Source organism: Schistocerca gregaria, chromosome 4 (assembly GCF_023897955.1).
Source record: "Schistocerca gregaria isolate iqSchGreg1 chromosome 4, iqSchGreg1.2, whole genome shotgun sequence".
Taxonomy (NCBI): domain Eukaryota; kingdom Metazoa; phylum Arthropoda; class Insecta; order Orthoptera; family Acrididae; genus Schistocerca; species Schistocerca gregaria.
The window spans coordinates 771,937,750-772,079,422 of NC_064923.1; the positions used below are offsets into that span (position 1 = coordinate 771,937,750).

Sequence of the window (141,673 nt, forward strand, 5' to 3'; positions counted from 1 at the left end):
ATGTGGCTGTAATGTTCTACTAGCAAAAGCAGTAGTTTTGTGTTCAACCCCCATCTCAGTAGGTACTCATACAGAAAGCCAGTGAAAAATTTGAATGTCCATCTTACTGTTTACTCATTCTTATTTCACTCTCTGAAATGCCTGTGTCCAATTCCACATCACATTCTTTTTCAACAAATTACCAAGGATGGTTAAATGACTGATCTGATACAAACTTCCAGTAGAAGACAAGCAAGCCAAACATAGCTTTCAAATCCTTCTTGTTCTTTGGGGGTGAGAAATCCACAGTAGCAGCAAGCATTTCTGTTTCAGGCTGTATACATTCCTCATTAATCCTGTGACCCAAAAATGAAATTTCCATCTTTACAAATTCAGATTTACTTAATTTCAGTTTCTCACCTCCCCTGTACATATCTCTCAGTACTTAATTCAGAATCATTCAGTGCTTGAAACATTCTGCACTCATTACTACAGTATCATCTACACACACACACACACACACACACGTTCAGAACTTACCTTCATGTAAAAATGCCGTACACGGCCTAGATTCCTTGACCAAACTGATATTTCAATAGCCACAAGTCACATCAAAAGGAGTCAGAAATTTGCATCCATGGAACTTTTCCAAAATTTCATCTATGCTAGCTAGTCTGTCACTCTTTCCTACTACAATTTAATTCAACTTCCTGGCATCCAGAACCAACCTGACACTACCATTCTTCTTTTAAACCACAAGTGAGTTATTGTATTTGCTGGTTGACCTTTCAATAATCCCCCATGAGACCATCTTTGGAATGTCTCTTCTCACCACTTTTTTTTGAAAACAGAATAATATAAGGTTTCTTGAAAAGCAGTTCATGCTCTTTAAATTTCAATTTGCACTCAAAATCTTTTACCAAACCTGGTTTGTCTAAAAATACCTTACAATGCTCAGTAGAATACCTTTTTATTCCTCCCTTTGATTATTTGTAATACCTTCAATATCCTCAACTCTCTTTATTATTTTCTAGCTTACTCTCTGCTCCTCTTCTTCCTCAGTAACCTGCTCTATGGTCAAAACTCTTAATGGCAAATCTAATTCAGTTTGTACATGCATGTCCAAACCTTCCAAAAATTAAACTTCAAACTTACATGTGTTGCACTTAAAACTAAACTTACCACTTGCAATATCAAATCTTACACACCATTTGCACAAGAAATGGAAAAGCTATGATCCTGCTTACCAAAATAATTATCGGACACGCCAGAGAGCATGGTGTTCTTCCTTGTTACCACTCTCAACTCTAACTCTTCATTAGGCCTAACATTATCCTCCTTTATTCTTTCTTTACTTAACACATTGCCATCATTATCAATGCTAAATTCAAGTACCTTGTCCTCATCACTACTGGATTCGTCACTGCTGTCATCATTACAATAATCAGACCCACTGTTACTTTCATTGTCCTCAAATACTTGGCTAATTAGTTGATCCTTGTTTCCAGTATTAGACCACAAAGCAAAACACCTGAATTCCTTACGTTCCCTTAAAAATTTACCATCCATTTTGGCACTTTGAACATCCTGAGCAACAATAACAAACTCTGTTTCATCACTTAATTTTATTATAGTAACTTCCTCCTCCCCTTTTAAGGATGAACATTTAACATCTCACTAGGATTAGAATTTACACTTATCTTACTACTATCATTTACATTACCCTTACCTTTGATTACAACACATTTACATGCACGTGACTCTTCATCACTACCTGTTGTAGTGTGAGCCAAAACTGGAGCATTACCTAGTTTAAATGGTTTGATTCAGGATGAAAATCATCACCTCCATTTGTGTTACCTGAATATCTTTTACCATTTCCTTGCCCATTCTGGCTATTGTCCACTCAACAATTCCTTGAATTTCTTTTATAATTAGTTCTGTTCATCCTGTTGACCTGAAATTCTCTCCCTGATTGATTATTGTCATCAACGTTCCTCCTGTGATCTTCCACTAAGGGCTTCGCCCTCTCTACTTTATAAACATAATTCAAAAAATCACTATTATTACCCCAAGGGGCACGTACAAACAATTCTCAAACTTTCTGAGGCAACTTTTTTCTAAACCCATAATTATTGATTCACTGTCTCTTTGTCTAAATATTTCAGTTTGTTTATCCAAAGCTGACAGAAACCTTTCACAGTACCCTCCCAAGAGTCAAATCTCCCTCCTCCCCATTATTCACTCAAAATTCTCTGTTGTGTCTATTCATCTAAAAATGCTTTCTTAAAGCTTTGTGATGAAGTACAACTATCAGCTACCTGAGCTGCCCATCCATAAGCATCCTCTTTCAAAAAGCCTCTCACAAATAACATTTTTTTCTTTGTCATTGCATGTTTCAGGCAAATCATTAAATTCCTTAATGAAATCCAATGAATACACTTCCCCATAAGGTTCAAAATTATTAAATTTGTTACAACTAATAAATGAAGGACTTTTTGGACAATACATATTCTATTGTTTAGATTTTGTAACTCTTGCATCTTTTTCTCTATTTCAGCCAATTTTCAATCTACATTTTTATTTGATTTTACCAGTTTATCCTCTATCTCTAGTGCACATTTTGTTTCTACCTCTGTGTCAAAATCGTTTTTAATCTGATTGATTTTGTTCTCAAGTTTGACCCTATTTTCATATTTTCAGCACAGAATTTCCAGAATTTCCTGGCTGCTTTGACTTCATCTGCACACTGTCCACCCCGTCCCCCCTTCCCCACCTTGTTCATAGTTTCTTTCTTTCTTCTACACATTTACTACTCATCAATGTTAATTTCTCATTAGTGATATGTACTACATCCTTGATCATTTCATCACAATCTCTCCCTATTGCCTCAACTTTCTTATTTAATTCTGAAAGACTTGAGCTAACTACCTTAATTTCCTTTTTATTTTCTTTCTTCAGTTCATCCTTTAAGCTAGTCATGTCACATTTAATATTGCTAATGTCTGCTTTCATACTACAAATGTATTCTTTCATACACATGCTTCTCAAACTACACATAATTTATCTTAACATTGCTTCCACTTCTCCATCAGCCATAAAATTTTGCCACTGCTGACTTTCACTGCTAGATTCCTCCCCCTTAGCCTTTACAATTTCACCCACTTCAGTACTGTTTTCATCCATTTCGCTCGCTTCACCATACATTGTAGATGACGCTATCATCATTTCACCTATAACAGGACTTTCATCCCCATCATTCAAAAGTTGCATTCATGTATGACTTACAGCCACTATCATCTGCAGAACCAGTCCACACCACTCATTACGTACCACTTAATATAAAACTGCTTTCGCTATGAAATTACATTGTCCTTATTCACTCATCTTATGCTGCTGCTGTGGTTGTCATCACCTGCACGGCTGCTGCAAGTTGTAATTCTCTCATTCGGCTGTATCCATCTGTGTACATTAAATTCACTTTACTATAAACCACTCTTGAGTTCACTCTTCAAAGTTCACGAGTCCTAGTTTATTGTGCCCACATAAAATAGTCCTCACCCAGAAGGGCATCATATGTGACAGTCAACCGGTTTATGTGACATTCACCTGGTTTATTTCTTCATTGATACTACTCAGTGTCAGTGTAGTGCATTGTTATACTCGCTGAAAAATGGGGGGGTGGAAGTTCAACACTGATTCCTGTAAATGAAGTAGCTGACAGATGCACAGTCGCGTTTCACAGTTTTTTCTTTCACTGTTCACAACCCCCCAATATTACACAGTCCACTATTGGTTGACTTTTGATAACTTTTTGATGTTAGTAGTTTGCAGGCAAACATCAGCATACTGTTGAATATCTATTAGCTGTAAAAACCTGACCACACTGTTTACAGTTCTTGCAGAATAATACAGTATGTATTGAACAGACACTGTCATTGTTTCAACTCATGGCCTATTTGTGGCACACTTATTTCATGGATAAGTTGATGGATTGTTGTTCTAACCAGCACTGCTCGCGATAAGTGGGAAATCCGGGTTCGAGTCCTGATCCAGCACAAGTTTTCATTGTCATCATTCCATTCTACTGCTGATGGTAGTCATTGTTCACAATTAAAAATTCATTTGATGTGTTTCATATGGCTGTGGTTGCCACTGTGCATCGTTGTCAGAGTAACACAAGCAATACAATTTCGTATCCATCTTGTAACTGTTGTACTTGTTTTTTGATAATGGTGACATCATCCTGTAAGTCTGACACATATGATTCTGTTATCTCAGCTATTTTCTGAACTTTTTCATCTACTTCTGAAGCAACACTGTCTATTTTTTCATTTAACTTATTTATAAGGATTACAGCTTGTTTACTAGTGACTCCAACAGCAACTTTACATTGAACTTCAACAGTACCTATCTCAAGTCCGAGATCCTTGTCTACTTCCCCTATTTTTTTCACTAAAAATTTTATTTTGGATTCTGAAGCCTCTACCCACCCCTCTACTTTTTTCACACGTTTGTCTATAGATTTCATTTGAGAAAATGCACCAACTAAGCGTTTTTTAAGATTTGAAATTTGCACAATAAGCTCTCCTTTAATGAGATTAGATTCGGAGACTATAGACTTTTCAAGGTTTTCCCTATTTTTTCAAGTTTGTCACTATTTTATTCCATTGATGACATTAATGCAGTAAACATGTCTTGTAAATTTAACTGTTTGGGTTTTTCACTCACCATTGTTTTACTTACGTGCGACTATACTTGTTTCTCATTGTCTGGACTTGAATCTAAACTGCTACTGACAAAAAATCTTGAGTCTGTACTGATTTTATTTAACTGTTTTGGTTGGCTATTGTCTAATACATTCTGAAACATGCCTTACTAAGCTGTCCTGTTTAAAGTCACTACTTGAAGCTGGTATGTTTGGCATATTTATTTCATTGCTCTGATCATGATCCATTTTTGTAAATTTGATCATAAATTGTCAATGCTTTAAAAAAAAAAAAAAAAAAAAAAACAGGTCAAAATGTTCACACTGAGGAAATAGAAAAATAAATGTTTGAGTTGGTAGTTATCTTATTATTGTCCTGGATAGGGTAGACGGCGTTAACTTTAGTAATAATGCTTCAACATTTACAACCATGTATGCTTATAGTGTTGCATCACATCAAAACTTCTCCACATGTACTAAGTCAAATTGTATTTCATTTAAAATCAATTCACTTTGCAACACAGTTATATGCTTTTTGGTCACCTGAAACATAAACACTGTCAGAAATCCAAATGTACAAGTATCCTGGTCATGATGGCTTCAGTTTAATGATTTACATTGTTATGCACTATTGGATGACCATTAATTGTAATAAATGTTTATAGAATAAAAAAAAAAAATTGGCCAACTCTATAGCGGTAGTTTTAAAGAAAGATTACTCATCTTGTTTTTTGAGGATCTCCTTCAATCTTTTGCTTGATTTTTTTCTGTCTGGAACCCAGATTCTCTTGTAGTCCGGAAACCTTATAGGTTCACATGTTTCTTGAATAATATAGACGACAAACTGATTCATATGTAATTTTCATATTTAATAGTCGTAGACCCCTTGGTGCCATCAATTACAATGTTCACTCATCAAAATACATTCCATTTGTATGCAACTCAAATTTACAATCTGTCCAATAACTGAGCACAACAGAAAAACTTTACATCCCTCCTTCCCATCATAAAACACACAACTAACTCAACACACAGTTAACATCATTCCAAAGTACATACATTAAGACAAGTCATACAAAGATTGAAACATAGAACATTAAACTGAAAATAATTTACAGAAAATGAAACAGCACAATATAACAATTATCATAGTATATATTCACATAAACAACAATTTATCATTCTGTAGTACTGTAATTTTAAGAAATACGTTTTTCAGTCACAGGGGTTAACTGTGAGTGTGACATATACTGCTATACAGTCAGAGTTTAAAAACATTTCAAATAAGATCAAGAAAAGGATAAGATAAAAAAAATTGAGAATATATTTGGTTCAAAGGGCTTATTGCACATTACTCAGTTCACTTAGGTTTTCACTCTTATTAACAGGTGCATAATGTTGAAGCAATAATCTCAGTCTTATGTATTATCCTGTCTTCCACTTTTAATCTTGGTTTTCAAATCTCATCTGGTGCAGTCCCCAACAATTAGTCTTTCCTTCTCAATGTCTCTTGTAAGTCTCCCAGTGACCCACAATTCTGGGTGACTTTTCGGAATTGTACCCCTTTTTCTGAACCTCTCTAGGCCTTTTCCTTCATCCCTCTTCCTGGCCCTTCAGCTCTTCTGCTGCAATAAGGAACAACTCACTGCAAAAGCATGGATAAGTTAAACATTTGTGTGTGTGTGTGTGTGTGTGTGTGTGTGTGTGTGTGTGTGTGTGTGTGTGTGTGTGTTTGTTTTCTCTTGCCGCTGCTTGGTGAGTAGATTCTTTTGTCTACCTAATCACATTATAAAATTGATTATTTTTGCTGTTGTATTTATTATATGGGATAGGTTTAGCTGTTCATTATAACTGATGGAAGAAAACAAATTTTCAGATATTTAACAACAATGCATTTATGCATCTCATCAATTGTGGTGGGCCACATCATTCTAACTTTTTTTTGTTTAATACCAACAACATAATTTTAATTATGGATTCTTCTATTACTTCTTGGTACAAAACTTTCATATTTAAGGTTAAATAACAAGTACACTATTTTTTGTCTATTGATTTTTGTTTACTTCACACTACAAGGTGTACAACTTTGCTTCTGCTGTTTGCTGATAGGTGGCAACAATGGTAAGTAACGGTTTAAAGAAACAGATCGCAGATGTCAGCCCGATATCTTTGACCTCAGTCAACATAACCTCATTCAAACATTAGTCGATTTGTGTCTGCATCATAAAGATGTTCTTGATTAAAAATGTCAGTTTACAAGCCTAATTTTGTCATTTGTGGTAGGTGTTACTGTTTTGTTTCAGTATGAAGAAAACAGTGGCTGAGTCTCATTGAATGCCCTCAAGCACGTGTGGTAACGACACCCATAGTGAAAGAACATGTCGTGAGGGGTTTCAACATTTCAAGAATGGTGATTTTAATGTTGTAGACCGGTATAGTGGTGGAAGAGAGAATGTTTTGGAAGATGCAGAATTGGAAATGTTTCTGAGTGAAGACTAGCATCAAACTCAAGAAGAATTGGTACAATTAGCGGTAGTGACACAGCAAGCCATTTCAAAACATCTCAAGGCTATGGGAATGATTCAGAAAGAAGCAACTTGGGTCCCGTGTGAGCCGAAACCAAGAGACGTTGAATGGCATTTGCGTGTTTGCGAACAGTTGCTTCAGATGCAAAAACGGAACAGATTTCAGCATCACATTGTGACCAGGGATGAAAATGGGTTTATTACAATAACACTAAGTGCAAAAAATCATGGGGATATCCCGTCCATGCTTCCATGTCAACCGCCAAACCAAATATTCAAGGCTCCAAGATCATGCTCTGCATTTGGTGGGACCAGCTCAGCGTTGTGTACTATGATGTGTTAAAACCAAGTGAAACAGTCACAGGTGCCCATTATTAAACACAATTAATGTGTTTGAGCAAAGCATTAAAAGACAAATGGCCGCAATACAGTGAGAGGCACGATAAAGTGATTTTGCAGCAAGACAACACTCAACCCTATGTTGCAAAACAGGTCAAAACATACTTGGAAAAGTTAAAATGGGAAGTCCTATGCCACCTGCTGTATTTTCCATACATTGCTCCCTCTGACTGTCACCTGTTTAGATCAATGGCGCATGACCTGGCTGGCCAACACTTCTTATCTCATGAAGAAGTCACAAATTGGATCGATTCGTGGATCACTTCAAAATATGAACAATTTTTTCGATGCGGGATTTGTACACTGCCCAAAAAATTGAGAAAGTAGTGGCCCGCAATGGAAAATACTTTGAATGATACATGTGTAACCAATTTGTTTCATGAAAGCCTCAAACATTGGGGAATAAACAGTGGAAGCAAAGTTGTACACATTGTAGTTTTTTGCTTATGATGACATATCATCTTGAAGATGCCCTAATCAGCCAAAAACTACATAAAATAAACAAAAACCAAGAGAACAAAAACAGTGTACTTGTTATTCAATCTTAAACAATATAATTTCTATTTACTATGAAATTCAAATTTATTGAGGAAAGTCTAAGTATTGCTGAGTCATAAGTCGTAAACAATGAATTTAGTTATGTCCTATACATTTCAGGAAAGAGTGAAAAATTTAAGTCAGCTGACAGATGTTTATATAAACACTATCCTCCAACATAAATTTGTGTGTGATGTGGTAATGATACACAATGTTTTTAGCAACATTAATTTTATAGTAACATGCTTTCAACTATTAGAGGTATTCATAAGCAAAAGTTGTGAACTTCCATTCAGGTGTGCAGTATTTAGTCATGTCCTATTAAGATTTTATGTTCTTGGAACTAACAGACTTTAATTTAGTACTACAAAGTAATCTAATAAAAGTCTAACCTTGTGATTTATTTTTCAGTTTATATGACAATAGCATGTTGCACTCGAAGGAATTGCATGAAAGTCTACCTGCAATCAATGTAGCAGGTACAGTGGGAAAGTGTCTTTTAGATTTTTCCAAACAAGAATTCCACTTTATCTTGTACTCAGATGATGAAGAGAGCTCATACACTAAAGAAAATCTCTTCATACGGAATAAAGCTGCTGAAGATGTATCTTTAAGAATTGATTGTGAGGAATTTAGTGAAAATTGCCCCTTTTTATTTGTCAAGATGAAAGGGAGCAGTATTACAAGAGAAGGCAATTCTATATACACAACTTTAGAGTACAATGAATATGCTATGTTCAAACTAGCCTTTGTCCCAGAACTGGCAGGTTACTACAAAAGTGAAGCTGCTGTTTTTATAACAGACTACTCATGCAAGGAGCCATTTTGTTACATTAGCTATGATGGAACATGGACACCACCAACTATCCAGCTTGAAACTAGTGAGGTAACATCTCATCTTTTACTTAGATAATTGGTAATCATTTCTTATGATGTTGATTTAATATTGGTTATAAACATGCCATGTCACTCAAAATATTTATCAATAAAATTTATTTGAATAAACTGCCCATGTAAGTTCCTTAAAAGCTAAACTGGTTTTTACTGACAGGTCATCATAAACAATCCACAAATACTTCTTGGCCAATGACTGATTCATAATATGATAGACGTCAACATTCCCATGAAGCTCTACCTTAAGTCCTCTAGTAGGAGGCTCATGGGGGAAATTGACTCCTAGCATGTCATAGGTCAATAAGTATTTCTGGACTATTGATAATGAATAGTCAGTCAAAATGAGTTGAATCTTTAAAGAAGTTATGAATGAATTTCACAGATATCAACTTTGTTGTTAGAAGTAATGTGCTCCGTATTGCTCTCTGCCAATAACATGGTAATTGCAAACACTTATCAAACCTCCAGCTAAAAATTAGTTATTGCAGTCATGCATATTATTCTAAACTGTCACTTACTAAGCAATTGTAATAACTGAAGGAAGATATTAAGCTTTCAAAAGTTTTTTAAAATTTAATTAAAAATTTTTCCTCATTAATCGTGGGCATTGTCTGTTTTCTTAGCAGCTTTGCATATTCAACATCTCACATTGTAGGATTCCAAGAAACTTAGTAGGTTGCCTATATATGTTTACTTTTATAAGTTCCACAGTCTGAAATGTTGAAAGAAATTTCTCATAAAAAAATTTTTAGCTGAATTATTTTCTTATATCAATGTACCGTATGGTAGATACTGATTATTGTACAGAAGTAATGCCTTTTGGCACAACTTTCAACATGCTCCTTATTATACTGCAAGTCATTCAGTCTAATGATTTGGCTGTAGGCAGTCTTCTAAATAAGACCTAGTGCATGGATTCTCAAAAATAATGAAATTAAGAATCATACTATGATAATATGCCTTTTTTTTTTGTAAAATAAGGATTAACAGAAAGTGTCAAGACTGTAAGAATGAAAGTTTGGCTGGATTTTGCATGAAAAAATGTACATCAGAAAGCTCTGTGCATGATGGATGTTGTGCCTTGCCACAGTGGATCAGGACCAAGTTTGTGTGAGAATACTATGCAAATAACCAAAATATCAATCAAAACAATGAATAGAGGCTGGTTCCTCAGCTCCAAAGATGGAGAAGACACTGACATCAAATACAGTAGCATTGTTGCTTTGGGACATGAAAGAAATTCTTTAATTAAAATTAATTTCCAAAAATTCTAGAATAGATATTTGGCTCACAGAAGGAAAAAAGTAATTTCAAATCAAGACAATGTCTCTGGTCACAAAAGTCTCTTGATGGAGGTAAGGCTGAATGATCTTTGCTGTGAAATGTTGGAAACCCTAACAAATTACCAAGATTTAACTTCTCCAGGCTTCCATCTCTTTGCAAATCTCAAAGTCTTTCTTGATTATCAGCATTTCTCATGTAAGGAAGAAATAATTGTAGCTATAGAAGAGTATTTTGGAGCTCTTCCATTGGAGCCCTGCAGAGATGGAATAATACCACTCAAATATTAAAAAAGATTATGTTGAAAAATAAAAGGGCCTTGAGAGCATAATTTTTCATTTTTTCCATCAGGCTTGAGTACCTTTCAGAAAATCCACATAACATGCTGGTTTATAATACCAGCCTCTCCAGATACATGGGTTTGGATCATATCACTGCCAATATTTTCAGTCCCACATAAACACATCATATGATTTATAGGTTGTAATTAATCAGCAAGACAGTTAAATACACAGACCCTGTAATAAATAGAGTATCAAAAAGTATGACACAGAATGTGGAATGAATTTAACTGGCAGAGTATGGTGGACTGTGAAAAGAGCTAACAAAGAGGATATCCCCAGTTGATGGGATTATAATTTAAAAATTAAATACAAAAACATCAACCTCAATGAATGTTACATGTTACACTGTTGATTAAATGTTGAACTGAGACATTCATTAATGAGAAATCTCTATGGTTTCTGTTACATCCCTGCAGACAAATTGTAATGTATAGTAAGTGTGGCTCACACACTTCACATTGCGACATCATGCTTCACGGGCACCATCAAGAAAAACATACAAGAACATCAAAAAAAAGATAGTATAACAAACTACATCAGAACTGTCTGGCATTATATCATTGTGGAAATGACAGTGGGATGTCGTAATACAACCTACATGAAAACATGCTTGTCAAATCTGGAGGTGTGGTGTTTGTCACTACCACTACAGAGTACCAGAGAAGCAGCAGCTTATTCAGAAACTTTGAGTTAACTGAGAAGAGTTGTGGTTTGCAATAGCAGTGTTGAGGCTAGCATGGAAGATTGAATTATAGTCAAGTCTGGGTGTCCACAGAAATGTTTAAAAGGTGGTGGGCAGGAGATTCTAACTTACATCTGTATACTTAATAATAATAATAGTAATAATAATAATACAAACAAGGAAAATGCTTAAAATGTAACCATATTTAGAAATTAATTTGCAATATAGATGTAAATGACTTATTCCACATCATTACAATTTATTGTTCAGACAATCCATAAAACATGAAAATACCTAACTATTACATAAATTTTTGGGTACAACCCAGAATATCATTTTGAAATCTAAGTATTTATTAAAACATTAATTATCATACAGTTACATTTTTCACTAGAAATTACTTTTTTCAGAACTTGTTTGTTTTGATCATATCATAAAATTCATAATAATAAAGTTTCTGATTGATTTTAACATTTAGCAGAAGTTTAACAGCAGATATTTGAGAGTCCACCTATTTCTGCAGACCAAACATTGCATCTCATTGGAAAAACTCCACTGTAGCATATGTGTCAGGCAAAGACCTTACAAACTCAAACATTTCAGAAATATTGTAACATGAAATACCAGTCTCTAGAAAAACTTGAAAATTCCTCTTATGTTTGCTGAAGCAGTAGCAGTAATAGTGCTCCTATATTTAGTTGCTATTATTTGATCTTTTATATCACCCTTTCCCTTTTGTGCAACAGAAAATTCTGGAGAGCATGGAGTGCAATAAACAAGCTCATTGCTACTGTCATAAAAAATTTCAAATTTTTTTATTCCTGTTACATGTTAACATTAAACAAACACATTCTTTTGCCCATTGATAAACAGTGAAACAAAACGTCAGTAGCGATCAAATGACCAAATTTGTGTCAACAAGTTACTTTATTCATGAAAACAACAAATACATTATTTCTGTTGTGTTGCTGATTGACTATTTCAAGAACTGGGGTGGAATAGCCATGCCTCCCCACTGAAATAAATGCTAGCTCCAAGGTCAGCTGAAAGAGGCATGGCCATGAGAGAATCTCTAAGAAGGTGGAGGGAAAAAAAAAAAAAAAAAAAAAAAAAAGAAGAAGAAGAAGAAGAAGAAATTCCTCGCCATTCACAAAATTCTCAAACCTCAGACATTGTTGCAACCCTGGACATTGCCTCAGACAACAGTAATAAACCAGGACTGTGCAGGCTAATTGTGGACATATGGAAAGACACTCTACATCTATACTTCACAAGCAACCTTGACGTACCATAAGTGGCGAAGGGTTTCTTGACTTCCGCAAGGCGTTTGACACAGTTCCCCACACTCGTTTAATGAACAAAGTAAGAGCATACGGACTATCAGATCAATTGTGTGATTGGATTGAGGAGTTCCTAGATAACAGAACGCAGCATGTCATTCTCAATGTAGAGAAGTCTTCCGAAGTAAGAGTGATTTCAGGTGTGCCGCAGGGGAGTGTCATAGGACCGTTGCTATTCACATATTCACAGTATACATAAATGACCTGGTGGATGACATTGGAAGTTCACTGAGGCTTTTTGCAGATGATGCTGTGGTGTATCGAGAGGTTGAAACAATGGAAAATTGTACTGAAATGCAGGAGGATCTGCAGCGAATTGACGCATGGTGCACGGAATGGCAATTGAATCTCAATGTAGACAAGTGTAATGTGATGCGAATACATAGAAAGACAGGCCCCTTATCATTTAGCTACAAAATAGCAAGTCAGCAACTGGAAGCAGTTAATTGCATAAATTATCTGGGAGTACGCATTAGGAGTGATTTAAAATGGAATGATCATATAAAGTTGATCGTCGGTAAAGCAGATGCCAGACTGAGATTCATTGGAAGAATCCTAAGGAAATGCAATCCAACAACAAAGGAAGTAGGTTACAGTACGCTTGTTCGCCCACTGCTTGAATACTACTCAGCAGTGCGGGATCCGCACCAGATAGGGTTGATAGAAGAGATAGAGAAGATCCAGCGGAGAGCAGCGCACTTCGTTACCAGATCATTTAATAATCGCGAAAGCATTTCGGAGATGATAGATAAACTCCTGTGGAAGACTCTGCACGAGAGATGCTCAGTAGCTCAGTACGGGCTTTTGTTAAAGTTTCGAGAACATACCTTCACCGAAGAGTGAAGCGGTATATTGCTCCCTCCTACGTATATCTCACGAAGAGACCATGAGGACATAATCAGAGAGATTAAAGCCCACACAGAAGCATACCGACAATCCTTCTTTTCACGTACAATACGAGACTGGAATAGAAGGGAGAACCGATAAAGGTACTCAGGGTACCCTCCGCCACACACCGTCAGGTGGCTTGCGGAGTATGGATGTAGATGTAGATGTAGATGTAGAAGGGTGCTTTGTGTACCACTGTCACTTGCCCCTTTCCTGTTCGGTTTGGATGAAGAATAATTGCCATTAAGCCTCCATGTGGGCTTAAATCTCTCTAATTTTATCTTCATGGTCTTTTCATGAGATGTACATAGGACATACACTTCTGGGAAGACACACTGACAGAACGTTTATCAATAAACTATACCATAATGTAGAATGGCTTTCTTATGGCATCTACCACTGGAGTTGACTGTTCATCTCCATGAAGCTTTTGTGCTTGCTAACTGCAATGGATCATGCTGTTCTGCCCTGTATCTTCCTGGAATGGGACCCACAGGGGTACTAAATGAACACAGGAAGGACAGCATTAATGGTCACAGGTTTGGCTGATCGATGGGAGAGTGTCACAGAGATACTGAAAAAACAACTGACAGGCTCCTGAAGATAGACATAAGCCATCCCGAGAAAGCCTACTTACAAAATTTCAAAAACCAACTTCAAATGATGTCTCAAGAAATTTACTATAAGCCCTAATTGTTGCTCCAATAGGGGTCATGCAGATAATATTAAATTAATTACATCACACACAGGGCCATTCACACTATCATTCTTTCCATGTGCTATACATGAATAGAACAGGATCCCATACTGACAAGCAATATTCAAGTATGGTGTGATAAAGGCAGTCTACAGGAGCGGGACAAATAGGTTTATCATAAATTCTGGAAAACAGTTTCAGTCAGTCTCTAATCTGCTCAAAAACTCCACCGAGCAACACTGATTTTTAGAATTCATGGAAAAACTGTCTCATAAGCAAATGAGACAAAATTTTTAGATATATATGTTCAGGAAAATATGAAATAGCTGATGCATGTCAACAGTCTTAATAAACAGTTAAAAATATATTAAAACAAGTATATTCTAGAAGTGTCCACTGGACTGGAATGTTCTGTATATATAAAAAACAAAGATTCCAAGACTTACCAAGCGGGAAAGCGCTGGTAGATAGGCACAATGAATAAAACACACAAACACACACACAGAATTTCGAGCTTTCGCAACCGGCGGCTGCTTCGTCAGGAAAGAGGGAAGGAAAAGGAAAGATGAAAGGATGTGGGTTTTAAGGAGAGGGTAAGGAGTCATTCCAATCCCGGGAACGGAAAGACAAACTGAAACCACACTGTGAGAAGCAGCACCAGTGCATGATAGTGTTGACTGGGTGGGGGTAAGGAGGAGGCTGGGGCCAGGAGGGGGAGGGATAGTGTGATGGGAGTGGCGGGCAGTGAAGTTTTACAGTGTAGACTGAGGGCAGGAGAAATGGTGTGGAGGGGGAGGGGGTAAGTATCAGAAAGGAGAGAAATAAAAAGAAATGAAAGTAAAAAGAAATTAAAAGACTAGGTGTGCTGCTGAAATGACGGCTGTCTAGTGCTCAAATAGGAACATGGAGGGGACTGGATGGATGAGGACAGTGACTAATGAAGGTTGAGGGCAAGAGGGTTATGGGAACATAGGATGTATTGCAGGGAAAATTCCCACCTGCGCAATACAGAAAAGCTGGTGTTGATGGGAAGGATCCATGTGGCACAGGCTGTGAAGCAGTCCTTGCGATGAGGGGTATCATGTTTGACAGCATGTTCACCAACAGGGTGGGCCACTTGTTTTTTGGCCACAGATTGTTGGTGGCTGTTTATGTGGCCACCGAGAAATTTGTTGGTTGCCATGTCTACATAGAATGTAGCACAGTAGTTGCAGCTTAGCTTGTAAATCACATGACTGGTTTTGCATGTAGCCCTGCCTTTGATGGGGTAGGTGACGTTAGTGACCGGACTGGAGTAGGTGGTGGTTGGAGGATGTATGGGTCGGGTCTGCTGGGGGGTCGCAGGCAGTACCTCATGTAGGCCGCCAGGTGGCAGCTCCTGACAGGCAGCTAAGGTGCTGAGGCACTGCTCTCTGTCAGCAGAGTGCAGAACCAAAGGCTCAGGCACGCCAACTGGTGGTGATGGGAATGTCGTCTGTGACAGTTGTTGTCGATGATGAATGATTGCGTATGCACGATCGCCCACATGTAGGCGTACCTCGAGAGGGTTGGGTGATGTGAGATAACAGGTGAAGTTGCAGCTCTGACTGCAGTTTGCCCAACCGCAAAACCCAATGTGCCGCATCCGGCAGTGTTTAATCATCAGTTAATGCATAATTGTGCCACCAAAGCTGCAAAGGTGTGCGGTCATTGAGATGCTCATCATGGATGATGTGGTGGATAGCTTCTGCCAGAGAGTGAGAAAGGCATTCGATAAGTAATGCTTTCGCTGCTAAATACTTGGGCGAGGCGGGAGGTGAGAGTAGCCGATCATTGATGAGGTCTTGATGGGCATGGACGTGGTTCACCAGGCAGACAAAACATGTGTTGTCATCCAAAATTCTATGGATACCCAGTAAATGGTCCATCAGTGTGAACCAAGTCCTAGGGTTGTCCTTTTGCAACACAGCCAGCTTAGGAAATCTTCCGGGTAACACATGTTGACAGCACTGGAAGGGGAAGATCTGTGTCAGCAGTGGAGGGAGCCCACCAATGCCGGGAGTGCAGTATTGGTGAATGGTGCATTGCCCAAGGTCTGCAGGGGGGGGGGGGGGGGGGGGGGCCTCAAGCAGCACGCGATGTGGAGTGAGCTGGGGTAACTGATGGCACAATGGGTTCCAACTGCAAGCCCAGCGGCGGGCATGGCATGAGTGTAACGGATTGTGTCATTGCAACAGCTGGCAGAAGGCAATTGCAAAGCAATGTTTAATCCATCTAGCACCTCAAATAGAAAAGAGAATACAGCATTTTCAGTTGTTAATATTTCTAAAACCAAAATGTACATTTGATAGAAAATTATGTGAAACAGAATGGTGTTTCCTTAGATACACTGCCTTTTCAATAACTTTTGCAAACACTGATGGCAAAGAAAGAGTACTAAAACTGTTTACATTATCCCTTTCTACATTTATATAAAGTTGATTCACTACTGTTTACTTTAATCGTTTCGGAACCTGACCATTCATAATGGAAAAAATTTCAAATATGGCTAAATACAGGTATTACACGTGCAGCACGGTACTAAAATAATCTGCCATGTATTTCGTCATATCCATAAAAGTCTTTAATCTTCAGTGATTTAATTATTGACTCAGTCTCCCGCTTGTCAGTATCATAGAGGAGTATTTCAGACATCAGTCTTGGAAAGGCATTTTCCAAGAGTGTTATATGATTCTCTATAGAAATTAAGTTTTTATTAGTTCACCAGCAATTCTCAGAAAGTGATTGTTAAATACTGTACATATATCTGACGTATCAGCAACAGGATTTTTTTTACTATGACCTAACTTTCTCTCATTGACCTTGGGCTGCTGACCAGACACTTTCTTCACAAATGACCATAGTGTTTTAATTTTTTCCTGTGAATTTGCTATTCCATTTGCATACCACATACTCTTTTCCTTCCTAATAACATTTTAAGCACCTTACAATACTGTTTGTGAAGGGCTACTGTAGCTCAATTGTGACTACTTCTAACATCAGATATAATCCCAGTCTGTTCTACACAATATCCTTATCTCAGTACTCAGTCACCCAGAATGCCTTTTGCTGCTAGTACCCTGTTTATTATGTTCTAATGGAAAGAAAATTTCAAAGAACATGAGAAATATGTTAAGGAAAGCACTAAAATTGTCACCTATATTATCAGCACTATAAATATTCTGCCACTCTTGTTTCTTATCAAGTTTTAAAAACCTCGCTATTGCCAGTGGATTAGCTTTCCTACATAGTCTGAAATTATACACACATTAAAAAAGTTTTGCTTCACCCCGGTTCCCAGAACTCCTGAAGATAGATGTTGACTGTGGAAATTGTATCACAGACATGTTCCCTTTGACTGTTTGCAGATGTCACTAAATCCGTCTAAAGATGTAAACAACCATGCATGAACATCATCTATTAGATTGAGGGGCTCCAACAGCTGATCAGTTCCAGTTATTCCTCCAGGAAGGAGGTACATGGAACATGTTGTCTGCAGTTAACCATGCCTTGATGGTCAATATAGTGGCTCGATCACATCCACATTGTTGCTTTGTGCCAGGAAGGGCTCTCAACAAGGAAAGTGTCCAGGCACCTTGGAGTGAACCAAAGCAATATTGTTTGGACATGGAGGAGATACAGAGAGACAGTAGCTGTCGATGACATGCCTTGCTCAGGCTGCCCAAGGGCTACTACTGCAGTGGATGACTGCTACCAACGAATTATGGTTTGGAGGAAACCTGAGAGCAACACCACCATGCTGAATAATGCTTTTCGTGTAGCCACAGGACATCTTGTTATGACTCAAATTGTGAGCAATAGGCTGCATGATGTGCAACTTCACTCCCTACATCCTTGGTGAGGTCCATTTTTGCAACCATGACACCATTAAGTGCAGTACAGTTGGCCCAACAACACGATGAATGGACCTCTCAGGCGGTATAACTTTCTCTTCACTGATGAGTTTGGATTGGATTGTTTGGAGGAAGAGACCAAACAATGAGGTTATCAGTCTCATCGGATTAAGGAAGGACGAGGAAGGAAGTCAGCCATGCTCTTTCTTAGAAACCATCCTGGCATTTGCTTGGAGTGATTTAGGGAAATCACAGAAAACCTAAATCAGGATGGACAGACGTGGGATTGAACCGTCGTCCTCCCGAATTTGTGTCACATATGCCTTCAACCAGACAATTGTTGGGTACATGTTTGGAGGCAACCCGGTCAGGCTGAATGCCTTAGACACACTATCCAGGAAGTGAAGTGATTTGGAGGTTCCCTACTGTTTTGGGGTGGAATTATGTAGGGCCAATGTATAACGCTGTTGGTCATGGAAGGCACCGTAATGGCTGTACAGTATGTGAATACCATCCTCCAACTGATAGTGCATCCATATCAGCAGCATATTGGCGAGGCATTCGTCTTTATGCATGACAATTCGCACCCCCACCTCACGCATCTTGTAAATGACTTCGCACCCCCACCTCATGCATCTTATAAATGACTTCCTTTAGGATAATGTCCCCGCTTGACTAGAGTGGCCAGCATGTTCTCCAGACATGAATGCTATGGAACATGCCTGGGATAGATTGAAAAGGTCTGTTTATGGACAACATGACCCACCAATTGCTTTAAGGGATCTACACCAAACCACCATTGAGGAGTTGGACAACCTGGATTAACAGTGCCTTGATGAACTTGTAGATAGTGTGCCAAGATGAATACAGTCATGTATCAATGCAAGAGGATGTGCTACTGGGTATTAGAGGTACTGGTGTGTACAGCAGTCTGGACCACTGCCTCTGAAGGTCTCGCTGAATCATGGTATAACATGCAATGTGTGGTTTTCAAGAGCAATAAAAAGTGCGGAAATGATGTTTATGTTGACCTCTATTCCAATTTTCTGTACAGGTTCTGGAACTCTAGGGACTGAGTTGATTCAAAACTTTTTTTGATGTGTATGTATATAACAGTTGTTTGAGGACAAAAGCCTTTTAGTTTTAAAATTTGTGTATCAACTAACTGAATACCCATCTAGTAATGAAGAATAAATAAAAATATTGTCTATTGCTGTGCTACTGTTCCCCTGTACCCTGGCTGGATGATATGAATTTAGGAGATCTTCCAACATCCTGTTTCTTGCACAATTTCACACAACATTAATATCGAAGTCACCAGATATAACTAATTTTTAGTACTTCCTATAAAATGAACCAAGAATTTTCTCTAGCTTGAGCAGAAATGCTGTGAAGCCAGAGTTAGGGAACCTATAAACAACAACAGTTAGCAGTTTAGTTTCAGTGAATTTAACAGCCACTCCACACCATTCAAATACCTGTTCGGTGCAATGTCATTATATGTCTATGGACTCAAATGGGATACCATCTCGTACATACATTACCACTCCCCCACTCCACAAAGACTGCCTTGAAAAATAGCCAGCTAATCTGTATGCTGGTAAAGGAAGCCTTCCTCAATGCCGATGAGGACCCAGAGGACGAACCCATACTTTTTGCCCCCGAGGATGTGGCAAGAGTAATTAGGTTCCTCCCTACAAAAAAGGCACCAGGGCACGACAGTGTCACCAACCAGTTAGTCAAAAAATCTCCCACCCACAGCAATCACACACCTCGGGAACGTCCTCAACGAGATTACTCGATCCCGTGAGTTCCCAGCTTGCTGGAAACATGCGGTAGTGGTCGCGATACACAAACCAGGAAAAGACCCTCTATTCCCGCAGCACTACAGGCCGATTAGCCTCTTACCAACACTCAGCAAGATCTATGAGCGCCTCCTGCTAAAACCCATACAGGAACGTATTACCAGAGAGCAGCTCCTACCGGATTTCCAATTTGGGTTTCGGCAGAACCACTCTGCCCCACAACAGGTCATGAGAGTGGTTGAAGCAGCCACAGAAGGATTCAACCACTGAGGCTACTACGGGATAGTGCTACTAGATGTAGCCAAAGCCTTTGATTCAGTATGGCATAGAGGGCTACTCTACAAGTTGTACACGCAAGGATTCCCCGGGAGCATAGTTAAGCTGATCAAAAGCTATCTCACGAATAGGACTTTCTCTGTCAAAGTCGAAACTGCCACCTACACCAAAAGGCGTATTCGTGCTGGGGTGCCACAGGGATCGGTCCTGGGGCCCGTTTTGTACAGTTTGTACACCGCGGACACTCCAACAGCCCCCCTGGTGCACACTGCACAGTACGCTGATGATACAGCCTTCTATACGAGAAATGCGAACAAGGACCTGGTCATCCATAGGCTACAAAAGGTTTTAGACGACACAGAAACTTGGGCCCATCGCTGGCGCATCACCATCAATTCTGAGAAGACGCAGGCAATGCTGATTACCCGTAGGCTCGGAAGGCGCGAACCTCCTCAACGTCCCCCCCTCCATCTTCACCTAAATGGAACCATACTCCCCTGGTGCAGAAATTATTAAAGTGGTCCTCAAATATACCAATAACATCAGAGTCAACATCTGTAAGCAGTTAACTAACCTTATCCCTAATACCTCTTATAGTTCAATGAAATATGCTAATTCCTTCGTTATTTGAATATGTGTCCTCCTTTGAAGGTGATTGCTTTGTAAGAGGGACTTCTTTTAAGCAGGGATACCTATCAGCCAACTTCAGTCTAAAATGTGTGCAGCTTTAACACCAACTGCTGCAGGAATTTTCCCATGAGCAGTCCCACCATCGCCCACTGCACTAGATTTGCCAGCCTACCTTTCCCATACCTATTGATGTGCAGGCTATACTTAGTGAAATCTGATCTATTAATAGACTGAATGGGCCCCATTGCAATGTGAGCCATGAAATCCTCCATCAGCATCTTCTCCAGCCCCATGTTAACCCACCTAACAGCAGCATTATGATGAGGCTGATTATGATGCTGGAAAAGGTCCACAAAGTGCACATTGGTGCCACCAGTTTGAGCTGCTTTCTTTACTAATTCACCACCTACATCATATTCCCCATCCCTGTGAAGACTATTCCCAGCCCCATACACAATCACTACCTGACTCTCTTTCATAAAATTCCTACTTGTTAACAGTCACCTGAGCCAGACAACCACTAGGTTTCACAATGTTGGTGACATGGTACTCATTCCTTAACACTTGCTGCAACTGCTGGTCCCATCTCTGCCATGTGAACTACCTAGCAGCAGAACCTTCTTCTTTCTGTTAGAATTTGCAACTGACTTAGACTTCCTAGCTGCTGAGTACTGCTACATGTTTACTACACCTACAGCTACAAAAGGTGCCTCTCCACTAAACTCTGACAGTTGATCATGTCTATTGGTTAGACTCAAAGTACAACTGGCTGAAAATCTATTCCTCCTAGCTACCTTCTTGCAAACTGCTAGTTCTTGTTCCCTAATGCCCTTCACCCCCCTCATCCTATCTAGTTAGTCCTTTACATCTTGTAACTGCATCTGAAGTGCACATATCTGATGCTCCTGCTCCTCTATCAACTTACTTCTGCAACAAGTTCTGCATTTCCAGTAGAGGATCTCTCTAGAATGCATGCTGGCTTCCCCGCTGCATCCCCCCTCCCCCCTCCAATTAAAATATTTTGATCAAATCATACTTTGTAACCCACTACTCACAAACTTACGACAAAGCCCACACTTCTTGCTCATAGTAAAATGTTAACAGTTAGTGAAAAAACGAAATCTCTACATTATCTAAGTTCAATTACAACTGTAGAACTATTTAAGAATTAGCAATAGTGATTTGAAATTTCACCCCCTACAAAAAAGCAAGTACTTTTATTAATGTGACTAAACCACTACTAGTACAATACCACAAGAACATCACACAGTTTCTTCTCTAAAACCAAAAATTCAAGTGGAAACTGGAACACTCAACAAAACTAACCACAGTGAACGAAAGTTTTACTGAAACGTTTCACTACAAACTATAGACTAAGTGAACATGAAAGCCAAATATTTTAGTTTGCAAAGTGGCCAAACAATTGTCCTTGAAATTATGTTTTTTCAATAGTATCAAATCTGCATTGTGAAAATTTTCTATTTATCTATTCCAACAGTTAATACGTCAATAAATAGAATTTTAGTCTTTCCACACACAAACATTTCCCCCGTAAGAAATCAGGATGTGTAGCACTAAATACGTATCATTAATTACATTACATCTTAAAGATGCAAAAAAGGGGTAGTGATGAATACATCTGCAAATCAAACGTAGGACAAGGGCCACATGGCTCAGCATCCATTATGAAACAAGCACCAAGCCAGTGGCAAAGAGGATTAGCCCAAGTCTGGAAAATGAGCAGTCATTTGATGCCCCTGCAGTAGCTAACACCTTTAATGAGTACTTTTGAAAAATTGCAAATGATCTCATCCAAAGTAACTTTCAAACTCTTACTATGCACCACACTGAAAACCAAAAAACCCCTAGTGGGTCTATGTTTCTCAAATAGATCACAGAAAATGAGATCATAATGGCAATTAGATCATTAAAGAAATCTTTATGTGGTTTTGATGATATTCCAAACTGTCATGAATCAAACAGAATATTATATTGTAGAACTGCTAAGCATATTATTAAACACTCCTCCTCTGCCATACTCAAAGCAAACCATAAATCCTGTTTTTATCAACTACTTTAAACAATATAAACAAATATATCTAAAAACAAAGATGATGTGACTTACCAAACAAAAGTGCTGGCAGGTTGATAGACACACAAACAAACAAAAACATCCACACATGGTGTATGTGCGGATGGATATGTGTGTGTATGTGAGTGTATGCCTGTCCTTTTTTCCCCCTAAGGTAAGTCTTCCGCTCCTGGGATTGGAATCACTCCTTAACCTCTCCCTTAAAGCCCACATCCCTTCGTCTTTCCCTCTTTCCTGATGAAGCAACCATTGGTTGCAAAAGCTTGAATTTTGTGTGTATGTTTGTGTGTCTACCAACCTGCCAGCACTTTTGTTTGGTAAGTCACATCATCTTTGTTTTTAGATATATTTTTCCCACGTGGAAAGTTTCCCTCTAATATAAACAAATACTTAGACAAGTTATGACAAAACCAAAGAAAATGGAAAATGACAAACAAATAAAAATTCCAGGAATAAGACTAAAGCAACCTGGAGTATAATAAAAAGAGAGACAAGTACTACATCATTAACTCACAAAAATATACAACTTCAGGAAAACAACAATAAAAAATCAACCCCACAGTAGTGGCAAATAAATTTAACAACTACTTTTCGAATGTAGCACACCACCTGATTATGAAACATTACAACTCACAACCAGACAGCAATACACTCCAGTCTTACAAGTACCCTATTCATGTCTCCAACAACACCTGAGGAATTATCTGTCATTATAAAAATGTTACCCAACAAGTATTCAGCAGGTACTGATGAAATACCAGATATTATCATCAAAGCAAGTGTAACATCTGTTGTAGAACCATTACTGGATATTTTCAATTCATCATTTGTGAGTGGTATATTCCCGAAAAATATGAAAATGGCAAAAGTGGCATGACTGTACAAGAAAGGGGACAAACATAAAGCTGCAAACTCTAGACCTGTATCAGTATTGTCAGGCTTTGGCAAAATTCTTGAAAACCTATTTATTAGAAGGCTGACAGCCTTTCTGAATAAAGAAAACATAATAAGTGATGCGCAACATGGATTCAGAACTGGCAGATCAACAAAGTCAGCTATTTATACCTTCTTAAATGGAATTGTAATTGCAATAGATAATAAGCAACATGTGTCTGGCATATTTCTTGACCTTAGTAAGGCCTTCGATATAACTGATCATAATACTCTGTTGCAGAAGCTAGGTAATTATAGAATACGAGGCCTGCCAAACAAGTGGATACATTCCTACCTTCATGACCACCAACAGATCACTCAAATAAAATACAAAGACATAAAAACATAAAAAATTTGTAACTTTTACAGTAATGCACAAAACATTACATATGGAGTACCTCAAGGGTCAGTCCTTGGGCCAATTCTTTTCATTCTTTATGTTAATGATTTCTCAGAAAAAATAACCAAAGGGACAACAGTACTTTTTGCAGATGACACAAATATCCTAATCAAATCATGTGATGAGGAAAACCTACAAAAAACAGCTACAGGTATAATACAAAATTTGACACAGTGGTTTAGAACACACAAGCTAATAATAAATAATGAACAAACAGTGACAGTCAATTTACACAATTCACAGAAACTACATGGTGCAGACCAACTTTCAAAATTGATGGAAAAACTGTCTCATCTGTGAGCGCCACAAAATTTTTAGGTATCCATATTCAGCAAAACCTAAAATGGGAGACACATCTTAACCATGTAAATAAAAGGCTAAACACACTTACTTACAGAGTAAGAATCCTCACACAAATACAAGCCGTGCACCTGTGATCATAATGTACCATGGCAGTATTCACACTGTAATGTACCCTCTTTTGTCGGGGTGAAAATCAAATATCAAGCGACAAACTTTCAATTCATTTAAATGCTATTTCAAACCCTGAGATTATGATGATCAATTGAAGACACCCCACCAGCTTAGGTGGTCTGTATCTACAACAGATGATGTTAAGCTTAATATTGAGACAAAAGAATGATACATCACAGAATACTAAAACTAATTATAATACCTTACCTTTAGATGCTGAATTTGGTCTCGTTGTCTTGATTCTCGCCATGGTGCGTTCCATCCATCTAACATTGTTAATATATAGTCCGGGTCTTTGTGTGCTAATGAAAACTGGTACTTGCTTTTTGTTTTACTATTGATTCTTCATTTTTATTAATTTAACTTTTTCACAATAATTTCCATCTTCATATCAGATACTGTTTATAAATACTCTCTATATAAGACGACAGACTTCCTTCCGTACTTCCATCAACAGTCCACCTCACAAAACCTCCCTCTCCCCACAACAGTCCAACCAACTCACCCCAACAGTCACCTTAACTATGTCCGACTCTCTACCTTTCACACACGAATGTCTTTGGCTCACACTGGTGCCAACATAATCTCCAGAAATAAACAAATAAAGTTCACATTATAGAATAATATAATAAAAAAGATTTGGGCAAAATTAAATACTACATACAATAATATTGAATTTGAAAAAATCATAGAAATGAAATTGGAGTTCTGACCCTGCAAGGGCAGATGCGACTATAAGGGTGGTATCGCACTCTTCAGTAGTCCATTACATTACAACACATAGCTCATGTATGGCATTATCTTTTGAGGTAACTCCGTAAGTACAAACAAAACATTTAGACTACAGAAAAAGATTGTTAGACTAATAAACAATGCTAAGTACAGAGACCCCTGTAGACCAATATTTAATAATCCCATTATACTGCCTTTTCCTTGCTTATATATGTATAAAATATTAAATTTCACAAAAGGAAATATTTTAAAAGATGGAAATATCTTCAAGTATAACTGTTATTACCACCCTCATAATAATAGGCAGAAGCATTACTTGCATGACAATACAGTAAGTACAAACATTTGTGAGAGAGGAGTCTATCATACTGGCATAATGCTGTACAAACACATGCGGTCCTATTTGAAACAGATGCAAAATTTACAAAAGTTTAAAGTGAAACTGAAAGAGTACTTGCTTGACCACTGCTTCTATTCTGTTTCTGAGTTTTTAGAGTACCAGAAAAGTGTAGTGTAATTGCTCAAATATTCTTAATAAGTCTATATTTTTATTTTATTACATTAAATTTGTCATCAATATTGAACATTATTGAATAATATTTAATTATTTATCCTTTAAAAATAACAATGTGTATGATGTTATATATACTGTACCAACCTGACTTGTCCTACATGATTTGTGCAAAATATGTACCTAAACACGATTTACAGGACCAATAAAGAAATACAAATACATTTCCAAATCTCCTTAAGGTTACAGCGGTAACCCATTGCAAAAAAATCGAGCTACAGCATTTGTTAACAATCACAGGCCTGTAGCTCAGCTTAGTGGCTTCTGAAAGATTTTTGAGAAGCTCTTTTACAATCGATTACAAGAGTTCATTAACAAAAACTCTTTGCTGTCAAATCTTCAGCATAATTTTAGGCAGTCAGGATCCATTACCAAATTAGTCTATGAATTTCTGTATGGGCTCCTAAAAGCTATAGATAAACAGAAAATGACTACTGGAATTATCTCAGACCTATTCCTCTGACATTATAGACCAGACTATTCTGTTATACAAACTGGAAAGAAAGGGAATTAGAGGTATTCCAAACAAGTAGGTTAGGTCATATCTTACTAACTGTCATTAGAAAGTTGTTCTTAAACATCATAAAATAACTGGAAACATTATAAGAACAACATATACATTTCAGAAAAAGTTACAATTAAATATGGTGTTGTAACATTACAGGACATATTGGGACATATTGAAGTATTCGATACTGTAGACTTTTAGGGGATGTCGATACAGATATGCAAAATGTAAAGGGAAACTTTGGGGATGTTTAAATATTGTACTGTGTCAATATTAGGACATTTTGCACAGAAAGAACAAAAATAGAATTAATGTAAATATATATTAGTGTTAGTAACCTATTTTCATTCAATTTTGTAATTATATTTCATTTTGTAAAAGAAAGACTCACTGTTTGCTGTAGCTCTGATTAATTGTATAAATTATCAGTTTTGAGCTAAATTATTTCGTATAATATGGACAAGATACTTTTAAAAACTCGCCAGCTAAAGAGAAAGTCTGTAAATGAACGTTTAATGCACACTTCTGGAACTTTCTATGGAGAAATTCTATATTATGATCACAAAAATACGAAAACTTGTGAAAACTGTTTCATAACCTAATTTCGAAAGACGATTTGTATCAAGAAATATTGCTAAAAAGATTTATTTGCGTTTTGAAACACGATTTAAATCATTTTACATATAAATAGTTGTTCTAAATCACTCAAGAAATATCCAGAATCAAATGTCAAGATATTTCTGGAAACATCGGTACAAATCTGGTGAAGGTTATCCAGAAGCTGGTAGAAAAATGTTATAAAATCTATTTGGAAATTATGCTTGTAAGAATTTATATGTACTGATCCTTTTACTTACTTTAATCTGTGCTAAAATTCTGTAATGTCTAATTTAGTTTTAAGTCGTGAATTGCTATCGTATTGTAAACAAAACATTGTCAAAGACTCTCATTGTTTGGAAAGATATTAATAAACCTAGGAGTTGTCAGTTGCCAGTTCGGATATGCAGTGCGGTTAGCTCTGAGAGTCAGTTGGTGAGTCTGTGAAGTCTGTCAGTTCTGTTTGTAAATAAACGTCTGTAACGAAGAATTACTTGTTGTCGTCAATATGAACTCAAGACCTTCTGCACGAAGCAGACACCTCCTATTGCAACGTTTTAATTTGGTTGAGGAAGCTGGGATCGCTATAAGTGCAAACAAATTGAAGTGGAACGTTTTAATTTGGTGTTGAGGAGCTGAAATGTTATAATTTGGTGGAGGAAGCAGAGGATATGACGACCACCCAGTGATTCTTCAAAATAAAATACGTCTCTTCTGGGATCACAAGAAGAAAATACGTCTGTTTTTGGACCACAAGAAGAGGATATACGACGGACCAGTCATTCTTCAGAAGTAAATACGTCGATTCTGGGGTCACAAGAAGAGGAGTGAATCAACCGAGCGAAACCATTCTGGAATTGTAGAAATTTCGCAAAACACTGACACCAACGACCGCCGACGGACACTAAGACAAGTACCTGCTTCCTAAAATAATGGAAAAAGACGCAGATTTCAGTATTGACAGCGGTGTAGCGAGTACACCTATTAGGGAAAGTGCTTCTGACAGTGTAGGAATGTTGGAAATGTTAAAACAAATGTTTTCAGAGTTAAACTCGAAGTTGGATAACACAAACTCGAAGATGGACGATTCTCGTGCCGAATTACGTCAACAAATTGAACAGACACAACAACAGATGGACAGGTCGATTTCGAAGGCTTTGTGTGATTTAAAATCAGAAATAAATTCAAATACAGAACAGATTGCTCACACTAGTCAGGTTCTAGAAGAATGGCGAATTACTTTTGAGTCAAACCAAAAAGAACATAGTTGTCGTGTGGACATGGTTGAGAGCAAAATTTCTGTCCTTGAAACTGATTTAAGTAACGAAATTTCAAATAACCAGTCAAAACTTAAAAAAGTTGTTGATTTTGTAAATGAGGAAAATTCTCAATTGAGAAATGAATTTGACCAGACAAAACGATTTTTTGAAAGCGAAATTGAATCTTTCAAATCTGATTCTGACAAAAAGGTCACAGAAATTTGTAGTAGAGTAGGTAATGTCGAAAAAACTGTGGACAGAAAATTCGTAGAAATACAAGAAACTATGTTGCAAAAAGATTTTAGTAATAGTTGTAATGGGGAATGGGGAAATTTTCCCATTAAAACTTATCCCGGTAACAAGAATATACACCCAAAAGACTTCATGCAATTCTGCAAGGAGCAGTTCACATCCATAGTGACAGATTCAGATTCTTTATTGGTCATTCAGCATTATTACATGCAATAGACTTCGTCAGTTCACTTAACCTAATATTTTTATTAAATATATTTAACACATTTGACTTAAGTTGATATTGGGTATTTCTAAAAATTCTTCTATTAAATAGAATGGGTTCATTAACAAGAAGCTGTGTAGCTTTTCCTTAAATAATTTGATTGGCATTTTTGTACAATTTGTTATATATTTTAATTGACATGTACTTATGGCTATTGTTTGTTTTTGCTAATCTATTCTTTGGCAAGATCAGAGAAGTACAGTTTCTTGTATTGTAGTCATGTCTTTGATTCATTACACTTAAATTAGGTAGTTCCGCAAGTATGAAGTTAACACTATCAAGAATATATAGATTAATAACTGTTAAAATTCTATATTTAATGAACAATGGTTTACAATGTGTCCTATTATCTACCTTTGCTATTACTCTGATTGCTTTCTTCTGGATCACCAAAATTTCATTTATTTTTTTGCTATTTCCCCAGAGCGTTAGCCCGTACCTTAAAACAGACTGAAAAAAAGCAAAGTACGCTGTCCTTACATATTCCGATGTCACACAGAACGTCAGCCTCTTCAACAGGTATATAACTCTTGACAGCCTAACTACTATGTGTTCTGCATGAGAGTCCCATGTTAGTTTGTTGTCCAGGATTATACCTAAAAATTTTGCACTTTGTTTTTCTATTTTTGTAGTCTTTGATAGACTGAACCACATGTTCTGGGTCTTTGTCTCATTTAATAGTAGCCCATTTGCATTAAACCATGATGTTGCATTTTCTTTTGCCAAATTCATACTGCTTACAAGTTTATCAAAATCATGGTTTACAGACAGCAGAGTTGTATCATCTGCATACATATATGTTTACATTAATATTTGCCGGTAGGTCATTTATATGTATGAGGAATAGAAGTGGTCCTAATTTAGATCCCTGTGGCACTCCGTGTTGAACCTCAAGTGTGTTTGACACATTACTTCCTGAGCTTACCACTTGCTTCCTATTATTAAGGTATGATTTGACGAGTTTTAAACTTTTGCCACATATTCCATAATATTCGAGTTTAGAGAGTAAAACAGAGTGGTCAACACAGTCAAAGGCCTTGCTCAGGTCACATAAGGTTACCTGTATGTGAGCCTGGTCCTCAAATGCTGCCAAAATGTCACTCACTAAGAGTTCTATGGCATGTATGGTTGACCTTTCTTTCCTGTAACCAAACTGTGATGTACTCAGCATATCGTTTAGTTCTAGGTACTCATAGATCTGCTGATACATTATGCCTTCAAAGACTTTGGCTAGTGTTGGAATTAGTGAAATTGGCCTGTAGTTAGCAGGCTCAGCTTTGCTTCCCTTCTTAAAGATTGGAGTCACCTTAGATAGTTTGAGAGAATCAGGAAAGACCCCTTCTCTAAGACACAAGTTTATAGAATATGTTAATGGTGCTGCAATGTAATGTATTACTTCTTTCAGTAAATTGTTTGACATATCATAAATATCTGTACTATGTGAATTTTTCATTTCTTTGACAATTTTGATAACTTCATCTTGACATACCTCATTAAGGTGTTTCAATGAAGGTCCGGCCTGATTATGGTTTCGGTTTGCAGTCTTAAGATAATCTATATGCGTCACATTGGGTTTACTGATCAAGTTTTTTATTTCATCTGCACAGACTACAAAATATTTGTTGAATGTATCTACTGTTATTGGAACTGTCTCATCAAAGTTTCTTATTTGACCTTTAACAGTCTTAATTATTGTCCAGGCAGTTTTGCACTGGTTTCTACTACTTTTTATGAGATTAGTGTTGTATCTTTGTTTAGCCAATTGTAGCTCTTTCTTATACAATTTTTTTGCGTTGATTTCAAGAGCCTTAATTTCTTTAGAATTAATTACTTTGCCTAGGCGCTTTAACAGCATTAGCTTATTTTTTAGATTCTCCAACTCTTTCGTGTACCACATTTTACCCTTTCTTGTTTTGTGATATTTCTTTGATGCAAGATGAGCTTTTAAAACCCCTATTAAGTAATTGTGGAATGTTTCATACACTAACTGCGCATTAGAACCACATGTTTGAAATAATTTGTCCCAGTTAGTTATGTTTAGTTGGTGTGTTAGTTTTCCGAGATTGTTTTTTGTTAGTATAAAGGTATTACATTTTGATATTTTTTGTGTGGCCTTGTTCCCATTCCTTTTCATAATATGTCTTATTTCTACTGTTAGGATAGAGTGGTCAGAGAAAGCAAATTCCTTTACATTGGTGGAGTAAATATCACGAGTACAGTTGACAAAAGCATTGTCCAGGCACGCTTTTAGTCTTGTCGGTTCAGAATTTACATGATGGAAGTTGTGCTGCCTTAGCATGTTTAGTAACTTATTTACACTTGGTTTGTTACATGTTACGTCAAAGCCTGAATTAAAGTCTCCCCCAATTATAGTTACATATTGTTACCACTTTGTTATGTGGCAGAGTATACTGTCTAAAGTTTTTTCATCTGAGTCAGGGGTATGGTATATACATACTAAGATAAGTTTCATTACATCACATATGATTCCAGCAATTTCAAAGCGTTTCTCTTCACATGCCCAACTAAGATCTAGTGGTCTAAACTCTATTTCCTTTGAAACGAAGATAACAGTACCTCCTTTGCGGTACTGAGATCTGCAAAAACTGTTTCCATGTTTATAGCCTTCTGGTACATAGCATTCAATTTGTCCTGGTTTAAGCCAATGTTCAGATAAACGTAGGAAGGAGTACTTATTATGTGGCATTGCCTCCTCCAGTATTTCAACTTTACTTTCAAGACCCTGAATGTTTAAGAATATGATACTACTGTTACTTATCTGTGAGTTTGCAGGCAGTTTTTTAAATTTTTGTCTTCTTTTTGGCTTGAAACCATAAAAAATTATCACTAAGTGGCACAGATGTATTTTTCCTTTGGCTCCTCCTTAAGCTGCACTGTACTGCTACTGTTGCTTCCTTTTCCATCGCTGTACTTGGTGATGTGGTTACTGCTGCTGGTGAAACTTCTGCTGGTACTGCCTTTTCCACTACTGTTACTGGTGATGTGGTTACTGTTGCTGGTGAAAATTCTGCTAGTGGTGATGTGGTTACTGTTGCTGGTGAAACTTCTGCTGGTACTGCTACAGTTACTTCCTTTTCCCTTGCTGTTACTGATGATGCCACTGGTGACTGTGATACTTCACATGTTGGCACAGATGTAATTTTTTGATCACAGAGTGTATCTGCAGATGTTTCTTCCTCATATGTTGTAGGTGCACTTTTCATTTCTGTTGTCATTGGCAGAGAACCTGTTGCAGGTAGTGCTATTTTCACATGGGTGTCCACTCCTGCAGTTTTTATCACCTGGAGAATTTCTTTGGCCAGCACTTTCTTGCCTAGGTTGTTTCTGTGTAGTCCATGTCTAGTAAAATGCTCTCTTACTGAAGTCGTCGCTTCAATGAAAGTTGTGTGCACAAAACTGCTACAAATCTTCCTGAATTTTCGATTTTTTGCGATGATTTCTCTGTTTACACATGAGTTTTCTGTTAAGTCGTGCCTATGGGGAATGTTTACAACAAATACTTTCGCCTGTGAAATTTTTCTTAGCGATTGTTTCAGTGCCCTTACAGCAAGGCTGCTTTCGTTTTTATAGACATCGTTTGCTCCTCCGATGATGACACAGTTGACGTCGCTTTTTACGGCAGTTTCACAGTTTTTCAGCACTTCCCGTAGAGGAGCACCAGGTTTCGAAATTCCAGTCACTTTGTATTCCGATTGCATGTCAGACATGATTGTGGCCAGTCCCTTACCATGACTCGTTGATAATATGTATATTTCTTCTTTCTTCTTCACTGTTTCCTTTTTTGTCTCATATTTTGCTTTATTAAAAGTTACTGTAACACAATTTTTTCATTTAAGTGTACTTGTTGGTGACGAGTTTCTGCTGGCACTTTTTCGTTTAATAGATCCTTGTGAGCAGTTACCAGCTACACTGAGATTTTTTGTCCGCGATTCTGAACTGTCTGCATTTAGTACATTGTATTTATTCATTAACGGAACACGAAAAATGTTGGTATTTGACACAGGGCGAGAGAATTTCTTAGGCCTAATATATACACACTCTCGTTTGTCTGTTTGCGAGTCTGTGGGAACGTCCATATAGTCAATCAAACTTTTGAGCATTTCTGCGTATTGTCTGGCTTTACTTAAGTCACTTTCCAGTTCTTCCCTCACGCTTATTTCGAGTCCAGCATTGCACATTTCAAATGCAGTTTCAAGACCGTTGCACTCTGTTCCGCAGTCGCATGTATGTTTACTGAGATTTGCTTCCATGAAACAACATGAATGATACCACTTATGTGCCACTACACATATTTTAACACCTTTTATCACTTTTTTTGCACATAGTAGACATTTTACTGAGGGTAATTTTCCGATATTTACGGAGCGATTTGCCACTACATCCATATACGCCACCATAGAGTTAAGATAAAATTTGTAAAGAAATTACTTGATGGTGAGGTGCTTTCGTGGGCCAATCAGAATTGTTCCGCGGAAATGTCCTTTGAAGATTTCGAAAAATGTTTTCTAACCAAATTTTGGTCTGAAACTGAGCAAGCTCGAATCAAAAGTGAATTCTTGAATGGTCCTAGTTACAGAGAACCTGATGGGTCAATGAAAGCCTATTGTGAGAAACAGTTGCAAAAATTAGTGCATCTGAATAAGCCATTTGATGAGCTAACTCAAATTGATGCACTAAACGGAGACTTCCGAAAAGAGTACAATGGGGTTTAGTATATGGTCCAGATGAGTCCATAGAACAATTCTTGAAATATGTGGACAAACTTGATAGAGCCTTTGAACAAAACAACAGATTAAACGACTTTGTAGGTTCATCACACAGAGGGTGGGAACCAAACCGTGGAAATAATAACAATAATAGTGAACGAAGAAACTTTAACAACAACAGGGATAATTATAATAGCAATGACAGAAGAAATTTTGGTAGGAATGATCAGCATTTTAATTCAAACAGAGAATGGGAAAATCGAAACAGGTCCTGGCGTAATGACATGAGAGAAGGTAACCTGAGGCAGGGAAACGACAGACATAGGCCTTTAAATGACTAAATGCTCCACTGGGAGTCTGTCAGTTTGGGGCAAGGAATTTTCAAAATCAGGCTAATTTCACCCGGAACAGACAGCACTATAATCAGAGACCTAACCAGTATAGACAGTATGCTTATGATCGATCTGTAGATAGAGGTAATGAAAAAATTAAATTTGACAGGAAATTTTGGAATGTCATCAGAGAAAATACTAGAAACAACTGTAATAGGAACCAGGCTACCTTTGATGAAGTAGGCTTAGAAGACGATATAATTGCAAATTTATATAATCAAGAAGAAGCACCTAATGCTGAAATGAAAGGTAAGGATAACTTTGATAATTTTGGATTGTACAAACTTATGTGTGGTGATGTTTTAGATGTAAGTTGTCATAATGATGTTCGTACTGAAGTTTCTGGAAAGTCTGATATTAATGTGGATGTGTTTGGTGAAGATGGTGTTGTGAGTAATGTTGGTGATACTAGTAGTGTTTGTAGTGTAAGCTCAGGCAATGATGATAATGTTGATGTTAAGGCTAATGGTGATTATGTACTAGAAGATTTTGATGGTGAATTGGATGGAATAGTTTATGTTGAAGTTAAGGAGGATGTTATAAGCAATAGTGTTGAGAATAGTTGTGCCAGGAACTCTAACTACATTCCACCTGAGAATCAGATTGTGCCAGTTCAGCTTAGTAATACATCAGGAGACAGGGGGGTTGATTGTGCTGATGCATCTGAGATTATTTTGAAATCTTTTTGGGACAAATTTAAAGATTACAGTGATGACAATGATGTTAAGATCAAATTAAGAGAAATTTGTGAACCAGTTTCTGCTTTTAAGCCTAATGAAATCATCAAACGGGGTACTAGTCAGGATGTGTGTGAGGTAAATAGTAAGCCAGACATTCCAGTAAATTCCAGTAGACCTAGAAGTTTGAAGAAAGTATTGCCTAATAAAGAAAACCTAAATATGGAACAGAGGTATGATGAGGTAGCAGAAGATCTTTCGTATGAAGAATGAGAAGAAAGGGAAAACACCACTATTGGTAGTCCATACATAAAAATTAAAGCTGCAGGTTGGGAAGGGTATTGTTTGATTGATACAGGGAGTCCAATTAGTGCCATTTCAAGCAAATTAAGAGATATAATTAAGCATGATCCTGACTTTGTTGAATTACCAATTGTTGGAATAAAAATTAGAGGCATTACCGGCAAACTGAGCAAAATTGTTAATAGACAGGTGTTGTTGTCCTTCAGTATAAATGATGTACAGTTTACTCAAGGATGTCTTGTAATAATTGGGTATGGACTGGATATTAAAAGCTAATGCAGCATTTGATTGGGAAAAGAGTTTGTTTACCTTTATTGATCCTAAGACGAGAGTATGTTCCAGTACTGACATGTCGGTTGAAAACTGTGCTGATAAGGGAATTGAAATTAGGGACGTTACATTTTCTAAAGACAGTGGTTATTGTGTAGAGGAAATTACTGAGGATTATGATGATGGAGAATATGGGGATATAGTTCAAGAAAAATTATGGGAATCAGATAATTTGAACCAAGAACAGAAGGTAGAGTTAGAAAGATTATTGTGGAATTACTGTGATGTTTTTGATGATAGACCTGGCAGAGTAAAGAATTATCTATGTAAACACAGATTAAAACCACATGAGCCATTCTTTATAAAACCTTATAGTGTACCCATTGCAAAGAGAAAAGATGTAAAAAAGGAACTTAAAAAGATGGAAGAGTGGGGCATCATTGAGAGAAGTAAGAGCCAATACAATAATCCTTTGGTAGTGGTTGCAAAACGTGATGGCAGTGTCAGGCTTGTACTAGATTCAAGACACCTAAATAAGTATCTGGAAAGAGAGACCGATCATTCCGAGAATATAGACGAATTACTTCATAAATTTGAAAGAATGAAATACATACCAGTTTAGATCTCTCATCAGGATTTCACCAAGTAGAATTAGAAAATGATTCCAGAAAGTATACTGCCTTTATGTATGGGGGAAGATGTTACCAGTATTGTATGGTACCATTTGGGCTGAATGTCTCAGTAGCTGAATTCATTGAGCACTTGACTTTGTTTTGTGAAAAGATCTTTTATCAAAATTAACTGTGTATGTAGATGACATTTTGATCACTGGAGAAACTTGGGAAGAACATGTTAATACTTTCAGGGAGGTTTGCAATAGATTAAGGAAAGGGGGAATGTCACTTAAATTATCTAAATGTAAGTTTGGTATGAAAAAATTGAAGTTTCTGGGGCACAGTATTTCTGAGGAAGGTATTTTGCCAGATCCTGAAAAACTCGAGGCAATTGCAAAATTCCCAATTCCAAAAACCAAGAAACAACTAAAGTCATTTTTTGGGATGTTACTACAGAAAGTTCATTAGTACCCAAGCTCTAAATGCTCCAAGTCTTAACAGATTGCCGAAGAAAAACGCAATGTGGGTTTGGGATCAGGAATGTGAAGCTGCTTTGAAGAAATAAAAACACAGTTATGTAATAGTCATATTTTGTACTGTCCTGATTTAAACTTACCTTTTTACATTATGGCAGATAGTAGTGATTATGGCCTAGGTGCTCACCTTTTCCAAGAAGTTAATATAAATGGGAAAATAGAACACAGGTCTATTGCTTTTGCTAGTCGAACCTTGAAAAAACATGAGAGGCAATACACTGTTACCGAGAAAGAGCTTTTGGCCATTTACTGGGCATTTTCTAAATTCAGAAATTATTTATTGGGAAACCAGGTAGTTGTCTACACAGACCATAAGGCATTAATTTATATTCAAGAATGTAGTTTGCATCATGGAAGGATTACCAGGTGGGCACTCTTGTTACAACAATTTAATTACTCAATAAAATATCTTAAGAGGACCCGATAATGTAGTTGCTGATGCTTTATCTAGACTACCTGTGGGGGGTGACTTTGAAGATGACAGTGGGGAATGTGAAAAAGAATTCAAAATTATGTATTTAAGAGGGGTGGACAATGAACAAGAAATCAGAGACATTTGTAATGACATCCGACGGAATCAGAACCACGATGAGAACTGTAAACTGGTCAGAAGTTATTTAGGGAAAAAGGGACATGAAAAAGTGGGAGATTATTACAAAATCTACAAGGGGATTCTATTCAAGAGAAACAGTGTAGATAGCGATGTATGGAAATTATGTTGGCCTGAACAGTACATCAATGTACTCATCAAGTACATTCATGAAAGTTTTGGTCATTGTGGGATTCAAAAGTGTATCCAGAAAATCCAAGAAAATGTGTACTTTAACAACAAGCCAGGAGGGTTAGAAAAATTTTGACGGGTTGTGACAGGTGCCAAAGAGTAAAAGTATCCAACCAAACTTGTTGAAGATTGATGCAAAACATCTTACCAAAAGAACAACACGAGTTAGTCGCTGTCGACTTACATGGACCATTACCGAAGACCAGAAGAGGCTATTGCTACATTTTTGTTATGGTTGATGTTTTTTCAAAATTCATTAAGTTATACCCTCTTCGCAAGGCAAACAGTAAGAGCATTATTTCAAAAATCAGAGGAGACTATTTTGGCAGGGTTGGAAAACCTCAGAAAATCTTATCAGACAATGGGACTCAATTTACTTCTGGAGTATGGAAAGCTTTTGTTGAAGATGAAAATATAAGTCACATTCTTATTTCAGCTTATCATCCGTCAGGAAACCCTTCGGAGAGATACATGAGGGAAATTGGGCGATTCTTTAGAACCTACTGCAATACTGATCATGCTAGTTGGATTGACTATGTTGAGAAATTCGAAGATGTTGTGAACAGCCTACAGCATTCCTCAACAGGGTTTTCGCCTTATGAAATACAGTATAATAGCAAACCACCACATCCAATTAGTGATTTCATTGATTTTCCAGTCTGCAAACCATTAAGTACTCAAGAGAGAGAGGAAATAGTGAGAAAGACCATGAAATCTCAAGGTGATAAGAGGAAATGTAGACATGACAAAAGATTGAAGCCTACTCAATTTAAAATTGAAGACTTGGTCCTTGTTAAAACACAAGAGAAGTCTAAAGCCATCAGTGGTGAATTAAAAAAGTTTTTTTGACATATACATTGGACCTTTCAAGATTCAGGACAATCCTCATCCGAATGCTTACCGTCTAGTCTACCCAAATTCTGGCAGACTGTTTGGCCTCCGAAACGTAAAATGTAAAAAAGTATTTTAGATAATAGATGTTTATAGACTTTTATATGTAATATTACCAGGATATTTTTGTTATGTTGTATTTATCTGATTCCTCAGGGGAGCATACATTCTTTGTGTGCTAAGTGTTTGGCGAGCACTAGGTCCCCTAGCTATGCAATTGTCATATTTCATTTTCGTATTCTGGCATTTCATCTTACACTTATTCTGTGATCCTGTATAATCAATTTTCTCCATCTTTCAGTCTATCCTCTCTTGGCTTTAAGAAATTATTTAGAGTAAACTTTCTTGAGTAATTAGACTTTAGTGAATTCAAATTTCTGTGTCCTTAAAAACCGGTCCACCGACTATTAAATGCTTTTGCTAATGTTTAACTGGGTTTGACCACTGTATGCTGTATATTCATAGCGGACTGTGCTATTGCAGCCTGTGATAGCCTGCAGTGTATATGGAAACCATACGGACTGTGAAGATGAGACTGAAATACAGTGTGTGGCATTGTGGTATACCGACCTTTAAGGAAGAAGATCACTGACCTTCAAGAAAGAAGATCACCGGTCTTCAAGAAAGAAGACACCAAAGATATGTGTAAAACTTTTCTGTTTTGTAATGTAAGGACATCAACCCTTCCGTGTTTCACGTGGAAGTACTGATGGGGGGGTTGTGTAACATTACAGGACATATTGGGACACATTGAAGTATTTGATACTGTAGACTTTTAGGGGATGTCGATACAGATATGCAAAATGTAAAGGGAAACTTTGGTGATGTTTAAATATTGTACTGTGTCAATATTAGGACATTTTGCACGGAAAGAACAAAAATAGAATTAATGTAAATATATTAGTGTTAGTAACCTATTTTCATTCAATTTTGTAATTATATTTCATTTTGTAAAAGAAAGACTCACTGTTTGCTGTAGCTCTGATTAATTGTATAAATTATCAGTTTTGAGCTAAATTATTTCGTATAATATGGACAAGATACTTTTAAAAACTCACCAGCTAAAGAGAAAGTCTGTAAATGAACGTTTAATGCACACTTCTGGAACTTTCTATGGAGAAATTCTACATTATGATCACAAAAATACGAAAACTTGTGAAAACTGTTTCATAACCTAATTTCGAAAGACGATTTGTATCAAGAAATATTGCTAAAAAGATTTATTTACGTTTTGAAACACGATTTAAATCATTTTACATATAAATAGTTGTTCTAAATCACTCAAGAAATATCCAGAATCAAATGTCAAGATATTTCTGGAAACATCGGTACAAATCTGGTGAAGGTTATCCAGAAGCTGGTAGAAAAATGTTATAAAATCTATTTGGAAATTATGCTTGTAAGAATTTATATGTACTGATCCTTTTACTTACTTTAATCTGTGCTAAAATTCTGTAATGTCTAATTTAGTTTTAAGTCGTGAATTGCTATCGTATTGTAAACAAAACATTGTCAAAGACTCTCATTGTTTGGAAAGATATTAATACACCTAGGAGTTGTCAGTTGCCAGTTCGGATATGCAGTGCGGTTAGCTCTGAGAGTCAGTTGGTGAGTCTGTGAAGTCTGTCAGTTCTGTTTGTAAATAAACGTCTGTAATGAAGAATTACTTGTTGTCGTCAATATGCACTCGAGACCTTTTTGCACGAAGCAGACACCTCCTAATGCAACGTTTTAATTTGGTGTTTAGGAGCTGAAATGTTATAGTGTGCCCCAGTTGTTGACAGTAGATGCAATCCTCTTTCTTTTGCATAGAGATGACCTGAATGGAACTGTCCATTAAAATTATCCGCGCTGTTTTGCCGTGGTCGGTTGATGAATTTTGTCTCAATTCCCAACGTTTCGTCTCCAACTGTGGGAGACATCTTCAAGGGGGACGGTAGGTCGATAGAAGGTGCAGCACACCCACTGGCTCGCTACTGACTGCCACTAAATTTCGTCTCCGCGAGCTCGTGCGCCGCGGTGTGACGTCACGTGTTTTGAAAACGTCAGTGCAATTGGCTGCTGTCCGCCGCCGGCGATCGCCGTTGCCATCACCCAGTAGTGGACGGGTGGCACACATCTTCTTTAACACCGGCATCCATATACCGTTTAATTTCATGTCGTCCTCCTTTCGGGTGAAATTATTTGGGTGTTTAGCGATTTTGATTGCCTCCCTGTAGAGCCTTTCGTAGTACCCGCTTGTGGCCGCTAGTACTTGCGTCTCCTCGAAACTAATGTTGTGGTTCCCTGGCTGGAAAGCATGCTCCGTAACAGCTGATCATTCCGTTTCTCCTCTTCTACAATTTCCCTTGTGCTCTTCCAAACGTTTAGAAACCGTTCTTTTAGTTGTACCCACATAAACATCACCACACCTGCATGGGATCCTATACACTCCAGCTTTTCCCAATGGTTTGCGAGTGTCCTTGGCAGGCTTAAGGTATTCCTGTATCTTCCTGGTGAGCTTGCAAGTGGTCTTGTAAATTACTGTAATAGTCCGCTTTGTCAAGATCCTCCCTATTCTTTCCGTTAGATTTTGCAGTAGCCTGTACGTCAGTATTATTTCTGCGTGGCTGCCTCAACGCACGTCCGCCAAAATAAAACGTGTTTTGAGGCAGCCACGCATAACAGCCCGGATAATTATAATGGACATGATATTTCCGGCCATGAAAGTCTACATTTTAGTATCTGAATGAAATTGTTCATGAGAAACAGAAAACATTATTTGCTGATGACACCAGTATTTTGATCACAGGGTTAAATGAGAACGACCTTCAAATGTCTATGTACACATCATTGCTGGAGCTAACACACTTTTTTCAAAGAAATAAACTTACCTATAACTGGAAAGATAGTAGCAATGAACTTTCATGCAGCCACCCTAAGGAACAACATGATCACTTATTGAAAATAAATAACAAAAGTTTAAAATTGGTTGATGATATGAATCCCTATGTATTTCTTTATTGAGTTGTCTTATATCTGTACAAGAAGTCACAGGACCAAAATTAATTTAATAAATAAATAAATCAATCAAAAGCAAAATTGAGGGAGTGCCAGCTGTTTCAAATCATTGCATTCACCTCCAAGCAGAAATTTAGATACCCATAAGATTCCTAGAATTTCACTAAAAATTGACTCTTTTCAGAATATTCACATTACTTCTGAATGACTGTGATCAGTTAACTTAAGCCAATCATAACCCAGAACACAAAGAAAAGTCTTCAATAATATGTAAAACCTAAATTTGTGAAAGTATGCAGCCAGTACTTCACTAAAATATTGCTCTTTCAGTCAATGGTCCGATCACAGTGTCATGAATTACACGCATAAATAGTAGCAAATGTTACTTAGCTCAAAAACATTTTCACTGTACCTAAATTCACATACCTATATACAGTTAGCATTACACTACTCATTTATGTCTGTTATTTCCATCATTTGCTTTCAATTATTATCTAGGTAAGTGCAGTGTCAAAAACTAACCCTACTGCAAAGACAGGCCCCCTAACCATTAAAACCCCAGCACATTTCTCATTACCTCTCACCACTTCATTGGTGCATGTAAAGGGGTATCCTACTCTAGCAGTACTTTTCCTCAACAGTAGTTGTCAGTACCAGTCTTACTTTTCGAATTTTGGACAGATCAGTAACAGCTGCTTTTTGGAAAACTTTTATATAATTTTTTTCTCAGTATGTTATATTTCAAGCTAAAATTGATGAAAAAGGATTATTTTATTCAGGATGTTATAATCAGTAAGTACTAATTCTGAATGTATAGTTAATTTTTTTAGAAACATTTGAAATTATGAATTATTTGGCACACTTAAAATTTCTTTTATTAATTATGCAATCTAATACTGTTTAGTATGTTTACTTCCTGATTCCTTTATGAAATAACAATCGAAACTGATAGAAATTCATTTGTAAAGAAAAATTGTAAGCCCTTTGCAATATTGTTAATTTCAAAGAATGGGACAGTAGTAAGCTTTCCTCTGATGTGGTCCAATGTATTTTTGTATTTTGTGTGTACAATGCAATTTCAGCTTTGTTAATGTGAAAAATCAAAAGACTGTATGACATACTAAAATGTGACAAAATATATTAACATAACAAAAATTCTGCACCAACAATTTTCAAATTTATGTAGATTAATGAAACCATGAGGACCTAAAATTTGAGAATTTCAGCTTCAGGAATCAGACCCCTAGACAAGACAAACTGGAGCCAATTCCACATGAAAAGATAAGTAAACTAGAAAGTTTATTGTAATCTTTGCTCTTCTCAAATCTTCATAAAAAGCTAATGTAGACAACAGCTGCAAGTTGGAAGGAAGTGGGAAGATTATATGCATCATTATACCTCATTATTGAAAAACAAGTGTTTCACATCATTTGAATTAAAACAAAGTGAAGACTCAATAGGCAGAAATACTATATACAAATGGCCAAATGAAAAGTTTGATAACAAAGGAGACAGATATGACTGTGCCAAGAGTGAAGCTGAAAACAAATTTCTCATTATAGGCAATTTCATTTTGAAAAATGACGTAGTGTCAACTTGTGGAGTCCACACAGGATTAGGTCCCATGAGCTCAATAACTATTTTAAAAACATTATAAATTCCAAAGAAAACCTTGAAATCTAAGTGAACAAATATTAGAAAGGCATTTTCATCGATGTTGGGACAAATTCTCTATATAGTGAAGAGGAAATTATAAACGAATCAAAAAATATAATCCAATCAGCTGTAAAAATTTATGGTGCTTCCAGGACAGTTATTTACAGAATCATAAACAGGAGGCTGGAGCATGACAATTTTATTGATCTAATCAACTTTAGTTATGTTCATTCATTAATCAGTTATGGTATTTTCTGGGGAAACAGTGCTCATAATTTACAAAAGGTATTTAAAATGCAAAAGAGAGCAGTAAGAATTATAACAAAAAGCAGTAAGCGCTCCAACTGCAGAGAACTTTTCAAAATGTCAGAAATTTGAACTCTTGCTTGTGAATTTATATTCCAAACCATAGTGTACATCAAGAAAAAAGAGAAAATTATAGCACAGATAGCAGTTTTCATAACTATAGTACAAGAACAAGTCACTGTCTTCACCTAGACAGGAAGAATAAACATTAGACTCAAAATAGCTTCTTGAATGAAGGTGTAAAACTGTATAATATACTGCCGCAGAAAATAAAAGAAGCAGATAACATGTACCACTTTAGAAAAATCCTAAACTGTTTTTGCAGGAACACTGCTTTTACACTATAAGTGAATTCCTTAGTACAAAATGATTGTAAATAGCATTTGTTTCACAATATTCTGATAAGGAGCAAAAACGATTGTAAATAACTTATATGTCACAATGTTTAACTACATCAACAATAAACTGTATAAATATATGAATGTACAAAAGTGACAACATCCATATATTTTAAAATGTCCATGGATGGCTAAATAAATAAATAAATGAATAACTGCACAATTAATAAGGGTTTTGATAAACTACTTGCTATATTTATAAACTCAAATAAGTTTTTAGCCAAGGAAAGTGCTGTCAAGGATGGACTGCATCCAAATAAGCTCTGATCGATGCCCTTTAGCAAAATGTTTATGGATGTTTGCAAAATCAATAAAGCTAAGGGAAACAAATATTTACTGGATGGGATGTAGAAGAAAAAAGCCTGTTAGCTGAAAAGAAGACTGCCAAACAATGTGTATGAAAATGTATCCTTAATACCATTAAAACAAACAAAAATTCTTATTTGATGCACTGGAATATAAATGGCTTAAACTCGATATCTTCCTTCAACCTAGGCTACAAACTTGATGATTTACAAATTCTTCTCTCAGAATGTAAGGACAAAAAAATTATTTGTATAAATGAACATTGGCTTAGCACTAACAAAACAAATATTTAAAATAAAATTAAAAATTTCAATGCCGCTAGCAGCTGTTGCAGGGAGGAAAAATCTCCCAGAGAATGCTGCATACCCATGATTAGTTATATAAACTATGGAGTGAAAACTGGTTTTAATTGTTTAAAGGAAGAGTGTATGTTCAAAATCTGTATGTCGGGCTTAGGGACCTTAACATGTTTGTCATTTCAATTTATAGAATTCTACGAAGAACGTTAGTCACACAATTCGCCTCTACATTCTCTACAGATAAACTAAAGAAAGAAAAGAAGAAAGAAATTGTAATAGCAGTTGATTTTAATATAAATACTGCAAATGGCAATATATAATCAGCAAAATTTAATGATTCCATTAAAAAGTCTGGTTTTAAACTAAATTGTTTGGTGTCCACCATAAAAAATATTCACGGAGCCATGTGCATTGATAACATTGTAACAAATTACTACTTTCATAATGTACATAAATTCTGTCTTGACCTAGGAATTTCTGATCACTTAGCCTTGTTTGTCTCACTGCCAAAAACTGATAAACATAATGCAGGAAAAACTCATATCAAAAGAAGTTTCAATGAAACAAAAATATTGAAGTATTCGTTGAGAAACTAAGTAAAGTTAAATGGTCTCTAGGGGATGGTGATTCAACAAATGAAATTTTAGTACATTCTTAAAACATTTTCTTGAAGTATTTAATGAAACTTTCCCACCAAGATCATGGTACAATAAAACATCAGGTAAGGTAACATGGATCACACCAGGTATAAATATTTACAGTGACAGTAGGGAGGGAACTACACAATCAGCTGAAGTGCGAGAAAGATCCAAATTTGTGAAATATGTTAGAAACTATGAAACTACTTTTTAAAAGGTTGTGAAAGCCTCAGAGCAAATGGCAAATAACAATGACCACTCTAGAGCAAAATACACTCCTGGAAATGGAAAAAAGAACACATTGACACCGGTGTGTCAGACCCACCATACTTGCTCCGGACACTGCGAGAGGGCTGTACAAGCAATGATTACACGCACGGCACAGCGGACACACCAGGAACCACAGTGTTGGCCGTCGAATGGCGCTAGCTGCGCAGCATTTGTGCACCGCCGCCGTCAGTGTCAGCCAGTTTGCCGTGGCATACGGAGCTCCATCGCAGTCTTTAACACTGGTAGCATGCCGCGACAGCGTGGACGTGAACTGTATGTGCAGTTGACGGACTTTGAGCGAGGGCGTATAGTGGGCATGCGGGAAGCGGGGTGGACATATCGCCGAATTGCTCAACACATGGGGCGTGAGGTCTCCACAGTACATCGATATTGTCGCCAGTGGTCGGCGGAAGGTGCACGTGCTCGTTGACCTGGGATCGGACTGCAGCGACACATGGATGCACGCCAAGACCGTAGGATCCTACGCAGTGCTGTAGGGGACCGCACCGCCACTTCCCAGCAAATTAGGGACACTGTTGCTCCTGGGGTATCGGCGAGGACCATTCGAAACCATCTCCATGAAGCTGGGCTACGGTCCGGCACACCGTTAGGCAGTTTTCCGCTCACGCCCCAACATCGTGCAGCCCGCCTCCAGTGGTGTCGCGACAGGCGTGAATGGAGGGACGAATGGAGACGTGTCGTCTTCAGTGATGAGAGTCGCTTCTGCCTTGGTGACAATGATGGTCGTATGCATGTTTGGCGCCATGCAGGTGAGCGCCACAATCAGGACTGCATACGACCGAGGCACACAGGGCCAACACCCGGCATCATGGTGGGGGGAGCGATCTCTTACACTGGCCGTACACCTCTGGTGATCGTCGAGGGGACACTGAATAGTGCACGGTACATCCAAACCGTCATCGAACCCATCGTTCTACCATTCCTAGACCGGCAAGGGAACTTGCTGTTCCAACAGGACAATGCACGTCCGCATGTATCCCGTGCCACCCAACGTGCTCTAGAAGGTGTAAGTCAACTACCCTGGCCAGCAACATCTCTGGATCTGTCCCCCATTGAGCATGTTTGGGACTGGATGAAGCGTCGTCTCATGCGGTCTGCACGTCCAGCACGAACGCTGGTCCAACTGAGGCGCCAGGTGGAAATGGCATGGCAAGCCGTTCCACAGGACTACATCCAGCATCTCTACGATCGTCTCCATGGGAAAATAGCAACCTGCATTGCTGCGAAAGGTGGATATACACTGTACTAGTGCCGACATTGTGCATGCTCTGTTGCCTATGTCTATGTGCCTGTGGTTCTGTCAGTGTGATCATGTGATGTATCTTTCCCCAGGAATGTGTCAATAAAGTTTCCCCTTCCTGGGACAATGAATTCACGGTGTTCTTATTTCAATTTCCAGGAGTGTAACAGAACAAGTGTTATATGGCCTGTAGTTATGACTGAAGTAGGTGACAAAAACATTTCAGAAATCAAACTTTACGAAAAATCTGCCATAAATCCAGCTCAAATATCTGAGTGCTTCAATGATACTTAAAAAATGTAGCAAAATCTTATTTAGGTATAGCAAATTATAAGCAGAAAGTAAAGAGTTTGTGGTTGAAAAAACTATAACTGAATGTCTTACAAAACTCAACATAGTCTCAACAAAAAATTTTGAAAATATTGTACTCTCCTTAAAGAACAAAGACTCTGAAGGCTGCGGTGGGTTACCAATCAAAATGATTAAAAAAGTTTACAACATAACAACTCATCTTCTCTCTCTCATAATAGACAAATCCTTTGAGGAAGCCTACTTCCCTTATCTCTTCTAATATAAAGAAGTAAAACCATTGGTTAATAAAGGTTTCAAAGGATGATATGGAAAACTATCACCCCATTCCTACACTGCCACTCATATCAAATTCTTTTGAAAAAGTTGCTGCTTTACAGATATGCAAAGCTTCTTCACACAGTGTGATAACGTTTCAAACAAACAATTTTGATTCCAGCAATGTAAAAACACAGTAGATATGATAAATGAGTTATTGACAAAATTACTTCATTTTTAGATGGAAAAGGTAAGGTTGCAGGAATATTCTGCGATCTTACAGAAGCATTCAACTTTGTAAAGTTGCTTTTCAAACTCATCAGGTATGGAGTAAGTTGATATTGCTTTGAGTCATATCTCATGAAGAGGAAACAATGGACAATAATCACATCAAATGGAGCAGATAACTTCTCAGAGTGGCAAACTGTGTCACAAGGTGTTCCTCAAGGCTCAATCCTTGCACCACTCTTGTTCCTGTTCTGCATAAATGACTTCTCTCTCAATAGATATAGTCATCTAAGCTTATTTGCAGATGATATTTCTGGCCTAATTGAAAATGAAAATTCTGACGTTATACCACAGAGTGTCATAAATACATTAAGTAAGTTGGAAACATGGTTCAATCGAAATGCCTTAAGGCTAAACATTTCAAAAACCCACCAATTAAGCAAACGCTCGAAAAGCTGGTATTGCTCAAAATAACCAAAAAATACAAGTATGTTACTCAGTCATATTCCTAGGCATAAACTTACAAATATGAGTTAGAATTCATATATAGAATTCTATCAAATAAAGTAAACAATGTTGCATTTGGAATGGAAATTTTAGCCACTGTCATTCATATGGACACCAGGAAAATGGTATACTATAGCTACCTTGGATCTGTTATTAGATATGTATTGATTTTTTGGGGAAACTCGTGAAACAGTACAAGAATTTTAAACTTGCAAAAAAGAATAATTCATAACATGTGCACTGCACTGCTGAAGGCATCATGTTGACAGTTATTTAAAGATGTGAAAATATAAAGTTCCCCTCTCTATACATCTTGGAGGAGATTCTTTTCTTACACACCAGAGCTGACTCTCTTAAATTTTTTAATCATTTTGAACACTCAAACAACACAATACATCAATAAAACTTTATAGTAACCTCATATTGCTTAAAATTGTGTGTTAAGGCTCCTCAGTATATAGCCATGAAAACTAACAACAAAATAAAGGAGTGGCAATTTTCGCCTGCTTTATTTCTTTGTTAGTCCCTGCTGTCGATGTACTGCGTTGCTATATTGGCTGGAAAATGGGCGGGGGTGGGGGGGGGGGGGGGGGTGGAAGTCAAACAGTGACTAATTCATATGACATAGCCTTCAGGTGCACATCTGCATTTCGCAGTTCTTTGCTGCCACTGTTTACAGCCCGCTCCCTCCCCCCCCTCCCACCCCCCCTTCAGCCATGGACTGACTTGTCTCTGGACCAAATATCGGCCCCTTAGATGTCTTCACAAGAAGAGGTACTGAAACTATACATTAATTGATAATTAATTTATAGAAATTAAATTTAAAACTTGACTCATTCAGTTAACTGCATACATCAAAAAATTGCTTCTTTTTAACAGTTTCTTCTACTACAAGTTTTAAGCCATATTATTTGCGTAAATCATGAAATTAAGAAATATAATTAAGCAAACAATACTTTTGAAGAAACTGGAAATTAATATGGAATTAATTAAGGCTGGCTTTGCTAACATGTTTTCTAATAGATCCAAATAAATGCTCAAAGAATGCTAGTGTTTTGTCTACCAAATTTTTATAATTAGATTATTATAGAATTTATATTTGCTTAAAAGTCAAGAATCAAATTTAAGATACTACACAATTACTGACTTCACCCTATAAGAAAAGATACTAACTAGTAATAGTCAAAATAAATTTGAAATGCAATTACAAACATAAAACTAAGCACAAAATTAGTCTTGGTGTTATGTTCTTTAAACCTGAGACCCTTCTTTCCTCTTTTATGAAAATGCAGATTATACACACATAGGTGTATTTATTTATTTATTATCATCCAAATGATCGCATTTCTGATAAAGGATTTGTCAGGATACATTTTAACAACTATATAATATCTTTACAAAATTTTTTCTATGGTCAGTTCATAAGAATCCATCTTATGTTTAATATAATACACAACTAATAAGTGTTTTTATAACATAATTTCTTATGTGCTTGGCAGACCCATTCCTTGATGTGATTTCATTTGTCACACTTGTTGTTTTGGTCTTCAGTCCTGAGACTGGTTTGATGCAGCTGTCAATGCTACTCTATCCTGTGCAAGATTCTTCAATTTTTTCCCTCCACACTGCCCTCCAATGCTACATTTGTGATCCCTTTATGCCTCAGAATATGTCCTACCAACTGGCCCCTTCTTCTTATCAATTTGTGCCATAAATTCCTCTTCTCCCTAATTCTATTCAGTACCTCCTCATTAGTTATCTGATGCACCCATCTAATCTTCAGCATCCTTTTGTAGCACCACATTTCAAAAGCTTCTATTCTTAAACTTCCTGGCAGATTAAAACTGTGTGCCCCACCGAGACTCGAACTCAGGACCTTTGCCTTTCGCGGGCAAGTGCTCTACCATCTGAGCTACCGAAGTACAACTCACACTCGGTACTCACAGCTTTACTTCTGCCAGTATCTCGTCTCCTACCTTCCAAACTTTACAGAAGCTCTCCTGCGAGGTTGTGTGTTGTGTTTTTCCCTTTGCAAAAACAAAACTGATTGCTACATAGGATATTTTGTTTTTCAATGAAGCTGCTTATTTGTGTGTGTATCAGTGCCTCAAATATCTTTGAAAATATTGGGATAATGGAGCCTGGTCTGTAGCTTTGGCGAAGATGTTTGTCCCATTTCTTAAAAACTGGGACAACATTTGATACCTGGAAAAACTCCAAATTCTACTCATTTATTAAAAATAAAAGCTAATGGTTTGGCAATTGAGTGTATTGTCTTTTTAATTATATTATTTGATAATCAATAACAGACCATACTTTTATAACCTGAAAATTTGGATACAGCTTTTATAACATCAGCAGGTGTGAAAGCCTTCCATTGAAATACCTGGTTAACAGGCAGTGGTGTTCCAACAAGGTCCATTGCAGATGAATTTGTTGTTTTAATACTGATACTTATTTCTTTAAGAGAGTTTAAAAAGTTTTCATTTAATTCCTTAGGTTCAGACACAGCTGCTTCTGTTCATTTTGGTGTATCCTCTTGTTTTATTATCTGCCATGCTGCCTTGCATTTATTGGGTGCACTTTCTATATAGTTTTCCACTGTTTGCTTTTTTGCCAGAAGAAGTTTAGCTATGTAGTACGTTTTTGCATTTCAGATATGAGCTATGAATGTTCATGCTCTGTTTTGCTCCTTGCTTAGTGGATTGCTTATGCATCTGGTACAGCATATGCATGTTTCCTCTAATTTCTTCTAGCTCTTCTGTAAACTAGTTCAGACTTTTCTTTTTCATTTCACTTGGATATCAATTTTTTTACCATAAATCTGTGTACTTTTCAAGAAGTTATCAAAGGTAATTTCAGCTTCCCTTTTTCCAGATTGACATTTATATATAAAGTCCCAATCTGCCCTTCATAATCTATCAACAAACATACTTAAGTATTCTTCCTTTTGTCCTCATAGCATTACTACTTTAGGTTCTTCAATTTTAACTGCCTGTCTCTTACAGAGTGTAAGGAGTAATAGCTCATGATCTTCAAGTCTGACTGTAAAATCTTCCCTATGGAAATTCACAACAATACTTCCTATGCAGACATTTTTGTGTGTGGCATGGTTATTTGTACAATAGAGGTCTAATGATCTTAGCATATTCAAAAATGTCCTACCATGTGGCCTCTGTGCGTTTACTATTTGTATGATGAAATCACAACATATAGCAATTCTTGTTTCACTCTTCAATATCTTTTTAACTATTAATTTACGTTTTTCAATAAACAAATTTACATCACCATGTGGTGACCTATATAGACTAACTACCACTATATTTTCATTCATTAGTTTTACACAACTAAACTCCCCAGCTAGTACCTAGGAGTACATAGATACATCAATTCTGGAAAACATTATTCCTTCTTTGACAAAAATTCCAGTACAACCATTCTTTCTCTGTTTTCTACATATCATGTCTCCCACGCCATACCCTTGGGGAAAAACATATTTTCTTGTTCTTGGCTTAACCAGTGCTCAGATACACATATGACATCTACATGCTCACTGTTACATAAATGTTATTTCTAATACTACAGATGTTGACTTGTTGAAAAGTAAGTAGTCTGTTTCTCTGTATTCCTCTGCGAGCAATTTGACTCTATAATTGAAGTTGTAGGTTCAGTTAATGTCTTTAATTTTGATGCACTGTAATCATCTGTGTTATGATAGTCACGTACCTGTTCATTGACTTGATGACTCACTTTGGTAACTGCTTTATTCTGTGAAACCACTGATGATCCCACCAAAAATCCTGGTCCCTTGATCGTGGTTTCTTCAGGTTGACTTCCATTGGTATTCCCATTCCTTAAGCCTCAGTTGCTATTCTTCTTTTTGCAAGTATTTCTCTCTTCTTATATGGTGTCTTCTTTCCTGCCACATCATTCGCTGCTTCTTCCAACTTTTGCTCTGATCTCTTGGGTATACTTATTTCTTGAGTAATTGTCCTCTCCACACATACAGAATTCAGTTTTACAGATTCTGCTGTTATTTGTGCTGGACTTATATGTGATACCTGTGGTCTATGTCAATATAAAGTAACACATATGAGTGTTACAACAAAATTATTCTTAACATATAAAATACTCCTGTTTCTGTGTGATGTAAGTTCAAATTAACTTCTTGTGAAAAAGAGCAAAACAATTTGTTTCAGATGTAAAGCACAGGAACATATGACATGTATTACATCATACAAATGTTAGACCTCTACAACCCTCTAAGCTGCATCTAGATCTATTTTTCTGTATGTTGTTCATCGTCTGACACATGTTCTTAGCATTTGATACCCTGAATGGCAAAAGTGGTAAAGCTTTTGGTGCCCTTGCCCATTTTGCTGGTAGACCTTCATCATCATCACCCTCATCATCATCATGCTCGAGTCTGATCTTTGCTAATACTCTGGCACATCACAAAAAATAAGATTTTGTGCAACATCAAGCTTGAAAGATTGATACTGCATGATGTCTTTTCTCATAAATTTATTCTTTGCACTGCTTGCCTATACTTTAGCCAAGGAAACAACAGCAAAATCTATGAAGTGGTGGAGCAAGCTTACTGTCCATTCCTTAGTTCTGCTTCTCGTTGGGTATTTTCCCATTACCCTATCCATAAGATCCACACCACCCATATATTTGTTATATTTGGTAACTGTATTTGGCCTAGGAATTTGGACTTAAACTTTATCTTTCTTTGACCAATGTTGAATTTGAACAGTGAGATGAACAGAAAAAGCAGAAGATGCAACATAAATAGGTTTATTGTCAAACCATTTCATTGCAGCTATTTTTTCATCACTCCTTACAACCTGATCAAAAGATCTTTGCAGTCCCTTTTCACATCTAAATCTCTATTGAAATATACAGCTTTTAGAAGACGATCATCCATGATAGTCCCAACTGCTAAGATTTGGCCCATGAGTTAGGAGACTATCTAGTAAGGGGACAGATGTGAAGTATCTATCAATGGTAACTGGATTTGCAGAAGGGTAAAATCTTGAGATGTAAATGTGCTGGATTCCTTGTTCTTTCATAGTGTCTCTCCATACTTTGCTTGTATAATAAGCAGCATTGTTTGTCAAAACCATTATAGGTTTGCCAAGCTCAGTTATGTAGTTGTTGATAAATTTGCATAAGATGGGTTGAATGTGGAGATTTTTCAAAGGATACAATTTCACATATTTTGAAAAGAGATCATAGAAAGCCAAAATATATTTGAACCTTTCACATGTCATGGGACATAGCCCACAGACATCGCATGACACCAACATTAAAGGTTGTTGTGGGATGATCAACTGTAATTCTATCTTCTGTCAATTGTTTATGGGTTTTGCCTTCAGACATATTTTGCACTTCTTAAGAATATTTGTAGCTAGACATCCCAAATTTGGATGATAGAGGTATTGTGCTATTTTGGTTGTACATTTAGAGGCACCAAAATGACCCCAATTCAAGTGAGTGTACCATACCAGTAATTCTAAATATTTATTCAGAACACAAACTTTCCAAACATCTTCTTCATCCTTCCTTTGATACAATATTCTGGATTTTAATTGATACTGTTCTTGAGAGTTGTGATGTCCGGAATTAAAAAAAAAAAAAGGAGGGTGGTAATTTTTTGTTTTTGTTTTGTTGTAAGGAAAGAAAGAAAAAAGGGTGAATAAAGGTGAAGGGAAGTGGTTCTATTTTTACTGGAATGAACTTATTGATGGACATCACAAAAATTTATTTTACCTATATTTTTTTTTTTTTTTACTCATCGAAGAAGACAACACAACACATAAAAAAGAAATCATCACACTAATATTATCCACAGAATGATCGTTTCACAAGACACTTTCTAGCTCGACTGACTCTTAAGACTGAACAAGACTCGACTGGCTCTACTCTCTCTCTGGACCACAGCCTCTTCACGTCCCTCTGGACCAGAGATTTCAACTGCGATTAGCACGCCGATTATTTAATTAATCGTACAGCCGCTGGGCGCGCGCTTGGCGCGTCATTTAAATGGGGTTAAACGCACACAGTGAGAGGCGTGGGCTAGCGGTGTCTTACAGGTATCGCCACAGAGTGACTTGGCATTTTGCTTTCAACAGCAAGTCTAATGGCTTTCCACAACTTATCATCTTCTTGCAGTTGTGAGAGACTTCGTTACAGCTGTGAAATCTGCCTCAAATAATACTGCCTTGATAAATTCATGACTTTAAAGTCAATAGTCCTTTCTTCGCGCTCGTCTTACTTTCTTTTCAGTAGTCTTGAAAGAACAACAGCTATGATGTTGTCTTTCCCTCTGATGTATTTGAACATAATATCATATTCTTGCAGAAGCAAGGCCCACTGGGTTAAACATGAATGGAACATCCTTCCTGTTAAAATAAATGATAAAGCTTTGTAGTCACAGAATACAATGATTTTCTTTCCATATACAAAATAACGAAACTTTTGAAGGGACCAGACCATGGCCAGTACTTCCAAAGCAGTAGTACAATACGCACTTTCACAGCTATAGAGTGTTCCGCTGGCAAACCCAATTAGTTTCATGGTACTGATATCTTCTGGATTGCCCATCTGGAAAAGAGTGGCACCCAATCCTGTTTCGGAAACATCCGCAGCAATATAAAAATCTTGATCAAGTCTCGAATGATGTAACAGTTGAGCATTAGTCAAAGCATCGAGGTTGTTATCAAAAGCTTTCATGCGTTCAGTATTCCATTCCCACATGAGATTTTTTCTTAACAGCCATAACAAACAGTCTTAGCTTCCTAACTGGTTGGGTAAAAATGGTCGAAAAAAAGAAACTAAGCTGATAAACTACTTTAATTCCATTCTATTCTTTGGATAAGCACATCTGTTAATTGCATCCATCTTTTTAGGATTTGGTTTTATCCTTTCAGGAGTAATTACATGTCTAAGAAATTTGAATTGGTTATGAGTAAATTTGTATTTGCTCAAATTTACTGTAACTTCGTATTCAAAAAATTTCTTCTTAATAAGTCCAAATTTTCCTCCCAAGTTTCAGAAACAGTTAGCAAATCATCCACATATAAAGTAACTTCATTCAAAAGGTCTCTGCCCAGTACGGTATCTAATGCCGATATGAAAATACCACCGCTTATTTTCAACCCAAATGGCATGACGGTAAACTGGTAACTACGGCCTAGATAAACGAATGCAGTATATTTTTGAGATTCTTTTGATATTCTAATTTGCCAATATTAACTACACATATCCAAAGAAGTTAAGAAGTGGGCACCTTAAAACTTACGTACTAATTCTTCTAGGTTCTCTGGTCTCGTATGTACAGGTACAATGATCTTATTGATCTCTCTGGCATCCAAGACCAGTCTGATATCACCATTGGGTTTAGTTACCGCCACAAGAGGGTTACAATATTCAGAATCTGAGGGCTGAAAATTACCCCATTCTAACATTTTATTGATTTCCTTTCTGACTACTTCTTTCTTTGTCCATGGGATAGAATAGGAAGTACGACAAAAGGGTTTATACGCATACATCTTTATATTGTATTCAAAGTCTTTTATTATACCAGAATGTATACTAAAAATCGACTGATATGCTTCCAACAAGTAGTACAATTTGTCCCTTTGGATAACAGATAAATATTCTGATTCTAACACCTTTTCCTGCAATGAAATTTTATCTATCATTTCTTCAGAACATTCAATAAGACAGATATCATACACATTTTCATCATCAAAACTGACATATATTACCATTATATTCATACACAGTTGATTTGGAGTTACTTGGCCCCTTCTCATGGTGGCTGTCAAAACATTACCATTGAAATTAAATATAAATTCACCTTCCTCTAAATTAATGATTGCACCAGTCCCACATAAAAAATCCAAACCCCAGATACATGGTACTGTCATTTTAGCAACAACCAGGAATGTACTTTCCATTTGGGCCCCCCATATTGTAACGTCAACACGTACCTGTTCCACAACTCTTTGCATTTTGTGCTGAACGCGCCAGACATGGTACATCCTGTGATAGGAAACATCCAGCGTCATGACACTAATAGTTGCTCCAGTATCAATTAATATTTCAACAGCAACATTATTTATACTTGTTGGAATTATTGCCTCTAAAATTTGGCTGCATTTATTAGAAACTTCGGGTTTTTCTTCAGTTAATTCATTCCTTATATCCTGATCATTATTTTACCTTAATACTCCCAGTTCAAATTGATGTATGCTTTCCTTCTCCCTTCCAGTCATCCTAGGAAGGCATTTGGCGACTGGTATTAGTTTAATCTATCTTGTTGAGTCATTGTTGGGGTTTCATGAACTTCCACAATTCGTACAGTATGATCTGAGTTATGGTATTCACCCCATCACACATTGGAGGCCCCTTCACCCATTGGTATAACTCCTTGTGCTGGATGAGGACTCAACGCATTTGTTCCATCCTCCTGATGAACATTAAGCTTCAAATTATCTTCCCAAGATCAAATACAATTGGATTCATTGCACTGGTACATGTTCCTCTTATTAATATCATTACTATGCACATTCGCGCCACCATATCAATGTTTATGATTAAGTTGTATAGCATTAATCTGATTTATTGGGTTGACATTACCCTCATAATTACCTCTAGCACTGTAAGTATATCTTCTATATTTATTATAATCATTGGCTTTATTGTAACCATAGGATGAAGATTGTCCACGCTCCTGTGATCCGGGTTTGACCTGGTTTCTGGTATTATTATTATCATATAAGTTAAATTATTATAATAATTATTCATATTACTATGAGTGTGGGTCAACATTTGATTACTACTCATTTGTGTTGCATCTTCCATAATCATATCTATAGAGTCAATCACCGACAAGAATGGTTCTACATCCTGATCAGGAACATTTATTAACTTTTCACGTATATTCATGGGCAACATTCGCTTCAAAATTCTGATCACTTCCTTATGAGAAATCAGATCACTCCAATAACGTGTCTTATTTATGTAATTTTCAAAATATTGCCTTAAAGTACTCCTTTTACTGTTAAAATACTCAGGTTGATAAACCTCTTTTCTTAATTCCTTTTGTTTACTCGATGACCAGTAATTAGCCAAAAAAATTTGTTCAGACTCAACGCAAGTATGACAACTTTTACTTACTTCAGCAGCCCATAATGTGGCTTCTCTGGTAATTTTAGATACTATAAATTGAAGTCGGTTGTGTTCAGACCAGCTATGTGGAAGTTTTTTTTTAAATTATTGATAAAGATTTTCCGATACAGGTTGTTCTTTTCAGTGGAGAACGTTGGGAATTGTCTACTTTTAAAAATGCTATTCTCTACCTTTAAAGAAGACAAATATCCTCACTGACCAAAAGAATCATCATCTTCACCAACCTAATCATCAACTTCCCAATGCTAATTTTCACCACAATTATACTTCATATTATCACATGTTCAGTTGTTTTTCGACCTATTCTCTGAACGTTTGTCCTCAGTCAACAAATTTTGCGATGTCTTTCATTCTAACTCCACCAATTTATGATTGGTTTCCTTTTGCCATTTAGGGAACTTATCAACTATTTTGTCTTTTATTTTCTGAATTTTGCTAGTGAAGAGCTTAATTAATTCATCATTTCTACTTAGGTGTTCACTGATATTTTCATTTGGCTGGGATCCAGTAGTAGTCTTAACCTTGTCTACAATTTCATTTCCTTTTACTTCTATCCATTCAGATAGATTTTTGTCAAGTCTTTTTGTTTGATCTACCAAATACTTGTCAGTCCCCTTAAGAGCATCGGACTCAAACTCGACTATTTGTTTTGAAAGCTCTTCTATCTGTGCACTAGCAATGAAACAGCTACTTTCACACTTAACCACCCCATTGGACAGGCCACCATAACTCTTCGAAACTACCTCATATTTCTTTTCTACATCACGAAGTATTCCCATTAAATTATTATGTTGCCTTTCTAAGGTGTTAGAAAACTCTACATCTAGTTCTCCAAATTTTGCATTTAATTGAGTATCCCAGTCCACCTTTAATGCTTTCTTAGTATTTTCCAGTTTATGATCAAAGGTGTTCAGTTTGCTTTCCAAAGAATCCATTTTACCTTCTCATGAACCAAATTTGGCCTCAAATTTTTCATTTAACTTTAGATTGTCCTCTTTTAATTACTTATTATCCTTTTCTAGTGAACCAAGTCTTTCATTCATTACACCCATTTCAGTATTTATTGATACCAGCATATCAAACATTTTTTGATTAATATTTCCATTTTGCGGATCAACTTGCTGATCTACTTCCAAAATCTCAAGATCTTTATGTTCTCCCACACTGCATACCTTACATATCATTGTATTTGATTCTTCTAACGGCTCTAAATCAATAACTGTATTATTATCTGTACATGTCTCCTGTCCCACATTGAGCTCATGGGATGCATCATCCATATCCTCCTTACTTTCCTCTCTCTCTCTACTCATTACTCTACTCAACTTCACATTATTATGTATTATTTTGGTTCGTTTTGACATGATTATTCACTAACAAGATATACACTTATTTTCACTTTGTATTTATATATATTTATCTACCAAAATCATAAGTCTCAACCTCCTTCTTTATAATTATACTGTTATTTTAATCATACCTCGTAGTATCGCTCACTTTTGGCTTTTATTGAAGAATAACTCTCTCATTGGATAAATTGACTGGCTGCTACAATATTCTCCAACTCAAGGGTTCATGAATCTGGATGACGCTCGACTCGATGCTGCAATCCTCCTTGATTGCGCCGCACGTTGTGGCGCCACTTCTACCATATCTTCCTTCATTGTTGGTGTTGTCATTGTTGCCATGAGGCACTGTTATACCAAGTGGAAAGGTGCATTGATCTTAGAGCATGAGATTTGGTAACCTTAAGTCATTGACTACACGCACAGTCATCGTAGCACCTGATTCCAGAATACCTGCAGTAGATAGGATTTACGAACTACCCCTCCTTGACCAGCTTCCCAAAACTTAACTCATAACGAGAGCATTTTGAAGCACATTGTCATACAGATCATCTATAAATGTTTCGTACAATGATAAGAAATGCTACAGTTTGTGGAATAATAACAGATACAACCAAACTGTCTTGTTTCTTCTCTTTTATTTAACATAACTTTGTTCACAGTTTTATTTTGCATTCATCACTCATTCACACTCTGATGTGGAGTGTAAGAGAGTTCTTGAACCCTAACTCCAAAGTTCCATCGAAACTCTCTGATGAACAGCTTTGGTTGCTCGACACCAACAGTCAATGATAATGATACAGTATTTTGTAACTGACTCTTATAGTTTAGCCACCGCCCTGCACAAATGTTTATTAGGCATAAGACAATTACACACTTTTCTCTCCGGTCCACTATTATTAAGGGTTCACATAAAAGTTAACATTTTTCTCCTTTTCATAAATTAGGGCCATCTCTCCTTGATGTAATTTTAAAAAAACGGTCACAATACCGCGTCCCTCGTGAGATGTGTATAGGTATCCTGGAATTGACCGTACTGTAGGTGTACTCAATTTAATGATCACCAATTGTCCTTTTGTTACTCTGATCATATACAGTCGTTATTTAAAACTCACCCCTATATTTTTTCACAACGCACAATGACCACTTCTTTACTTGTTTATTTCTAAGAGTAAATGAAAAAATGATGCTATATCATAGACTTCATCGATATAAAGCAAAATACCTCAACATGCCTAATTTTACCTCTTCTTATAGGATTATTTCCAATAACACTAAGCAGATATCGCCGCTATATTTTAATTGTATTCAAAAGCATGTTATTATTATTATGACGTAACAAATCATAACAAATCATGTGTGTGCATTTTTAATGATAGCTTTACACTTGCCCAGCCTTTATTCATGCAAATATTATATATAAATATACACACAGGACCGAAATATTGATCTCACTACCGTAACCAATAGAGGCAAATACACTATTCAAGTTCCATCACATCTATCTTGACTCGTATTGTTACAAATGTACATTAGTGATCCAGGTGGCAAGGGATCTGAAAGTAATCCAGTATCAAGATTGTCAGGTACTGGAATTTTTCCAGATGTGATATCTTTGTCCTTTTCTTGGTATAGCAAAAAGTCAAATGGTATACCATTGGATGTAGCTGGCACAAATTTCTTCAAGCTAACTGAGTGAGGTTTATCATTAACATACTGTCTTGTTCTTACTTGACCTGTAAACAGTATCATATGATTATCTATACATGCATGAGTTAATCGGGGATGATTTTGAAATACATTTCTTAGTCTGTCAAGTAGAGGTCATATCTTCCAATAAATGTCACTTCATTTGGTTTCCTCTACCACAGCATTGTTATTAACCAGTTTCAGGTTATTTATTATCAGGTAAAACCTGGCCATATTAATTGTGTCTGCAATCAGTGGACAATGTGTTCGCCTTTCCCAACACAATCTCATCTGGGGAAACCCAATAATGCAATCAGCATACTAATCCCCCCAAACTTTCTTAATTCTGCCCCACTACAGTCCATTGACTTTTCTGGTAGTGTAACATGACACAAATTTATATAATAAGCTGTATCAACGAACAATGTTTGGTCAATATATTGTGTGAAATATTCAAATGATGACTTCACAGTAGGAATTTCAGATGTTGCAAATTGTGGTACTTCAGGATTAAACCTAGATATTAAAGTAAAATAATATAAATCTTTGCATACTATACGGTAAGAATGACATACAAATTTGTAACTGTCAACTACTTGCTCTGTCATGTGTCTCCATTTTGCACCTCTGTGTTGGATCCCACTCAAAGGTACCCCATTGTCATCTTATTCGGATGATGACTCATCAGCTGCTGGAGTTTGTGATCTGACAGCTATATGAAGCTCATCTTCTTCTAGGCAACTTGTCTTCTAGACAACTCTGCATACAAAGTTTGTCAAAGTAATCCCATTCCTGATATCTAGGTGGAGCTTCAAGGAATCCTCAGAGCCTTAGGCCACCTACAAAACCTTTCACCTGACTCCATCAAACTCCTGACCCCACCGACACCTCAAACTCGTACCTTCTACCTACTTCCTAAAATTCACAAACACAAACATCCCGGCCGCCCCATTGTAGTTGGTTACCAAACCCCCACAGAACATATCTCTGCCTATGTAAATCAACATCTTCAACCCATTACATGCAGTCTCCCATCCTTCATCAAAGACACCAACCACTTTCTCGAACTCCTGGTATCTTTACCCAGTCTGTTACCCCCGGAAATCATCCTTGAACCATTGATGCCACTTCCCTATACACAAATATCCCACACGTCCAGGGACCCGCTGCGATGGAGCACTTCCTTTCACACCGATCACCTGCCACCCTACCTTAAACCTCTTTCCTCATTACCTTAGCCAGCTTCATCCTGACCCACAACTTCTTCACTTTTGAAGGCCAGACATACAAACAATTAAAGGGAACAGCCATGGGTACCAGGATGGCCCCCTCGTATGCCAACCTATTAATGGGTCACTTAGAGGAAGCCTTCTTCGTTACCCAGGCCTGCCAACCGCAAGTTTGGTACAGATTTATTGATGACATCTTCTTGATCCGGACTCACAGTGAAGAACAACTCCAGAATTTCCTCTCCAACCTCAACTCCTTTGGTTCCATCAGTTTCACCTGGTCCTACTCCAAATCCTATGCCACTTTCCTTGATGATGACCTCCATCTGTCCAATGGCCAGCTTCACATGTCCGTCCACATCAAACGCCACAAACAAGCAACAGTAGCTCCATTATGACAGCTGCCACCCATTCCACACCAAACGGTCCCTTCCCTACAGCCTAGGTCTTCATGGCAAACGAATCTGCTCCAGTCCGGAATCCTTGAACCATTACACCAACTACCTGAAAACAGCTTTCGCATCCCGCAACTACCCTTCCGACCTGGTACAGAAGCAAATAACCAGAGCCATTTCCTCATCCCCTCAAACCCAAAACCTCACACAGAAGAACCACAAAAGTGCCCCACTTGTGACAGGATACTTTCTGGGACTGGAACAGACTCTGAATGTGGCTCTCCAGCAGAGATACGACTTTCTCAAATCCTGCCCTAAAATGAGATCCATCCTTCATGAAATCCTCCCCACTCCACCAAGAGTGTCTTTCAGCCATCCACCTAACCTTCGTAACCTCTTAGTTCATCCCTATGAAATCCCCAAACCACCTTCCCTACCCTCTGGTTCCTACCCTTGTAACCGCCTTGAGTGTAAAACCTGTCCCATGCACCCTTCTACCACCACCTACTCCTGTCCTGTAGCCCGGAAGGTTTACACGATCAAAGGCAGAGCCATGTGTGAAAGCACCCACGTGATTTACCAACTGAAGCTTTCTATGTGGGAATGACCAGCAACAAACTGTCCATTCGCATGAATGGACACAGGCAGACAGTGTTTGTTCAATCAATCAATCAATCAAATTTTATTATCACGTAACATGCCTTATACAATCAAGGATTGCGACATAGGTGACTTGTCAGTTTTTATACTACATACAGACTAATAAACTTAATTTTAGGTAATAATACATGTGTTGCTATACAGGTATTTTACACATTTGTCATAATAAAGTATTTTACACATTTGTCATAATACATATTGTGGTGATCTATACAATTATTTTTACATGGTTATCATTCAAGAATTCTTCTACCGTATAGTAGCATTTATTTTTTAGATATGTTTCCAAGTCTCCTTCAGTATATTTTAGAGGTGGGTCACATTTCCCCTTCCAGATAGTATTTGTAAATTTCATGCCCATATAATGTGGAGTTTTTTCATATAGTGTTAGTCTATGGGTAGGTAACATGTAACTTGCTCTATGCCTGGTCTCATACTGATGCAAGAAGCAGTTGCCTTCAAAAAGTTGTGGGTTTCTTTTTGTGAATATGAGAAGCTCATATATATATAAGCTAGGTATGGACATTAGATCTAGTTTCTCAAATATAGGTTTGCAGTGTTGTCTCCTTTTTGCTCCTACCATGGCTCGATTATCTTTTTTTGTAGCCTAAAGGCTTTGAGCAGATTTGTTTTCTCAGACCCCCAAAAAATTATACTATACCTTATGACTGATACAAAATATGCATAATATACAGTTTTCTTTACAGCTAAATCAGTAATGCTATATAGGACATTCATGGCATATACGAGACTGTTCAGTCGACTTAGTATGCTGTCTACATGGTAACCCCACAGCATATTCTTATTCACTAGTATCCCAAGGAATTTGACGCAGTTTGCAGTGTCCAATTTTTTGTCTTTGTATGTTATTTCATTTATACATTGAGCCGATTGTTTTGTGGTGAAATGAACAATTTCTGTTTTTGTAAGATTTAATTTCAAGCTGTTATTTTTGACCCATTTCTCCACTTCCCCAAGTGTTTGCTCAATACGATGGATTAAGTCTTTATCAGTTTTGCAGCATACTATTGCTGTTGAGTCATCTGCGTAGAGGATGGTATCGGACTGAACCTGGCATGGCATATCATTAATATAATACAAAAATAGTAGAGGCCCTAATATAGAACCTTGCGGTACACCTAACTGAGTGTGTTTCCAGCCAGAGACTAATTTTTTGTTACTGTTGTTTACAAGTACTCTTTGTTTCCTGTTTGCCAAGTATGACGACATCCAATTAAGAGATTTTCCTTGAAAACCATAGTTTGTCAGTTTTTGGAGAAGCAGGTCATGATTTACCATATCAAAAGCTTTGGTAAGATCACAGAAGATGCCCGATACACACAGTCTATCGTCAAGACATCTGCTAACTTTTGTGACCCGTTCGTTTATTGCCCGAGTTGTGCTGCAGCCTTTCCTGAAACCATACTGATTGCGTAAAATAATGCTGTGGGATGAATTGTAATTTTGCATCTGATCACATGCTGCTCTTTCAAATATTTTTGAAAAAATTGCTAATAGTGAGATAGGCCTATAGTTTCCCATTTCATCTTGTTTGCCTTTTTTATGAATTGGCCTTACTTCTGCATATTTTAATCGGTCTGGGAAACATCCTTCATCAAAAGACCGGTTGATTAAGAGGGAGAGTGGATGCGCAACACTATGACAGGCTATTTTTATTATTTTAGTGGGGACCTCATCCCAACCCACAGAGTTTAAATTTTTTAGGGACATTATGATTTTTATAACATCAGAGCTGGAAACATGGGAAAATTTAAAACCCGTGCAATTTTGCTCTGCAGCACTACCCTTTGTACTTGGTGGTGGATAATCACTAGTTTTATTACAATTTATGAAGAAGTCATTGAAGGATTCACAAATGGTACTGGGATCTGTAACAGCTCTACCATTTATCATTAGTTTTGAGGGGCATTTTTTCTCCATTTCATTGCCGACCTCACTTCTTATAACAGACCAAACAGCTTTTGATTTGTTTTTAGCATTTGAGATATAGCTATTATTTGCAATACGCTTTGCTAATTTAACTACTTTGTCAAATATTTTTTTGTATGTGCTTACGTATTTAAGAAATTCGTAGCACTAGACACTTTTATTCCTTTTGTTATCCATGATCTATTTTTAAGAGTCCTAGTCTGTACTGTTATAACAGGGAAACATTCATTGAATACACTCATGAATTCAGTTAAAAAGTTATTGTAGTTTTCATTTGTGGAAGTGTCTTTGCTGACTGACCACACAGTGGAGTTTAGTTTTTTAATAAATTCCTCTACATTTCCTTCACTAAAGCTCCTACATCTTTTTGTTGGGCAGGCTGGGTTTAGTTTTGATAGTGATACAAATAGTGCTGAATGGTCTGAGACTCCTAGATCTAGAATAAATTTTTCTTTTACACTGTAATTATAACTGCTAACAACATTATCTATACAAGTTGAAGAGGTTGCTGTAATTCTTGTGCATTGATCAAAATTTAGATTTAGCCCATATGTAGCTACCAGGTTCTTTAAATGTAAAGAAAATTTGTCATCAGTTCTTACATCAATGTTGAAATCAGCACATATAACTATTTTCTTATGCATTTTTCCTGTTTTTAATTTATATAACAATGTCTCAAATTTTTCTAGGAATACAGAACTTATGTGGTACCCAGGGGTGCGATATATACTGATGATTAGCATGTTATACTCTCCAAGTTCAATGCAACAACTCTCAAATGTATGTTCTTCATTTAAATAGCTAAAATTCTGTCTTATTTCATAGCCTATTGTGGAATGCACTAGTATGCAAGAGCCACCATACCCATTAGTCCTACAGAAGTAGGTAGCTAGTTTGTAACCTGTAAGTTTATTGAGGAGTTTGATATTTTCAGGTTCAAGCCAATGCTCATTTAGACATATTACCTTTACAGATTGTTTCATACTTTCTAACAAAATTTCTATATCATAAAGCTTGCTGATCATTCCTTCAGATAGACCTCTAATGTTCAAATGCATAATGAAATTACTACTGCAAACATTACCAGCTAAAGCATCTTTAAAACTAACTTTTTTACTACGTAATGGCACTTCCACATGCGTTTTCAGTACTTGCACTGAGTTTTTAATGTTGGGCCAAAGTCGGTTGGAATTGGCCCATTTCGCTAGTTTCCCTGCATGCTATCATTTAGGGCGATAACGTGTTTGTTTTCACAACTCCTTTCGCGCAATATTTCATCAACAGCTTTGTTTATATCTGATGCGAGTCTCATCTTACCAGATCGATTTAGGTGCTGTCCATGCTTTGTGAAGTAAGTTTTTTCATATATGCTGACGTCAAGTAGTCTTACGTTTTTGAATTTCGAACAGAATGTTTTAATTTTTGATTTGTTCGCCGAATTTCACTGTTTACACACGACCAGTCGGCTAGGTCAAATCTCATGGGTACATTAGTTACTATCACATTTGTAGTTGACAGCAGTTGCAGGATAACGAGCAGTTTTTTTATATATCCACTGGCTTCGTTACAGTAAACGTCGTTCGATCCCGCTATGAGAACAACACAGTCACTTTTACTGGAACTGGCACATTCTGTTTCTACATTTCTAATCACGTTTCCAAACTTAGCCCCTGGCTTAACGATGGCAGACACTTTCACGATCTCTTTAGCACTGTTTGAGACATAGTTTGAGACATTACGTGCATGGCTGTCTCCGAATATTTTTACCTTGGCTCCATGTTGCATCCTTTTTTGTGTGGTAGTAGTATTGTTCTTGGCAGATTTCGTCTTTGTTTCTAAGCGTCCACTTTCACCCAGGTCCTCTTCTACTACTAATACACTGTTTTCTTCTGAAACGTCTCTTCCTGGATTTTTAGACACCGCACCTTCCTTGTTTACACTCGAGTTACAAGTTTCAGAACACTTACTTTTGTTTACTTTTGAACGACGAGTATTATTATTCGTCAAAGTGTTGTATTTGTGTTCCAATGCAGCACATTTCACTTGTAAAGCTTCAAGATCACTTTGTAACACTCTAATTATTGCATCTTTGTCTCTAATAATGTCAATATACTTTTTCTCATACGTTTCCGTTACACATGCATCACACAACCATGAGTGGTCCACTTTTATCAGTTTTATGTTCATTTTGCAACAATTTTCGTGAAACCACCACTTACAGCATTTGCATTGGATACCTTTCCTTACTTTTTTGTTGCACAGCCTACAATTATTACCACCTTTCACTTCATTATCATCACTTTTGTCGGAGCAATTTACACCTACTAGTCCGATCGGCGCCATCTTGTTGGTAATGAGGATCACCCTGTGGCTAAACATGCCTCGGTGCATGGCCAGCACATCTTGGCACAGTGTTACACCATCCGAGTTATCTGGATACTTCCCACTAACACCAACCTGTCAGAACTCTGGAGATGGGAACTTGCCCTTCAGTATATTCTCTCTTCTCAATATCCGCCAGGCCTCAACCTCCGCTAATTTCAAGTTGCCGCCGCTCATACCTCACCTGTCTTTCAACAACTTTTTAACTGCTGTACTTCTGCCTCGACTGACATCTCTGCCCGAACTCTTTTCCGGGGATATGTGTGTGTGTGCGTGAGTGTACACCTGTCTTTTTTTCCCCCTAAGGTAAGTATTTCCGCTCCCGGGATTGAAATGACTCCATACCCTCTCCCTTAAAACCCGCATCCTTTCGTCTTTCCCTCTCCTTCTCTCTCTCCTGAAGAAGCAAGCGAAAGCTAGAATTTTGTGTGTATGTTTGCGTTTGTTTGTGTGTCTATTGACCTGCCAGCCCTTTTGTTTGGTAAGTCACACCATCTTTGGTTTTAGATATATTTATCCCACGTGGAATGTTTGCCTCTATTTTATTTGTATCTATATACAGGGTGTTTCAAAAATGACCGGTATATTTGAAACGGCAATACAAACTAAACGAGCAGCGATAGAAATACACCGTTTGTTGCAATATGCTTGGGACAACAGTACATTTTCAGGCAGACAAACTTTCGAAATTACAGTAGTTACAATTGTCAACAACAGATCGCGCTGCAGTCTGGGAAACTCTATAGTAAGATATTTTCCACATATCCACCATGCGTAGCAATAATATGGCGTAGTCTCTGAATGAAATTACCCGAAACCTTTGACAACGTGTCTGGCGGAATGGCTTCACATGCAGATGAGATTTACTGCTTCAGCTGTTCAATTGTTTCTGGATTCTGGCGGTACACCTGGTCTTTCAAGTGTCCCCACAGAAAGAAGTCACAGTGGTTCATGTCTGGCGAATAGGGAGGCCAATCCACGCCGCCTCCTGTATGTTTCTGATAGCCCAAAGCAATCACCCGATCATCGAAATATTCGTTCAGGAAATTAAAGACGTCGGCCGTGCGATGTGGCAGGGCACCATCTTGCATAAACCATGAGGTGTTCGCAGTCTCATCTAAGGCACTTTGTACCGCCACAAATTCACGAAGAATGTCCAGATAGTAATCGTTTCGGATCTGAAAAATGGGCCAATGATTCCTTTGGAAGAAATGGCGGCCCAGAGCAGTACTTTTTGAGGATGCAGGGACGATGGGACTGCAACATGGGGCTTTTCGGTTCCCCATATGCGCCAGTTCTGTTTATTGACGAAGCCGTCACGGTAAAAATAAGCTTCGTCAGTAAACCAAATGCTGCCCACATGCATATCGCCGTCATCAATCCTGTGCACTATATGGTTAGCGAATGTCTCTCATGCAGCAATGGTAGCGGCGCTGAGGGGTTGCAGCGTTTTGAATTTTGTATGTATAGAGGTGTAAACTCTGGCGCATGAGACGATACGTGGACGTTGGCGTCATTTGGACCGCAGCCGCAACACGGTGAATGGAAACCCGAGGCCGCTGTTGGATCACCTGCTGCACTAGCTGCGCGTTGCTCTCTGTGGTTTCCGTATGCGGTCGCCCTACCTTTCCAGCACGTTCATCCGTCACGTTCCCAGACCATTGAAATTTTTCAAACAGATCCTTTATTGTATCGCTTTTCGGTCCTTTGGTTACATAAACCTCCATTGAAAACTTCGTCTTGTTGCAACAACACTGTGTTCTAGGCGGTGGAATTCCAACACCAGAAAAATCCTCTGTTCTGAGGAATAAACCATGTTGTCCGCAGCACACATGCACATTGTGAACAGCACACGCTTACAGCAGAAAGACAACGTACAGAATGGCGCACCCACAGACTGTGTTGTCTTCTATATCTTTCACATCACTTGCAGCGCCATCTGTTGTTGAAAATTGTAACTACGGTAATTTCGAAAGTTTGTCCACCTGAAAATGTACTGTTGTCCCAAGCATATTGCAACAAACGGTGTATTTCTATCGCTACTCGTTTAGTTTTTATTGCCGTTTCAAATATACCAGTCATTTTTGAAACACCCTAGATACATCACATGATCACACTGACAGAACCACAGGCACATAGACACAGGCAACAGAGCACGCACAATGTTGGCACTAGTACAGTGTATATCCACCTTTCGCAGCAATGCAGGCTGCTATTCTCCCATGGAGACGATCGTAGAGATGCTGGATGTAGTCCTGTGGAACGGCTTGCCATGCCATTTCCACCTGGCGCCTCAGTTGGACCAGAGTTCGTGCTGGACGTGCAGACCGCGTGAGACGACACTTCATCCAGTCCCAAACATGCTCAATGGCGGACAGATCCGGAGATCTTGCTGGCCAGGGTAGTTGACTTACACCTCCTAGAGCACGTTGGATGGCACAGGATACATGCGGACGTGCATTGTCCTGTTGGAACAGCAAGTTCCCTTGCCGGTCTAGGAATGGTAGAACAATGGGTTCGATGACGGTTTGGATGTACCGTGCACTATTCAGTGTCCCCTCGATGATCACGAGAGGTGTACGGCCAGTGTAGGAGATCGCTCCCCACACCATGATGCCGGGTGTTGGCCCTGTGGGCCTCGGTCGTATGCAGTCCTGATTGTGCCGCTCACCTGCACGGCGCCAAACACGCATACGAGCATCATTGGCACCAAGGCAGAAGCGACTCTCATCGCTGAAGACGACACATCTCCATTCGTCCCTCCATTCACGCCTGTCGCGACACCACTGGAGGCAGGGCTGCACGATGTTGGGGCGTGAGTGGAAGACGGCCTAACGGTGTGCGGGACCGTAGCCCAGCTTCATGGAGACGGTTGCGAATGGTCCTCGCCGATACCCCAGGAGCAACAGTGTCCCTAATTTGCTGGGAAGTGGCGGTGCGGTCCCTTACGGCACTGTGTAGGATCCTACGGTCTTGGCGTGCATCCGTGCGTCGCTTCGGTCCGGTACCAGGTCGACGGGCATGTGCACCTTCAGCCGACCACTGGCGACGATATCGATGTACTGTGGAGACCTCACGCGCCACGTGTTGAGCAATTCGGCGGTACGTCCTCCCGGCCTCCCGCATGCCCACTCTACGCCCTCGCTCAAAGTCCGTCAACTGCACATACGGTTCACGTCCACGCCATCGCGGCATGCTACTAGTGTTAAAGACTGCGATGGAGCTCCGTCCTACTGAGAAATTCATCAATGAAGTAGGAGTTGGCCACCAATAAATCCTTTACGCTTCTCTTAAACTGAATGTCATTGGTTGTTAAGCTTTTTATGGATGCTGGAAAGTTATTGAAAATTTGTGTTCCTGAATAATGCACACCTTTTTCTACAAGACTAAGTGACTTTAAATCCTTGACAAGATTATTCATATTTCTAATATTGATGCCATGAATTGAGCTTTTGGTTTGAAAAAGTGATATATTTTTAATGACAAATTCCATTAAGGAATAAATATATTGGGAAGCTTTAGTTAGTATCCCTAGTTCTATAAACAGGCTTCTGCAGGATGCTCTTGAGTTCACACCACATATAACTCTTACTGCACATGCCACTAGTGAGAACCCTCAGACAGTATGCCTAAGGTGAATCACTATTATACAATGTGTAGGGATTTGTTATTTATAACAATTACAACAGAAACCAGATGGCAGTTATAAGAGTTGAGGGACATGAAAGGGAAGCAGTGGTTGGGAAGGGAGTGAGACAAGGTTACATCTCTGCCCGATGTTATTCAATCTGTATATTGAGCAAGCAGTGAAGGAAACAGAAGAAAAATTCGGAGTAGGTATTAAAATCCATGGAGAAGAAATAAAAATGTTGAGATTCGCCGATGACATCGTAACTCTGTCAGAGACAGCAAAGAACTTGGAAGAGCAGTTGAACGGAATGGATAGTGTCTTGAAAGGAGGATATAAGATGAACATCAACAAAAGCAAAACGAGGATAATGGAATGTAGTCGAATAAAGTCGGGTGATGCTGAGGCAATTAGATTAGGAAATGAGACAATTAAAGTAGTAAAGTAGTATTTGTGTATAAGGAAGTGGCATCAATGGTAACAAGGATGGTTTCTGTGGGTAACAGATTGGGTAAGGATTCCAGGCATTCAAGAGAGTGGTTGCTGTCCTTGATGAAGGATGGGAGACTGCATGTAATGGGTTGAAGGTGTTGATCTACGTAGGCAGAGATACGTTTTGTGGGGGCTTGGTAACCAGTTACAATGGGGTGGCCGGGATGATTGGGTTTGTGAATTTTAGGAAGAAGGTATAAGGTAGGGGTACGGGGTGTCGGTGGGGTCAGTAGTTTGATGGAGTCAGGTGAAAGGTTTTGTAGGGGGCCTAAGGTTCTGAGGATTCCTTGAAGCTCCGCATGGACATCAAGAATGGGATTACCTTGGTAAACTTTGTATGTGGTGTTGTCTGAAAGCTGACGCAGTCCCTCAGCCACATACTCCCAATGATCAAGTACCATGGTCGTGGAACCCTTGTCTGCCTTAAGAATGATGATAGATCGGTCAGCCTTCAGATCACGGATAGCTTGGGCTTCAGCAGTGGTGATTTTGGGAGTAGGATTAATGTTTTTAAGAAGGATTAAGAGGCAAGGCTGGAAGTCAGAAATTCCTGGAAGGTTTGGAGAGGGTGATTTTGGGGAAGAGGAGGTGGGTCCGCTGTGACAGAGGACGGAACTCTTCCAGGCAGGGTTCAATTTGGATAGTGTCTTGGGGAGTTGGATCATTAGGAGTAGGATCAGTATCATTTCTCTTCATCACAAAGTGATATTTCCAGCAGAGAGTACAAGTGTAGGACAGTAAATCTTTCACGAGGGCTGTTTGGTTGAATCTGGGAGTGGGGCTGAAGGTGAGGCCTTTGGATAGGACAGAGGTTTCGGATTGTGAGAGAGGTTTGGAGGAAAGGTTAACTACTGAATTAGGGTTTTGTGGTTCCAGATTGTGTTGATTGGAATTTTGAGGTTTTGGAGGGAGTGGAGCTGGAAGTGGGAGATTGAGTAGATGGGAGAGCCTGGGTTTGTGTGCAATGAGAGGAGGTTGAGGTTTGCTTGTGAAGGTTTTGAAGGGCTGAGTGAGTTGCCTTTCCGGAGGTGGGAAACCAGGAGATTGTATAGTTTTTTGAGGTGGAGGGTGGCATGCTGTTCTAATTTGCAGTTGGCCTGTAGGAGAATGCTCTGAACAGCCAGTGTGGATGTGGGAGAGGAAAGATTGAGGACTTTTATTAAGGATAGGAGTTGACCGGTGTGTTCATTGGCTGAGTTGATATGTAGGTGAAGGATTAGGTGGGAGAGGGCTATGGATTGTTCAGTTTGGAACTGGTATAAGGACTGATGGAAATAAGGGTTGCAGCCAGAGATGGGAACTTTAAGTGTGAGGCCTTTGGGGGTAATACCAAATGCCAGACAAGCCTGAGAAAATAAAATATGAGAACGTAATCTGGCTCGGGCATAGGCATGTTTGCGGAGGGAATGTAAATAAAACTTAATGGGGTCATTGTGGGGGTGTTGTGAGGGTGACATGGTATTAGAAGGTGGAAAGTGTAACATGAGGCTGAAATGAAAATGAAAATAGAAATATATAGGGAGAGATAAAGGTGAACTAGAAAGCAACTGGTGATCTGGTGTGAAAAAAGGCGAAAAAGTATTTGTTAAAGCTGGGCTATGTCGATCCTGTGGTGAACTTGGGTTGATAGGCAACAATGTGCATAAAGGTTAGGTGGTTGTGTGGTCCGCCGAAACACGTTAAAGGATGGAGAAATTCTGGAAAATTTCAAAAACCTACGTGTAAATGTATTAAAAGGAGTGGTTTTGTGGTGGCAGATTAATAGAATGAGGCTAACAATTGTCTGACGAAGAAATAATGACGTTAAAACCTGTGGGAAACGGCTAAAAATAATCAGTGACGTGGGAAAAACGGAAATGGAAATAAAGTGAAAGTTATTAGAATTAGCCGAAATAGTTGTTTCATAAGTGAAAGGAACTGTTTGTGAACTAGAAACGGTTGATTTTATAGTAGCAATAGTGTTGAAAGCGGAAAAAAGAAAAGATTTTTTTTTTGTTATGGTTTGGAAGTGGGTTACGTATTATTGAGTATATACAGACCGCATAAAATTTTATTGTAGATTACGGTAAAAAGGAGTAGGTGAATACAAAGTGAAACTACTGGCAAAAACAGAAAGAGAAAATTAGACAACAGAAAAGACTTCGAAATGCAACAGTGGCAATAACAAACATATATATATATATATATATATATATATATATATATATATATATATATGTGTGTGTGTGTGTGTGTGTGTGTTTTGTTCATGTGCCTGTCTGCCGGCACTTTCCCGCTTGGTAAGTCTTGGAATCTTTATTTTTAATATATTTTTCCCATGTGGAAGTTTCTTTCTGTTTTATTTACATCGTCATTAATTTGAACCCAACAATTACGTTTGTTATTGTCTCTGTTGCATTTCGAAATCTTCTCTATCGTCTTACTTTCTCTTTTCGTTTGTACAAGAAGTTCCACTTTGTATTCATCTTCCATTTTTCCGTAATCTACCATACATTTTATCCTGCCTAATTATACTCAATAATACGTAATTTACTTCCAAACCATAACCTAAAATTTTCAACGCTTTCAACATAACCGCTGCTATAAAATCCATTGTTCCAAGTTTACAAACATTTCGTGTAAACTCGTGAATACTATTTCACAGCTTCAGTTCCTTTCACCCATTACACAACCATCTCAGTTTTTTTCCAACAACTTTCGTTTTATTTCCATTCCCGTTTTTTCCCACAAAACCGATCATTTTCTAGCAGCTTCCCACAGGTTTACACGTTATTATTTCTTCATCAAACAATTGTTAGCCTCATTATCATAACCTGCCAGTACATAACCAGTCCTTTGAATACATTTACACACATATTCTTCGAGATTTTATTCAAAAATTTTTTTCGAATTTTATTATTTTTTCGCAAATTATTTTTTCGAAACTTTTTTCGAAAAAATTTTTTGTCGAAATTTTTTTGAATTTCTCGAAATTTTCTTGAATTTCCCCACCCTTTAACGTGATCTGGAGACAGCATAACTACCCAACCTTTGCACCCATTGTTGTTCACCAACCTAAGTTCAGCACATGATCAACATAGCTCATCTCAAACCAACACTTTTTCGACTTTTTTCACACCTTTATCTCTCCCTATATAAATCTCTCTTTACTTTCACTTTAACCTCATATTACCCTTTCCACCCACCAATACCATGTCAACCTCACAACATCCCTACAACGACCCCATTAAATTTTATTTACATTCCCTCCGCAAACATGCCTTCACCCTAGCCAGATTACGCTCCCATATTTTATTTACTCAGGCTTGTCTGACATTTGGCATTACTCCCAAAGGCCTCACACTTAAAGTTCCCATCTCTGGCTGCAATCCTTCTTTCCATCAGTCCTTATACCAGTTCCAAACAGCACAATCCATAGCCCTCACCCTCCTAATCCTTCACCTATACATCGACTCGGCCAATGAACACACCCGTCAACTCCTATCCCAAATCAAAGTCCTCAATCTTTCCTCTCCCGCATCCACACCGGCTGTACATAGCATCCTCCTACAGGCCAACCGCAAATTAGAACAACATGCCACCCTCCACCTCAAAAAACTATCCAATCTCCTGGTTTCCCACCTCCGGAAAGGCAACTCACTCACCCTCCACAACCTTTCCAACAAACCTCAACCTCCTCTCATTGCACACAGACCCAGTCTCTCGCATCTACTCAATCTCCCACTTCCAGCTCCACTCCCCCCAACACCTCAAAATTCTAGTCAACACAATCTGGCACCACAACACCCCAATTCAGTAGTTAACCTTTCCTCCAAACCCCTCTCCCAATCCGAAACCTCTGTCCTATCCAAAGGCCTCACCTTCAGCCCCACTCCCAGGTTCAACCAAACTGCCCTTGTCAAGGATTTACTGTCCTACACTCGTAGTCTCTGCTGGAAATATCACTTTGCCACGAAGAAAAACAATCCTGATCCCACTCCTAATGATCCAACTCCCCAAGACACTATCCAAATTGAACCCTGCCTGCAACAGTTCCGTCCTCCATCACAGCGGGACCCACCTCCTCTTCCTCAAAATCACCCTCTCCAAACCTTCCAGGAATTTCTCACTTCCAGCCTTGCCTCTCAATCTTTCTTGAAAAACCTTAATCCTACTCCCAACATCACCACAGCCGAATCCCAGGCTATCCGTGATCTGAAAGCTGACCGATCCATCATCATTCTTCCGGCTGACAAGGGTTCCACGACTGTGGTACTTGATCGTCGGGAGTATGTGGCTGAGGGACTGCGTCAGCTTTCAGACAACTCTACATACAAAGTTTGCCGAAGTAATCCCATTCCTGATGTCCAGGCGGAGCTTCAAGGAATCCTCAGAACCTTAGGCCCCCTACAAAACCTTTCACCTGACTCCATCAAACTCCTCACCCCACCGTCACCTCGCACTCCTACCTTCTACCTACTTCCTAAAATTCACAAACCCAAACATCCTGGCCGCCCCATTGTAGCTGGTTACCAAGCCCCCACAGAACGTATCTCTGCCTACGTAGATCAACACCTTCAACCCATTACATGCAGTCTCCCATCCTTCATCAAAGACACCAACCACTTTCTCGAACGCCTGGAATCCGTACCCAGTCTGTTACCCCCAGAAACCATCCTGGTAACCATTGATGCCACTTCCCTATACACAAATATCCCACACGTCCAGGGCCTTGCTGCAATGGAGCACTTCCTTTCACGCCGATCACCTGCCACCCTACCTAAAACCTCTTTCCTCGTCACCTTAGCCAGCTTCATCCTGACTCACAACTTCTTCACTTTTGAAGGCCAGACATACCAACAATTAAAGGGAACAGCCATGGGTACCAGGATGGCCCCCTCGTATGCCAACCTATTTATGGGTCGCTTAGAGGAAGCCTTCTTGGTTACCCAAGCCTGCCAACCCAAAGTTTGGTACAGATTTATTGATGACATCTTCATGATCTGGACTCACAGTGAAGAACAACTCCAGAATTTCCTCTCCAACCTCAACTCCTTTGGTTCCATCAGATTCACCTGGTCCTACTCCAAATCCCATGCCACTTTCCTAGATGTTGACCTCCATTTGTCCAATGGCCAGCTGCACACATCCGTCCACATCAAACCCACCAACAAGCAACAGTACCTCCATTATGACAGCTGCCACCCATTCCATATCAAACGGTCCCTTCCCTACAGCCTAGGCCTTCGTGGCAAACGAATCTGCTCCAGTCCTGAATCCCTCGACCATTACACCAACAACCTGAAAACAGCTTTCGCATCCCGCAACTACCCTCCCAACCTGGTACAGAAGCAGATAACCAGAGCCACTTCCTCATCCCCTCAAACCCAGAACCTCTCACAGAAGAACCCCAAAAGTGCCCCACTTGTAACAGAATACTTCCCGGGACTGGATCAGACCTTGAATGTGGCTCTCCAGCAGGGATACGACTTCCTAAAATCCTGCCCCGAAATGAGATCCATCCTTCATGAAATCCTCCCCACTCCACCAAGAGTGTCTTTCCGCCGTCCACCTAACCTTCGTAACCTCTTGGTTCATCCCTATGAAATCCCCAAACCGCCTCCCCTACCCTCTGGCTCCTACCCTTGCAACCGCCCCCCGTGTAAAACCTGTCCTATGCGCCCTCCCACCACCACCTACTCCAGTCCTGTAACCCGGAAGGTGTACACAATCAAAGGGAGAGCCACATGTGAAAGCACCCACGTGATTTACCAACTGACCTGCCTGCACTGTGATGCTTTCTATGTGGGAATGTCCAGCAACAAACTGTCCATTCGCATGAATGGACACAGGCAGACAGTGTTTGTTGTTAATGAGGATCACCCTGTGGCTAAACATGCCTTGATGCACGGCCAGCACATCTTGGCACAGTGTTACACCGTCCGAGTTATCTGGATACTTCCCACCAACACCAACCTATCCGAACTCCGGAGATGGGAACTCGCCTTCAGTATATCCTCTCTTCTCGATATGGGCCAGGCCTCAACCTCCGCTAATTTCAAGTTGCCGCCGCTCATACCTCACCTGTCTTTCAACAACTTCTTTGCCTCTGTACTTCCGCCTCGACTGACATCTCTGCCCTTAACTCTTTGCCTTTAAATATGTCTGCCTGTGTCTGTGTATGTGCGGATGGATATGTGTGTGTGTGTGTGCGAGTGTACACCTGTCCTTTTTTTCCCCTAAGGGAAGTCTTTCCGCTCCCGGGATTGGAATGACTCCTTACCCTCTCCCTTAAAACCCACACCCTTTCATTTTTCCCTCTCCTTCCTTCCTTCCTGACGAAGCAACTGCCAGTTGCGAAAGCTCGTAATTCTGTGTGTGTGTTTGTGTGTTTTGTTCATGTGCCTGTCTGCCGGCGCTTTCCCGCTTGGTAAGTCTTGGAATCTTTATTTTTAATATATATATATATATATATATATATATATATATATATATATATATATATATATATATATATATATATATATATATATATATGATGTAAATAAAATAGAAAGAAACTTCCACATGGGGAAAATATATATAAAACAAAGATTCCAAGACTTACCAAGCGGGAAAGCGCCAGTAGATAGGCAAATAAATAAAACACACACTCAGAATTTCGAGCTTTCGCAACCGGCGGCTGCTTCGTCAGGAAAGAGGGAAGGAAAAGGAAAGATGAAAGGATGTGGGTTTTAAGGGAGAGGGTAAGGAGTCATTCCAGTCCCGGGAGCGGAAAGACTTACCTTAGGGGGAAAAAGGGATAGGTATACACTCGCGCGTACACACACACACATATCCATACATACATACACAGACACAAGCAGACATATTTAAAAGCAAAGAGTATAGGCAGAGATGTAAGTCGAGGCGGAAGTGTGGAGGCAAATATGATGTTGAATGACAGGTGAGGTATGAGTGGCGGCAACTTGAAATTAATGGAGATTGAGGCCTGGTGGATAACGAGAAGAGAGGATATACTGAAGGCGAGTTCCCATCTCCGGAGTTCGGATAGGTTGGTGTTGGTGAGAAGTATCCAGATAACTCGGATGGTGTAACACTGTGCCAAGATGTGCTGGCCATGCACCAAGGCATGTTTAGCCACAGGGTGATCCTCATTACCAACAAAGACTGTCTGCCTGTGTCCATTCATGCGAATGGACAGTTTGTTGCTGGTCATTCTCACATAGAAAGTGTCACAGTGTAGGCAGGTCAGTTGGTAAATCACGTGGGTGCTTTCACACGTGGCTCTCCCTTTGATTGTGTACACCTTCCGGGTTACAGGACTCGAGTAGGTGGTGGTGGGAGGGTGCATAGGACAGGTTTTACACCGGGGGCGGTTGCAAGGGTAGGAGCCAGAGGGTAGGGAAGGTGGTTTGGTGATTTCATAGGGATGAACCAAGAGGTTACAAAGGTTAGGTGGACGGTGGAAAGACACTCTTAGTGGAGTGGGGAGGATTTCATGAAGGATGGATCTCATTTCGGGGCAGGATTTTAGGAAGTCGTATCCCTGCTGGAGAGCCACATTCAAGGTCTGATCCAGTCCCGGGAAGTATTCTGTCACAAGTGGGGCACTTTTGGCGTTCTTCTGTGAGAGGTTCTGGGTTTGAGGGGATGAGGAAGTGGCTCTGGTTATCTGCTTCTGTACCAGGTTGGGAGGGTAGTTGCGGGATGCGAAAGCTGTTTTCAGGTTGTTGGTGTAATGGTCGAGGGATTCAGGACTGGTGCAGATTCGTTTGCCACGAAGGCCTAGGCTGTAGGGAAGGGACCGTTTGATATGGAATGGGTGGCATCTGTCATAATGGAGGTACTGTTGCTTGTTGATGGGTTTGATGTGGACGGATGTGTGCAGCTGGCCATTGGACAGATGGAGGTCAACGTCTACGAAAGTGGCATGGGATTTGGAGTAGGACCAGGTGAATCTGATGGAACCAAAGGAGTTGAGGTTGGAGAGGAAATTCTGGAGTTGTTCTTCACTGTGAGTCCAGATCATGAAGATGTCATCAATAAATCTGTACCAAACTTTGGGTTGGCTGCTTGGGTAACCAAGAAGGCTTCCTCTAAGCGACCCATAAATAGGTTGGCATACGAGGGGGCCATCCTGGTACCCATGGCTGTTCCCTTTAATTGTTGGTATGTCTGGCTTTCAAAAGTGAAGAAGTTGTGAGTCAGGATGAAGCTGGCTAAGGTGACGAGGAAAGAGGTTTTAGGTAGGGTGGCAGGTGATCGGCATGAAAGGAAGTGCTCCATTGCAGCGAGGCCCTGGACTTACGGGATATTCGTGTATAGGGAAGTGGCATCAATGGTTACAAGGATGGTTTCTGGGGGTAACAGACTGGGTACGGATTCCAGGCGTTCGAGAAAGTGGTTGGTGTCTTTGATGAAGGATGGGTGACTGCATGTAATGGGTTGAAGGTGTTGATCTACATAGGCAGAGACACGTTCTGTGGGGGCTTGGTATCCAGCTACAATGGGGAGGCCAGGATGTTTGGGTTTGTGAATTTTAAGAAGTAGGTAGAAGGTAGAAGTGCGAGGTGTCGGTGCGGTGAGGAGTTTGATGGAGTCAGGTGAAAGGTTTTGTAGGGGGTCTAAGGTTCTGAGGATTCCTTGAAGCTCCGCCTGGACATCAGGAATGGGATTACCTTGGCAAACTTTGTATGTAGAGTTGTCCGAAAGCTGACGCAGTCCCTCAGCCACATACTCCCGACGATCAAGTACCACGGTCGTGGAACCCTTGTCAGCCGGAAGAATGATGATGGATTGGTCAGCTTTCAGATCACGGATAGCCTGGGCTTTGGCTGTGGTGATGTTGGGAGTAGGATTAAGGTTTTTCAAGAAAGATTGAGAGGCAAGGCTGGAAGTGAGAAATTCCTGGAAGGTTTGGAGAGGGTGATTTTGAGGAAGAGGAGGTGGGTCTCGCTGTGATGGAGGACGGAACTGTTGCAGGCAGGGTTCAATTTGGATAGGGTCTTGGGGAGTTGGATCATTAGGAGTGGGATCAGGATTGTTTTTCTTCGTGGCAAAGTGATATTTCCAGCAGAGACTACGAGTGTAGGACAGTAAATCTTTGACAAGGGCAGTTTGGTTGAACCTGGGAGTGGGGCTGAAGGTGAGGCCTTTGGATAGGACAGAGGTTTCGGATTGGGAGAGGGGTTTGGAGGAAAGGTTAACTACTGAATTGGGGTGTTGTGGTGCCAGATTGTGTTGACTAGAATTTTGAGGTGTTGGGGGGAGTGGAGCTGGAAGTGGGAGATTGAGTAGATGCGAGAGACTGGGTCTGTGTGCAATGAGAGGAGCTTGAGGTTTGTTGGAAAGGTTGTGGAGGGTGAGTGAGTTGCCTTTCCGGAGGTGGGAAACCAGGAGATTGGATAGTTTTTTGAGGTGGAGGGTGGCATGTAGTTCTAATTTGCGGTTGGCCTGTAGGAGGATGCTATGTACAGACGGTGTGGATGTGGGAGAGGAAAGACTGAGGACTTTGATTTGGGATAGGAGTTGACGGGTGTGTTCATTGGCCGAGTCGATGTATAGGTGAAGGATTAGGCGGGTGAGGGCTATGGATTGTGCTGTTTGGAACTGGTATAAGGACTGATGGAAAGAAGGATTGCAGCCAGAGATGGGAACTGTAAGTGGGAGGCCTTTGGGAGTAATGCCAAATGTCAGATTCACCTGGTCCTACTCCAAATCCCATGCCACTTTCGTAGACGTTGACCTCCATCTGTCCAATGGCCAGCTGCACACATCCGTCCACATCAAACCCACCAACAAGCAACAGTACCTCCATTATGACAGCTGCCACCCATTCCATATCAAACAGTCCCTTCCCTACAGCCTAGGCCTTCGTGGCAAACAAATCTGCACCAGTCCTGAATCCCTCGACCATTACACCAACAACCTGAAAACAGCTTTCGCATCCCGCAACTACCCTCCCAACCTGGTACAGAAGCAGATAACCAGAGCCACTTCCTCATCCCCTCAAACCCAGAACCTCTCACAGAAGAACCCCAAAAGTGCCCCACTTGTGACAGAATACCTCCCGGGACTGGATCAGACCTTGAATGTGGCTCTCCAGCAGGGATACGACTTCCTAAAATCCTGCCCCGAAATGAGATCCATCCTTCATGAAATCCTCCCCACTCCACCAAGAAAGTCTTTCCGCCGTCCACCTAACCTTCGTAACCTCTTGGTTCATCCCTATGAAATCCCCAAACCGCCTCCCCTACCCTCTGGCTCCTACCCTTGCAACCGCCCCCGGTGTAAAACCTGTCCTATGCGCCCTCCCACCACCACCTACTCCAGTCCTGTAACCCGGAAGGTGTACACAATCAAAGGGAGAGCCACATGTGAAAGCACCCACGTGATTTACCAACTGACCTGCCTGCACTGTGATGCTTTCTATGTGGGAATGTCCAGCAACAAACTGTCCATTCGCATGAATGGACACAGGCAGACAGTGTTTGTTGTTAATGAGGATCACCCTGTGGCTAAACATGCCTTGATGCACGGCCAGCACATCTTGGCACAGTGTTACACCGTCCGAGTTATCTGGATACTTCCCACCAACACCAACCTATCCGAACTCCGGAGATGGGAACTCGCCCTTCAGTATATCCTCTCTTCTCGATATCCGCCAGGCCTCAACCTCCGCTAATTTCAAGTTGCCGCCGCTCATACCTCACCTGTCTTTCAACAACTTCTTTGCCTCTGTACTTCCGCCTCGACTGACATCTCTGCCCTTAACTCTTTGCCTTTAAATATGTCTGCCTGTGTCTGTGTATGTGCGGATGGATATGTGTGTGTGTGTGTGCGAGTGTACACCTGTCCTTTTTTTCCCCTAAGGGAAGTCTTTCCGCTCCCGGGATTGGAATGACTCCTTACCCTCTCCCTTAAAACCCACACCCTTTCATTTTTCCCTCTCCTTCCTTCCTTCCTGACGAAGCAACTGCCAGTTGCGAAAGCTCGTAATTCTGTGTGTGTGTTTGTGTGTTTTGTTCATGTGCCTGTCTGCCGGCGCTTTCCCGCTTGGTAAGTCTTGGAATCTTTATTTTTAATATATATATATATATATATATATATATACACTCCTGGAAATGGAAAAAAGAACACATTGACACCGGTGTGTCAGACCCACCATACTTTCTCCGGACACTGCGAGATGGCTGTACAAGCAATGATCACACTCACGGCACAGCGGACACACCAGGAACCGCGGTGTTGGATGTCGAATGGCGCTAGCTGCGCAGCATTTGTGCACCACCGCCGTCAGTGTCAGCCAGTTTGCCGTAGCATACGGAGCTCCATCGCAGTCTTTAACACTGGTAGCATGCCGCGACAGCATGGACGTGAACCGTATGTGCAGTTGACGGACTTTGAGCGAGGGCATATAGTGGGCATGCGGGAGGCCGGGTGGACGTACCACCGAATTACTCAACACGTGGGGCGTGAGGTCTCCACAGTACATCGATGTTGTCGCCAGGGGTCGGAGGAAGGTGCACGTGCCTGTTGAACTGGGACCGGACCGCAGTGACGTACGGATGCACGCCAAGACCGTAGGATCCTACGCAGTGCCGTAGGGGACCGCACCGCCACTTCCCAGCAAATTAGGGACACTGTTGCTCCTGGGGTATCGGCGAGGACCATTCTCCATGAAGCTGGGCTACGGTCCCGCACACCGTTAGGCCATCTTCCGCTCACGCCCCAACATTGTGCAGCCCGCCTCCAGTGGTGTCGCGCCAGGCGTGAATGGAGGGACGAATGGAGACGTGTCGTCTTCAGCGATAGGAGTCGCTTCTGCCTTAGTGCCAATGATGGTCGTATGCGTCTTTGGCGCCGTGCACGTGAGTGCCACAATCAGGACTGCATACGACAGAGGCACACAGGGCCAACACTCGGCATCATGGTGTGGGGAGCGATCTCCTACACTGGCCGTACACCTCTGGTGATCGTCGAGGGGACACTGAATAGTGCACGGTACATCCAAATCGTCATTGAACCCATCGTTCTACCATTCCTAGACCGGCAAGGGAACTTGCTGTTCCAACAGGACAATGCACGTCCGCATGTATCCCATGCCACCCAACGTGCTCTAGAAGGTGTAAGTCAACTACCCTGGCCAGCAAGATCTCCGGATCTGTCCCCCATTGAGCATGTTTGGGACTGGATGAAGCGTCGTCTCACGCAGTCTGCACGTCCAGCACGAACGCTGGTCCAACTGAGGCGCCAGGTAGAAATGGCATGGCAAGCCGTTCCACAGGACTACATCCAGCATCTCTACGATCGTCTCCATGGGAGAATAGCAGCCTGCATTGCTGCGAAAGGTGGATATACACTGTACTAGTGCCGACATTGTGCGTGCTCTGTTGCCTGTGTCTATGTGCCTGTGGTTCTGTCAGTGTGATCATGTGATGTATCTGACCCCAGGAATGTGTCAATAAAGTTTCCTCTTCCTGGGACAATGAATTCACGGTGTTCTTATTTCAATTTCCAGGAGTGTACTAATTTTTCACTGATATTTTGTATGAGTATGGAGCAAGTTTATGTGGTCTGGGGGCAGAATTTTTTCAGTTGGTACCTACTGGGATAGGAACTGAATGCAGGACAATTGTTTCTGCTAGTTGAACACTGAATTCACAAGAAAAGTCTTAGAACTGGGCGCTTCAGTGATCATTTTTTGATTTGATAAGTTTGAACATTATTTACGGGAACACAAAACAGTAGTATACACTGATCATAAATGTCTGAGTTACCTTCAGAAGTGCAGGACAAAGCATACCCAGTTTACTAGGTGGACTTTATATCTCCAGTAATTTGATTTAGAAGTGAGGTATGTAAAAAGGAAAGAAAATATTGTGGTTGATGCCTTATCTAGAGTACCAGTCAGAGAAAGGGTAGTTTAGATTAGATTAGATTTACTTTCATTCCAATTGATCCAAAGTGAGGAGGTCCTCCAGGATGTAGAACATGTCAAGAAAACAAAAATACATGACAAATATTTACAACTCAAATGAATAAGCTAATGAACCATTCCACAGATCCCAAGTGGCATGGTCATCATTTTTTAATGAACGTTATATGAAAGAATCATTTTACAAATACTAATGCACTGAATTTAAAATAAAAATGTTTTTACTTATTTATAAGGTAATAAACAATAAACATGTAATACAACTACTAAAAACGTATTTTACAGTGAACACATTACTGCACTCAACTGGTGCAGAAATTAGATTGTACTTACACACACACACACACTTATTTACAATGAACACATCACACACAAACACACACACCTATTTACAATGAACACATTACTGCACTGAAACTGTGCAGAGCTTATATATATATATATATAATCCCAGGATTGGAATGACTCCTTACCCTCTCCCTTAAAACCCACATCCTTTCGTCTTTCCCCTCCTTCCCTCTTTCCTGATGAAACAACCGTTGGTTGCGAAAGCTTGAATTTTGTGTGTATGTTTGTGTTTGTTTATGTGTCTATCGACCTGCCTGTGCTTTCGTTTGGTAAGACACATCATCTTTGTTTTTAGATATATTTTTCCTACGTGGAATGTTTCCCTATTATATATATAATATATATGTCTGCTTGTGTCTGTGTATGTATGGATGGATGTGTGTGTGTGTGTGTGTGTGCGCGAAGATATACCTATCCCTTTTTCCCCCTAAGGTAAGTCTTTCTGCTCCCGGGATTGGAATGACTCCTTACCCTCTCCCTTAAAACCCACATCCTTTCATCTTTCCTTTTCCTTCTCTCTTTCCTGACGAAGCAGCCGCAGGTTGTGAAAGCTCCAAATTCTGTGTATGTGTTTGTGTGCTTTATTTATTGTGCCTATCTAACGGCGCTTTCCTGCTTGGTGGGTCTTGGAATCTTTGTTTTTGGTATTTTTTTCCCATGTGGAGGTTTCTTTCTGTTTTATATATATACACTCCTGGAAATGGAAAAAAGAACACATTGACACCGGTGTGTCAGACCCACCATACTTTCTCCGGACACTGCGAGATGGCTGTACAAGCAATGATCACACTCACGGCACAGCGGACACACCAGGAACCGCGGTGTTGGATGTCGAATGGCGCTAGCTGCGCAGCATTTGTGCACCACCGCCGTCAGTGTCAGCCAGTTTGCCGTAGCATACGGAGCTCCATCGCAGTCTTTAACACTGGTAGCATGCCGCGACAGCATGGACGTGAACCGTATGTGCAGTTGACGGACTTTGAGCGAGGGCATATAGTGGGCATGCGGGAGGCCGGGTGGACGTACCACCGAATTACTCAACACGTGGGGCGTGAGGTCTCCACAGTACATCGATGTTGTCGCCAGGGGTCGGAGGAAGGTGCACGTGCCTGTTGAACTGGGACCGGACCGCAGTGACGTACGGATGCACGCCAAGACCGTAGGATCCTACGCAGTGCCGTAGGGGACCGCACCGCCACTTCCCAGCAAATTAGGGACACTGTTGCTCCTGGGGTATCGGCGAGGACCATTCTCCATGAAGCTGGGCTACGGTCCCGCACACCGTTAGGCCATCTTCCGCTCACGCCCCAACATTGTGCAGCCCGCCTCCAGTGGTGTCGCGCCAGGCGTGAATGGAGGGACGAATGGAGACGTGTCGTCTTCAGCGATAGGAGTCGCTTCTGCCTTAGTGCCAATGATGGTCGTATGCGTCTTTGGCGCCGTGCACGTGAGTGCCACAATCAGGACTGCATACGACAGAGGCACACAGGGCCAACACTCGGCATCATGGTGTGGGGAGCGATCTCCTACACTGGCCGTACACCTCTGGTGATCGTCGAGGGGACACTGAATAGTGCACGGTACATCCAAATCGTCATTGAACCCATCGTTCTACCATTCCTAGACCGGCAAGGGAACTTGCTGTTCCAACAGGACAATGCACGTCCGCATGTATCCCATGCCACCCAACGTGCTCTAGAAGGTGTAAGTCAACTACCCTGGCCAGCAAGATCTCCGGATCTGTCCCCCATTGAGCATGTTTGGGACTGGATGAAGTGTCGTCTCACGTGGTCTGCACGTCCAGCACGAACTCTGGTCCAACTGAGGCTCCAGGTGGAAATGGCATGGCAAGCCGTTCCACAGGACTACATCCAGCATCTCTACGATCGTCTCCATGGGAGAATAGCAGCCTGCATTGCTGCGAAAGGTGGATATACACTGTACTAGTGCCGACATTGTGCATGCTCTGTTGCCTGTGTCTATGTGCCTGTGGTTCTGTCAGTGTGATCATGTGATGTATCTGACCCCAGGAATGTGTCAATAAAGTTTCCCCTTCCTGGGACAATGAATTCACGGTGTTCTTATTTCAAAACTTCCACATGGGAAAAATATATTAAAAACAATGATTCCAAGACTTACCAAGCGGGAAAGATCCGGCAGACAGGCACATGAACAAAACACACAAACACACACACAGAATTACTAGCTTTCGCAACCGATGATTGCTTCTTCAGGAAGGAGAGGGAAAGACGAAAGGATGTGGGTTTTAAGGGAGAGGGTAAGGAGTCTTTCCAATCCCATGAGCGGAAAGACTTCCCTTAGGGGAAAAAAAGGACAGCTGTACACTCGCACACACACTCACACACATATCCATCCGCACATACACAGACACAAGCAGACATATTTAAAGGCAAAGAGTAAGGGCAGAGATGTCAGTCGAGGCGGAAGTACAGAGGCAAAGAAGTTGTTGAAAGACAGGTGAGGTATGAGCGGCGGCAACTTGAAATTAGCGGAGGTTGAGGCCTGGCCCATATCGAGAAGAGAGGATATACTGAAGGCGAGTTCCCATCTCCGGAGTTCGGATAGGTTGGTGTTGGTGGGAAGTATGCAGATAACTCGGACGGTGTAACACTGTGCCAAGATGTGCTGGCCGTGCATCAAGGCATGTTTAGCCACAGGGTGATCCTCATTACCAACAAACACTGTCTGCCTGTGTCCATTCATGCGAATGGACAGTTTGTTGCTGGTCATTCCCACATAGAAAGCGTCACAGTGCAGGCAGGTCAATTGGTAAATCACGTGGGTGCTTTCACATGTGGCTCTCCCTTTGATCGTGTACACCTTCCAGGTTACAGGACTGGAGTAGGTGGTGGTGGGAGGGTGCATAGGACAGGTTTTACACCGGGGGCAGTTGCAAGGGTAGGAGCCAGAGGGTAGGGAAGGTGGTTTGGGGATTTCATAGGGATGAACCAAGAGGTTACGAAGGTTAGGTGGATGGCGGAAAGACTTTCTTGGTGGAGTGGGGAGGATTTCATGAAGGATGGATCTCATTTCGGGGCAGGATTTTAGGAAGTCGTATCCCTGCTGGAGAGCCACATTCAAGGTCTGATCCAGTCCCGGGAGGTATTCTGTCACAAGTGGGGCACTTTTGGGGTTCTTCTGTGAGAGGTTCTGGGTTTGAGGGGATGAGGAAGTGGCTCTGGTTATCTGCTTCTGTACCAGGTTGGGAGGGTAGTTGCGGGATGCGAAAGCTGTTTTCAGGTTGTTGGTGTAATGGTCGAGGGATTCAGGACTGGTGCAGATTTGTTTGCCACGAAGGCCTAGGCTGTAGGGAAGGGACTGTTTGATATGGAATGGGTGGCAGCTGTCATAATGGAGGTACTGTTGCTTGTTGGTGGGTTTGATGTGGACGGATGTGTGCAGCTGGCCATTGGACAGATGGAGGTCAACGTCTACGAAAGTGGCATGGGATTTGGAGTAGGACCAGGTGAATCTGACATTTGGCATTACTCCCAAAGGCCTCACACTTAAAGTTCCCATCTCTGGCTGCAATCCTTCTTTCCATCAGTCCTTATACCAGTTCCAAACAGCACAATCCATAGCCCTCACCCGCCTAATCCTTCACCTATACATCGACTCGGCCAATGAACACACCCGTCAACTCCTATCCCAAATCAATGTCCTCAATCTTTCCTCTCCCACATCCACACCATCTGTACATAGCATCCTCCTACAGGCCAACCGCAAATTAGAACAACATGCCACCCTCCACCTCAAAAAACTATCCAATCTCCTGGTTTCCCACCTCCGGAAAGGCAACTCACTCACCCTCCACAACCTTTCTAACAAACCTCAAGCTCCTCTCATTGCACACAGACCCAGTCTCTCGCATCTACTCAATCTCCCATTTCTAGCTCCACTCCCCCCAACACCTCAAAATTCTAGTCAACACAATCTGGAACCACAACACCCCAATTCAGTAGTTAACCTTTCCTCCAAACCCCTCTCCAAATCCGAAACCTCTGTCCTATCCAAAGGCCTCACCTTCAGCCCCACTCCCAGGTTCAACCAAACTGCCCTTGTCAAAGATTTACTGTCCTACACTCGTAGTCTCTGCTGGAAATATCACTTTGCCACGAAGAAAAACAATCCTGATCCCACTCCTAATGATCCAACTCCCCAAGACCCTATCCAAATTGAACCCTGCCTGCAACAGTTCCGTCCTCCATCACAGCGAGACCCACCTCCTCTTCCTCAAAATCACCCTCTCCAAACCTTCCAGGAATTTCTCACTTCCAGCCTTGCCTCTCAATCTTTCTTGAAAAACCTTAATCCTACTCCCAACATCACCACAGCCAAAGCCCAGGCTATCCGTGATCTGAAAGCTGACCAATCCATCATCATTCTTCCGGCTGACAAGGGTTCCACGACCGTGGTACTTGATCGTCGGGAGTATGTGGCTGAGGGACTGCGTCAGCTTTCAGACAACTCTACATACAAAGTTTGCCAAGGTAATCCCATTCCTGATGTCCAGGCGGAGCTTCAAGGAATCCTCAGAACCTTAGACCCCCTACAAAACCTTTCACCTGACTCCATCAAACTCCTCACCGCACCGACACCTCGCACTTCTACCTTCTACCTACTTCTTAAAATTCACAAACCCAAACATCCTGGCCTCCCCATTGTAGCTGGATACCAAGCCCCCACAGAACGTGTCTCTGCCTATGTAGATCAACACCTTCAACCCATTACATGCAGTCTCCCATCCTTCATCAAAGACACCAACCACTTTCTCGAACGCCTGGAATCCGTACCCAGTCTGTTACCCCCAGAAACCATCCTTGTAACCATTGATGCCACTTCCCTATACACGAATATCCCGTACGTCCAGGGCCTCGCTGCAATGGAGCACTTCCTTTCATGCCGATCACCTGCCACCCTACCTAAAACCTCTTTCCTCGTCACCTTAGCCAGCTTCATCCTGACTCACAACTTCTTCACTTTTGAAAGCCAGACATACCAACAATTAAAGGGAACAGCCATGGGTACCAGGATGGCCCCCTCGTATGCCAACCTATTTATGGGTCGCTTAGAGGAAGCCTTCTTGGTTACCCAAGCAGCCAACCCAAAGTTTGGTACAGATTTATTGATGACATCTTCATGATCTGGACTCACAGTGAAGAACAACTCCAGAATTTCCTCTCCAACCTCAACTCCTTTGGTTCCATCAGATTCACCTGGTCCTACTCCAAATCCCATGCCACTTTCGTAGACGTTGACCTCCATCTGTCCAATGGCCAGCTGCACACATCCGTCCACATCAAACCCATCAACAAGCAACAGTACCTCCATTATGACAGATGCCACCCATTCCATATCAAACGGTCCCTTCCCTACAGCCTAGGCCTTCGTGGCAAACGAATCTGCACCAGTCCTGAATCCCTCGACCATTACACCAACAACCTGAAAACAGCTTTCGCATCCCGCAACTACCCTCCCAACCTGGTACAGAAGCAGATAACCAGAGCCACTTCCTCATCCCCTCAAACCCAGAACCTCTCACAGAAGAACCCCAAAAGTGCCCCACTTGTGACAGAATACTTCCCGGGACTGGATCAAACCTTGAATGTGGCTCTCCAGCAGGGATACGACTTCCTAAAATCCTGCCCCGAAATGAGATCCATCCTTCATGAAATCCTCCCCACTCCACTAAGAGTGTCTTTCCACCGTCCACCTAACCTTTGTAACCTCTTGGTTCATCCCTATGAAATCCCCAAACCACCTTCCCTACCCTCTGGCTCCTACCCTTGCAACCGCCCCCGGTGTAAAACCTGTCCTATGCACCCTCCCACCACCACCTACTCGAGTCCTGTAACCCGGAAGGTGTACACAATCAAAGGGAGAGCCACGTGTGAAAGCACCCACGTGATTTACCAACTGACCTGCCTACACTGTGACACTTTCTATGTGAGAATGACCAGCAACAAACTGTCCATTCGCATGAATGGACACAGGCAGACAGTCTTTGTTGGTAATGAGGATCACCCTGTGGCTAAACATGCCTTGGTGCATGGCCAGCACATCTTGGCACAGTGTTACACCATCCGAGTTATCTGGATACTTCTCACCAACACCAACCTATCCGAACTCCGGAGATGGGAACTCGCCTTCAGTATATCCTCTCTTCTCGTTATCCACCAGGCCTCAATCTCCATTAATTTCAAGTTGCCGCCACTCATACCTCACCTGTCATTCAACATCATATTTGCCTCCACACTTCCGCCTCGACTTACATCTCTGCCTATACTCTTTGCTTTTAAATATGTCTGCTTGTGTCTGTGTATGTATGTATGGATATGTGTGTGTGTGTACGCGCGAGTGTATACCTATCCCTTTTTCCCCCTAAGGTAAGTCTTTCCGCTCCCGGGACTGGAATGACTCCTTACCCTCTCCCTTAAAACCCACATCCTTTCATCTTTCCTTTTCCTTCCCTCTTTCCTGACGAAGCAGCCGCCGGTTGCGAAAGCTCGAAATTCTGAGTGTGTGTTTGTGTGTTTTATTTATTTGCCTATCTACTGGCGCTTTCCCGCTTGGTAAGTCTTGGAATCTTTGTTTTATATATATTTTCCCCATGTGGAAGTTTCTTTCTATTTTATTTACATCATATATATATATATATATATATATATATATATATACACTCCTGGAAATTGAAATAAGAACACCGTGAATTCATTGTCCCAGGAAGAGGAAACTTTATTGACACATTCCTGGGGTCAGATACATCACATGATCACACTGACAGAACCACAGGCACATAGACACAGGCAACAGAGCACGCACAATGTCGGCACTAGTACAGTGTATATCCACCTTTCGCAGCAATGCAGGCTGCTATTCTCCCATGGAGACGATCGTAGAGATGCTGGATGTAGTCCTGTGGAACGGCTTGCCATGCCATTTCTACCTGGCGCCTCAGTTGGACCAGCGTTCGTGCTGGACGTGCAGACTGCGTGAGACGACGCTTCATCCAGTCCCAAACATGCTCAATGGGGGACAGATCCGGAGATCTTGCTGGCCAGGGTAGTTGACTTACACCTTCTAGAGCACGTTGGATGGCATGGGATACATGCGGACGTGCATTGTCCTGTTGGAACAGCAAGTTCCCTTGCCGGTCTAGGAATGGTAGAACGATGGGTTCGATGACGGTTTGGATGTACCGTGCACTATTCAGTGGCCCCTCGACGATCACCAGAGGTGTACGGCCAGTGTAGGAGATCGCTCCCCACACCATGATGCCGGGTGCTGGCCCTGTGTGCCTCGGTCGTATGCAGTCCTGATTGTGGCGCTCACCTGCACGGCGCCAAACACGCATACGACCATCATTGGCACCAAGGCAGAAGCGACTCTCATCGCTGAAGATGACACATCTCCATTAGTCCCTCCATTCACGCCTGTCGCGACACCACTGGAGGCGGGCTGCACGATGTTGGGGCGTGAGCGGAAGACGGCCTAACGGTGTGCGGGACCGTAGCCCAGCTTCATGGAGACGGTTGCGAATGGTCCTCGCCGATACACCAGTAGCAACAGTGTCCCTAATTTGCTGGGAAGTGGCGGTGCGGTCCCCTACGGCACTGCGTAGGATCCTACGGTCTTGGCGTGCATCCGTGCGTCGCTGCGGTCCGGTCCCAGGTCGATGGGCACGTGCACCTTCCTCCGACCACTGGCGACAACATCGATGTACTGTGGAGACCTCACGCCCCATGTGTTGAGCAATTCGGTGGTACGTCCACCCGGCCTCCCGCATGCCTGCTATACGCCCTCGCTCAAAGTCCGTCAACTGCACATACGGTTCACGTCCACGCTGTCGCGGCATGCTACCAGTGTTAAAGACTGCGATGGAGCTCCGTATGCCACGGCAAACTGGCTGACACTGACGGCGGTGGTGCACAAATGCTGCGCAGCTAGCGCCATTCGACGGCCAACACCGCGGTTCCTGGTGTGTCCGCTGTGCCGTGCGTGTGATCATTGCTTGTACAGCCCTCTCGCAGTGTCCGGAGCAAGTATGGTGGGTCTGACACACCGGTGTCAATGTGTTCTTTTTTCCATTTCCAGGAGTGTATAATATGTTGATAAATAAAAAACTTTTAATTAATGGCTTGTTCGTTTACATGCTCTTTTAACATGTACCAGTACAATTTGGTAAACACATATTACAGATAATTTAGAGTTAAAAGAGTATAAATCAGACATAGCACTGAAAATAAGAACAACATGATATTGATCAGTTAGTGATTTAGGGATTCAAAATATTCCTCTATGCTATAAAAACATTTATTTATCAGATACTTTTTAATTCTCACTTAAATTTTCCTTCATCTTCTGTTCCCCTGATGCAGAGGGGCAGAACATTATGAAGCTTTATCCCATAGTGGCTGACTTTTTTTGAGTTTCTGTTTTTCCTGTTCTTTCTACATGCAGATTCTTGTAGATACATGTATTGTAGTCATGAAGTGTGTTATGCAGTATGCTTTTTAATATCTGCAAAGATGGTACTATAAGTATGTTTAGCTGCATTAACAAGGGCTTGCAGTTTGTCTGTGGAGAGCTGTGTCTAATAATTCGAATGTCAATTTTCTGTAATTTAAAAACTTCTCTCAAGCGACATTTAGTTGCACTACAAAATGTTATTCCATAGGATATAATAGAATCGAAAAAAACCATATACACAAATCTTGTACACTTTGCACTGCAAACTCTTGAAATTATTCTCAGTGCAAAACATGTTGAATTGAGTTTTTTGGATATGTATGTGGCATAGTCTTTCCAGCTCAAGTGTTGATCAATGTGCATGCCCAAAAATTTCGTAGAGACCAGACTTTCTCCATTTCGTGGTCATTGAATGATAAATGGTGATCATCCTTCTCATTTACTTTATCGTACTGTATATAATTTGTTTTATTTAAATTGAGTGTTAACTTATTAGTGTAAAACCACTGTTGCACACTCTTCAGAACTTATTCAGCTGTAGTGAATAAGGATTTGCCGTCATCACTTAAAATTATTCTTCTTTCCTCTGAAAATAACATAATTTTTGATGATCTGTTGGGCCTTTCAAAGTCATTTATATAGATTAGGAATAATAGGGGGCCAAGAACACTACCCTGAGGGACACTTACCTGTACTTTCTTAGCATCAGATACCCACTTTATCTTTTGGTTACTCTAAGATGAGGTGAGTTCCACAACCTGGGTTCTATCTTGGAGATAGGATACAAACAATTTCCTTCCAATTCCTCTGATGCCTATTGCCTCCAGTTTGTCAAGGAAATTTTATTTTTACTTATTTTATTTATTTGGCATCTGTGTCATCATAAAAATGATATTAGACTTGCCATACATAGAAACTAACAATACAGAATATACAAAATGAAATTGTCTATAAGAAATGACAGCAAACTTAGAGTTTCTTTTCGCATATATGGTTTATAGTTATTTGTTTCTCAGTAACAATATTTAACTAGTACTATAGATGGTAAAGTATAATAAGAGCTGAAATAAACGAAGACAAAAAATTGTGGAAGTTAGTTTGTAAAGTCACTTTCTTGGTCTTCAAGATATTCATTTACTGAGTAGCAACATTTATCAATTAAAAATTTTCTAAGTTCCAATTTAAAATTTGTATTGCCCTTTAAATCATTAATGCACTGTGGCAGTGCGCTATAGAGCTTAAACTCCATGTGGCTCACATGCTTCTGAGTTCGCGTTCTTCATACTTGTTCTATGTGGAGATCATTCTTGCTCCTTCTGTTAAACACTCCTGGAAATGGAAAAAAGAACACATTGACACCGGTGTGTCAGACCCACCATACTTGCTCCGGACACTGCGAGAGGGCTGTACAAGCAATGATCACACGCACGGCACAGCGGACACACCAGGAGCCGCGGTGTTGGCCGTCGAATGGCGCTAGCAGCGTCAGTGTAAGCCAGTTTGCCGTGGCATACGGAGCTCCATCGCAGTCTTTAACACTGGTAGCATGCCGCGACAAGGTGGACATGAACCGTATGTGCAGTTGACGGACTTTGAGCGAGGGCGTATAGTGGGCATGCGGGAGTCCGGGTGGACGTACCGCCGAATTGCTCAACACGTAGGGCGTGAGGTCTCCACAGTACATCGATGTTGTCGCCAGTGGTCGGCGGAAGGTGCACGTGCCCGTCAACCTGGGACCGGACCGCAGCGACGCACGGATGCACGCCAAGACCGTAGGATCCTACGCAGTGCCGTAGCGGACCGCACCGCCACTTCCCAGCAAATTAGGGACACTGTTGCTCCTGGGGTATCGGCGAGGACCATTCGCAACCGTCTCCATGAAGCTGGGCTACGGTCCCGCACACCGTTAGGCCGTCTTCCGCTCACGCCCCAACATCGTGCAGCCCGCCTCCAGTGGTGTCGCGCCAGGCGTGAATGGAGGGACGAATGGAGACATGTCATCTTCAGCGATTAGAGTCGTTTCTGCCTTGGTGCCAATGATGGACGTATGCGTGTTTGGCGCCGTGCAGGTGAGCGCCACAATCAGGACTGCATATGACCGAGGCACACAGGGCCAACACCCGGCATCATGGTGTGGGGAGCGATCTCCTACACTGGCCGTACACCTCTGGTGATCGTCGAGGGGCCACTGAATAGTGCACGGTACATCCAAACCGTCATCGAACCCATCGTTCTACCATTCCTAGACCGGCAAGGGAACTTGCTGTTGCAACAGGACAATGCACGTCCACATGTATCCCATGCCACCCAACATTCTCTAGAAGGTGTAAGTCAACTACCCTGGCCAGCAAGATCTTCGGATCTGTCCCCCATTGAGCATGTTTGGGACTGGATGAAGCGTCGTATCACGCGGTCTGCACGTCCAGCACGAACGCTGGTCCAACTGAGGCGCCAGGTAGAAATGGCATGGCAAGCCGTTCCACAGGACTACATCCAGCATCTGTACGATCGTCTCCATGGGAGAATAGCAGCCTGCATTGCTGCGAAAGGTGGATATACACTGTACTAGTGCCGACATTGTGCATGCTCTGTTGCCTGTGTCTATGTGCCTGTGGTTCTGTCAGTGTGATCATGTGATGTATCTGACCCCAGGAATGTGTCAATAAAGTTTCCCCTTCCTGGGACAATGAATTCACGGTGTTCTTATTTCAATTTCCAGGAGTGTAGTTGTGACAGTCTGCATTTGTGTGGACATTGCTTAGGTTAGTTTTTGGTTAACAGTAGACATTTAAGTATATAGACTTGTGGCAGTTATCAACTGCAAGAGTTGACCGCCTCATCTTTGAGAACAGACTTCTTTGAAAACTGTTGGTCTCAGTGTGTTCTGAACTCTGTATTTGAGTGGATGTGTTTGTAGTGACATGATCAATATAAAGTTAATTCATTATAAATGAGCGAATACTTAATGTTGGGTTTGATATTGCCATACATAACATCTTGATCCCCATACTGGTGACCCCAACACTCACGAACGCCACTTATGATGCCAGAAATGTGTACTGGAACATCGCCATAGACAAACAATGCAGCAAGCCTTTGTTGGATTTCTATATCCATCGACTTCGCATCGTGCCGCATCTGGACTCAGTGTACAGGAAGTGTAATTAGTGCATAAATTCCCGACTCTTGTGTGAATTGTGCTTTTTGGTAACTTTCATCACCTTCTCACACATCGACAGTACGACCAAGGTGCACATGTCGTCCGTCGAAACGCGCTCAACGTTTCTGTAATTTCACTTATGGGCAGTGCAGTGCTCCTTCAATAATTAATTTGGACAATTTTGACTTTCTGTTGTGTAATGCATTAACTTTCTGCTGTGCTTTGATACAAGACAATCATGCCAAACAATGGACTGCAACGAACGGGGACTATGTTGCAAATCCCAGTTCGCACGAACTCCAAACTACATATAAATTGCATGCCTGGTCGAATTTTCAGGAACGATTTCATGAAGGACATCCTACCAATCAACGACAATGCACCAATTACTCTGACAAGAATGCCGGCTGTTTCTCAGTGCAACACTGGACGTGCCACGCCTCCCTCTACACAGCACCTGAGCTGCACCGACTCTGCTCGACTGCTACTGACAGTGACATCACGGCCACCTCTTGCTGGGTCACTGACCTCAACCCAGTCAAAACAAATAGCTGCGCAACATTTGATCCCGCCATGGCTACAGCACCCGCATCTTGTCAACAACTCACTGACACTATGCACACTTACCGCCAGGCCATTCACTACTTGATCACACCTGCAACTTGTTCACCCACCTCAGAAAACAATTTCAGCTGTATCAATGCTTCATACAGCAGTGAATGTGTTCTCACTTCGCCTCTGCCGAGTACTGAGTTTCACATTTGCGATCTCACACACGATCTCTTCTACTCGAGCTGTTATGTCAATACTGTGCCGTAGACCTTGTCTTGTATGCCAGGTTACCCTTTGATAGAGACAGATTCTGATTTTGGCCCCATCTTATCCTGTGATACACAGCAGACTGCTTCACGACACATTTTTGCCTGAACAACTGCAGCAACTGCGTGAACAAATTGTGACATACAACTTGTTGGTACAAGATCAATTAAACATACTGCAGCTGACACCGACCAAGCACGACATGCAACGAGATGCTCCTGCCATTGTTCTGCCTCCGATTGCTGATGATTCTTCGCTGTTACAACCAGCTACAACTAATACCCTGATGATCACGCTACATGGATCAATGTCTGAGATGACACAACTGTCATCATCATGCCGCCTCAAGTGGGAATTCTACGTTACTGATGTGATACAAGCAACTTATTTATGACGCTGCCACCTTCCCTTGGTAGTTCCAGACACTTCGTTTCTGTACCACAGCATAACCAGCCTCATTCCAGTGCTGTTTGCTTTGCACCCTCTTCACTACCTCTGCAATGGACGACCAAAGTATCTGCAGTTTCTACTTTGAAGATCAAGCATCTTTTCGCTCTGTCACATGACCGTGCAGCAGTTTCGTGTGAGCAGCTTGCAGCCTTACGACTCGACTGTAGCGCCAACACCAACAGCACACACACAGCTCCAGTTCCATCAAACTGTGTCGCATCTCCGGCATGGAGCTGTGGTTCATCTGGCAATTCGACTTCTTCACATTCACATTACGTCTCATTGCCTTCCTGTTCCAACCACAGTTTCGCCGACCACGTTAGCCATCCACCACATCTCGCCGTCGTCATGTCTCATGCACAGGGCTCACAGCCACGACCCCCAACCTTTGATCATGACTGTTTTGCACATCAAAACAATGACACTGTCAACTCTCCTCGGAACATCCTACCATCTGCCACTATAACACACTCACCGTCCAAGGAACCTGAGGTCACGCTTTCATCTACACTGAAGTCATCCGCCACCAAGGTCAGTCATGTGCAGCTTGCTGTTTTCTCCTCTGCTGCAACATCAAGCACATCTATAACTCCGTCATTACCGCTAGTGTTGCTCATCAGGCATCTTTTGTGCAACCTGTTAAGCCACAGCATGCTTACTCCTTTATGTCATAACCAATAACAAACTGTTACCAGACATGTTGCACTTACTGCAGTGCTCACCAGCAGATACTTTGGCAATATATCGCATTGCATCTTCTATGCACTCTGCACCTTTGATCGGATCAAATCCCCGCTGTGCCACATGGCCTTGGCACGATGATGTTCTCCCCACCGACACGTCTCCACCTTCTGCTTCCAACCTGCCATCAGCAGCAAGCCACGGTCAACCTGTGGATGCCTTCCGTGCCTCCTTCCCTCCGTTGGTTGTGCCTACCAAGACATCGAGAAACGGTCCGATTGCAACTCGCACTAGCGCCTGTCATGACACGATCTGTCACTTGCACCTGCGCCATCAGCCAGTCGGGTGCACACACGCCTCTCATCATTTTTCCATGCTTTGCACTACCAGCAGGGGCTCTGTGGTGGTTATTGACTGCAAGAGTTGACCGCCTCATCTTTGGGAACAAACTTCTTTGAAAACTGTTGATCTCAGTGTGTTCCGAACTCTGTATTCGAGTGGATGTGTTTGTACTAACATAATCAAAATAAAGTTAATTTGTTATAAACGAGCAAATACTTAATGTTGGGTTTGATATTAACATATGTAACATCTCGATCCCCATAGACTGATGGCAGAGTAAGTATTCCTAACTTTTTGAAAAGAGATCTGCAGTGAGCTTGTGTCAGACTGCGGGTAATTATTCAAACAGCCCATTTTTGTAAAATAAAAATGTCTTTCAAATTAGATTTTCAGCTGGCCCAGAACACTGTTCCAAATGACGCAACAGAATGAAAGTATCCAAAGGATGCCTTCTGGAGGGCAAATATTTGCAATTAACTCTCAGTGCAAAGCAGGCTGAGTTAAGTATATGTGTAAGAAATTTTACATGGTGTTTCCAATTCATAGCTTCATCTATATGCATTCCTTACACTTTTGCAGAATGCACTCTCATCCAGTTCTAGATTCATCCTGAATCATTTTAGCGAACTCTATGTAATTTGTTTTCTTTGCATTGAGTGTAAGTTTATTTGCACTGAACCAAATCTCAATAATTTTTAGTATTTTAGTGTTTAGAAGATCTGTATTGAAGGCCTTGAAAATATCTAGGTTGATTCCTACCACACATTTGTTATTGTCTAAATTTCTAATAATTTCTTCCATATAGGCCTGCATAGCTGTCTATGTGCTGTGATCTGCATGAAAACCATGTTGATTACAATTTAGAAGATTGAATGTTTCAAGGTAGCTTATGAGTCTAATTTTCATCAGTTTTTCAAAAATGTTTGATAACAATGGAAGGAGGGATATAGGTCTATAGCTTACTGTCTTATGTGTACCCCCATTTTTGAATAATGGTTTAACCATAGAAATTTTCAGCCTTAGAGGGAACACACTTTCATTGAATGATAAATTGGCAATATTTACCAGTGTTCCAAGATTTGTGAGGCAATTTTTTTTATTATTGTCACTGGCACTTTATCCAGTTCTGCAGACATTTTGGGTTTTGCACTGTTAATTACTTTCAATGTTTCATATTTACTAGTGGGACTTACTATCATTCTACTGACTACTATTGGCGCTGTTGTTTTCTCTTCTTTGGTAAAGCTCTTGCATAATTTATTAGGTACACTTATAAAGTAGTTGATAATGTAAATGGGCAAGACTTCCTTCATTATTTCAATGTTATCACTAGATTTATGTACAATATCCTGATCTTTAGAGCTCTTTCCTATTTCTCTTTTAACAATTTCCAATGTAGTTCTTGATTTATTGTCTGCCTTCCTTATTAGTCAATGTATACTTAATACTTTTGCTAGATTAATTATACTTCTATACACCTTTTTGTAATTACTAAGATTTTTAAAAAAATTAGGATCATTATTAGTTTCCATTTCTTGCTAATGATGCTACTGTATAGTCTTTAGTTGCTTCTGATACCGTTGAAGCTGTTGTGGTACATTCACATATGTGGCAATCAGGAAACTATGGCATATTTTTTCATATTTTCTATTAGTAACAGCGATTTCCTCGTTGATACAAGATTTTTCCATCACGTTATGTCTTTGTGGTGTACTTGAAATATACAAGTTCACATTGGTAATTTTCTGTAGTGTGCTTCTTAGCACTCTTGTGGCCAGTTTACCCTCATTTCTATAAATGTCTTTAACACCCCCGATTATTAAATAGTTTCTTCCAGGCCCCTAAAAGTGTTCAGAATTTCACTCAAGGGAGCCCCTGTTTTTGTTATTCCACTAACTTTAAACATAGTTTGAATTTTGCACATGATACAAGCTAAGCCCTTTCTATGACTGTCTGAGCACTCGTAAATATCTTCTTCGTTTTTCTGGCCTGTGGTTGTCATGTTCTCATGATATGTAGGTTCCCAGCAGATTATAGTACTGGTATTTCCTTGCTTGTTATTACAAGACTTCTTGCTTGACTGGTTTTTAATCTCTGCATTTGGTAAAAGTACGTCGCCTCTTTCACTATTTTCACATCTATTAGACTCATCACAGATTAAAAGTTCAAAATTATTTGCTACTGGGAGACTGAAGTTGTTCTCATTACGGTTAACATGACAGAATTTTTTAGGCCATATGAAGTTATGGTTTTGCCCATTTACAACAATTTCACGACACTCTGAACTGACTTCTATGCAACCGGTCGGAAGATTTTTACATATTTTTCAAATTTGTGTACACGGTTGCTGCAAACGTCAGCCATGTTCAAAGTTGTGACTTCTATCACTTTTTCAAGCTTCTGTAAATACAGTTTTGCAAACATAAGATTGTATTGTAGTGGAAGCAGTCACACAGTCTTATCGATACTCCTTTCGTAAACACATTTAAACAATATATCACGATAACTACAGTGCACATTTTGACAGTCAAAAGTCATGTTTCTTTCTTATATAGTATTTAAACATTGTCAATGGATCCATTCTTGCGACCATGGATATAATTTAACACCATTTCTCTCCTTCTCTCATAATTTTCCGCGGATATGTTGGTAAGTATGTCTGTATGTGGCGCCGTCATCTTTGATATACACTTACAACAACAGCTGGTTTCTGTCACTTATAAAACTAATGCAAAGGATTTGTGCGTTTATAAGTCTGTGAAGACGACAACAACATTTCTTGCAGAGGCCTCTTTAAATGTTTTCGAATTCTTACAGACATTTTCCATTACGTTACCTTTTTAATGGTGTTCTTCATTTATTTATAAAATGCTCCATGTTAGTTTCACAGCCAGAACACAAGACAGAAAAATCTTTTCTACGTAAACACAGATTCCTTATCTAGAATTGAAAGTGGCATCTGTGCTCTGCTGTGAAGTTCTTCAACAAACTCTCATCTAACATAAACCAAGAAGCTGAAAATTCTCTTAAATTAAAATAGAGCCTTGTTTTATTAGCCATTCTTTATATAACTCATTTAATATCTACCTTTAAGAACTGAAGATTTTTGCAATCATTGTCAACTGTCGACAGATCTCTATTCTTGAGTTTTACAATAAATATCAATGTGAACATAGGGGTGTTGAGTTAGCTTTTAGAGAAAAATAGTAGCATTTTGATAAATATGGGAAAGCAGGATGACTTTTAAAATATTTGCTTCCCTCTCAATTATTCTGTGTCAAAGCTAACTAGAGTAAGAGAAATTGTCCAGTAGGCTCATCCATTTTGATGAGTTATATATAAGTTCCTGAATGGAGGAATCTCATACTGTTAACAAATGGGATTCACAACTAGTTTGTAATTTCTCTTCATATGTCTTTTACAGATTTTTTTCCCCCCTGTGCCACTTGGTATACAGTTATCAACTATTGTGGAACTGAAATTACTTCACTATATTGGAGTACCATACATAATAGCAAAAATCGCACCTGTTCTGGATGATAATGGCTGGAATATGGCAGAGACCATTACTGTCGATTTTGGAGATAAAGGGAATGAGGTAAGTTTACATTATGGCTACATATGAAAAATAATGCCACCATATTGGATATACATGAAATGTATACACAGTTATGAAGAAGTTCAACCAATAGCTGCTGATGACGATGAAAATCTATGTTCGACTGGGACACAGATTTCCCTCATATCATGAGCAGTTGCCTTACCATTAAGCTATTTGCACATGACTCATCAGACCCAAACTTCAATATATCATCAACCGAATGTCTACAACATGTCCCCACACATCAATTACGTGTGTTCCCATACAGGCTACACTTTTTTTACTTGAAGGTCACTTGCTCATTGTTGGCAGATAAATATGATATTAGAGTGCCTGTGTTAATCCGAATTATGATGCATCATTCATTTGGATGCACATTCATGTAGAAAGGAATAGGTACTGGAGCAACTACAGCCCTTATGATATACATGAAATGTATTTGCAGTTGCAAAATATGGAAAACCATTAGCTGTGTAATGGAATAACAACAATTAAAATCTTTGCTGGACTGTGACTTGAATGCAGATTTCCCACCAATAACAACCGGTCACGTTATCCTTAGGCTATCTGAGCACAACCCATGTCCAGACTCAGACTTCCGTATGTGATCAACCTGTACTCACACATCCATTACATACAGTCCCATGCAGGTGAGACACTTTTAACTTGAAATTTATCTGCTCAGTGTCAGTAGATAACTATCGTATTGCAGTGGCTGTGTTATTCTGAATTACTATGCAATGTTCTTTTGGACATGCATGTATGTAGTCACACTATTCACTAAAAGAATATTGTACACACATGTTAAGATCATAACGAAAGGAAAGAGAATCCTGTAAAGAGAGATGTACAACAGATATGCCAGGATATCAATTTCAGAATTCTCTTTGCGGTTGGTTGTCACCCTACAGGCTATCCATGAAAGACCTAAGAAAGTAATATAATTTATACATTCACACATATGACAGTAATTACAATAAAAATAGTACAGCTTCCTGAAGTGATCAGTTACTTGATACAGTAATACCATGTATAGAAGAAAACGTTTTGAACTTCCTCTTACACAACACAGACTCAGTCTTTGTGCCTAAAATAACTTATTTTGAACTGCATTTCAAGTCAGGCAACCATAAATCAAATCTCAGTCTTTCACTGCAAACATAATATATACTGATAGCATCATGGAGGTTCTTATACAAGTTTTCATGATCAATTAACCAGTGTATCATTTCTCTGTGTTTACTCAAATAAAAATGAACCAAGTGTCAGTGCCCTCCCATAGCTAAATTCACATGCAATAAGCTATCAATATTTTCCCAACCTAAATCATTTGTATTCAAATGTATCTTTTCTTTCCAAATGGTCCATATCTGTATAAGTTCTCATCTTTCCTATGACAGGATGTTTCAAGTAAAACATCATTTCTTTCTGCCCAATATGTAGCAAAGCAGTAGAGCATATCTTACCAAGAATGATCTCAGTGTATCAGACAACAATCATACAGTATGTGTAAGTAAATATGTGTCAAATAAAAGTTGCCTCTGTTTATATACTCAGATAAGAAGTCAAATATTAATTTCATTTATAAGTTAAGTAATTTAACTCAGTAGTGTTGATACCAGTTGTGCTAGCACACATTTCAAATATGGTATAAATGATAATTTTGATTTCAATAAATGATATACCTAAACCAAAGTAGAACTTCTATGCATTCACACTGTAATGTTGACTTATACTTCATTTGTCACGTAATGAAAAATCATTTCATAAACCTCCAGTTTGAGGTTGGAGAGGAATTACACCTTATGCAAGGCACCTTTATAATTTTGTTCTTACCCAGGCATGTTTCAGTACTTTTTGTGCTATCTTCAGTGACATTATAGGTTTATTTTCCTTCTGCAAAATTGTTACTTTAAAAAAGCTTTCCATACATATGATTTAAATTGCTAATATGAACAATTACTGCCCAATATGTAGCAAAGCAGTAGTGCATATCTCACCAAGATTGATCTCAATGTATCGTACGAAGATCATACAGTATGAGTAAGTAAATATGTGTCAAATAAAATTGTCCTCAGTGTACACACTCAGATAAGAAGTCAAATATCAATTTTATTTATAAGTTAAGTAATTTAAATCAGTAGTGTTGAATTTATAGTAGGAAAAATATTCAATACTTCCAGTACCTAATCAGTGAACAATCTTGGAGAGAAGTACATGATACCTCTACTACCAACGAAAAGATGGAAAATTTTTTGGACATTTCCAAGCATAACTTTGACATAGCTTTACCACAAAGGAAAGTGATTTCCAAAAGCACAGATAGATTCAAAAACTGGATTGCATAAGGCATTAGGGTATCTTGTAAAAGGAAGCGGGAACCTTTTCTGCAGTTAAAACTCACAGCAGCCTAGAATTTAATAATTATTTCAAAAATACAAGTTATTTTTGAAACAGGTCATTAAAGAGGCAAAAATTAAGGAAAATGACAAATGAATTCTGAAGTCATCCAATAAAACTAAGTCCATATTCTGAAGTCACATGGCAGCAAAAATGTCGCTGACCCTACGGCAATTGCAAACAGTTTCAATTCTTACTGTACAACTGTTGCTGGAAAATTAGTGAAGGAAAAATTTGGAGATCCACCTAATACAACATGGAAAGAACTTTCATCTATCGAAATAAATAATACATCCATGTTCCTCAGTCCAGAGGGCACAACAGAGCTCCTAAGTACCATAAATTAACTGAAAAGCAAGTATGCAACTGGTATTGATGATATTCCAGATTATATTATAAAAATAACAGCAAGACAAATACTTTTGTCTTTATTGGACATATGCAATTCCTCCTTATCATGTGGTGTATTCCCTCAGCAACTGAAAATGGCAAAAGTAATACCCCTATACAAAAAGGTGATAATCAAAGTATGGGTAACTATAGACCTGTGTCTCTATTGTCAGGGTTATCGAAAATAATTGAAAAAGTGTTCCTTTCAAAACTAATTACATTCTTCGGCAAAAATAATATTATTTATGGATGTCAACATGGCTTCAGACCACAGCGATCAATTGAAACAGCCACTTTCAATCTGATAAACCTGGTCTTAAATGCACTGGACAACCACAGAAATATCTCAGGTTTATTCTTGGACTCAACATAAGTTTTTGATGTGATTGATCAATGTATACTGTTGAGGAAGCTTAAATGGTATCGTATAAGAGGTGTGCCAAATCAGTGGATTAAATCATATTTGGAATATCACTCTCAGGTAACTGAAATTAAGTACATGGAAGGAATTGAACTCAAGAAACACCTTTCACAACGTTGTGGACTAAGTCATGGTGTTCCACAGGGCTCCATTTTAGGTCCCTCTCTTTTTTTGGTCTACATTAATGATTTCCCATCACACGTTAGGGATTCTGAACCAGTACTGTTTGCAGATGACACCAGTCTATTGATTGAAAGGAATAAAGAAGAAAATCTTACTGCATCTGCAAAAGATATTACAAAAAGAGTGTCTGATTGGTTTACCAGAAACAGACTTGTATTTAATCCACAAAAGACGATACTCATGAATTTCCACACTGATCAAAATAAAAATCTTGCACAACCTGTAATATGTATAGATAACCAAAACATTTGTGCTGTCAATGAAACTAAATTTCTTGGGATTCATATCCAGGAAAATCTTAAATGGAGCACACGTATCACATACCTAAATTCATAACAAGCAAAAATCAACTATGTAGTAAGAATTCTCTGCAACAATACTAGTGAAGAAACAGTTAGGGCTGTATACTTTGCTCATGTACATTCAATATGGAAGTACAGAATCATTTTCTGGGGAAATGTACACCAGGCCATAACAGTTTTCAGGAATCAAAAGGCAATTATAAGAATAATGAAATGAGTGAGCAGCAGAAAACCATGCAAACCTTTCTTTAAATATCTAAAGATTTTACCCCTTCCATGCATTTATATACTGCAAATTGTCATGCATGTCAAAAAAAAGAAAACCTTTTTCCTCAAAACAAATATGTCCATGATTACAGTACCAGGTCAGACAGTGACATACATGTTAATCATTGTAACACCACATTATGCCAAAATTGTGTATATCATGCAGGAACAAAACTTTACAACAGATTACCAAGACATATATAACCTCTTCATGAACTGCAAAAAAGCTTTAAAGAGTCTGTGACAACCTACCTTCTGAAAAACTACTACTATTCAATCTTACAGTATCTTATGCAAGAAAAAATGTAATTTGTATCTTTAATTGCAGAAATAAGTTTATACAGTACTTCAAAAATTTGTAATTATTAACTGTATGGATCCTGTTTGTCATAAAAATTTAAATAATGTTTGTTTGATGTTTGAAAACCAATAGCCAAAAAAGTTTTCTGTCCAATATCCTGTGTACAATATATGTACTGAAAAAGAGATTTATATGGACAAATAAATAAATTAATTAATACCAGTTGTCCTAGCACACATTTCAAATACGGTATAAATGACAATCCTGAATTCAATAAATGATATACCTAAACCTAAGTAAAACTTCTATGTATTCACACTGTAATGTTGACTTATACTTCATTTGTCAAGTAATGAAAACTCATTTCATAAACCTCCAGTTTGAGGTTGGAGAGGAATTACACCTTATGCAAGACACATTTATAATTTTGTTCTTACCCAGGCATTTATCACTCGCACACTCACATATATCACATGCCCACTTAACACTTTACAGCCAGGTTTCACATGTTTTTGCACTTTGTTTCTGAGTGTTTTTCATACAGTTGCATTAAATAAAGTTTCTGTAGTGTCCTTTCTACTTATCACACACATAACAAAAGAAAATACAAATACAATTACAAAATTCACTTATCCTACTCATTTGCTGACATGCTGTTATTGTCGCTTCTGTACATTAGAGTCTGCTTGTCATTTTACTTTAGTAAATTTTGTTAGATTACAGTTTCGTTACATTGTTCAATTTCAATTATATGGGTACACTATTACTCTCAGTTGGCTTTAGATTTTTTACATAACATTTATACAATAATAGGCTATGTTTTCCTTTATGGCATAGATTGACATACATTTCATTTAATCTATAGTGACTTGTTCTAAGCTCAGCCTTGCCTCTCTAGCATTCTCCAGGAAGGATTTACACACTACAGGGTTCAGGAAATTTCACAGAAAGGCATTTACGTGCTCAGTTACATCTTGTTGCTGGTCTTAACTGTGTTCCCTAGAAGAAAGTAGTTTGTTGTTTATAAACACAACTCAAATGTGATGACACCAATCATATCAAATACTTAGTCATGTTTACCTGTTATGTTCATTATGTAAAGGATGGCCATTTCATGTGCTGAAGTTGTGACGAAGCAAGTTGGGTATTTTTACATCACCTCTTGTTTTGCCATCTGCCTCATTAAATTTTTTTTTTTTTTTTTTACTTTTAACTAATTATCATTAATGTACTTGCATATAACCTTCATTTTATTAAAAGAGAAAGGTTGGCCATTGGTTTTAAAGAATATAACACCAGATCTAATTTTGTGTTTAGTTTTATGTATGTAATTGATTTTATAATTCATTTTGATTATGCCTAGTTAGTAACTTTTGTTATAGAGTGAAATCAGCAATTGTGTTGTATATTGTTACCTTATAAACAAATACAAATTCTGTACTAGTTATAAATATTTGGAGGAACAACTAATAGTATTCATAAAGGGTCTATTTGGCTCTATTCTAAAACATCTTAGCAGAGCCAGCCTTTAATTATTTCGAAAGTAATTAACAGTGTCATCAAAAGTGTTGTTTCCATAACAATATCTGTTAATTTCATCATTTAAACAAATAATTCAGCCTAACTCTTGTAATAGAAGAAACTGTTAAAAAGAACCAATTTTTCGATGTATTCAGTTAATTGAATGAGTCAAGTTTCAATTGTAATTTCTGTAAATTAAACATCAAACAATGTATAGTTGCAGTGCCTATTATTGTGAGGATATATAAGTGCCCAAATTTTGGTCGCAAGACAGTCAGTCCACGGCTGAGTTTCAGACAAGAAACATGTGTCAGTTAGAGCAACAAAAATGCATCCACTTAACTGTGAAATAAGTGTAATAGGCTGTGTGCTAAAACAATGACAGTGTCTGTTCAATACATACTGTATTTTGTGGATAGAACTATGTGGTTAGGTTTTTACTGCTTGTAGATGTTCAACAGTAAACTATTGTAGCAGTATGTTGATGTTTGCTTGCAACCTATTAGTGAGACTTATCAAATGTTAAACAATAGTGCACTGACAATATAACTGTATATTATTGAGGGGTTCTGAAAAGTGAAAGTAAAGAATGGTGACATGCAAATGTGCACCTGTCAGCTATATCATTTAAAGTAGTCAGTGTTGAAGTCCCACTAATCGTTATTCAACCAGTGTCACAATACAATACGTCAACAGCGAGGATGATCAACAGAGATGTGAAGCATGTGAACGTCACAAGGTATACAGTATTGTATCATCCACATGATACGTTATGTACAATGAGCATAAAACAGTGTTTACATAGGTAACGAACATGGATAAAAATTTCAATGTTATTCAGGTGTTTGTTGCTTTCATGGGTAGTCAACACTCACATTAGTTTGGTAGTGCTCAAACTTGTGATATGTGATGTACTGCAATTGTTTTCTTTTTCATATACTTTCATACTATCTCATTCAAATATATCATAAACTAATAACCATATTTATCTTGTGGAGCACTCCTTCTTATTTCCATATGGTACCTAATGCACTACAAGCATTTATCTTTCTTCACTTTAAGACATGTTGATGCATCATTGTCTGGAACAAAAAGAACTTAACATTAACTTAAAACTAAATCTTCATAGATAAGTGTATAGCAGCCTGATGGCTACTAATACATTTTTCATATATTCAACAATGTATTCATTCATTTCAGTGTGCAGCCATGCTACCACAAAACTTATTTTAAAGTCATGGGTGTATCTTTACTTACCTTATAAATCTGAAAGTTAAACTGTATTACGTACATGGTGCAACCTCTTATTCAGTTTGCCACTTATACTAAACTCACTTGTTTACCTGTAGCAAGACTTTATGGTCCTTCAAATATGATTAGTGAACGTACTTTCACTGCTTAAATTTGTAAAAATTGTACACATATAGAAATAATGTATATAGTAGGGTAACTTAAGTAAATATCTCATAGTTTAGGGTCCCTTTCTATGTATATAAACCCTTAGCTTATCTTTGTTATGTTTGTATTTTTTAGATAGTCAAAGTTGTATTATAAGACATGCCCTTAATTTTTAGTGTCCCTCTTTATGTAATAGGCTTTACAAATGCTAATGCAGGTTGTAGCTCATAGGGCTTGTTTGTCAGTTTTGGGGGCTCCAACACTTTCAGATGTGTCTGTCTGGTGCGCATGCACTTGTGGTTTGGTGAGTAGCTTGCTCCCCAAGGCACTTATGCTGCACCGCTCTGATACCATTAACATCACAGCAAACTGTGCAATGCGTTGCACACTACTGAGCATTTCACAAGTTACACACAAGGCAAAGCATTGTATGTAAAGTATCCTCATCTGTAGACACATAAAATTAAAATTCTCTCTTGTTACATCCACACATCATTTACACATTTGATGTATAAGAAAAAATACGAACAGAAATTAGTTTATCAACTAACAATATAGATTCTGGAATGTGATTTTCCAGCATCCTAAATCTAATACTATTATACATATTCACAGCCCTTCATAAATATCTAAATATCCAAAAGTCTTTGTATGGATAAAGGCAATTGTCTTTACCCATGTTTGTGGATACTAACTTGTATGTTCCACAGTAGGAGATTTTAGTAATTATGAATGGTCCAGTGTATAGTACTTGCCACTTACAACTCAGTTTTCCAATTTTTGTGGGTTGGTAATGTGTTCTAAGTAACACCTTTTGTCCCATAAAAAACACTTTTGTATGTTTCAGCTTTCTTTCATAGATTCCTTTCCTATATTTAGTACAGGTTACAAGGTTGGTTACTGTTTTTCATATTTTATCATCCACTGAAAATTCTGGTACTGGTATATTGGACAAATGTTTTTCCCACTCATCTACCTGTTTTCAATTGAACATCAGCTCATTTGGTATAAATCCAGTTGATGTATGAGAAGGTTGCTAACAACTTGTAAGAAAGGAGTGACATATTCAATCCACTTAGTATGTTTACAAGGTATATTGATCCTCACAAACCTGTTGAATTCCTTAAACACTCTTTCTGTGGGTGATGCTTTGGGATGAAATTTGGTACTTAAATGTGTTGATTTGGTTGGAATTTACAAACTCTTTCCCTTTACATCCATCAAAATATGAGGCATTATCAGTTAATATCGCTTCTGTTTTTCCTACTCTTGCAAAATAATCCTCTTTAATTTGTCTTATAATTGAACTGGCTGTAATGTACTGTAAAGCTTACAATTTTACATATTTTGTGGGGAGACCTACTATGTATTTTACTCTGCCATTACATGTGAAATAGGGCCCAGTCACAACTAATGATATCTTTCCTTGAGGTTTCATAGCCACAGTGGGTTGTAGTTCTATCTGTTTAGACATGTCAGAATGCTTTGCTTTCTGTTAAATAATACACTTTCTTACGACCTGTAGTACTCTTTATCTGAGGGTGGGGAAATAACAATATTTACCTATTTTGAGAACGCATTATTGTGGCCAAGATAGATACGAAGCCCACACCTACTACAGTAGTACAAGCTTATATGCCAACTAGCTCTGCAGATGACGAAGAAATTGAAGAAATGTATGATGAAATAAAAGAAATTATTCAGATAGTGAAGGGAGATGAAAATTTAATTGTCATGGGTGACTGGAATTTGAGTGTAGGAAAAGGCAGAGAAGGAAATGTAGTAGGTGGATATGGATTGGGGCTAAGAAATGAAAGAGGAAGCTGCTTAGTAGAATTTTGCACAGAGCACAACTTAATCATAGCTAACACTTGGTTCAAGAATCATAAAAGAAGGTTGTGCACATGGAAGAAGCCTGGAAATACTAAAAGGTATCAGATAGATTATATAATGGTAAGACAGAGATTTAGGAACCAGGTTTTAACTTGTAAGACATTTCCAGAGGCAGATATGGACTCTGACCACAATCTATTGGTTATGACCTGTAGATTAAAACTGAAGAAGCTGCAAATAGGTGGTAATTTAAGGAGATGGGACCTGGATAAACTGACTAAACCAGAGGTTGTACAGAGTTTCAGGGAGAGCATAAGGGAACAATTGACAGGAATGGGGAAAGAAATACAGATGAAGAAGAATGAAGAATGGGTAGATTTGAGGGATGAAGTGGTGAAGGCAGCAGAGGATCAAGTTGGTAAAAAGACAAGGGCCTGTAGAAATCCTTGGGTAACAGAAGAAATATTGAATTTAATTGATGAAAGGAGAAAATATAAAAATGCAATAAATGAAGCAGGCAAAAAGGAATACAAACGTCTCAAAAATGAGATCGATAGGAAGTGTAAAATGGCTAAACAGGGATGGCTAGACGACAATTGTAGGGATGTAGAGGCTTATCTCACTAGGGCTAAGATAAATATTGCCTACAGGAAAATTAAAGAGACCTTTGGAGATAAGAGAACCACCTGTATGAACATCAAGAGCTCAGATGGAAACCCAGTTCTAAGCAAAGAAGGGAAAGCAGAAAGGTGGAAGGATTATATAGATGGTCTATACAAGAGCGATGTACTTGAGGACAATATTATGGAAATGGAAGAATATGCAAATGAATATGAAATGGGAGATACGATTCTGCGTGAAGAGTTTCACAGAGCACTGAAAGACCTGAGTCGAAACAAGGCCCCCAGAGTAGACAACATTCCATTAGAACTACTGACGGCCTTGGGAGAGCCAGTCCTGACAAAACTCTACCATCTGGTGAGCAAGATGTATGAAACAGGCGAAATACCCTCAGACTTCAAGAAGAATATAATAATTCCAATCCCAAAGAAAGCAGGTGTTGACAGATGTGGAAATTTCCGAACTATCAGTTTAATAAGCCCCGACATCGGGGAATATCAGTTTGGATTCTGTAGAAATACTGGAATACGTGAGGCAATACTGACCTTACGACTTATCTTAGAAGAAAGATTAAGTAAAGGCAAACTTATGTTTCTAGCATTTGTAGACTTAGAGAAAGCTTTTGACAATGTTGATTGGAATACTCTCTTTCAAATTCTAAAGGTGGCAGGGTAAAAGACAGGGAGCGAAAGGCTATTTACAATTTGTACAGAAACCAGATGGCAGTTATAAGAGTCGAGGGACATGAAAGGGAAGCAGAGGTTGGGAAGGGAGTGAGACAGGGTTGTAGCCTCTCACCCATGTTATTCAATCTGTATATTGAGCAAGCAGTAAAGGAAACAAAAGAAAAATCAGAGTAGGTATTAAAATTCATGGAGAAGAAATAAAAACTTTGAGGTTCGCCAATGACATTGTAATTCTGTCAGAGACAGTAATGGACTTGGAAGAGCAGCTGAATGGAATGGACAGTGTCTTGAGAGGAGTATATGAGATGAACATCAACAAAAGCAAAACAAGGATAAGGGAATGTAGTCAAATTAAGTCGGGTGATGCTGAGGGAATTAGATTAGGAAATGAGACACTTAAGGTAGTAAAGGAGTTTTGCTATTTGGGGAGAAAAATAACTGATGATGGTCGAAGTAGAGAGGATATAAAATGTAGACTGGCAATGGCAAGGAAAGCGTTTCTAAAGAAGAGAAATTTGTTAACATCGAGTATAGATTTAAGTATCAGGAAGTCTTTTCTGAAAGTATTTGTATGGAGTGTAGCCATGTATGGAAGTGAAAAAATGGACGATAAATAGTTTGGACAAGAAGAGAATAGAAGCTTTCGAAATGTGGTGCCACAGAAGAATGCTGAAGATTAGATGGGTAGATTACATAACTAATGAGGAAGTATTGAATAGGATTGGGGAGAAGAGAAGTTTGTGGCACAACTTGACTAGAAGAAGGGATGGGTTGGTAGGACATGTTCTGAGTCATCAAGGGATCACCAATTTAGAATTGGAGGGCAGCGTGGAGGGTAAAAATCGTAGAGGGAGACCAAGAGATGAATAAACCAAGCAGATTCACAAGGATGTAGGTAAACAGTAGGTACTGGGAGATGAAGAAGCTTGCACAGGATAGAGTAGCATGGAGAGCTGCATCAAACCAGTCTCAGGACTGAAGACCACAACAACAACAACCTATTTTGACAGCGCATTTTGCAGTGCCATAATGATGTCAGGTAATGTGTGTGTGTAAGGTAAAATAATCCATATATTTCTATGGCAGACACACATGCCATTTTCTTGTTCTATATGGTTCCTGTGGAACAGAATACCTTTGTGGATATTGAAGAACCTTTTTCACTTTCCATCACCATTATGTAAGTTTTGCTCTTACCTTACTCCAGCATGTGTCTTCCTCCACTAATTGCTCTATGTGTTTACACATGTGGATATAGTATGGTCAGATTGTTTTTTCCTCTGTTATTGTTGCTCTTATTTCACCTTCCAGCTCTAGAAGGTCATTTCTTTATTAAATCTGTTGAAGATGTAGGAAATACTGTAATCAAACCTGATATCAATTCATCAGAGTTACTTTCTAAAAATGTTTGCAGAAAACCAACAGACACAGGTACACTTATGTTCTCCAAGGTCTCACCTAGTCATGACCTAAGCATTGTAAAACGGATGAAATCTTCAGACAGAGTAGATATATATGACACATCCTGTAATTTACCAAAGAAATTAATAGACTACATTGTGTGCCCCTTAACATTCTGTATAAATAAATGCATATCTGATGGATATTTTCCCGAAGAACTCAAAGTGGAAAGGGTAGTTTCAATATGTAAAAAGGGAGATATGGACTCACCTTCCAGTTACAGATCAATCTCCATAGTCCCAGCTTTTTCTTAAATACTGGAATGTTTAACTTAACAACAGCTATCTATTTTGAAAAATTAGGAATAATTAGTGAATCTTAGTATGGTTTTAGGAAAAAGTTATCTACTGTGGACGCTATAGACTTTGTAGTCAAATACTTACATCAAGTGTTTGAGGATAAGGGCTATGCTCAACTCACATTTTGTGATCTAAGCAAGGCTTTTGACAGTGTAAAGCATAAGCCACTCCTAGAAAAACTGGAATTGTTTGGCATTAGACATAAATAAAAATCATATCTTTAGAATCGTAAGCAAGTTGTTTGTGTAGGGAGAGAAATGTCGAGTATAGAACAAGTCAAGGTAGGTGTTCTGCAGGGATCTGTGCTGGGCCCCTTTTTGTTCATGATAATGATAAATGATCTGCCGTCATTTATTAAGTCCACCAATGTGTTGTATGCAGATGATACAACATTTCTTCATGATAGTGATGATTTCAACATCCTTAAAACTTGTGCGGCAAAGACAATTGACCAAGCGTCCTATTGGTTCAAGGAAAATGGATTCCTGCTGAATGAAAACAAAACACAGCAGATGGTCTATAGTCTTAGAGACAAGCTTCTGTCAGATGATCCAAGTTATGTCAAATTTTTGGGGGTATACATTGACGATAAATTATCTTGGGGTCAACATGTACAATATATTAGTGGTAAATTGTTAAGAGTTATTTACCTGTTAAGGCAACTTATGGATTGTGTTCCTGAAAAATATGTTAGAACATCCTATTTTTCATTCTTTCAAAGTATAATAACATATGGAATTATTTTGTGGGGGAACTCTAGCTGTGTACATGACATATTAATACTGCAAAAAAAGCTATTAGGATAATTACTGGTTCTGCATAAAAGCACACTGTAAACCATTGTTCTATGAACAGAAAATCATGACTGTTATAAACTTGTACATATACTATGTTCTAATTTATACGAAGAAGTAATTACCAGAAACAAAAACCAGAGAAAATGTACATAGCCACAATACAAGAAGGAATAGGTGCCTCTATATTCCTTACCACAGATTGTCAAAGTCACTCAACAGGTACGAAATCATGGGATACAAATTATTTAATAATCTTCCTCAATCTGTTCAAGAATTACCTGAACAATTATTCAAACAAACATGACTGGCTAGTCCTCCACCCATTCTATGATATAAGAGAATTTATCAACTGTAATATAATACTAATGATGATGTAAATAAAACAGAAAGAAACTTCCACATGGGAAAAATATATTAAAAACAAAGATTCCAAGACTTACCAAGCGGGAAAGCGCCGCCAGACAGGCACATGAATAAAACACACAAACACACACACAGAATTACGAGCTTTCGCAACTGGCAGTTGCTTCCTCAGGAAGGAAGGAAGGAGAGGGAAAAATGAAAGGATGTGGGTTTTAAGGGAGAGGGTAAGGAGTCATTCCAATCCCGGGAGCGGAAAGACTTCCCTTAGGGGAAAAAAAAAGGACAGGTGTACACTCGCACACACACACACACACACACACATATCCATCCGCACATACACAGACACAAGCACACATATTTAAAGGCAAAGAGTAAGGGCAGAGATGTCAGTCAGTACTTCCGCCTCGACTGACATCTCTGCCCTTACTCTTTGCCTTTAAATATGTCTGCTTGTGTCTGTGTATGTGCGGATGGATATGTGTGTGTGTGTGTGTGTGCGAGTATACACCTGTCCTTTTTTTTCCCCTAAGGGAAGTCTTTCCGCTCCCGGGATTGGAATGACTCCTTACCCTCTCCCTTAAAACCCACATCCTTTCATTTTTCCCTCTCCTTCCTTCCTTCCTGACGAAGCAACTGCCAGTTGCGAAAGCTCGTAATTCTGTGTGTGTGTTTGTGTGTTTTGTTCATGTGCCTGTCTGCCGGCGCTTTCCCGCTTGGTAAGTCTTGGAATCTTTGTTTGTAATATAATACTATAATGTTAACAACAAACCTGTTGTTTCTTTCAAACTATTAATTGTATTTTAGTATGTATATGACATTGTCTACTGCTGTAATGGCCAAACAACAATAAAATTATTATTATTATTGTTATTATTATTATTATTATTATTATTATTATCATTGAATTCCTTTAAGCCTTGTGGTAATCAAGAATGAGCATCAGCTATTATGTTTTGATTTCGTCTTATGTATACTATTTCAAAATTGAATTTTTGAAGAGACATATACTATATGACTATACATCAGTATAGCAATTTACAACTTAACAAAAATGATGGGGACTGATGATCACAGAATACTTTTGTGTGTTTACTTCAAGGGGAATATTCAAACTTTTTAAAGGACCAAATTACAGCCAAATCCTCTAACTCCATGACTCAATAAGAATGTTCAGCTTCAGATAATGTACGGCTGGTGAAGCTAATTACTTTATGGATGAGATTTCCCTCTTCTTCTACCATTTGAAAAAGGCATGCAGCCACACCTTGAGAGGATGTGCTGCTGCAGAAACAAAAATCCTTCTTCATGTCTGGTTGAGATAAAATATTAGCACTTAATAAGACCTGCTTGGTTTTCTCAAAATCGGTATGTTATTACTTGCTCCATAAACAAGGCCTGTTATTCTCAAGAACATTGGGTAAAGCATCACTGTTTATTAGTTGGTTAGGGATTAAGTTCCTGAAAAATGAGACTAGGCCTAAGTATACATTTAATTGTCTCTTGTTTTGAGGAACAGGCAGTTCCTAATGTCATCAAGTTTTTTAGGATCTGGCAGTATGGCTTCCAAAGAGATTATTTGTCCTAAAAATTTTACCTTTTCTTGTCCAAAATTAAATGTTTTGAGATTTGCTGTTACTCTATTTTTGGAAAAGTGACTCATTGCTTGTTCAATTAATCTTAGGTGTTCTACCCAAGTTGGTGTGGTGACTAAAAGGTTTACCACATACATACTGTTACCTTACACAAACGATTGTGCCCTATCACTCTGTCCAGTGCAGATATAAGTACACCTGCACTTACATTCAATCCAAATGGTAATACTTGAAATTCAAAGGTCCTGCCCCCACATACAAAGGTGGTATACTTCTGACTTTCTTCATGTAGTTTTATTTGCCAACATGAGGACCAGACATTGATTATAGTAAGGAATTTAACGCCATGGAATTTGATAAGCTGTTCCTCTAAATTGTCTGGATGTGTTCAGACTGTTACAATAACCTTATTAATGTTACATGCATCAAGGACGAAGCGCACCTTGCCATCTGGCTTACTCGTGGCCAAAGGAGGACTACAATAAAGGGAAAATGATTGTTGTATTATGCCCCATTCAAGCATCCTGTTAATCTCTTCTTACTGATTCCCTCTTTGTCCATGGTAAGGGGTATGAGGTAAAACAAAGAGTTCTGTGAGGATACACTTCCATTCTGTACACAAAATCCTTAATGATACCTGGTCTTTTTTTAAATTACATGTATATAAGCCAGTATAAGTTCCCTAAGTTCTGTTTGCTGTTCTTGAGACAAGCACTTTGATTCTCTTGTGATTGTGTTTATTGTATCAGTATTTACTTCTTCAGCTGCCAACTGTTCATTACTGTATGTGTTGGCAAATATAACTGTGAGATTTATCAATTGAGCTTCAAAGCTGTTTGGAACTTCAGTTTTACATCTATTAGTACTTTGCCTGATTAGAGCTATAACAAATAATTGGTTACTTACAGTGAAATGACATTGGCCTTTTAATATCTCAGTTTGGACTTGGTATGTCCTAAATGTATCCATACTAATTAAATAATCAAGTATTAATTTCTATACTATTAAAAAATTGCATTGTTCAGAAAACTGTCCTGATTGTGTGGGAGTTAAGACTTGTGTCTTGACTCTGTTCGATTTCTGACCAGTGGCAGTGTGTACCCTGAAATTTTGCACTAGCAGTATAGGTATACACCTACATTTCTTCGGTTCTTGAAAGAATCCCTGTGACATTAAATTGGTCATAGCAACTGTGTCAAGCACAATGGGTACCTCAAGGTCAAATATTTTTGCTTTAATAATACCTTGTAGCATGCTTTCTGTAAGGTTTTTCTGTGTACTGTCATTAACATTAATACAGATCATTTTCCACATCACTACCATGACCGTATCTGATAAAGCAAGTGTCAATCAAACTTGTGGCCCCACTCTCCTCCAAGGTTACAGAATGACTGCCTATCATGACCAGTCCCAGTTTTATGGTGTCACACTGGCATTGGTCACTGAGTTAGATGTAACTTCCACTATAAGAACTTTTTCTGTTTGATTATACCAAATAGTATCCTATGAGGCTCTCAACTCAAATTCTCTTTGCATTTGCAAGTTATTTGGCATATGTGAGTTACTCCTCTGACCAAATTCCTTTGTCTGTGGGTTATTTGGTTATCTGGTATTGTTTTGCATTTTGCAAGCAATTGGATGATTATTGCTGGTAGCTTATGTATGTACATATTGCACAGGCTGCCTATATGCTACTTACCTGTTGTAGTTGTTTATGCTAAATTCTTGTCCATTTCTTTTATGCCTGCCTTTGAAAGTATGGCTTTTTCCATTGCTGTTGTGATTACCATTACTGTTACTATAGGTTTTGTGGGGTAAGGTTGCCATCTGTATTGTATTATGAATCTGTTGCTCACTTGTTGGTCCATAAATCTCGGTGGTGCTATCTGCATATTAACTAGCTTGGATTGTTCTGGTCATTTTATATCAAATCTATTGAGTCCAGTACAGATAGAAATTATTCTGTGTCATGACCTGGTATGGTAATGACGTTTTTCCCTAATGTGGACAGGGAGATGACTCTTTAAAGTTTTCAGCATGTCTGCTTGAGATACTGGGTTTGGCCAGTATCCGTTTTCTTTAAATATTTTTCAAAATAGCCCCTTAAGCTTCCATGTTTGCTACTGAATGAAGCTAAGTTCAATACTTCACATCTGAGCCTCTCTTGTATGGCCTCAGACCAACATTTATCCAGAAAGGCTCTGTCAAACTCTTCACAGTAGTGGCAACATTCCACTATGTCTGTAGCCCATAACAGAACATCACCCTGCATGTATCCAACAACAAATCTAATTTTCTGTGCTTCAGTCTAGATACGAGGTAAACAATTCAAAATGCCCTGATGAAGATCAAGAGGTATGTTCTTTTCCCTTCAGAGGCAAATATCAGAAATTGTCAATGCCTAAGTAATCCATCATTTGGAAGTATTGTTAACAAACGTGCCGCACTGTCAATGACTGTCATGTTTATGTTTGCTTCTGCCGTAGCCCATTTCAACTGCACTTGCTCATCAGTTACAGCTGTGAGGAAGTGTTGCTGCATTCTGCAACATTCACTATTTTCCTTCAGCAGGCTAGCCCTGTATTGTGGGTAATCAGGAAAAATATCTAACTGCTCTAATTGCATGGGTTTGTTTTCTGTCAAATGTTATTTGAAATGTCAGTAGTTTTAGCAATACTGCCTCATAACCTTCCCTCTGCTTCCTGTAAACCTGAAACTGTTTTCGTTAAAAGCTGACTTTCTCTTTTAGAGCTTCTTCTACAGTATCTACATAAGTTTTGCACTCTGACACTACCTTTTCAAAAAGGGTGCTGCCCTTATCCAGCATCCCAACTTCAACTTTTTCACTTATTTCCTTTAGGTCTGCACATATCTTATCTCTCCGTTTTTTGGCAAATTTTGAATCTAAACTTCACTGGTCTACCCTTAGACTTAACTTTCATACTTCTGTATATAGGTTTTTGCATACATCACAGCTCACTAATTGGATTCATCAAATTTTTTACCAGTGCAACAGCTTGGGACTGTGTCTCCTGAATTTGAGAATATGCTTCACTAAGGTTTTGTAACTCTCCTGCAGGTTGTTCCTGTTTATTATCTATGGATCATACTTTTTCTGTTAATATATTTATATTGTGGGACATGTCGGTAATTATTTATTGTTTTAGTTGTTTGCTTAGCTCTGCCAACTTCCCAGATAATTCATATGATAATTCAGTGTGTATGGTTTTGCTCACCCCACTGAACTGTCAACCAAGACTATTGCTGTAATCATTAAATTCCTGATTTTGATGTGTCAACAGTTATCCTATACCCTTATGTTGATGTTTTGAACTTTGTTGAACTTCCTGTTATTTTGTAAATTGCTGTGTTACACTTTCCTGAAATTCCTGTTGTTTTGTAAATTATTGTGTTATTGTTGTATGAGTTGTGTCAAACTGTGGGTGTCACTGGCATTTACACAGCTTCTATGAATTGTTTCGTGCTCTTGCATTTGCAACATCAAAATAATGAATCCAGAAATAAATGTAATAAGTTGTGTTACATTGTGCAATTAACATTATGAATTTTAAGTATGCCAGAATTTCTAGTTACAAATATTTCTAAAACTATAATAAATTTTAACTGATAGTACATATTGATTGTAATAAATGAATCTCTTTTTATACATTTTAGGCTGAAATATAATACATCATATACAAAATCATATGAATTCTTTCAGGGAAACAGATGAGAATATTCACCTATACAAGAATTGATAGTATACATGGCATTGGTTATTTCTATAAAACAAAGGTAATAGTAGAGGAGGTTGTTGCATTACAGTATCCCCCTCACAAAATTTGGAAACAGTGTATTTACAATATTTTGTGACAGGCTGTAAGGTTTTGCCAAACAGTGAACTAAATGTTGCTCAGGATTGCATATGGATGTATCAAAGTATCTGATACATAACATATTACAGAAAACATGAGGAGAAAAAGTATCTACTATACAAGCCATACTCTATACATTTATCAGGATATGGTATTCAGATTTTCAGATCTGTGAAACATACCACCACAAAACAAATAATACAATGTCAAAACTACAACAATATACCACTAAATTATAGAAGTAATTAGAGAGACAAGGTAAATTACAAGAATTACAAATTGTAAGTTAATATCCATAGAGTCAAATCTTCCAAATCTTCAAAAGAGAAGAGAAAAATTTCAGAGCCTAAGAGTACAATGAGTGAGCTGACTCAAATATCTCACAATGATGGGTAAAGACGAGAAGAATATACTCAATCATGAGTAGGAATCAGTATGCTACATAAACCAGAGTACGACTCATGAAAGAACAAAAAAATGGAAAAATATTAGTACTAAAGTGTTGTGAAGTCTCCTTTTTATTTGCCTGGTCCTTCTTTGTTGTTGTTATCTCATCACTGTTGATTTGACTTTCTTGGGCAGTTCTAGAATCTTCTTTCATTGAGTGATTGAAGTTCATATATGTAAGAACAGCAAATTTAGAAATAATTGACCTTTCTTCTTCTGCAACAGACAAAACCTTGTTACCAGTCATCAGATCATGGCTGACACCACCCATTGTAATCTTACACTCCCACACATCACTATTAAAATTCTCTTAGTCACACACACACACACACACACACACACACACACACACACACACACACACACAGAGAGAGAGAGAGAGAGAGAGAGAGAGAGAGAGAGAGAGAGAGAGAGAGAGAGAGATAATTGAGGGAAACATTCCACATGGGAAAAATATGTCCAAAAACAAACGAAAGCATTGGTATGTTGATAGAGACAATAAAAACAATAAAGAACACACACAAATTTCAAGCTTTCGCAACCCGAGGTTGCTTCTTTCCTGACAAAGCAACCTTTGGTTGCGAAAGCTTGAAATTTGTATGTGTTTTTTATTGTTTTTATTATCTATATCAACATACCAACGAATTTATTTGGTAAGTTACGGAAAAATTCCATGTGGGAAAAAATATATCTAAAAACAAAGATGATGTAACTTACCAAACGAAAGCATTGCTATGTTGATAGACACACAAATAAACACAAGCACACACTCAAAATTCAAGCTTCCACAACCCATGGTTGCTTCATCAGGAAAGAGGGAAGGAGAGGGAAAGACAAAAGGATGTGAGTTTTAGGGGAGAGGGTGAGGAGTCATTCGAATCCCGGGAGCGGAAAGACTTACCTTAGGGGGGAAAAAAGCACAGGTATACATTCACACACACACACACAAATCCATCCGCACATATAAAATCACAAGCAGACATTTGTAAAGCAAAGAGTTCAGGCAGAGATGTCAGATGAGGCAAAGATGTTGTTGAATAACAGGTGAGGTATGAGCAACGGCAACTTGAAATTAGTGGAGGTTGAGGCCTGGGGGTTAATGAAGTTCTTATAGGTTTTGATCTATGTAGGCAGAGATACATTCTGCTGGTTGGTAACCAGCTGGTTGGTAACTTGCTACAATGGGGTGGCCGGGATGATTGCATTTGTGAATTTTAGGAAGTGGGTAGAAGATAGAGTTGCGAAAGCTTGAATTTTGTGTGTGTGCTTGTGTTTATTTATGTGTCTATCAACATACCAACACTTTGTTTGGTAAGTTACATCTTCTTTGTTTTATATATACAGGGTGAGTCACCTAACGTTACCACTGGATATATTTCATAAACCACATCAAATACATACAAATCGATTCCACAGACTGAACTTGAGGAGAGGGGCTACTGTAATTGGTTAATACAAACCATAAAAAATGCACAGAAGTATGTTTTTTAACACAAACCTACGTTTTTTTAATGGAACCCCATTAGTTTTGTTAGCACACCTGAAAATATAAACAAATACATAATCAGTGCCGTTTGTTACATTGTAAAATGTTAATTACATCTGGAGATATTGTAACCTAAAGTTGACTCTTGAGTATCACTCCGCTGTTCCATTGTGTGTATCAGAGAGCACCGAATTACTTAGGGATCCAAAGGGAACGGTGATGGACCTTAGGTACAGAAGAGACTGGAACAACACATTATGTCCACATGCTAACACCTTTTTATTGGTCTTTTTCACTGACACACATGTACATTACCATGAGGGGTGAGGTACACGTACACACGTGGTTTCCATTTTCAATTACGGAGTGGAACAGAGTGTGTCCCGACATGTCAGGCCAATAGATGTTCAATGTGGTGGCCACACAATTGCAATCTCTGGCATAATGAATGTCGTACACACCACAGTACATTTGGTGTAATGTCACCGCAGGCTGCCACAATATGTTGTTTCATATCCTTTAATGTACCCAACAAAAAGAAGTCCAGAGGTGTAAGGTCAGGAGAACGGGCTGGCCAATTTATGTGTCCTCCACATCCTATGAAACGCCTGTTGAACATCCTGTCAAGTGTCAGCCTAGTGTTAATTGCGGAATGTGCAGGTGCACCATCATGCTGATACCACATATGTCGACGCATTTCCAGTGGGACATTTTTGAGCAACGTTGGGAGGTCATTCTGTAGAAACGCAATGAATGTTGCAGCTGTTTGTGCCCCTGCAATGAAGTGAGGACCAATGAGGTGGTCGTCAATGATTCTGCATCATACATTTACAGTCCACAGTGGCTGTCGCTCTACCTGTCTGAGCCAGCGAGGATTGTCCATGGACCAGTAATGCATGTTCCGTAGATTCACTGCCCCATGGTTTGTGAAACCCACTTCATCGGTAAACAGGTAGAACTGCAACGCATTCTCAGTTAATGCCCATTGACAAAATAGCACTCGATGATTAAAGTCATCACCATGCAATTGCTGATGTAGCGACACATGAAACGGGTGAAAGCAGTGACGATGCAGTATGCGCATGACACTACTTTGACTCAGTCCACCGGCTCTTGCAATGTCCCATGTACTCCTGTGTGAGTTCATGGCAACAGCAGGTAACACACCAACTGCACCTGCTTCTTCTGTGATGGGCCTGTTATGGACCTGTTTGCGTGCTACAACCATACCTGTTGCATACAGTTGGCAGTAGATGTTTTGGAATGTGTGGCACGTTAGATGCTCTCTGTCTGGGTACCGTTCTCCATACACCCTGCAGGCTTCAGCTGCATTTCGTCGACACTCGCCATAGATGAGTATCATCTCCACCTCTTCAGAGTTCGAATACACCGTGGACACAGTTCCTACAACACTACACTATCACAGACATCTGGTAACACAGTGTACTACAGTTGGTCTGCGTGCGGAGACAACTGCACAATAACAATAGCAGCAAGCGCTACATGCGGACACTGCGACAGCTAGACCAAACCACAACAGTTCACTACAGCCACACTCGTAGACACGGTCGTCATCATAAACTGCAGATGCTGCTCACCCACCGTGGCCCGTATTTGTTACAACACTCAACTGAACGTCGGAGGTTTCAAGCGTCAACTATAGGTTACAATATCTTCAGATGTAATTAACATTTTACAATGCAACAAACGGCACTGATTATGTATTTGTTTATAGGTTCAGATGTGCTAACAAAACTAACATGGTTTCAGATGTGCTAACAAAACTAACATGGTTCCATTTTAAAAAATGTAAGTTTGTGTTAAAAAACATACTTCTGTGTGTCTATATATATATATATATATATATATATAAATAAAACAGAAAGAAACTTCCACATGGGAAAAATATATTAAAAATAAAGATTCCAAGACTTACCAAGCGGGAAAGCGCCGGCAGACAGGCACATGAACAAAACACACAAACACACACACAGAATTACAAGCTTTCGCAACTGGCAGTTGCTTCGTCAGGAAGGAAGGAAGGAGAGGGAAAAATGAAAGGGTGTGGGTTTTAAGGGAGAGGGTAAGGAGTCATTCCAATCCCGGGAGCGGAAAGACTTCCCTTAGGGGAAAAAAAAGGACAGGTGTACACTCGCACACACACACACACACATATCCATCCGCACATACACAGACACAAGCAGACATATTTAAAGGCAAAGAGTTTGCCTTTAAATATGTCTGCTTGTGTCTGTGTATGTGCGGATGGATATGTGTGTGTGTGTGTGCGAGTGTACACCTGTCCTTTTTTTCCCCTAAGGGAAGTCTTTCCGCTCCCGGGATTGGAATGACTCCTTACCCTCTCCCTTAAAACCCACACCCTTTCATTTTTCCCTCTCCTTCCTTCCTTCCTGACGAAGCAACTGCCAGTTGCGAAAGCTTGTAATTCTGTGTGTGTGTTTGTGTGTTTTGTTCATGTGCCTGTCTGCCGGCACTTTCCCGCTTGGTAAGTCTTGGAATCTTTATTTTTAATATATATATATATATATATGATGTAAATAAAATAGAAAGAAACTTCCTCATGGGAAAAATATATTAAAAACAAAGATTCCAAGACTTACCAAACGGGAAAGCGCCGGTAAACAGGCACAATAAATAAATAAATAAAACACACAAACATACAAAAAATAAAACACAATAAATAAAACAATAAATAAAACACATTTATTGTGCCTGTCTACCAGCGCTTTCCCTCTTGGTAAGTCTTGGAATCTTTGTTTTTAATATATATATATATATATATATATATATATATATATATATATATATATATATATATATATACCCCATGAAACATGGACCTTGCTGTTGGTGGGGAGGCTTATGTGCCTCAACAATACAGTTAGCCGTACTGTAGGTGCAACCACAACAGAGAGGTATCTGTTGAGAGGCCAGACAAATGTGTAGTTCCTGAAGAGGGGCAGCAGCCTTTTCAGTAGTTGCAGGGCAACAGTCTGTATGATTGACTGATCTGGACTTGTAACATTAAGCAAACCAGCCTTGCTGTGCTGGTACTGCGAACGGCTGAAGGGGAAACTACAGCCATAATTTTTCCCGGGGGCATGCAGCTTTACTGTATGGTTAAATGATGATAGCATCTTCTTGGGTAAAATATTCCAGAGGTAAAATAGTCCCCATTTAGATCTCCAGGCGGGGACTACTCAAGAGGATGTCATTATCAGAAGAAAGAAAACTGGTGTTCTACGGATTGGTGCGTGGAATGTCAGATCCCTTAATGGGGCAGGTAGGTTATAAAATTTAAAAAGGGAAATGGATAGGTTAAATTTAGATATAGTGGGAATTAGTGAAGTTTGGTGGCAGGAGTAACAAGACTTCTGATCAGGTGAATACAGGGCTCTAAATACAAAATCAAACAGGGGTAATGCAGGAGTAGGTTTAATAATTAGAAAAAAAAGAGGAGTGCAGGTAAGCTACTACAAACAGCATAGTGAACGTATTATTGTGGCCAAGATAGACAAGAAGCCACTGCCTACTACACTAGTACAAGTTTATAGGACAACTAGCTCTGCAGATGATGAAGAAATTGAAGAAGTGTATGATCAGATAAAAGAAATTATTCAGGTAGTGAAGGGAGATGAAAATTTAATAGTCATGGGTGACTGGAATTCGACAATAGGAAAGGGAAGAAAAGGAAACGTAGTAGGTGAATATGGATTGGGGCTAAAAAATGAAAGAGGAAGCCGCCTGATACAATTTTGCACATAGCACAACTTAATCATAGCTAACACGTGGTTCAAGAACAATAAAAGGAGGTTGTATACATGGAAGAAGCCTGGAGATACTGACAGGTTTCAGATAGATTATATAATGGTAAGACAGAGATTTAGGAACCAAGTTTGAAATTGTAGGACATTTCCAGGGTCAGATGCGGACTCTGACCACAATCTATTGGTTATGAACTGTAGATTAAAACTGAAGAAATTACAAAAAGGTGGGAATTTAAGGAGATGGGACCTGGATAAACTGACTAAACCAGAGGTTGTACAGAGTTTCAGGGAGAGCATAAGGGAACAATTGACAGGAATGGGGGAAAGAAATACAGTAGAAGACAAATGGGTAGCTCTGAGAGATCAAGTAGTGAAGGCAGCAGAGGATCAAGTAGGTAAAAAGACGAGGGCTAGTAGAAATCATTGGGTAACAGAAGAAATATTGAATTTAATTGATGAAAGGAGAAACTATAAAAATGCAGTAAATGAAGCAGACAAAAAAGGAAAACCAACATCTCAAAAATGAGATTGACAAGAAGTACAAAATGGCTAAGCAGTCATGGCTAGAGGACAAATGTAGGGGTGTAGAGGCTTATCTCACTAGGGGTAAGATAGATACTGCCTACAGGAAAATTAAAGAGACCTTTGGAGAAAAGAGAGCCACTTGTATGAATATCAAGAGCTCACATGGAAATACAGTTCTAAGCAAAGAAGGGAAAGCAGAAAGGTGGAAGGAGTATATAGAGGGTCTATACAAGGGCGATGTACTTGAGGACAATATTATGGAGATGGAAGAGGATGTACATGAAGATGTAATGGGAGATTCGATACTTCGTGAAGAGTTTGACAGAGAACTGACAGACATGAGTTGAAACAAGGCCCCGAGAGTAGACAACATTCAACTAGAAGTACTGATGGCCTTGGAAGAGCCAGTCCTGACAAAACGCTACCATCTGGTTAGCAATATTTAAGAGACAGGTGAAATACCCTCAGACTTCAAGAAGAATATAATAATTCCAATCCCAAAGAAAGCAGGTGTTGACAGACGTGAAAATTACCGAACTATCAGTTTAGTAAGTCACAGCTACAAAATACTAACTTGAATTCTTTACAGACGAATGGAGAAACTGGTAGAAGCCGACCTCGGGGAACATCAGTTTGGATTCCGTAGAAATGTTGGAACATGTGAGGCAATACTGACCTTAAGAATTATCTTAGAAGAAAGATTAAGGAAAGGCAAACCTACATTTTTAGCATTTGTAGACTTAGAGAAAGCTTTTGACACAATGTTGACTGGAATACTCTCTTCCAAATTCTAAAGGTGGCAGGGGTAAAATACAGGGAACGAAAGGCTATTTTTTAATTTGCACAGAAACCAGATCGCAGTTATAAAAGAGTTGAGGGGCATAAAAGGGAAGCAGTGGTTCAGAAGGGAGTGAGACAGGGTTGCAGCCTCTTCCCAATGTTATTCAATCTGTATATTGAGCAAGATTAAAGGAAACAAAAGAAAAATTCAGAGTAGTTATTAAAATCCATGGAGCAGAAATAAAAACTTTGAGGTTCGCCGATGACATTGTAATTCTGCCAGAGACAGCAAAGGACTTGGAAGAGCAGTTGAATGGAATGGACAGTGCCTTGAAAGGAGGATATAAGATGAACATCAATTTAAGCAAAATGAGGATAATGGAATGTAGTCGAATTAAGTCGGATGATGATGAGGGAATTAGATTAGGAAATGATACACTTAAAGTAGTAAAAGATTTTTGCTGTTTGGGGAGCAAAATAACTGATGATGGTCGAAGTATAGAGAATATAAAATGTAGACTGGCAATGTCAAGGAAAGCATGTCTGAAGAAGAGAAATTTGTGAACATCGAGTATAGATTTAAGTGTCAGAAAGTCGTTTCTGAAAGTATTTGTATGGAGTGTAGCCATGTATGGAAATGAAAAAATGGACAATAAATAGTTTGGACAAGAAGAGAATAAAGCTTTCAAAATGTGGTGCTACAGAAAAATGTTGAAGATTGGGTGTGTCGACCACGTAACTAATGAGGAGATATTGAATAGGATTGTCGAGAAGAGAAGTTTGTGCCACTACTTGACTAGAAGAAGGGATGGGTTGGTAGGACATGTTCTGAGGCATCAAGGGATCACAAATTTAGCATTGGAGGGCAGCGTGGAGGGTAAAAATCGTAGAGGGAGACCGAGAGATGAGTACACTAAGCAGATTCAGAAGGATGTAGGCTGCAGTAGGTACTGGGAGATGAAGCAGCTTGCACAGGATAGAGTAGCATGGAGAGCTGCATCAGACCAGTCTCAGGACTGAAGACCACAACAACAATATATATATTATATTAAAAACAAAGATTCCAAGACTTACCAAGAAGGAAAGCGCCGGCAGACAGGCACAATGAACAAAACACACAAACACACACACAGAATTACTAGCTTTCGCAACCGATGGTTGCTTCTTCAGGAAGGAGAGGGAAAGACGAAAGGATGTGGATTTTAAGGGAGAGGGTAAGGAGTCATTCCAATCCTGGGAGCGGAAAGACTTACCTTAAGGAGAAAAAAGGACAGGTGTACACTCGCACACACACACACACACACACACAAACACATATCCATCCGCATATACACAGACACAAGCAGACATATTTAAAGGCCTTTAAAAAAAATGAAAGGATGTGGGTTTTAAGGGAGAGGGTAAGGAGTCATTCCAATCCTGGGAGCGGAAAGACTTACCTTAAGGAGAAAAAAGGACAGGTGTACACTCGCACGCACACACACACACACACACACACACACACACACACACACACACATATCCATCCGCATATACACAGACCCAAGCAGACATATTTAAAGGCCTTTAAATATGTCTGCTTGTGTCTGTGTATATGCAGATGGATATGTGTGTGTGTGTGTGTGTGTGTGTGTGTGTGTGTGTGTGTGTGTGTGCGCGAGTGAAACTTCCACATGGGAAAAATATATTAAAAACAAAGATTCCAAGACTTACCAAGTGGGAAAGCGCCGGCAGACAGGCACATGAACAAAACACACACACAGAATTATGAGCTTTCGCAACTGGCAGTTGCTTCGTCAGGAAAGAGGGAAGGAGAGGGAAAAATGAAAGGATGTGGGTTTTAAGGGAGAGGGTAAGGAGTCATTCCAATCCTGGGAGCGGAAAGACTTCCCTTAGGGGAAAAAAAGGACAGGTGTACACTCGCGCGCACACACACACACACACATATCCATCCGCACATACACAGACACAAGCAGACATATTTAAAGGCAAAGAGTAAGGGCAGAGATGTCAGTCGAGGCGGAAGTACAGAGGCAAAGAAGTTGTTGAAAGACAGGTGAGGTATGAGCGGCGGCAACTTGAAATTAGCAGAGGTTGAGGCCTGGCGGATATCGAGAAGAGAGGATATACTGAAGGGCGAGTTCCCATCTCCGGAGTTCGGATAGGTTGGTGTTGGTGGGAAGTATCCAGATAACTCGGATGGTGTAACACTGTGCCAAGATGTGCTGGCTGTGCATCAAGGCATGTTTAGCCACAGGATGATCCTCATTACCAACAAACACTGTCTGCCTGTGTCCATTCATGCGAATGGACAGTTTGTTGCTGGTCATTCCCACATAGAAAGCATCACAGTGCAGGCAGGTCAGTTGGTAAATCACGTGGGTGCTTTCACATGTGGCTCTCCCTTTGATTGTGTACACCTTCCGGGTTACAGGACTGGAGTAGGTGGTGGTGGGAGGGTGCATAGGACAGGTTTTACACCGGGGGCGGTTGCAAGGGTAGGAGCCAGAGGGTAGGGGAGGTGGTTTGGGGATTTCATAGGGATGAACCAAGAGGTTACGAAGGTTAGGTGGACGGCGGAAAGACACTCTTGGTGGAGTGGGGAGGATTTCATGAAGGATGGATCTCATTTCGGGGCAGGATTTTAGGAAGTCGTATCCCTGCTGGAGAGCCACATTCAAGGTCTGATCCAGTCCCGGGAAGTATTCTGTTACAAGTGGGGCACTTTTGCGGTTCTTCTGTGAGAGGTTCTGGGTTTGAGGGGATGAGGAAGTGGCTCTGGTTATCTGCTTCTGTACCAGGTTGGGAGGGTAGTTGCGGGATGCGAAAGCTGTTTTCAGGTTGTTGGTGTAATGGTCGAGGGATTCAGGACTGGAACAGATTCGTTTGCCACGAAGGCCAAGGCTGTAGGGATGGGACTGTTTGATATGGAATGGGTGGCAGCTGTCATAATGGAGGTACTGTTGCTTGTTGGTGGGTTTGATGTGGACGGATGTGTGCAGCTGGCCATTGGACAGATGGAGGTCAACGTGTAGGAAAGTGGCATGGGATTTGGAGTAGGACCAGGTGAATCTGATGGAACCAAAGGAGTTGAGGTTGGAGAGGAAATTCTGGAGTTGTTCTTCACTGTGAGTCCAGATCATGAAGATGTCATCAATAAATCTGTACCAAACTTTGGGTTGGCAGGCTTGGGTAACCAAGAAGGCTTCCTCTAAGCGACCCATAAATAGGTTGGCATACGAGGGGGCCATCCTGGTACCCATGGCTGTTCCCTTTAATTGTTGGTATGTCTGGCCTTCAAAAGTGAAGAAGTTGTGGGTTAGGATGAAGCTGGCTAAGGTGACGAGGAAAGAGGTTTTAGGTAGGGTGGCAGGTGATCGGCGTGAAAGGAAGTGCTCCATTGCAGCGAGGCCCTGGACGTGCGGGATATTTGTGTATAGGGAAGTGGCATCAATGGTTACAAGGATGGTTTCTGGGGGTAACAGACTGGGTACGGATTCCAGGCGTTCGAGAAAGTGGTTGGTGTCTTTGATGAAGGATGGGAGACTGCATGTAATGGGTTGAAGGTGTTGATCTACGTAGGCAGAGATACGTTCTGTGGGGGCTTGGTAACCAGCTACAATGGGGCGGCCAGGATGTTTAGGTTTGTGAATTTTAGGAAGTAGGTAGAAAGTAGGAGTGCGAGGTATCGGTGGGGTGAGGAGTTTGATGGAGTCAGGTGAAAGGTTTTGTATGGGGCCTAAGGTTCTGAGGATTCCTTGAAGCTCCGCCTGGACATCAGGAATGGGATTACCTTGGCAAACTTTGTATGTAGAGTTGTCTGAAAGCTGACGCAGTCCCTCAGCCACATACTCCCGACGATCAAGTACCACAGTCGTGGAACCCTTGTCAGCCGGAAGAATGATGATGGATCGGTCAGCTTTCAGATCACGGATAGCCTGGGATTCGGCTGTGGTGATGTTGGGAGTAGGATTAAGGTTTTTCAAGAAAGATTGAGAGGCAAGGCTGGAAGTGAGAAATTCCTGGAAGGTTTGGAGAGGGTGATTTTGAGGAAGAGGAGGTGGGTCCCGCTGTGATGGAGGACGGAACTGTTGCAGGCAGGGTTCAATTTGGATAGTGTCTTGGGGAGTTGGATCATTAGGAGTGGGATCAGGATTGTTTTTCTTCGTGGCAAAGTGATATTTCCAGTAGAGACTACGAGTGTAGGACAGTAAATCCTTGACAAGGGCAGTTTGGTTGAACCTGGGAGTGGGGCTGAAGGTGAGGCCTTTGGATAGGACAGAGGTTTCGGATTGGGAGAGGGGTTTGGAGGAAAGGTTAACTACTGAATTGGGGTGTTGTGGTTCCAGATTGTGTTGACTAGAATTTTGAGGTGTTGCGGGGAGTGGAGCTGGAAGTGGGAGATTGAGTAGATGGGAGAGACTGGGTCTGTGTGCAATGAGAGGAGGTTGAGGTTTGTTGGAAAGGTTGTGGAGGGTGAGTGAGTTGCCTTTCCGGAGGTGGGAAACCAGGAGATTGGATAGTTTTTTGAGGTATATATATATATATATATATATATATATATTAAAAACAAAGTTTCTATGACTTACCAAATGGGAAAGCGCTGGTAGATAGACACAATAAAAAGACACACAAACACACACATAAAATTTCAAGCTTTCGCAACCAATGGTTGCTTGGGGAAAGAGGAAAGGAGAGGGAAAGACAAAAGGATGTGGGTTTTAAGGGAGAGGGTAAGGAGTCATTCCAATCCCGGAAGCGGAAAGACTTACCTTAGGGGGGGAAGAGCATGGGTACACACACACACACACACACACACACACACACACACACACACACACACACACACTCATATCCATCCATACATATACAGACACAAGCAGACATATTTAAAGCAAAGCTTTTAGGGTAGTGACTGTAGATACCAGCTGGATTGCTGGAATGGGATCACTATGGCATGATTTGTAGGTGGAAGTATCTGACAGCTGACTGAGTCATTCTGCCATGTAATTCTTGCAGTTCAAAGCTACAGTGGTGGAGTCTTTGTCTGCAGGCAGGATTATAAGATCAGGATCAGTTTCTAGATTTATTTATTTATTTATTTCTTGTTCCGGTGATCCATGTGATGAATACATCACAGATATGGAACGTGTCAGTTTTACAAACTTTTTATGGTATTTTGTAAGTATTGCTATTATTCATAGTAAAATTATATGGCTTAGATTAACATTACAAATTAAAATCACAAAAAAATAAATGTTACAAAGTTAAGTATTACAGACTCTATACACATACATACAGAAAACATCCTACTGAAAACTTAAGATGTTTACAAGTAATAGATATACAGGATCACAAATGAAGAGTGGGAAATGTATCTGAGACTTATCCATACAGGTACTAGGGTACTATTCATTGTGGTTCAGGAACTCTTCTATAGTATAAAATGACCCTTGGAATAGGAACTGCCTTAAGCTTTTCTTAAACGAGAACTCATCATCTACTAAACACTTAATTTGTGAAGGGAGGGCATTAAAAATCTTTTTTTCCCTTATGAAACACATCAAGGAGAATATATATTGTGCAATGGATGTGAAGATTTGAAGTTCTTTAAAAAGATTTCTGCATGTGGCTCTAGGGTGGGCTCCACTCATGATTCTTATGGCTCTTTTCTGTGCAGATAGCACTTTCCTTGCAAGGGGCTGATTTCCCCAGAATATGATTCCATATGCCATAATGCCATGAAAATAACCATAATAAGCTGATTTACTGGTTTCCGTATTTCTGTAAGAGCAGATAATGCGTAAAGCATAAGTTGCCGAATTCAGCCTTTTGCAGAGATCCAAGATGTGGTTTGACCAGTTTAGTTTGCTATCTATATGTAAGCCAAGGTACTTTGTACTATCGACCTTAGCTATCTGCATGTCACCTAGTTTTTGTTCTTGTTCATCTTCTTTAGAGACTGACTGAAACTGGGCATAGTTTGTTTTACTGTGATTTAAAAGATGGCGGCTAGTGTTGATAAATATAGTGTTCGTGCGGAAAAAAGTGAAAATTACCTTGATATAAACAGCTTGTGCACGAATTGTAGTGATGAAATCAGAAAGTTAAATGATCGTTTAAGTAGTGTGCAACTAACCATTAACACTCTGATGAGCGAACTAAAAAAACTTACCGCCGGAAAGTTTGAACCTACGTCAAACTTGCCTCACAGTAACCACGAAATTCCAGGCAAAGTGAAAAACAAAGTGCCTCATTCTCAACAAAGGTTATTGTATGAGTCTAATTCCGCGTGTACAAGCAGATTCAGTGTGCAATCAACCGTGCAAGGTAAGAAACATTGTGCATGTGATAAAACTAACTTCCGAGCTGAAAATGAAAATACAATTACGCGGAGTGATACATCCAAAAGAATGCCTAACAACTCAACTACTGTTACGAAAGGAAATGAAACTGAAAGACCCGAACACTTGCGTGACACAAATATCAAGTATTTGTCCAGCGCTGATACTAAATTGTTTGGCCATAACGACAGTGGACCCTCTAAATAGGCAGAGAACCCTAAACGAAGAAAAGTAGTTTTGATGGCAGACAGTCATGGTCGTGGATTTGCTCGCCTTCTGAGCGGTCAGTCCAGTTTACAAACAATCGCTTACATAAAGCCTGGTGCTTCTATGTCGGAAGTTTGCAATCATGTACGATCCACAGACGTTACTGACTTATCCTCTGAAGACTTTGTTGTGCTAATTGGTGGGTCAAATGACGTATATAAAAACGAAACCCACAAAGCAAAACAAGAACTAAAAAGGTGCTTAGGACAGTTGACACACACAAATGTTTTAGTGCTGAACATTCCACATCGGCATGAGTTAGCTTCTTGGTCATGCGTAAATAAAGAAATAATCAATGCCAACCAACAAATTTCATTACTTTGGAAACATTTCAGAAATGTAGAACTCGTAAATGTTAATAATATTGGGCGCAGATTCCACACATTACATGGATTGCACATTATCAACATGGGGAAAAAACTGCTCGCCGGAAAAATCGAAGAAATTATCACCAAGAGGCATCAAACACTCAAAAGAAAAATCATCCTGGATTGGCCCCCCAAATATTCGAAGGAAACAACGCGAGCAAAACCTGACTCACCAACTTTAACAACAAAAGAAGGAACTAGGTGCCTCCAATATCCAGGCACAGTGAATGCAGTAACAGCTCTACCAATTGCAGACCCAACTCTATCACCAGCAGCAATATTATCAGCAGTTAGAGCAACAGCTGAAGAACTACCAGGAGAGCCAGACACAGAAGAAAATCCTGCTGCAGATGATAATAGAAGAATATATGCAGTCGGGAAAAGAAAAGCAGTACTTCCAGCACACCTGAATGATTTTTTATTGGCAAGGTAAAGGTAAGTGATCAATTAAATATACCAAAGCCTAACAAACCCTTTAATTTCATGCTGATTCATCAAAATGTCCAATCATTGCTAAACAAATTAAGTGAAGTTGAAATTTTATGTACTGATGAGCTAAAAAACGTTTCTGTAGTGTGTATAACCAAACACTGGCTGCCAAAAGATGCAATGTCAGTCACAAAACTTGCAGACTTCAATCTTTCTTCATCATTTTGTAGAATTACATCCAGTCATGGAGGGTCATGTGTATTTGTTAAAAGTGGCATTGATTATTTTAACATAAAACCCATTGAACTGTTAGCTGAAGAGAAATTTTTGAAGTATCTGCAGTTGAACTCTCTGCATTAAAATTAATAATCATCTGTGTATATATGAGCCCTGATGGGAACTTAAATGATTTCTGTCACCAACTAGAAGCAGCTTTGAACACTATAAAAAACGTCAACAAAACAGTGATCATATGTGGAGATTTTAATATAGATTTTCAAGAAATCTCAAAAGACCAGCAAAGCTTGATGACCCTACTAGAAACATATAACATAAAAACCACCATTGACTCTCCTACAAGAGTTATACCAACAACTAGTACAACAATTGATCAGATATTAATAAACACAAATGTAAATAACAATTTCTGGGCCGGAAATCTTAATACTGGCTTCAGTGATCACTATGCACAGTTGATTGCTTTGCACACCCCAAGTGAAACAACTGAGAAAGAAGATCTTGTAAAAGAAGCAAGAAAATTCACTAACAAACAAATAAACATTTTTGTACTGAGACTAAGTGAAGAAACTTGGTATGAAGTGTATATTTGTGAAAATACTAACAAAAAGTTTGAAAAATTCATGGAAATCTTCATGTCATACTTTGAAGCTGCATTTCCATTAAAAAGGCAAAAATGTCAACCTAACTTCAAAATGAACAAATGGATTACAACAGGTATTAGAATATCTTGTGCAGAGAAAAGAAGATTATACACTATAGCAAAGACACAGAACATGCCTCCTGAATTTCATTTGTACCTGAATAGTTACATGAGGATCCTCAAAAATGTTGTAAGAAAAGCTAAAACAATGGCAAATGACAAATACATTGAAAATTCAAAAAACAAGTCTAAAGCTATATGGGAAGTTATAAAAAATCAAACAACAAGTGAAACTAAACAATATAAAAATATGAACTTATGTTATGAAGGACAAATGATTTCTTGCCCAACAGAACTTGCAGGGACCTTCAACAAATATTTTGCAAACGTAAGTGAACAGTTGGTGAGTGGACTGGAAGAACACAACAAAATATCACCTCCATCATGCAATAGTGTGAGAAATGTGTCTACATCTTTGTTCCTTTCACCCACAAATTCTGCAGAAATTTTATCAGTTATAAAAACCTTGAAAACAAGGTACTCATGTGGAATTGATGGAATACCAGATGCAATTATTAAAAAATGCTGTCTTGCCTTAGCTGAACCCTTGACACATTTGTGCCACAGCTCACTGGCATCAGGAACCTTCCCCTCATGCTTGAAAACAGCAAAGCTGAAACCACTGTTCAAAAGAGGAAATCCAGAATGTGTTTCAAATTATAGACCAATAGTCCCACTGCCAGTATTTTCTAAAACTTTAGAAAAAGTTTTTTATAAGAGATTGTCTGATTTCCTAAATAAAAATAAAATTCTATCTCCTTCACAACATGGCTTCAGGAAAGGCTATTCAACTGAAAGTGCAATATTTGAATTTCTTAATGAAATCTATGCTAAACTGGATGGAAGTGAGTTTGTGACAGGCATATGTCTTGATTTATCTAAAGCTTTTGATGTCATTGACCATAATGCCCTACTGCAGAAGCTTGACCAGTTAGGAATTAGAGGTATATCCAATGAGTGGCTCAAGACATACCTATGTGGTCGCAAACAGGTGGTTGAAGTGCAATATACTGACCACAACAAAATCAGTTCAGGATATGAAAATGTGGAATATGGTGTCCCTCAAGGATCAGTATTAGGACCCATTCTGTTTCTCCTCTATGTCAATGATCTTATGTACAACAAGTATTGCCAAACTACCCTCCAATTTGCAGACAATAAAAGCTTCCTTATTAGTGGTAAAACAGAAGAAAAACTAAAAGACTCTACTATACAAACAATGAACAGTGTAGAACAGTGGTTCAGCTACAACAAGCTAATTATAAACAAAGAAAAGACAGTAGCACTGAACTTCTATAATATAAAAGGAAGAGACCACCCAAACATAGAAATAGAACTTAGGGACAGAGTTCTTGAAAGTGTTAACAGCACTAAATTTCTGGGACTCTGGCTCCAGAACAACACAAAATGGGATGTACATATTGAATATTTGCAAAGAAAACTAAGAAAAACCTGTTACATGATACGGATCTTAAAAAATTGTTGCAGCAAAGCCAGCCTCTTAAATGTATACTACTCCTATGTGCATTCTGTAATTGAATATGGCATAATCTTCTGGGGCAATACAACAACAAATATTAAACTTTTCAGGATGCAAAAGAGAATACTAAGAATTATTGAAGGGGTAAACAATACGAAATCGTGCAGACGCATATTCAAAAAACTGTCAGTACTTCCTCTTCCCTGCATTTTTATCTATGAAACATCAGTTTTCATCAAACAATAAATTGATAGACACGCAGATATCTTATTAAAAAATGAAGATATACATGCACACAATACAAGGCAAAAATCTGACCTTCAAGTGAAACAGGTGAGAACATCCTTATGCCAAAGAGCCACACTACATACTGGGATAAAGATTTTCAATAATCTACCTAAACATATTAAATCAATAGGTAAACTCTTTAGTTTTAAGGCTGAAGTAAAGGCATATTTAATTGATCATTGCTTTTACAGTCTGACAGAATATATAAAAGTCAAACAACAAAAATAAAGATGCATTATTAATATTCTACTTTGTATGTTGCCTGTGATGTTTGTTGTATTTAAGAATCTGTGCTAAATAAGCTGACTATCTAGTCCTTAGCATTGCAATACAAATTGTATTTTTATCTTGTAAATACCTAACTATGTCCAATATCCTTGTATATATTCTATACATATAGGATTTGAAGGACTAAATAAATAAATAAATAGAAAGACCATTTACATTAAACCAGTTCACAATATCACTAAAAACCTTATTAGCTGTCACTTCAAGTTCATCCACTGAGTTATCAACCAGTAGCGTAGTGTCATCAGCAAAGATGGTGAATTTACAAAAATCTGTACATAGAGGAAGATCATTAATAAAAATAATAAAAAGTAGGGGGCCCAGAATGGAGCCTTGAGGCACTCCACAGGTGATTGTTCCCCATTCCGATGATGCTGATGCACCTTCTTGACTATCCAGTACAACTTTGTTTTCTGTTTGAAAGATAAGAATGGATCCACTTCTCGGCTGCCCCAGTTATGCCTAGATATGAAGCTTTATGCAAAAGTATTTGGTGACTGACGCAGTCAAACGCTTTTGAGAGGTCATAAAATATTCCAACTATCTTCAATTTTTTATTGATGGACTCCAAAACATTGGCAGCAAACGCAAATATTGCATCTTCTGTTGATAACCCCTTCTGAAATCCAAACTGACTTTTACTGATGATCTTATATTCAATGAGGTGATTAACAATCCTGGCATGCATTAGTTTCTCTAAAACCTTGGAAAAACTCGTCAGTGGTGAGATTGGCTGATAGTTAGCAGTATCTGCCTTATCTCCCTTTTTATACAGAGGTTTCACAACTGCATCTTAAGTCTTTCGGGCACTATTCCTTGCTTAAGTGATGCATCAAAAATGTGGCAAAGGATTCTACTTAAGTGGCCGCAGCGGTATTTTAATAATTTGCTAGACATGTTGTCAACTCCAGTGGAGTTTTTAATTTTCATGGATCTAATTATTCTTTCAATTTCTGGAATAGTGACGGTTGTTATTTTGATTTGTGGTACTGTGCCAGGTACGCTGGCTTGCAGAAAACTAATGGCTTGATTTATGGAGCGTTGCGATCCAATTTGTTCTGTTACTGTTAAAAAATGTTTGTTGAACATATCAGCAACTGTTTTTTGATCACTAACAATATGATACTGATTTTTTATTTGAATATTTTCACTGTGAACTGCACTTTTCCCCGTTTCGTCCTTTACAAAATTCCAAATAGTTTTTACTTTATTGTTCGAGTTATCAATTTCTGCCTTTAAGAACATTGTCTTTGATGCCTGTATGGTTTTGTTAAGAATTTTACTGTACAATTTGTAATGCTTAATCTTATGTGAATCATCTGATGTGTTGGCTCCTGCATAAAGCTCCCTTTTTGTTCTATAGGAAATTTTGATGCCCTTCGTAACCCAAGGTCTGTGATCTGATTTATACAGATTTTCTCTAATTAACATTTTAGGAAATGTTTCTTCAAAAATACTTGTAATTTCATTGATAAATATATTAAATTTGGAGTTTACATCAATAGCAGCATACACAGAAGACCAGTCCATGTGCTGTAGTTTATGTTTAAAGTTTTCCATGTTGTGTGTGTTTGTAATCCTAATGTTTTTCCAAATGAAATTTACTCTCCTTTGTACATTTATTTGGTTTATAGTGAGGAACTGTCCATCATGATCAGATAGGCCATTTGTAACATTTTTTACACTTAAATTATTATATGCATCCCTGTCTAGAAATATATTATCTATCAATGTACTAGAACTGGCTGTTACTCTAGTTGGACTGTTTACCACTGACACTAAATTGTAAGAGCACATCAGGTGTTCAAGATCTGTTCTATTCCTGTTTTCTGTTAAAAAGTCACCCATTACAATGACTGATTTAGTTTTTCTAGACAGGCAGGACAAGAGTGATTCAATATTTCCCATAAAAGCGTTCAGATATCCAGCAGGAGCCCTGTAAATTGACAGCACAATAACTGTTGCACTGTCTGTTATTATCTCAATACCACACACCTCAAAGTGCTGTTCCACACAATATTTGCTTAAATCTAGAGATTTATACACTTTATTATTCCTAATAAATATTGCGACACCACCCTTTCCCATACTAGATCTACAATAGTGGGCAGCTAAACAAAAGTTTTCAATCTGTAACATGTTGATTCCGTCTGTGATATGATGTTCAGAGAAACACAATATATCAGGTACACTTCCACACTCTTCATCACTTAGGTGAATTAGCAGTTGGTCTATTTTATTTTTCAGACCTCTTATATTTTGATGAAATACAGACAATGTTTGAGACTTCCTCACCTTTACATTTGTATATTTGTTTGTGGTATTTTTTCGCAGTAGACTAGTTAGTTCTGCTTGTGGCGCTGGAGCCCATGTTTAATACACGAGAGAGATGTTTCACATGATTTTGACTGTTTTTCTCTCGTGTCACTCAATATAAAAAACGCTGAGTTACCTTTCTGTTTCGTGTAGGACGAGCTGCTGCTTCCGCTGTTTGTGGTTCAGCTGCTAGTTCTCGTACTGAAGGCACTGCTATTTCAGATGATGATGCTGTTTCCGTTGATGATGATGTCTGTTCTACACAATGGGCTAGGTGGTTTGGCCATAAAAAGTTTTTGCAATTAAACATGCTACACTCATTTGCATTTTCAGTATGTTTTACGCTGGATTTGTCTTTGGGTACAATGTTTTCCTCACTGATGTTTGGTTCTCTATAACTGAGTGGTATTATGGGCCCACTTAGTGCTTTTTCTTTCATTACAGTCTCTAATATGAAATTTGTGATTTCTCTCCTCCCAAGATTGTTTAGGTGAAACCCGTTTCGTGTATAAAACTTTCTGTGAAATTCGCTTGCTTTAATTATCGTAATATTTGCGGATTTTGAGCACAGTTTATAGATCTGCAAGTTTATGCTGGTTACTTCTGTGTTTACACATGACCTGTTTGGAAGATCATGTCTGAAAGGCACATCCACTAAAAACACTTTCTTCGATACAATGCACGGTAATTTGGCTTTTAAAGTTTTTATTAGATGTTGGCTGTTGTTGCAAGCAACATCGTTTGTTCCTGTTGCAATTACCACAATGTCAGAGGTGCAAGTTTAGGGGGTGTTTTGGTTAACGTTTTTGAGTATGAAACTTGCATTGGCTTGAGGGTAAACGTAGCCAAAAAATTCAATCTGAGGGTTTTCATTTAAAAGTTTAGATAAATTGCGTCCTTGGCTGTCACCTAAGATAACAGCCTTGAGCTTTTGGCCATACGATTTTTGTTTTTCATCAGATTTCGTGTTTACTTCCGCTTTGTTTTGGGATGTACTAATAAATAACTTTGGGTTTGTGGGCGGTGGTTGCGACATTTTTGGTTGAATATTAGTTTTAGATGACAATAGACATGGTTGCACATTACCGTTTGGGGTGGTACACATATTTTTCCTGGAATTCTTATTTGCAGCACTAGAATCATGGTCCTGGTTTACAGTAACATGCTTGTTATTACTGGGATTCCTAGCCATACGTGGATAACACGAACACAATACACTGTCTTTGCGGCCATCACTTTCACTTTCGGGCAGTTTCTTCTCTACTTGTACGCATTTTTCCATGTGGTCTTCGTATTCCGAACGTGTTGCAGCCAGAGCTTGTTTCAGTACACTAATTTCCTTCTTCTGTGCCGCCAAAATAACTTCGACATTGCTTACTTCTAAGCACTCAGCAGATAATTTTCCCGGCACTATTTTGTGATTCTTCAGGAGTTCTTCGTGCTTACAACGTAATGCAACTAGCTCTTCTTTCTCTGTATTGAATTCCTTTTCCTGTAGTGTTAGGGAGTCCTTTAATTTATTTTCTGCTAGACGCTCAACACACGTTCGGCATTGCCACTGGTCTCCATCGTTTATGAGTTTAAGGTTTATTTTCACGCACTTATCGTGATACCAACACTTGCATTCTGTGCATAGGATACCTTTCACTACCTTTCTGGAGCACTCAGGGACGATCTTTTTCACGGTGGACTGTGGTTCTTTCTGTGGATGTAAGGTTAGTATGCATGTTGAGGGATTTGAGAAACGATGGTGAGGCAAGGTTCAGGGATAAGAAACTCTGGAAAGTTAACAGGGTGTGGTTTGGAGACAGTGGGGGTGTATCACGGTTGGATGGAGGAGTGAACTGAGTTAGGCAAGGTTCAATATT

At 39.4% G+C, this 141,673-nt stretch overlaps 1 protein-coding gene and 1 long non-coding RNA gene across 2 annotated transcripts; both read left to right on the forward strand.

Annotated features, from left to right (window-relative positions):
* Positions 1 to 6,343: 6,343 nt before the first annotated feature.
* Positions 6,344 to 102,288, forward strand: LOC126267919 (uncharacterized). The gene is made up of 3 exons (XM_049973229.1): positions 6,344 to 9,034; positions 101,173 to 101,346; positions 102,172 to 102,288. Exons 1-3 carry the CDS (start codon positions 8,576 to 8,578, stop codon positions 102,286 to 102,288), a joined length of 750 nt encoding a protein of 249 aa, XP_049829186.1. The 5' UTR covers positions 6,344 to 8,575.
* LOC126267328 (uncharacterized) lies at positions 39,190 to 42,286 on the forward strand. Its single transcript, XR_007548994.1, has 2 exons — positions 39,190 to 40,708; positions 40,782 to 42,286. It is a non-coding gene; the product is annotated as an uncharacterized LOC126267328 (long non-coding RNA).
* Positions 102,289 to 141,673: the final 39,385 nt, after the last annotated feature.

Coding starts and splice junctions, on each gene's coding strand:
- LOC126267919 (XM_049973229.1), top strand. CDS start 8,576: ATGTTGCACTCGAAGGAATTGCATGAAAGTCTACCTGCAATCAATGTA. Junction 9,035..101,172: donor TCCAGCTTGAAACTAGTGAG/GTAACATCTCAT, acceptor TGTCTTTTACAG/ATTTTTTTCCCCCCTGTGCC. Junction 101,347..102,171: donor TTGGAGATAAAGGGAATGAG/GTAAGTTTACAT, acceptor TCATAACGAAAG/GAAAGAGAATCCTGTAAAGA.